General features: G+C 38.6%; 3 long non-coding RNA genes across 15 annotated transcripts; 1 reads left to right on the plus strand and 2 right to left on the minus strand.

Moving 5' to 3' along the window:
- Positions 1-1,793: 1,793 nt before the first annotated feature.
- On the minus strand, positions 1,794-22,305 carry LOC144304717 (uncharacterized). The gene is made up of 3 exons (XR_013371699.1): positions 21,233-22,305; positions 15,611-15,675; positions 1,794-1,983 (listed from the first exon to the last, which is right to left on the minus strand). It is a non-coding gene; the product is annotated as an uncharacterized LOC144304717 (long non-coding RNA).
- A 16,926-nt stretch (positions 22,306-39,231) lies between these two features.
- Positions 39,232-77,578, plus strand: LOC144304956 (uncharacterized). 8 transcript variants are annotated; one of them, XR_013371961.1, is made up of 7 exons: positions 39,239-39,319; positions 48,456-48,585; positions 50,788-51,025; positions 62,023-62,296; positions 64,241-64,375; positions 71,175-71,295; positions 77,323-77,578. It is a non-coding gene; the product is annotated as an uncharacterized LOC144304956 (long non-coding RNA). The 8 variants fall into 8 exon arrangements; XR_013371960.1 differs by lacking the exon at positions 77,323-77,578 and adding an exon at positions 51,767-51,884 and having other exon boundaries at positions 71,175-75,278; XR_013371962.1 differs by lacking the exon at positions 77,323-77,578 and adding an exon at positions 71,501-75,278.
- LOC144304957 (uncharacterized) lies at positions 48,530-117,752 on the minus strand. 6 transcript variants are annotated; one of them, XR_013371969.1, is made up of 7 exons: positions 98,485-99,615; positions 92,110-92,280; positions 90,933-91,035; positions 89,403-89,594; positions 89,189-89,307; positions 49,625-49,806; positions 48,530-48,632 (listed from the first exon to the last, which is right to left on the minus strand). It is a non-coding gene; the product is annotated as an uncharacterized LOC144304957 (long non-coding RNA). The 6 variants fall into 6 exon arrangements; XR_013371970.1 differs by lacking the exon at positions 98,485-99,615 and adding an exon at positions 117,535-117,752 and having other exon boundaries at positions 89,403-91,035; XR_013371968.1 differs by lacking the exon at positions 98,485-99,615 and adding an exon at positions 117,273-117,457 and having other exon boundaries at positions 89,403-91,035.
- Positions 117,753-121,896: the final 4,144 nt, after the last annotated feature.

The following is a 121,896-nucleotide window of genomic DNA, read 5'->3' on the forward strand; positions in this document are numbered from 1 at the left end:
GAGTTTTAGCCACATTATTTATCCTGGCTTTACATTTTTTTTTTACTATAATCTAAATAGAAGAATTTAATTACTATTTAAAACCTGGATATTGACCTTAGTAAATTTCCACCAGGAATCTACATTTTAACAAAATCAGTGGGTAAAGGGAAAATCAATTGCTAGATGACTAAACAGACTCCATGTGAACAAGTACGTGTGATATGATCACTGCCTAAATATGTTAGGATAAGTAAGCACTTGGGATTCTCTACCTAGTTTACCCAAAAGGTAAAATCTCCCAGAGGATGATGTTTAGATTTAACAAGACCAGATAATTAAACTCAATTAGGTCAAGCTGCATGAGATAATCAGCATAATTAATTTAGATTTTGAAGTGCCCCAAAGGGAGACAGTATTTGTGTTATTTCTGAAGGGAATAGTAAAATAAGGAATAAGTTTTGAGTATTTAGTAAAGGGAACAGAGGAATTAGGTTTCAGTATTAGAAAAGTGACCCAAAGTAATTTGTCTTGACAAAAACTTATATATAAAAATTTATATCTAAAACTTTATATATATATATATAAACTTGTTTTATATATAAAAACTTGTTTTATTAAGATTGACAAATATCTATCGAAATTATTCAGAGAAACTTTTCCCCCAAGTTCTACTCTTACGATGACTATTCTTGCCTCCTCCCCTTGTTTATCTATAGCCTCCTACTACAACAGCGAGAAATGTGGCCCATTATCCACTAACCATTTACTTAATTGTTCAACCTCAGTATAAATATAGAGAAGTGGTGTAATTCCTAACACACAGAATCCAGTAACAGTGTACAGTTTCCTTTGCCTTTAATTTTATATATTCTACTAAATTTCAAAGTTACTTAAGCCAGCCTCCATTCCTCACTCCTCTCCTTATGAGGTGGTTTCATAGATTTATTATACAGTTCAATTGTTTTATCACATTCTGCATTCAATCCTGGGATCCTGTGACATCCAAAGATATATATATTTTTTAATTCGTGTAAAGTTCACTCTTCCTATTGTAAAGTTCTATGGGTTTTGACAAATGCATAAAGTCACGTGTCAACCAGTAGAGTCACATACAGAATTATTTCCCTGCCCTAAACAATCCCCTGTGCTTCATGCATTCAACCCTCTCGAAGTCCCCTGAAACGCTGGCAACAACTGGTCTTTCTATCATCTCTATACTTTCGCCAATCCCAATATGTCATAGAATCAGAATCCTACAATATGTAGCCTTTTCACATTGGTTTCTTCCATATAACAATATGCACTGAAGGTCTCTCTCTTTTTGTGACTTCCTAGTTCATTTCTTTTTATTGCTGAATAATATTCCATAATGTGGATATGCCACAGTTGGTTTATCCATTCACTGACTGAAGGACAATTATTTACTTCCAATACTTGGTAGTTATCAGGAAAGCTGCTATAAACTTTTGCATGCAGGTGTTGTGTGGCTACGTTTTCAAATCCATTGGACAAATAGCTAACAGAGCTATTGTTGGATTGTATAGTAAGACTATGTTTAGCTTTATAAGAAACTGCCTGTCTTCAAAACAGATGGAATGAACGAGAATTCTTGTTGCTCTGCATCTTCTTAAATACTGGTAATGTCAGGTTCTTAGGGTTTTGTTTTGTTTTGTTGTCATTCTTTTTTTTTTAATTTATTTTTTATTGGTGTTCAATTTACTGACATACAGAATAACCCCCAGTGCCCGTCACCCATTCACTCCCACCCCCCACCCTCCTCCCCTTCTACCACCCCTAGTTCGTTTCCCAGAGTCATTCTAATGGGAGATAGTGGTGTATTTCTCACTCGTTTTCTCGTCTCTCAATGTCATCCTTTTTCCTGATAATTAATAATTTGAGATATTGGTTGGGATAATATTGGGATATTCTCCATTACAACTGATGAGTTCCTGAATATGTCTCTGGTTTGGGTCTCTCCTTTTGTATCTTGCACATGACATTCTGGCAATAGAAACAGAATCATAGAAATTGTCGCTGTTATATATAATCACCTTGAACAACACTGCAATGGTAAACGTTTGCTAGGTGGTCCTAAATGGATTCTATATTCTCTTTGTAAATAAAATAACATTGATGCTGTCCTATTTACATGTACAGGAATATGATGGAATGTGTCCATATCTCTTACTAATTTTGGAACGACTTTTAGAAGTTTCCAGAGCAAGTAGGAACACTATTGAGATATCACAATTTTATGAGGATCAAATTGGTTAAATTTACGTTTGAATTAGCACAGAAAACATTGATGTTTTTAAATTTACAATACTGCAAAAAATCATTTCTGTGGACTCTAAAATTGGCAAGCAAATTTAAATATTGTTTTTCAGTGAGGCTGAATATGCCTCTAACACTTATTACAGACACCAAAACTGATTGACTTTTAGGGGCTCTACCTGATTTAAGTTCTAATCCTAATATTTTTGCTGTTGTTTTCTCCACAAAAAGCAACACTGGTTTATAATGCTTTTTAAAGTATAATGTGTAGTTGAGAGTCAAACTTTCAAGTACAAGAAGTTGAAATGAAAAGCATCCTTATATAAAGTAGGCGTGCTACTTTATATAACACTTCCCTTTCCTATATTATCCTGCTCAGTTAAGGCTACCTTACAATCTAAAGTAAAAGCTGCAGGTACTGTTGACAATTTAATAAGGCTAAGCAACACACACACCTCTACATCAAATTGACAGCACACACAAACACATATCATCCCTGTAACACTTAAAGTGGTAAAATAATAGTAGTGATAAAAACTGATCACAATTTGAGTAGCTGAAGAATACTAAGCCAACATAAAACCTTCTAAAAGATTACTTTGTACAACAAGACAGCACATTATTTCTGTACACCTTTAATAATTGTGCCCGTAGGTGAGAATACACCATATATTTTTTAGAAAACTCTTCAAAACAAGGTTGAACAATTTTTTTCAAAGTCACATCCTCAGTGTCTGAGGCTATTATTTATAGTTTAGCCTACTTTACTGTGACTTTGGTAGGATAAAGAACATCTAGTCATAGACTTCTCTGTTAATAGACTCTCTATTTGCAAGACTGTTGTAAAGTCAGACTGTAACTCCAATTTCTTTAATCTTTATAGAGTTCATTTTTTTTTAATCTTTAGAGATTTCATTTCCAAATGCCAAATCATGGATTTAAGGGGAAAAGGGGAAGAAAAAAAAAAGGATATGATTCAATTTGGCCAACCTGTGTTGGATGATGAGTTTTCGACAGGGACAATAATAGCAAAGTCTATGGCTCCGCGGTGGAATGCGGTGGGCCCTAACTCTACGTTCTGCTAAGTGTTATACTGGCAATTTGAACAAAGCGATTTGAAAACAGGAAAAGACAGCAATCATTCTTTCAAATTCTTCTGGAAGTTTCATTTTGAACTTCATCTTAAAGGATGATTGGGGTTTGGTCATGCAAAGAAGAGAGACCAGAGGTATAGAATTTTGTCCTAACATTGCCCATGCTGGTGTTTTATCAGCCCGTTCCTCTCAGTCCAGGTGCTTGTGACCTATCACTTAGAATATCAGTTTAATACTGTCGGTACTAAGCAGTCCTCTGGTTTGTGCATCTCTAATTCAGTATCAGTCTTGTTCAAAGGGTTTACAATATGCCGTTACCTAAGAGGGGTAATTGTTAGATCAGGCCATATTTCTTTTGTTTGTTTTGTGTATGTTTATTTTATTTCTACAAATATATTTCTGTCCTTTGAAAACATGAGAGTATGAATTTTACTTCAATTATTCTTTTTTTGTACACCATGAGGCATTCAACCCTTGATTAGCTAATTGGTAATTCCAAACAGATAATACACTGTCTTTTCAAAACCTATCAGTAGCGTATCCTACCCCAAACTTAAATGTCCACAAGAAGCTCAGTCCTCTTGTTTTACTTTCAAAAGAGGTTCTAAGAAAATGGTTATCATCCTCCGAGTATTGCCCCATACAAACCTAAAGGCCACTATTCAAATACAACATTCCTCTTCCTCACTTTCTTTTCCCAGCTAAAGAATCAGTCTCTCATTGGTTCTTTACAGTGGATTCAGATTTATGTACTTGCAAGACCCAGTATAATTGGTTCCTTGAGTTGTACGTGGAGCCTTGAACTGTGAAGGAGCATGGAGTTCTAGTGGAGGCTCCATTGCTTATTGATGGCTTTGGTCAAGTGACTGAGCATTTCTACCACAGGCCACTTCTCTTATGGGACCATCAATCAAAACCAACTCAATTTCTAATACGAGCAGAACAAAAGAATAAGATAGGAAATTACCCTTTTCTTTGTGCTTTCTACAAAACTAGATCTTCAACAAGGGGTAGACACGGGGAAGAACTTTTTCTTCTCATTCTACATTATAAGGCTTTTTTCTAAACTATTTCCAGCTATAAAACAACTAATTCTAATTTGCATTTGAGCTTCAAGTCAACTATTTTTAGTAGACATTCCTCCCAGACTCTTAAAAATGATTGACATGAATTTTATATTTTCAAAGTTATTTCCATCTCAAGTTTGTTAAGATGCTTTCAAAGGAGTTTTAATGAATATTTAGGAAAAGGAAGATAAAGCAAAATGTCTAGATGCCATCTCACAGTAACATCACATCTACTTGAAGATTCCTGAATAATTTTTATAGAATTCTTATGATTTATATTTACTGACATAAAAGTCTTAAGATTTATTTGGCTAATTTTTGACCTAATTATATTTATTAGCATAAGTTAATTTCATTTATTAATTTTACTTATTAATTATCAATAAGTATCAATTATACTTATAGTCATAGAAGTCATGAGACAATTTGACTAATTTTTTTTAAGGAGATGGGGGACAGAGAGAGAGAGGGAAAAGAGAATCGCAAGCAGGCTCCATGCTCAGCATGGAGTCAAACATGGGGCATGATCCCAGAACCCTGAGATCACAACCTGAGCTGAAATCAAGAGTCCCACGATCAAGCAACTGAGCCACCCAGGTTGCCCCATAATTTGGCTAATTTAGGAAGGAGAAAAGGAGAGAAGAAACAAGGCAAAAAAAAAAATTTTTTTGAAAAAGAAAGAGGGAGGGGTAAATAGAAATAAAGTAACTAGCACTTTCATCCCAAGAGGCTTGCTATCGGTGCAGGTTTAATAATCAAAATATTATTGTGGAAATAGGCAAATGAAGATATGAATAATTTACTCCACATATCCATCAATGGATGTGGAAAATGGCCCCAAACCAATTCCACCGTGGTTGCTACTGACGGTCTCTAAAATAATGTACTCCACAATATTTTCTAACTCATGACTGATTCCACTGAAATGATTTCTCTTGGCTCTAATGGCTTTAGTGTAAATGGTATTTTAGTATGTTATGGCTTAAAAATACAGAGAGATCTAACATCCCTAACATAGATTCCCTTAACAATGAAACAAAGAAACATCCAAAGGGTATAAGGCTAAAGCATTCACTACCTTGCTTAATGTTCCTAGACGCATAAAATCTTCCAGGAAGACATAAAAGTGTGATCATTGGTGAAAAAGCATGTATGTATTAGTAGTTAGTGTCAATGAAACTATCTGATTCATTTTAATGGTGACTCTTTTACTTGGAGGAGTGCGACACTATATAGGATATATAGATAACAATTAAAGACTGATAAATTAGTACCAATATTTGAAATTCCCATTTAGGAATAATCTAAGAACTGCCTCTTTCTCAGGTGAGATCACTACACCTGTCAAAGGAAAGCAATGAAGTTTTGGATACCACGATTACTTATAAGCACTCACAGATCTTTCCTAAATCAAGTCAGTTACCATGGAAACAGGAATTATCTGCTAAAGTCTGACCTTTCCATTGCATAGTTTAGTTTTGACAGCTATGTGAGCACTGTTTTAGAAAGCACATATAATTCAGAAAACCTTATAAAAGACATACAAAGTAGAAAGTAATTAAAAATGAAAAGCTTTAAAAATGCAGTTAAGGTTATGGATTTTTTTAAATGTAATTTATCACTTCTCATCTGAGATTTCTATTAAACCAGTGTTACCTTGTAATGTTCAAAAGCAAGAGATAGAACAAGGTGGAGAACTATTTTTATTATTATTAAGGGAAATTTTGTTACATAAGTAAATATTAAAAAGAAAACAAAAGCTTGACAAGAAAATATCTCTAAGCATATAATGGAAACTCAATAATAACTTAAATGTGGGGACACCTGGATGGCTCAGTTAGAACAAGCAACTCTTAATCTCTGGGTTGTGAGTTTAAGCCCCATGTTGGGTGTAGAGATAACTAAAAAATAAATATAAACTTAAAAAGTAACCCAAAAGGAATAAAATGACAACTTGGATGTGTAAGCAAATATAGGAGGTATATTTCATACATTTTACCATAATAATCTGTTACAACTCTATGTCATTATCCTATATTTTTGGTTGCAAAAGGATCAAACATACTAAATGATTCCCCAATGTCATACATCAAGTATTTAAATTCAGGGTTTCTGTCTTCAGGATTCAAAGCAAAACTTCTTTAAATTTCAGCCTTTAGGGATCCCTGGGTGGCGCAGCGGTTTGGCGCCTGCCTTTGGCCCGGGGCGTGATCCTGGAGACTCGGGATCGAATCCCACGTCGGGCTCCCGGTGCATGGAGCCTGCTTCTCCCTCTGCCTATGTCTCTGCCTCTCTCTCTCTCTCTCTGTGACTATCATAAATAAAAAAATTTAAAAAAAAAATTTCAGCCTTTAAGGTCATGAATGAATGAATGAAGTAATATCAAGTGGTAGCAAACTTTTTAGCCGAACTATTGAAAATCATCTTCTAAATTTAGTTAAATGTTATGATTCGAGAAATTATGGCCATATATCTATCTGTTTCTGCATTTGGGAAAGATGATTTTTAAAGTGTTTTTATTAATTTTCATATTTGCAAAGAAATTCAGGGACTATGGCTTTGGCACTGTGGTAGTAAATGAGAGATAATCTGATAGATTAGAATTTTACAGCATAGAATCTCAGAAGCAGATAATATACTTATGGTGGTTGTCATTAGACCTTCCAATTCAATAAATAAAACTGACCCTCAAGTGTAGGTGATGAAAAGGCATAAAGCTATTTTACAAAAAAACAGTTAATTCTAGTTACTAAGTTTAACTTCCAAAGGAATGAATAGAAAAGAGCAGTCATTCCAACATTAAAAATATATATATATATATATATATATCTCATGAAGAAATAAAAGCTATCTGAGATGACTACCATGAAGGCAAATAAGACTAATCTTTTTTTTTCTTTTAAAGATTTTATTTACTTATTCATGAGAGACACAGAGAGAGGCAGAGACACAGGCAGAGGGAGAAGCAGGCTCCATGCAGGGAGCTGGATGTGGGACTTGATCTGGGAACCCCGGGGGTCACGACCTGAGCCAAAGGCAGATGCTCAACCAAGGAGCCCCCCCAACCCTAAAGAGCCTTGAAAGACATCACGATGTAATTTCATTTATTTTAAGAAACAGGGGGATCCCTGGGTGGCGCAGCGGTTTGGCGCCTGCCTTTGGCCCAGGGCGCGATCCTGGAGACCCGGGATCGAATCCCACATCGGGCTCCCGGTGCATGGAGCCTGCTTCTCCCTCTGCCTGTGTCTCTGCACCTCTCTCTCTCTCTGTGACTATCATAAATAAAAAAAAAAAAAAAAAGAAACAATTTTTAATGTCATAAATTATAAAATAATTTTATATATAAAAAAACTTCTTTATTTTAATCATTTTAAACCTTTAAAGATTATTATCTTTTCACATTTAGGATAAAATTTAGACTCTGTACTGACAAATTCCCTCTCCCTTACAGCTCTACTTTATGTGTTTATACTTTCTGATTTTATGTAAATATATTTATCATCTTTCTCAAGCTGAAACTTATAAAAGAAATGAAGTTATAGACTGAATTTTCGTAGTTGCAGAACATACATTTTTTTTTCTGAAATGAATAAACTTGCATATTTTTAAGCTTCAGCTTCTATTTTCCTCTTCTTAAATTTGATATCTTAGTCCTTGAGAGGGAAATGACAATGTTATATAGGTTTGAAAACCGGCATCACAAAAAAGATACAAGTTAATGGGTGATTTTAGTTAGAACTCGGTTGAAATGCATGATGGCAAGTCTAAACTCAATAGGAAAATAATCTGTTGTCAAACTCAGATAAATTTATCTGAGCCCATTCTGATTCAGAAAATTTGGAGTGGACTTTAGGAAACAAATTTACCAAAATATTTTAATAAGAAAGAAGAGAGAAAGTTTCAATATCGTTCTCAGCATTTAGATTATATTTAACCTTTAAAATTGCTCTAGAAAGGAACCAGGACTCCTAGGAGAGGTGCGTGATTCCAGGACTGGGGTATAGGAAATATACGAATATAAAACATCTTTTTGGTGCTGGCGAGTGACAGGATATTCAAGGAGTGATGGAGACGCGTCAGAAGGCTACAGGAGCCTGAGCGAGCAGCCACTGGCCAAATCAGGGACATTTTGAGAATCAAACGGGCTGCAAGGAGCAGACTCAACCTGCACAGGGCTGAGGAGTGGAAAATGTTTGGGATGGGCCACTTTTAAAAAGGAGGCTGGTGCTGCTTTGTCTTGAATTAACTCTGTGTCCCTGGTCAACTCAGTCTGAGGTAAATGCCTTCCTTTCCAAATGGAAATCTTCGTCTGAGTTTACATCCAGTTAAAAATCTCTAAGTAGAAACAACTTCTAGAATAAAGGGGCGAGGAGTGCACTAGAAGCTCTCTCATCAACATTTTAACTAAACCAGACAAAATTACTAAAAGCCATAATTTAAAGTCTCCGGAAATTGTCCTATATAGCAAATGTAGAAACATTCATCCAAATAAACCGTCTAAATCTCAGTGGTCTATAATCTTTGAGCCGTTCACCCTTCTCCGCCTCCTTCCCACCCCAAGCTACATCTTACAGGAACTATTCCAGCTCTGACACAGGAAGGTGCAGCCGTGTGAGTGAGTTTTCTCTCCTTCCTCACGTCCCACTCAGGTTTGGTGTCAAACTAGGAAAACTCCTCACTCTGGGGTGAGGAGAAGGGAATGGGCGGCCTTTAAGAGTGTCTCCCTCTGTGTCTCTGCCTCTCTCTCTCTCTCTCTGTGTCTCATGAATAAATAAATAAAAATAATCTGGATAGATAAAATCTTAAAAAAAAAAAAAAAAAAAAAAGAACGTCTCACCCTACCCCAAGCCCCGTGCTCCAAGAAATTCTCTTCTAAGAAGGGGTAGCTGAGAACCAGGGCAACCTTACTGCAACCACCTCTTACTCCTGGGACACAACCAGTCAGAGCAGGATGTGGAGAAGAACTGAAAACATTCCTAAGCCACAAAGAGATTGATCAACAAAAGGCAGAAGTTGCAATGGCACAAGGGACTTAGGCACGACCTTTGACCAACAACTGGCTGAGCAATGAGCTCTGACCTAGGCTGTAGGGACTGAATGTTTGTATTCCTCCAAAATTCCTCTGTTGAAACTCCAACCCCCAAAGAGGCTATATTTGGAGACAAGACTTATAAGGAGGTAATTAAAGTTAAGGAGGTCATAACTGTAGCGTCCTGATCCAATAAGATTGTTGTCCTTATAAAAAGAGACACCAGAGATTATTATTCTTTCTCTCTCACCACTGCGAGGACCTAGTGAGAAGTTGGTCATCTGCAAATCAGGAAGAGAGCTCCCACCAGAAAGTGGGCATACAGGACCTTGACCTGGGGCTTCGAGACCCAAAACTGTACAAGAAAAAAAAAATCTGGGATGCCTGGGTGGCTCAGCGGTTGAGCATCTGCCTCGGGCGTGACCCCGGGGTCCTGGGATCGAGTCCCGCATTGGGCTCCCTGCATGGAGCCTGCTTCTCCCTCTGCCTGTGTCTCTGCCTCTCTCTCTCTCTCTCTCTCTCTCTGTCTCATGAATAAATAAATAAAAATCTTTAAAAAAAAAAAATCTGAGCAGGGATATCCAAGGTCACATGGTCATACTCAAGAGGGAAATCAACCTCACAGAATCAGTTCAACCAAGTCACTAAGCAAATAAACAAATGACCAGTCCAAAAAACAAGATGACTCAGAAGTGGAAGAGTCAGCATCCTGTGTTGCTGAGACATGTTTTCTAAAATATCTCATTTTCAAGAGGAATATATCAAGTCATGCAAAAAAAACAGAAAACTGTGACCATACACAGAAAACAGACAACAGAAACTGCTTTTGAAGGGACCCAGATGTTGCAGTTAGCACACACAGGCTGCAAAGCAGCTATTACAATTATATTCAAAGAACAAAAACGGACCAAGTCTAAAGAATTGAAAAAAGGTATGGTAACAGCATCTAATTAAATACAACATATAAAAAAAGATATAAATTATTTTTTAAAAAGAACCAAATGGAAATTCTTTAGCTGCAAAATATAATAACCAAAACGAAACATTCACTAGGTGGCATCAATATTAGATTGAACTGGCAAAAAAAAAAAAAAAAAAAAAAGGAACCGGCAAAATTAAAGATAGAGTAAAAGAGAGTAGGTAATCTGAAAAACAGAATAAATGAAAAGGAAAAAAAAAAAACAGCCACAGAGCAATGTGAGGTACCAATAAGCACCCTAACATGTATAGTGGAGAACCCTAGAGGAGAGAAGGGAAAAGGGGCAGGAATTATGATAGTATAGGTATGAAGTGTATTTTCATAAATTAAGAGGAAATACCTAGAACTATCACTAGGTGATAATAGAAAAAAATAACTAAGATTATTAAAGCAATTGCAATTTTGGACTAGAATATCCACCAAATTGAACAGAAATTGGGTAAGAAAGAACAGAGAGACAAGAAAAAAAAAAAAAGAAAAGATATGAGACATAGAAATAAAAGGTAACACGGCAGGAATAAGTGCAACCACACCAATAATAACATGAAATGTGAATGGATTAAATATTCCAACGAAATACAAGACTTTAGACCGGATAAGGAAAAACAAGAGCCGATCTGTATATTGTCTTAAGAAGATAAACATTAGATCTAAAGATGCAAATAGGTTGGAAGGAAATGGATGAAAGACAGAGACCATGGGAAGAGCAAACCTCGGAAGCCTGGAGAGCTTGGCGAGTACCAGGAAAAGGGACTGTGGACCAGAAACGTCCCGTTTGTAAGGAGGGACCACGAAAACCTCCTCCATCGGGAGCGAACATGCATGGCCCTGCAAGACGTCCCACCACCCATGAGGAACCTCGACGGAAGAGGGGGGGACACAGCCAATTCCAGGTGATAACTGGAAACCTGCAGACCCTGTTCCTACTGTTCCTAGGGTTGGGTTAAACCCTAGGTGGGGGATGGAGCCCACCTAGAAACCAGCAGCCGTCTCTGCAGCGCACCTGTCGAGCATCCGTGGGGACCCCCCCCCCCAGTGCTCAGGGAACATTCTCCCAGATAGGAAGAAAACAAGCCTTAATACATCTAGAGTAATTAAAATCATACACAATATGTTCTGTAAGCACAAGGGAATGGCCTTAAAAGTCAAAAACAAAAAGAAGTTTGGGAAGTTCACAAATTTAGGGAAATTAAACAACACGCTCCCCAGTGACTAAGACAGAAGGGAAAAGATCACAAAGAAAATCAGAAAACACTTAAGATGGGAGACGGGCAAGCTGGCAGGGAGCAGGGTCCTCGCCACACCTGCTCCCCCCCCAGGCGACCTAGGGGACATCACGAAACCCGGACACCTACCAGTCTGCCCTGAGGTGTAGACCGAGGCCAGCTCCACCTACAGGGGGAAGGTGTTCACCTCTAACAGGTAAGAAGGAGGAAAAATAGAATATACAAGAACCCAGGGTGGGGGGGGAGGACCAGGCTGGAGGGGGGATCTTGGGGGCAGAAGAGCCCCAAGGGAGACGGGGGAGCCTGGGGACAGGAGAGCCCTGAGGGAGATGAAGGGACTTTTCTAAGCCATTAGAAAGGACAAATACCCACCATTTGCCTTGACATGTATGGACCTGGAGGGTATGATGCTGAGTGAAGTAAGTCAATCGGAGAAGGACAAACATTATATGGTCTCATTCATTCGGGGAATATAAAAAATAGTGAAAGGGAATAAAGGGGAAAGGAGAGAAAATGAGTGGGAAATATCAGAAAGGGAGACAGAACATGAGAGACTCCTAACTCTGGGAAACGAACTAGGGGTGGTGGAAGGGGAGGAGGGCAGGGGGTGGGGGTGAATGGGTGACGGGCACTGAGGGGGGCACTTGATGGGATGAGCACCGGGTATTATGCTAAATTGAACTCCAATAAAAAAAATTTCCAAAAAAAAAAAAAAAAAAAGAAAGAAAGAAAAAACTTAAGATGACTAAAAATGTGAACCTGATACACCAAAACTTATAGAAAAGCTAAAACAGGCTCAGAGGAAAATCTATAACTACAAATTTCATATTTTTTTAAGTACCTCAAATCAATAATCTTTCCATCCTGAGATATTGGGAAAAAAACAAAGAGCAAACTAAACTCAAAGCGAATAGAAGATTAGAGTAGAAATGAATGAAATACAAGCATAACTTATTTTATTGCTGTTACTTTGTGTTTTGCAAATACTGCACTTTTTACAAATTGAAGGTTTGTGGCAACGCTACAAGAGCAAGTGCATCGGTACTCTTTTTCCGGTAGTATTTGCTCATTTCATATCTCTGTCAACTTCATAATTCTTTAAATAGTTCAAACTCTCGGGCAGCCCTGGTGGCCCAGTGGTTGAGCACCTGCCTTCAGCCCAGGGCGTGACCCTGGAGTCCCGGGATCGAGTCCCGAGTCGGGCTCCCTGCATGGAGCCTGCTTCTCCCTCTGCCTGTGTCTCTGCCTCTCTCTCTCTGTGTCTCTTGTGAGTAAATAAATAAAATCTTAAAAAAAAATATTTCGAACTCTCTCATTACTATCGTGTTTGGCATGGTGATCTGTGATCAGTGTTCACCGATCTTACTACCATACGTACTTTGGGGCTCCGTGAACCGTGTCCAAACGAGATAGTGAACTTAATTAATAAATGTTGCATGTGTCCTGGCCAGTCCACTCAGCGGCGGTTCCCCTGACCCCCTCTCCTTGGGCCTCCTTATTCCCTGAGACCCAACAATACAGGAATTGAGCCAATTAGTGATCCTACAATGGGCCCTAAGTGTTCAAATAAGAGAACGAGTTGCTCCTCTCTCACTTTAAATCAAAAGCTAGAATTGGTTCAGCTGAGCAAGGAAGTCATGCTGGAAGCCCAGATGGGCTGAAACCTAGGCCTCTTGCACCAATCAATTCTCCAAGTTCTAAGTACTAAGGGGAGGTTCTTGAAGGAAGTTGGAAAAGTGTTACTTCCGTGAACCCGGCAAATGATAATAAAGCAAAACAGTCTTTTTTGCTGATCTGGAGAAAGTTTCAGCAGCCTGGAGAGATTAAAGCCACCAGAGCATTCCCTTAAATGCAAGCCGCACCCAAGGGAGGCCCCTGGTCTGTTGGGATGTGGGCAGGCTGACAGCCGGGGAGGCTGCAGAAGGCAAGTCGGAGGCCAGCGGAGGTTGCGTCGTGAGCTTTGAGGACAGAAGCCGTCTCCACGCCACGAAGGTAGGTGCAAGGGGAAGCAGCAAGGGCTGACTGTAGAAGCTGCAGCGAGTGACCCAGAAGGTCTGAGTACACGTAGCTAATGCAGGCGGCTACACTAGACAACAGAGTCTCAAAGTGGGTGGAACCGCCTCCTATTGGAACACACGATGCAGGAATTCCTACCCAGCAAGAAGTCGGTTCCTAACGTCAAAGTTTCAAAGTCCAGGCTGCCTCCCTTAGTAGGGGACGATATAACCAGCGACTAAGTTGAAGCCCACGTGCCCTGACCATTCGGAATCCCCTATGGCTCCTAAGAATTACGCTCAACCTCCTCCACCTGTGCTCTTGCATGGAGCGGTGAAGTCTGGGTCACAGAACATCTGTGTGTAACAGGACTTCCTGGATACTTTTTTTTTTATGGAAATATAGTTGACATAGTGTTAAGTTTCAGATGTACAATAAATATTTTAAACCCACTGCTGGGACCTACTGTTCAGAAAATAAAAGTTTGTTTCAAAATATTACCCCTAACTGACAAAGGCACCTTGTCACCCAAGCGTTCTGATGGAGACGCACGACATTAGTATCACTTTCATACCTACTGACACAACATCCACTTGGCAGGCCATGGGTCAAGAAGAAATTTCAACTTTCAAGTCTTATTTTTTTTTCTTCTTTATTCAGCTGTATAAACATGGGGACAGGGGGCCAGCCCAACCTGTCCTACCATGTATCACTTTGTGGAGACTAAAGCACCCCACATACACTGCCAAAAAGCTGCACCACCTGTGCCCCTGTACCCTGGATCCGGGCCTCCTCAGCCCCTTGCCCCTCCAAGGTATCTGAATGGGACAAGTGAGGGTCGGCTGAGCATCCACAGGGAAGAAACAGGCATTGGAGGTCAAGCCTTGTTATTTAAGAAATCTGTCTCATAAAGCTATAGCTGCTATGGACAGTGATTCCTTTGACGGATCTGGGCAAAGCACATTAAAAACCTTCTAGAAAGATTCACCGTCTTAGATGCCATTAAGAAGATGTGTGTTTCATGGGAAGAGGTCAAGATATCAACATTAACACACGTTTGGAAGAAGTTGATTCAAACCTCATGGATGGCTCTGAGGGGTTCAAGGCTTCAGTGGAGAAAGCAACTGCAGATGTGGTAGAAACAGCAAGAAAACTGGAATGAGAAGTACAACCTGATGATGAGACCCAAGTGTTGCAGTCTCATGATAAAACTTTTTTTTTTTTAAGATTTTATTTATTTATTCATGAGAGACACAGAAAGAGAGAGAGAGAGGCAGAGACACAGGCAGAGGGAGAAGCAGGCTCCATGCAGGGAGCCCAACCGGGGACTCGATCCCAGGTCTCCAGGATCAGGCCCCAGGTCGAAGGTGGCGCTAAACTGCTGAGCCACCCAGGCTGCCTGTGATAAAACTTTTAAAAGATAAGGAGTTGCTATCTATGGATGAGCAAAGAAAGTGGTTTCTTGAGATGGAAACTACTGCAGGGGAAGATTGTGTGAAGACTGTTGAAAAGATCACAAAGGAATTAGAATATTACATGGATTCAGCTGATAAAGCAGTAGCACTGCTTAAAAGTCCAATTTTGAAATAAGTTCTACTGTGGGTAAAATCCTGCCAAACAGTATTCCATGCTACAGAGAAACTGTTCATGAAAGGAAGAATTAATTGATGCAGCCAACTTCTTTACTACGTTGGTTTAAGAAGTTGCCACAGCCTACCCAACCTGCAGCAACCACCACCCTGGCCAGCAGCCATCATCATCAAGGCAAGACCTTTTACCACCAGAAAGATTATGACTTGCTGAAAACTCAGATGATAGCTAGCATTTTTTTTAGCAATAAAATATTTTGTAATTAAGGCATTTACATTGTTTTTTAGACATGACACTGTTACATAATAAACTACAGTATAGTGTAAACACAGGTTTTATATGCACTGAGAAACCAGAAAATTCATTGGACTTACCTTACTGCAATATCTGCTTTATTGTAGTGCTCTGGAACCAAATCCACAATATCTCCATTGCACACCTGTAGAAAATAGAAATACAATGAAGAAGGCCAACGAAACCAAAAGTTGGTTCTCAAAAAAGGTAAAATAGAGAAAATTATAGGTAAAAATAGACAAGTTAATTAGAGTCTCAAATTACCGATCCTTTACAAACTTCCAAATTACAAAAAAGGAGAGAGCACTTCCCAATTTATCCTATGTGACCAGTATTATTATGACACCAAAGTTAGGTCAATATATCAAAGAAAATAAAACTACAAGTCAGTATCCTTTTTGAGTATATATGTAAAAATCCTCAATAAAATACTAGAAAATTGAATCCAGGAAAATATATAAAACATTATACACCGTGACTAAATTGGAGTTATCCAAGAAAGTGAGCTCAGTTTAAACATATGAAAATCAATCAATGTAATACATCATCTAAGTACAATAAAAGACAATCTTCATGTGGTCATCTTAATGAGTACAGAAAAAGCATTTCATGAAATCAATGCCCTCTCTGAATAAAACACTATACAAATTAGAAATAAAAGTGAATTTTGTCAACCTGGGAGAGGATATCTATTTAACACCCCCAGCTAACATCATACCTGATGCCAAAGACTAAATGATTTATCCCCAACACTAGGAAAAAACAAGAATGTTCTCTCTTTTCACTTTTATTCACCCTTGTTCAGGAAATTCTAGCTAGGACAATTAGGTAAGCAAAAGAAGTAACAGGTATCTATATTGGAAAGGAAGTAAAGCAACATTTGCAGATGATAGGATTTTATTTATAGAAAACCCTAGGTAATCTGTTTAAAAGACTATTAAATAAATGAGTTCAGCAAAGTTTAAGGACACAAGGTCAATATACAAAACTCAATTATGTTTCTACACACTAGCAATGAAATTGAATGAATAATCAATTCATTTTTTATCATAAAAAGGATAAAACCATTCGGCATAAACTTAAAGGAAATACATTTCTTGAACACTGAAAACTACAAAATATTGCTGAAAGGATTAAAGAAGATCTAAGAAAATGGGAAGTCAATGCATAGTCATGAATTGGAAGACAATATTGTTAGGATGACAATACTCCCCCAAATTTATCTATCTTCAGTATGCTTCCTATCAAAATATCTGCCTTTTTTTTTTTTTAACAAAAATTGACAAGGTGATCTTAAAATTCATATGGAAATTCAAGAGAATCATAATAGGCTAATGAATCTTGGAAAAAAGAACTCAACTTAGAGGACTCACATTTATGCATTTCAAATTTTAGTAGAAAAAACACTTAGTACAGAGGTGTAGTGATCAGGATGGTGTGGTGCTGATATACGGACAGATACAGGTAAGTGGAATAGAACTAAGAGTGCAGAAATAAACCCTTACATTTATGGTCAACTTATAGCATTAAAATTATTATGACTTTATAGTACTAGTAACATCTATCACCTCAGGTATGAGATCATGGTTCGCTCTACTGTAACAGAAGTAGCATAAAATAAAAGCAATCTAAGCTTTGTCACAGAAGCTTAACTTGCCATTCACAAAAGAAAATAAAACTAGAGAATAGACAAGAAAGAGAAAAATAAAATGAAAATTTTAGTTAATACAAAAAAAAAAGTTTGTTTAGTTACAACTAACACAGAAAAGTGTTTGTTCTTAGAAAAGATTCGTAAAATCTAAATAAGCTAATAAGCATGACAGAGGAGAGAATAAGAAACCCCGAAATTATATTCTGCTCTGAAATTAAAAGGAAGATATCACTGCAGATACTCTAGCTATTAATAAGGGGATTAAGAGAATATAATGAACATTTTTAACCCAATAAATTTTTATAAATTAAATTAGATGATTTAAATAAATAAATTTACCACGTGGGCACAGGAAGAAATAGAAATAATAATCTTAGAGCCCTCCATGCAGCACCGATCCATGGGAGGATCAACAAGCCGCAGGCGGAAGGCTGGTTACACTGAATGTCTTCCTCTCTGAAAAGGGCAGTGTCCCCCCAAATGGGATGTATTGTGGCTGTAAGCTTCCTTCCTAACCAGCAGGGCCTCAGCCAGCACCACCTTCCCCGAGTTCACGGAGTTTGCACACTACCAGTTTGGGATCCCACACAACCTCACCTTGGGCCAAGGGATCCACTCTAGGGCAAGGAAGGTAATCACGGGTAATAATTATGGTTCACTGGTTCTAATACACACAACATCGCCCGCAGGCTGCTGTCCTTATAATAAGGGAACGGTTTCTGGAAATATGCCTAAATATCTACTTGCCTGTGAAACCCTGAGAAGATGGTACACTATCCTTCAGTTCCATTTTCTAATATGTAGGCCACCTATGGACAGAAAACAAGGGGTCGAAATAGGACTCCCCATGCTCTCCAACATGCCTGTTAATGTACCTGGGGAATCTGGGCTTCTTTTCCCTATAATATGAAGTTCTGTGCTTCTAGAGGATTTGGTTGGCTGAGCATTTTCATTAGGGGGTCTCAGTAATGGTCTCGTTAAATTTAAAGCTATTATGGCCTCCTCTTTACCCCAAGCTCCTCGTGACTATTGATTAGCAGGCAAAGAAAAGAGTTAACACGTTGGCAAGATTCACGGACTCTCATCATCAGAAGAGGTAGGTGTGTTACTATATAACGAGGGCAAAAAGAAAAACAGTAAGTAACTAAGTGATAAGCCAGGATCTCACTCTATATTTATATAGAATATATTCTATTCACTGTTATGGCTTTAAATGGACAGGAACACCAAAAGTGGCTCTATACAGGCATGATAACTAGGGATTTGGTCACCCCAGGTATGACTGTCAGGTTCACTCCAGCAGGCAAGGCTCTCAAACCAACAGTGATTTTCCTTGAAGAAATGGAAATGTGGAATTTGTGGTAGAGATAGAATGGGTATCAGTAACAGGCTTATTTAAAATCAGGGGTATTATGTGTTCCTAAAACACTCCTCTTCAAATTTCCCCTAGAGTATGTCTGAGGAATCCTAGAGAAATTGTGCCCAGATGGAATGAATGAATGTAAGGAGCAAGATGGCCTGAGCAATGTAAGCCCCAGACTACAGGGGAAGCTGTTGGGGCCCTACCCGCACAATCCCTTCGTTACCAGGGCAGCCATAGCCTAGCCACCCGCACCTGATGGCTCATAGCTTTACTCTTCTAGGAAAACTACTCATGTCCAAAGAAAATCACTTTCCGAAGAAAGGCATGAAAACCCACGTCCTTTACCTAGGAAGTGGCCTACAGACAGTGAGTAACTTGATACTGAATACACACAAAGTTGTGCCTCTTGTCTCAAGTTCGGGCAATTTTATGACTTAGGGCTACTCATGTGGTCGACATAAGAGTAGAATGGACTGAAATATATCAATTATTAGCTCCCTGCCCCACTTCTATCCTGTTTCCCTCATTTCCTTAATAGGATTCTCCTAAGAACATTTCCTCAATAAACCGCTTGTATCAGAATTCATGTCAGGTTCTGCTTCCAAAGAATACGGACTAATTCCACTCAAAAGAATGAGTCTCTGACTTAGCAAAACAAAGAAATTGTAATATTTTATGTAGTAAAGAAATATTTTAAACCAATGAATACAAAGTAGTTAAAAATACGGTGATGCAAAAAGGTATATCTGATAAATATGAGCCCCAAAAAGGATGTTTCTGTAACAATATTAAACAATAAAAGGCCAACAGACATGAAAGGATGAACGAAGAATGGCCTATTTACACAATGTTCGTTGGGCAATAAAATACTTCTCAAGTGGACGTGTGTATGAATAAAGAACCAGGGTAAGAACAGCTGATTCTCTGTTTATTTGTCAAACGGCCTCGGCCCTAATTCTTTTATTTTACAGACTTTATTTTCTCCACTTTCACCATGTAAATCTCGGGATTTCCACATATCTCTAAGCACATACTAAAAGCAAAGAGCGGAATCTCTTCATTCTCAGTGATTCATGAATATGTTAAGACAACTGTTTCATTCCAGAGGACAATGTGAAATGTGCACAACCCTTTTTCTTACTAATTATCTCAGCTGGGGCTAATTATTTAATTTTTTGAGTCTTACTTTAATCACTCTTATAATGGGAAAAATTCCATAAATTGCAAGGCATTAAAAATCTCGAATGTCGTCTCTCAAAGGCATATATTATAATCTCTCAACAACCGATACCTCTTTATCCTCCTTTTTTTCTTTTGTCCTTTCAAAGTAGAAAAAAAAAATCATATCATTTGATATTTTCCCCTCCCTTAGACCAATTAAATTTGAATTTCTGTGGGTGGAGCTTAGGCACTGCTTTTTTTTTTTTATGCCAAATTGTTTGTATAATTACAATGCTACTCTTCTGAAACTAATATTATACTATATGCCAACTAACGAATCTACGTAAAAACTTGAAACAGAAACAGAAAACCCCACAAGGTTACATTAGGTCCAAGTGTACAATTTACTGATTCAACAATTCTATGAGTTACTCAGTGCTCACCATGATAATTGTAGTCATTATCTGTTGCCATATAACATTATTACGATATTATTGACTACATTCCTTCTTAATCCTGAAATGTTTTTAACCCTAAAATGTTAATATTCTAAAACGATTTTCTAATAGGGCAATAAAAAAGAATAAAATAATGAAATTTTATTTCAAAAAGAATCTCATTATTTAAAAATGTCTTCACTATTATTCTTACTATTTTAGATGCTCACTGAAATATGAAAGGGCAAAAATTAGATTTACGAATGGAACAGAAAAACTTCGAGTTCCACATTGTCAAAGACAATGTTTAAATTGTATTGTAATATATTCAGAAAGATAATAAGTTATTTTCACATGCCAATAAGAACACAAAGGGGTATCTCTAGTCTGCTCGTACTATAATTTTGTTTCCTCCAAACTCAGTAGAGAAAGAGAAAGAATATATCACTTCATATTCCACATGAGATGGACTTATGCAAGCTAACAGAATAGAATTCCTCGTGTTGTAAAAAATGCATGATCACATTCTGGAAAAATCCTCTTAGGAGACAGTGTTTCTCACTGCCCCCGTCCCCTGTCAAAAATAGCAAGAATAGCAAATACCAGCCCTCCAGGTAATTGTAATAATAAACAGTACCAGAATTTTGATCAAGGAGTTAATTCTTACCTTGAGGAATAACGTAAGCCCCTAAAATACCAAGTTTCTGTGTTAGAAATAAGTAATGGCTACTAGGCACAGTCCTTATGTGTGTGGTTTTTATTTTTATTATTATTTTTAAAAATTTTTAAAGAGTTTATTTATTTATTCATGAAAGACACAGAGAGAGGTGCAGAGATAGAGGCAGAGGGAGAAGCAGGCTCCACGCAGGGAGCCCGACGTGGGACTCGATGCCAGGACCCCGGGGTCACGCCCTGGGCCGAAGGCAGGTGCTCAACCGACGAGCCACCCGGGCACCCCTGTGTGTGGTCTTTATTTTAAGATAATCAAACGTACTTGCTAGACTCTCTGAAGTTGTAGGCAAGCTAAAACTTATAAAAATTAGTCATGAAGAAAATACATTCTCAGGAAGTAAATGGAAACGCTGCTCACCTCATACCACCGTTTCATCAGCTGCTCCTAGAAAACACTTAGGGGCTGCACTTCAAGGTAGTCCTAGCTTCTAGGAAGGGAGGCTACTTCACCAGCTCCAGGTGGGCCCGTCCTTATAGCAACATCACTGTACCTGCCTCTATTCTGGAGACGATTTACTGTTACCGTTAACTCTCACCAAGGAAGAAAAGGAAAAAAAATATGTATTTATATCACGGGGGTATAAAGAGAATGGTTTTAATAACAAAAACCTAAGCTTGAATCCTGGTTCTGCCCCTTACAATACGAGGGATCTTAGGACAAATTTAATTAGACTTTTAAGTCCCAGTTTTTCCATGTGTGAAATGTAATAACTAAACGTACACAATCATTGAGAAAAGAAAAAAAGTAAAACATCTATTTGTGTTTTCCATGACCGTGAGTCCTTATCTCCCTGTTCCATATGATACTCAAAATAGGGCACCCTACTGGAAAGAGCTCGAACGATTGATAGATTATGCTAGATCATATTTGCAAAGTAAATCATTTAGACATATGTAAGATGGCATTAAAAAAACTCCCCTCTAATGACCTCTCATTAGCTAAAACCCTCTTCCAAGCTCCATACTTGGGTCTCTAACTAACTTTCCACACTTCCACTTGGCTCTTCCTTAGATATTTCATAATTAATACAACTATGCTGGACTGTTGATTTGTTCCCTTCCTCCCTTTTGTTTTTAAGAGCTTTTATTCCACAGACTTTTCCCAAATCAGTGACTGGCCTCATCCACCACCCGTACACGTCAGCACTGGGCTACTCCTGACTCCTCCTTTTCTTTCCCAGGAACCTAATCTGTCCAACCCGAGCCACTTGGATTCTATTTTGCAAAAAGTATATATCATCCATTTCTCTTCAGTTTTGGTTCAGATCACTGTCGTTTCTTCACCTGGAATACTGCGGTAATCTCCTGACTACGCTCGTCTCTAATTATCTTGTCACTTTCCATTTCATTTTCCACAAAGTAGCTAAGGTGATAATTTAAAAGTACAAATTGCTTTGTTACTCTTGCCTACAATTATCCAATGGCTTCCTTATCCACTTAAAAATTATATTATAATATAATATATTAAACATACCATAAATATATTCATATTTGATATATTAAATATTATATAAATATATAATATCATACAAATATAACATATTAAATAATATATAAATATAATATAATAAATATATTATAAATATATTTATATTTAACATATTCAATATTATATAAATATAATAGAATAGAAATATTATAAATATATTTATATTTATATATTCAATATATAAATATATTAAACATTATACAAATATAATATATCAAATATTATATAAATATATTAAATATATTATAATATATATTTATACTTAATATATTAATATAAATCTAATTTTTAAAATTATATTTTATATATACATTATATTATATATATATATATAACATTACATAATATATATATATATATATAACTACCAGGCATTTTATGTTCCGACCCCTACCTCACTCCCCACACTCTTCTCATGAATGTCTTCTCCCTACTGATTGTCTCATCCTTAAGAGTCTCTCAGGTAACTTATATATGCTGTGTCTTTCCCACCAGGTGCCATTTATTTTACTTGAAAATCTTCATCACTCCAATTTTTCACATAATTGGCTTCTGCTCATTTTTTGAGTCTCACATTAAATTTCTTCTCAAAAACCTTTATGGCAACTCAAACTAATATCATATCCTCTTTTACTTCCTCTGAGGACACCTGTTCCTTTTCTGCTATTACTTTTCTGCAATATATTATTATATATATGAGGTGGGATTTTACTTCTCCTTATTTTCTCTTCTAGGCAAGGAAGGAATTCTTGGTGTAACATGGTAAAGAAAAAAAACAATGGCATCATATGTTCATTCATTCAACCAAAGAACACATGAAGAGGTAGAAGGTAATGGTTGTGGCCAGGAGCAGTAGCTGTCTGTCCAGGTTACTTGGGGGGAGACCTAAGATGCAATGACATTTAGCAGGGACAAGAATGAAGCGAGGGAGGACGCCAAGAGGAAGTGCCCTGCGGGCGGGAAGCACAGGCACAAAGTTCCTGGGCCCGGTACTTACTGTGTGTCTGTGGAGCAGGAGGGAGGGCAGGGTGAGAGGAGGCAGAGGGTGGAGAAGAGGGTTAAGCTGGGTCTCGACTGCATAAGGAATCACAGATCACGGCGTGGGCTGTGTTTTATTGTAGCATCACCATCATTTTCTTATTCGAGGCAATCGATTTTGCGTTTCTTGTAGATTCTGCTGTTTGGAAAGTCCCAAGGCCTGATATCCCCCCTGCGAGGAAGGGCCACTGCTCCTGGATGAGTCAAGGGGGAGACCCAGAATAGGAGCACGTCCGACCTGGAGCTGGGGGCGCAAAGGGCGAAGCCCAGAGAATAAAAGACCGAAGGGATGATCGAGGGAGGATAACAAAGGAGCAGACTGGGATCCAGAAGAGGACTTGTCAGGCACCGTCTGGGCGGGCCTCAGTGGGTCTGAGAGAACCAGCGGCCACAGGGACGAGACGTTTTGCACCATCCCTCCAACTCCTTGGGGGCCCACAATCGTCTGAAAGCAGTACGTCTCTCTAAGTGTCCAGACAGTGCATCGCGTCTAGACAATGCAAGAAAAGCCAAGAGCTAACTGTGAAGGGAATCATCTACGTATTTATCGATCTGAGATGTGCTGTGTGACCTTGCATGACCCGTGACAAACCCTATCACTAGAGCAGGACCCTAACACCACGCTCCCTCTCCTACAGGTGGAATGTGCAATCACCTGGTGGAAGGAGGGGCGGCCTGGAGTCAGGGGCCCCCTGTCAGGTGGAGTCCAGCGTGGGGCAAACAGATGGGGAATTACACTGTAAAACAAAGGACACTTGAGACACTTCCAGTTTCGGCACTGACATTGAAAGAGCTCGCTTAAAGGTTGTCCCTTCCTTCCTTACAACTAGAAAATAACTGAACAAACTGAAATGATTTTTCCTGGAAACATCAGTGCATTGAGTTTGCAGCCAAACCACCATCCGCGAATCCAGAGAGACAAGTGAATACAGAGAGTCACCGTCTACCGAGACTCCGCGTGCAGGGGGCCGAAGCCTCGGGAGTCACATTTTGGAAGAAACACTTGCAGAGTAATTCTGCTGAATCGCTGGAGGCACAGTGCCCATTAGAGTAAAACCCGACAAGTTTCTCACTCTCAAAAGGGAAAATCGGTGAAATCAAAAGCTGTTGTTTTTTTTTTTTTTTAAAGATCAATACATTTCATAAACTTCTAGCCATATTAACCAAGAAACAAAGAGAGAACACAAGTTATTAAAATCAGAAATGAAGGAGGGGTCATCACTACTGATTGTGTAACAAAAAAAATACGATGAACTCTATACTCACAAATTTGATCTTTTAGATGAAATGGGCCCTTTCCTTGAAAGGCACAAACTACGAAAAGCTCATAAGAGGAAAAAGAGATAATCTGCGTAGGACTGTATCTATAAAAGAAATTATTTCATTGTGACATTGCAAAATGTAAGCCGGTAAGCCTGTATGATTTTATGGTGAATTCTTCCAAACACTTAAAGAAATGACACCATTTCTCTAGCCTAGGACATAGAATAAGTGAGGTATTGAGACTTCACTATTTATTGAAGTAAAAACGATAGGAAACGGAGTGGTTTCAGACAAGGAGGAGAGTTTTCTGGGAGAAGCCATGTATACTCACATTGTGATTAAACTCAGGTTTCTCCGGAGTTTCAACATGCTCTGGGAAACTCTACACTTTTCAGTTAATTTGGGCAGAAAGAGAAGAAAAGAAATATATGAGGTCATCAGCAAAAAAAAGCTGCTAATCAGATAGAGCAGGTTATAATGGAAACCAGATGGCAGAGAAAGACTCCTATAAAGTTTAGTGGGAAAATGTGAAACTACGGTTGGTGATGAAAGAAAAGGGACAGGTCCAGGGTGAAGGTGGTTCCCTAACAGAGGAAATACATAAGCAGTTTTGCCGTTAGCGTGACTGTCGCGCACAGGAAATGACATAAATGATCACTAATTGTTGGGGAGTATGAAAGAATAATAGAAACCCACAAATTGACTGTGGATGAAACTAATATGCCCTCAGAAATCACTGAAAAATAATGTATGGTGAACTGAAAATTTGCAGAAGGAACAGGTGTTATAAAATGTTATAAAAATTGTTGATGTTACTCAATTTTGTTCAGCAAAACCACTGGCCCCTAGAAGCCTATGAAGACAGGATTCAGACCTTCAAAACTAATAGCAAAATGCATCAAGTCCTATACAGGACAGTCAGAACTTAGGAAACTATTTTATTGTTTATAAGAAAAGAAAAAAAAAAAAAAGCATTTCACATGTTTTTCTCTTAAAAGTCCTATCTGGGGCCTGGAAGCCCTGAGAGGATCCTGCAAGAGAAGCTGACCGGCAGCTCTCTACCCAACTTCCACTCTGAGCAAGAAAGAGATTTTGAAAACATACTGTTCCGGCATCAATATTGAGACAGACCAACACCATGTACCCCTCATCTGATGCACTAGAAGGAAACAACATCGTGCCACTGGGATTCCTTCCAGAAACGCAGGACTTGAATCTCATCATAAGACGCAACCCAGCTGAATAAAGATCTGTAAAATACGTTTCCACTCTTCAAAAATTAATTGGTAAGGGCAGGAAGCTTAAGAAAATCTAGATATTATTTCACAGAAAAGAAGGCCAAACAAATATGACAACTAAATAAGTTTTGTAGCCCTAGACTGGTTCTTGAATCAGGGAAAAAATAAGTCACAAAAGATGTCACTGAGACAACTGATAACCTCTGAAATACGGAATACGGATTATACGAGGGCATATGTTAATACTAAAATTCTCTGGTTTTGATCATTGTATTGTGGTTATGGGAGAGAATTACGTCCTTTGTCTATAAAACAACACATAGTGGCAAAAAACACAGTATCTCCAACTTATTCTCAAAAATTCAGGAAAAAAATCCCATCTATTTATTTCTATGCATACAAGCAAATGGGGCAAAACGTCAACAAATTATGAATCTAAAAGAAATATGTACAAGTGGCCTGTATTATTCTTATACTTTCTCTGTTGGAATTATATAAAAATTAAAGTATAAAATTAACTTAAGCATTATATATTTCATTAACCTTAGGAATGATATGGTGCTATGAATTTTCAATAATTAGGTTCATCTTTTTTAAAGATTTCTTCATGAAAGAGTGGGGACAAACATTTGAAAACTACAAACATAGCCTAAACTTTGTTAACGATGAAACACCATTCAGTTTATACTTTTTTTCAGTTTTACAGTTTTTTGCTTTTACTTCCTGACTATACTGAAGTAATATATAAATGTTGACATGAAGCAAGGATTTTAATCTTCATCCTCCCTCTATTTACCTCTCACACTTTCTTTTTCTCTGCCTTTATCAGCCTTGACATTTTTTGACAATTTACTTCCTTCTAATGAGAGATAAAAATAGGGCTTAATAAACCTTGAACTTAATTTCTAGAAGTTTTGGCTTAGGGTTAGGTTTTGTGTTCAAACCAATATCCCTAGGATTCCTGTCATTACTCTTGCCTGACAGCTTTCTTTTTTTTTTTTTTTTTTTCCTGACAGCTTTCTACTCAGATATTTTATCTGTTCATATTGCATTTTATAAAACATACGTGAAACCCCCCCTAACAAAATATTAGAAAAATTCGTTTGATATCGTGTCAAATCAATAAAAAATAGCACTTATAATTAATGTGGGAAATAAAAGAGTAGAAGAAAAATATCATAAAACTTGATTGGAACTACATCTGCTCACCAAAAGAAAGGAATCTGAATAATTTTGATGTATAAAATCAGCTTTAAAAATCAATTAAGCTACTCTTTAAAAAAAAAGGGGGGGGGGATCCCTGGATGGCTCAGTGGTTTGGTGCCTGCCTTCGGCCCGGGGCATGATCCTGGAGTCCCGGGATCGAGACCCACATCAGGCTCCCTGCGTGGAGCCTGCTTCTCCCTCTGCCTGTGTCTCTGCCTCTCTCTTTCTCTCTCTCTCTGTCTCTAATGAATAAATAAATAAAATCTTAAAAAAAAAATCAATTAATCTAATAAATAAAAACTAAAGACTAATTAAGCTCTTTCTTAATCAGGTTTCTATTTGAAAAACTAATATTTAAATAAGCACGTGTGATCATATTGCAAATAGAACATAAAATTTTATTTGTAATATCTGTGGCAAGTTATTTTTTAAAGATTTTACTTAAATTCCAGTGAGTTAACATACAGTGTGATATTAGTTCCAGGTGTACAGTAGAGTGATTCTACACCTCACATGACATCCGGTGCTCATTACAGGTGCCCTCCTTCATCCCCATCCCCTAGTTCCCGTCAACCTACCCACCTCCCTTTGGTTTACCGTCAGTTTGTTCTCTTATTTCTAATAAGATGCTAATCTTATTAGATGCTTCAAAAGCAAGCATCATTCCGTAAAATCTAATGACTGTAATAAAATCATCAGCTTTCATAGTGGTCATTCTGCAGTATATGCAAATATTGAGTCATTATGGTGTATGCCTGAGACTAATAGGTCAATTGTACCTCAATTTTAAAAATCAGGCTTTAGAGGCTGTTCTGAGATACACGCACCTGCACGTGTGTGTGATTTGATAACCAATGCTGTGTGAGAACTTTCAAACTACTCATTAATACATTTTCTAAGACGAGATTTTTTGAGATAACTTCATCATTAGAGTGGCTGAATAAATTACGATTTTCGTTCATCTTGCCTCTTCACCTTGGGATACATCTGTTAGGATACAAAATATAGTTTCCAGCTGATAGGCTGAGGCAGAAACTTGAAAAGCAATCAACTAAATCTGCAAGAAAGTTCTCATCTTAATTGCATACTTTCAGACGTAAACAGGAAAATTTCTGTTCATGAATATTTCTTGCAAAATATGACTTTCTTAGAATTCAATAAGCCGACATTAATATAAACTCGGTGAGCGTGGCACAGTACGTGGACGAAGGTGTAGTGGACTTAGACTTCATCAGACATCAGTTTGTTTTTAAACTTCTATCACTGCAGAGAAACTTGTTTGGAGACATGATGAGGATCAAAAATTATGCCTTCAAATTAAGTCATAATTAAGTCGTAAATTAAATTAAGTCCTTATCCACTTTCACCACATCGAGGCTTACCACGGAAAACATACCAGAGCAGTGATGACTCTGGGGCTACATAGGGTCACTGATGGGACTCTTGAATCAACACGTTGACACGGACTCTCTTTCCATTTACCTCGCCAAGGAAAAGACACCGAATCTTTCTCTAAAGGCAAATTAAATTTTTCTCCTAACTGTAACTGAATGAGCATGTTTCCAAAAGCAAAATTAGCAGAATATCGAATAAGCTACGGGTTATATTTCTGTATCAACGCTGACTGGCTGTATTTCATATTTATGATCCTATTGTTTTATTGATTTAAATGCGTGCATTAGCTTAGATAAGAAAGAAAACGAGACTAGCTTTGTAGTAGAAGAACATGTTCACTAGCGCTTTAATCTGTCTAAATATCTAAAAAACAACAACAAAAAAAACCCCACACAAAAATAAAAATAAATTAAAAATAAATTAAAAAAACAAACTTTTGTCTGAAGTTTCAGGAACCTTAAAATGAAAATAATTTATCAGTCGGGGGCATCATTTGATGTCCAGGTAATCTGAAAATGACCACACATCACGCCGGGGCCATCGGAGTCCTCTGAAGAGTTACACAACGGACTTCCCCACTCTTGGCCTTCTCTCCTCCTGGAGGAGGCCACATGACTACAAAACCTCCTGAAGCTGCCGTATTAACCGTCTACTTTCTGGCCCCCACAGAGTTTACGTTCAGTCCCCTCGTATAGGATGCATCACCTTTGCCCCCACATGGTGCCCAGCGTGGGGCTCGCGAGGGCCGCCCACAGTTATTTCCTATTACGTTACCCAGGGATGCACCCCAGCCTGCGACCATCTCATGCTTGTTTCCTTCCTTGTTTTTTTTTTTTTTCCTGTTTCTTCCTCAATAATGTGAGATTCGTATTTCCTCTCTGGCTCATGTGTATATATCCCTGTGTCTTAGCACAGTAACAGGTGTTCAATAAAAACCTAAATAAGAATACAGCAGGAGTGGTGAGGCTCCAATGGTCCGCCGCTGCCTGAAACACAAAATGCGAATTCCTTAATGTCGAATGGCGCTGTCTATGAGCTAACCGTGACCTACCTCTCGGCCTCTCTCAGTCATCAAAGCAAACTAGACACTGCTTCCCGAGCATCGCCGCATTTCTGTACCTGCAGATTCCTGACCGGGATGATCGTCAGGACATGTCTGATGGATCATTCAAAGTTCCGAGCAAAAGTCTCCTGTTTTTTCTTTCTTTTGAAGAATCTCTGCATGCATCAAATAGAATTTATCCCTCCTCACCTTGTCATCTCCCAACACGTTATGTATCTACCACCTGGCCAATAAGCATATCTGCTGTACTTGTGCATACTTCTACTCTCTTCACCAACCATGGTGTGAGATCTGTGAGGACGGAGACCACGTAGTCTCACCTCCTACATGCAGAACCGAATCCAGTAATTAACACACCATACTTTTTTGAATGAATACTTTAATTTTTACTAAGCAGTTAATTTTCCCTCCTAAAATAATACTAGTAAAATTTCTCAGATTCTCCGAATGCGATAGAACATAATGAAAGGGAGTATCTGATGGACCTTGATGGTCAGGAACACGCGTAACCGAATGGTAGGTTTTGGTGCTTGTGGGCAGCATGCTCACCAAGGCGGCGGCGGCCAAGGACGGTGATCTTCTACGTATCACGTACCACCTGCGATACTTTGCATATCAAACAGTAGACCGTAGTGTTTGAGCGTTGGGCAAAGGTCACAACCACCTGAGAAATCATCTGTGCAACTGCATTAATAGAACGGAGTCGGAGGAAGGCAAAGTATTTAAAATCCTCAGTTATAAGTTTATAGATGAATAACTTGGGTTTCTGAAGTCGCATTTCAATCTCTTTGTTTTTTTTTTTTTTCATTATAGTTAAATTTGCTAAGAAATCAGATCTCAAATGTTCTCACCCCACACGCAAGGTATTATTGCTGTTATTAACTAAGCCTGTTGTGGTAATAATTCCATATTATGTGTATCAAACGCGCATGTTACACACCTTAAACACATGCCACGTTATAATTCGATGATACCTCAATAAAGCTGGGGGAAAAAAAGGTAGAACATACTTAGGAAATTAGAGAGAGCAGGGCACATTATTGGGGGTATGTGAGGGAAACCCCGAAGCTTCCTTGTTCCTCCCGCTTCTTTTCACTGGGGGAAAAGCTGAGCCGAATTAGCAGAGTTCTTTCACACGTGTTTTTAGCTCTTGGAAAAGATTCCTTTCGTGTTCTCTAAGGGCTCGTCAAAGGACAGCATTTCTCAGGAAGCTCACGTTGGCCATTTTCGCTAAGGGCCTGACCAAGTCCTTCTGTCGTGCGCTAGTTGGCTTAGACCCGTTACTGGGACACGTAGCTCCGTGTCCATTTTCGGAATGTCCCAGGGCCTCCTGCCAGATCCCCTCCAAACCACCGTTTTCACGGAAGTAGTGAATTTTGGGTGAAAAAATTAATTCGTAAAAATTTAATTTCCGGATATCATTATGGATGTACCCCCCCCCCCTTAAAGCAAATTCCTTAAAGAGAGATTTCTAATTGTTAATATTTAATTATTAAATTGCCTACTTGGGAAGAATGATCTCCTGCCAAAAAGCTAGACTGAGGTCCCAACCCCAGGTACCGGTGAACGGGACGCTATTTGGAAATAATTTCTTTATAGAAATAATCAGGCAGGCTGGGGTGGTTCAGGATGAGGGTGAGCCCTAGGTCCAGGGGCCGGTATCCTTGTGGAGACACGGCCGGGGGCGCAGAGGCCACTGGAGGCACCTGCAGGCGCTGCGGGCACCACCTACAGCCAGGAAGACGCAGGGAGGCCTCTTCCCTCTGCGCTTCAGAGGAGGCACGAGGCCGCCGACGCCTTAATTTTAGACTTAGCCTCTAGGACCACGGGAGGATGAATTTTTGTTTTTTAACTCAGCTTGTGGTAATTTGTTGGAGTAGCCCTAGGATCGAACACGGCGGGATGGCACCAAACAACTGCTGTTTAGACGCTGGTCTGCCTTTCCAGGGTCTTTAAAAATTCATCCAAGGGACTTCAGTAATGACTCAGTTACCTGGGCTAACTTCTCGTTCACCTGTACCTCCTGGAAAGCCAGATCCATTGTCTGTTTTATGATGTTTGTTATGATGGTTCACGACAGTCCCGGAAATTCTCATGCGTTCATCCCCTTGGGCTGAGTCACAGGAACTGCGGATGCCTGTGGGACTGTCACACTGGCCTCCTCCTGGGAGGGGGACAGAGCAGGTGCCCACCAGAGTGGGGGGAGGAGCAGGACAGGGAACGAATCCCAAACCCGCCTCCCCCTCAGTCCAGTCCCGGAGCCTGAGCCCAGGATCTGAGCAGAAGCCGGGGGCTGGAGGCCCAACCGGCGGGGCCACTCCGGGGCCCCTGGACCTGTGTGTAGCCTGTCAGGCGGTCGGTGGTGGTCGGTGGTGGTCGAACGACGTCTCCACTTCCATCGCACGTGCCACCCTGGAAACCTCAGTCTTTCTGCGTCTCTAACCAAACTGAGCGATGAGAAGCAGTAATGGATATCTAGCTTACATTTACTTACCATGAATTTCACTTTTTGAAACGTTGGCTGGAACGTTTATATATATATATATATATATATTTTTTTTTTTTTTTTTTTCCAATCAGGTTCCTTGATTATGCCAACGATCTTGTGTTCTGGATTCTCAAGACCTGAATCTCTAGCCTTGTGATCATACTCAAGTCACCGAATTTCTCTGTCTCAATATCCTTATCTGTAAAATGGTGAGAAAATACACCTCTAAGGGATGCCGCAGACCGGAGGACACCTGCAGGGAGTCATGGTGCGAGGCAGAACAGATGCCGACACGCCGTAAGCCCTGCACCGTCGGTGACCGAGAAGAGCCCCCGGCGATGGTACAAACGTTGGCTTAGGCTGGCAACACGTGCAATCAGAGAAACGTGTCCCTGATGTCAATCTTTGCGAGTCAAATGGAACTGAATTTAACTCTACTTACACGGTTCTTCACGTGCATGACTTTGCCCTGCTCACGCTACCTTTTTAAACCTCAGTCCTCTCACCAACTAAAATACAGCCGCTATACCTCCGGTTTAAACCACCAATATAATCACATGCACCTGGGTTTATACCTTAGCTCTGGAACTTCATTTGGTGATTATTGACTTTTCCGTGCTTTTCATGTTTCTCATGTATGTAGACAGAAATAATACTGTTAAGGTAATTCTTAGGCTGTGATGAGGATTAAATTAAATAACTATGTACAGATCTTTTTTTTTTTTTTTTGTTTTTTTTGTTTTTGTTTTTGTTTTTTTTTGTTTTTTATTTTTTCTTTTTTTCTATGTACAGATCTTAATACAGCCCCCGGCACACACGGGTCCTCACTCTTTGGTGACTACCACCACTGCCACTATCGTTGGACGGCTTAACGTTCCCAGTGGATCACACACGTGAGCTTTTAACAGGGTGAATGATAGCACAAGCGTTTATTAGGGGCTTCTGAGAGTGGGATGGTGGCAGAAGAAGGAGGGAGAGGCAATGCCACGGGGGTTTCGTTTACGGAAACGTTTCCAGATCAAACTTGGCAATCATCCTACGTTCCGGGAACTCGGTGGGCATGATTCTCGATCCATATACAGGCTGGAAGACATCCTAAGCTTTTATTCTGTGGGGAGAAGCGTCACAGGGACTATGTTGGTCCACCTGTGTGGATAGGCCGAGGCTTCTGGTCAGGCACCTGCGCTCCTTAGGCTCCTGCCACTTCACAGGGGATGTTAATCTTACCTCCTGCTCCCCTGCTGGTGGCACCATATGGCCCTGCGCAGACTGGCAGCGCCCGAGGGCCGCGCTCCAAGCACTCGGCAGGGAGTGACCTTGGCAGAGTGGACTGATGAAAACTGAGTTAAAACAAATATTATGTTCAATTCTTTGGGGAGACATATTGAAATCTCTCTTTAGATAGACTAAAGAGGCCTATTTTTAAAATGTTAGCATAGGATTTTGCTTCAAAACCATCCCCTCAAATCCCTTTCATATAGTTTATTATTATTATTATTATTATTATTATTTTAATGAATCAGACTTAGAGTTCTTTGAAACTCATCCCCATATTTACTCCAAATTTATTGTTAGAGATAACGTTCAGTACATTGCACATTTTTCGTTTTTTGAGGGTGAATACGAATTTTTTTCTGTGGCCTCTGACCCAGGAATATTTGCATTACTCTGACTCACAATTCATCTTCAACTCATGAACACTGTACAACGTGTGTTTTTAATTTTGCATTTTTAATTTGGGTTGCTAAAAAGTATTTTTTTGTTTTTGTTTTTTGTTTTGTCTTTTGTTTTTTTTTTTTTTGCTAAAATGTTTTAAGCCAATTTTTGCCACCCATCCCTGCCACAAATATATAGACTCCGATAACAAGCATTTTGTGTGATGCATTAACATTACTTCTGGCCTTATGTTATCTTTAATAAGCTAACCTTTTCAAAATTCTTTATGAATTTCACACTGACTTAGTCTTAAAAAATAAACCTTTTATTGAAATATGATATATACGAAGAAATATAATCCATAAATGGATAATTTAATGCATTAACACAATGGGAACGTATCTGTGGAATCACCACTCAGAATGAGAAATAAAACATCACCAGCAACACAGATGCCCCACATTCTCCTTTTCAATCCCTATCATCCTCATCGTCACGGTCAACCAGCACCCTGACTTCTAACACCATAGTTAACTAAGCCTATTTTTGAAGGGCATGTGAGTGGACCTATAGATACTATAATTCAGAATTACATTTCAGAGATTCACCCACACTGTTGTATGTAGCAGTGCATTTACTCTTATTACTTAAAAAAAAAAAAAAGTTTTAAAATTGTTTTTGGAAAGCTTTCTTTTGATTAATCTTCTTTGCATATATCTTTTCTATACTTTTATTTTCAATTTATTTGTGTTCTTATAAACAATATATATTTAGGTCAACCTATTTCTTGACACTAATTTTTAATTGGAATGTTTAAATTCCACTTACATTTTACGTAATTACTAATATAATTAGGTACCTCTGCTATCTTGTTATTTGTTTTCTACTTTCCCCGTCTGTTCTTCCTGTATCTCTCTTTTCTTGCCATTTACGTTTTTTTTCTTTTTTTTATTATTTTTTTATTATTTTTTATTTAGTATTGTCTTTTCCCTCTCTTTCTAAACTATTTTTACAGCCACATGCACCCTTTAGTCAGTAAGTCTGACTTATATACTTTTAAGTCATACTTATAAGTACTTATATATTAGTACTTTCCATCGTGCACAAAGGACATCAAAACTCTTCAACTCCATTTAATACTTTCCCATAGTTCATGCTATTATTTCCCTGTGTCTTAGCTCTTTATATATTTTTAACAGCCTATTGCATTGTGTTTTGAATTTACCTTTTAGTTTCATTTTCTTTAACCCCTTCTAAATACATCATCCGTAAATACTGTGTTGGAAAATGCCCTTAGTATTTCCTTTAATGTGAGTTCACTGGCAATAATATTTTTAAAATTCTCGCTTGCCTAAAATGGTCTCTATTTTGCCTTAATTTATGAAGGGTAATTTCTGTTCTAAACAGAAGTCTATGGTGGAAGTTATTTTCTTGCCCCATTTGGAGCTATCATTCTATTTTTGCTTTCCACAGTTTAGTGTGAGAATCTGTCCGTGTTAATGGTTCTCCTTGGGAGCTTATGTTCTCATCCTTCATACTCTCTTTAAGATGGTCTCTATCTTTGATTTTCAGCAGCTTTACTAGGGAGTAGCTAGGTGTATTTCCAGATGAATTTACAATTCTTGATGTTCATGTCATTTCTTTATATCTATCATCAGTTTGGGAAAACTCTGAACCCTTCATATGTAAACAGTGCTCTGTCCTATTCTCTATCTCCACTATTTCCGGCCCTCAGTTAAATTAAACTGAAGTAATTGTGAACGTTCAACATATATTTATTATACTATGATGTTTACCCATCAATTACTGAAGGCCATGCACTATTCTGTCTTAGTGCACCTTATGTTTAATGACTATATGACCAGAAAATAAATTTTGATTCTCACAAACAACATTTATTTTTTTTTTTATTTATGATAGTCACACACACACACAGAGAGAGAGAGAGAGAGAGAGGGAGGGAGGGAGGGAGGCAGAAGGAGAAGCAGGCTCCATGCACCGGGAGCCCGACGTGGGATTCGATCCCGGGTCTCCAGGATCGCGCCCTGGGCCAAAGGCAGGTGCCAAACTGCTGCGCCACCCAGGGATCCCCAAACAACATTTATTTGCGTCTGATCCATAGAGTGTGAATGTCACTGAGAAGCCAAAGGAGAACAAAGTTACAGCTTCTAACGTTGAGAGGCTCATCATATAACTAACATCTGAGACTGTAATTTTTTAATTCTTAGATATGTATTAAGAAAGGTATCCCGAAAGTAATGAGAACCATGAAGATGCAGAAACTAACTGGAACCTAGAAGAAAAAAGAAGACTACCTAGAGACAAAAAATATTAGATGTCCTGAAAGAAATATTGGATTTGCCCAACAGATAAGATGGAGTGGGAAAACATGCCAGGCTCAGCAAATTTCCAAAGGAAAAGAGATTTCACAGAGCAGATTGTGTTAGAAAATTGCAAATACGCAATGCAAGGACAGAGATTATAAATTTTGTGTGTGGGCGTGTGTATATATGTGTGTGTAGCAGGGGGTGGTATGTATGCATGCTTACAGAAACTGAATGGGACCCTGAGGCAAATGAGAGATACAAGTAAAATATTTGGCCAGACTATACCATTAAATGCTAAGAGCTTCAGACTATCTTGTAAGTAATGGGAAATCTGAGAACTTTTAAGGCAAAATGTCATAAATTCATGTTTTCAGAAATCTAAATTTTCTATGATGGGATAAAGTGGAAATTTTTCTTAACATCTTACAATGCTCCTTCCCCAAATTTATCGTACAAGCCTGACAATGATGAATACTGCCTTTCACAACCATTTCAGGCAGCTTAATGATATGATTAGTATCTCTGTTTCCATCCCGTTCACATCACCAACCAGCACTTCTTGTCCTGTGATCATTGTTTATAGGACCAGTTTCCCTTAAGTCTTGCTCACTCTTCAGAGATAAAATTGTCAGCAAAGAAATAGCAGCATTTATCAGATTTCCCATTTTAAGTGGAACATGGACAGTAGCACTCATCTAGATTGAGGCTCTTATATATAGTATGAGGGCACTGATACAAGGTGTTTTTCAAGCACTGTGTTATTAATGACAGTGTTATTTAGTATATATTAGTATTCATATATTACTTATTTATGTATGAGTTTGAGAGTTCTATACATAAAATAATTTATAGGGATCCCTGGGTGGCGCAGCGGTTTAGCACCTGCCTTTGGCCCAGGACTCGATCCTGGAGACCCGGGATCGAATCCCACGTCGGGCTCCCGGTGCATGGAGCCTGCTTCTCCCTCTGCCTGTGTCTCTGCCTCTCTCTCTCTGTGCGACTATCATAAATAAATAAAAATTTAAAAAAATTAATAATTTATAATGACTAAAGGTTATCCCTCTAATCATATCAGTTTACTCATGTTCATATATGGTTAATCATTGTAGGAGAAAACTAGCAAGCTGGGAATTGTACAATGTCTGCAGCCAATTTTATCCAAGTAAGAACTAGATCCCAGAGTAATTCATCATTAGCAGATGAAACGAACACTAACTGTTATATTGTTTAACTCACCAAGAGCATTCTGTGGGGTTTATTAAAATATGATAGGGTTCCCTAAATCCCTCACTACTCTTACACTTGTTAGTTCTCAGTTTGTTATGGGAGAGTGCTTTCTCTTCTTTGAATTTATTTATTCAATTTGAATTTATTTATCAATTTGAATTTATTTATTTAATAATTTTAAAATCATTTTACGTGCTATAATCTGTTTATTATTATATTTTGGCACTCAGAGTTCTCACAACTTGGTCACTGCCGTGTCCACTTGCTATGCCTCCATCATTCTTTGAGCACTTCCTTATTTCTGGCGTACAAGATTATTTCGAAGTCTTTCCCAGCAGCAGGCCCGAAATCAGCAATTTTGCCAAGAAATCTACTTGCTTTTAGTTGGTTTAGAAATCAAAGATGGGTTCTGAACGCCAAATATATTCCTTGCTATGGGAATGTCAGTGATTTGAGACCCTGTAAGAGACATGAGTCAATAAATACGTGTATACGTGTGTGTGTGTGTGTGTGTGCGCGCTCGCGTGTGCACACAGAGGATACGTTTGATCTTCTTCCCTTTCTGTATCTGTAATTCTCTGAAAGATGTATGGATCCTAATACAGATTATGTCACTTCTTGTTCTCTCAATATTAGAACGCTCATGGGTTCGGAATTGCTTATTCGTAGCACCGTGAAAATAAACCAACTTCAATCCTGTCGTATTCCTGTAAATATTTAGCCTAACGATATACATGGTTAAATACTGTTTGACAACCATCATAGTGATAATACTTTCAAGTAAAAAATCATCAGAGAGAAATGAAATTTTGATGGGTTTACTGAGATATTTACATAATCTCAAAGTATCTCCTGCAAGATACTTAGTATCCACAAAGGGAAAAGTAGTAACTATTAAAGTAGAGAGATCTGGCAAGCGTCGCTTTAACCAAGTGATCAAAATTAAGGTGTCCAAGAACGAGAGTTAGACATGTACTTTCTAGTGTAATGCCCTGGGAGCACCAGAATTCATTTCCATGGCATTTCCACCAAAGAATACGCAGCACCACAATCAAATCAAATATTCCAACAAACCAAATCTGAGGAACAATGTATGAAAAGAAACTCTTTACTTATCAGAGTCAAGGGCATGGACAAACGAGAAACCCCAAGATACTGCTTTAGTTTAAATGATAGGAAAAAGATAATAATAAAATGAAAAATAGGAATGGATGAAGAAAAGAAGGCCTGGCAGGAGAAAGGGGGGAGGCAGGAAGGGAGAAATGGAAGGAAAAAAGAAAAGGAAAAGAAAAAGGCGGGGAAAAAATGTGACAATTGAATGGAACGAGTAATCCTAGACTGATCCAAAGGTCGACTATTTTTTTTTTCATTTAATATAGGACTTTTGTGGACAAGTGGAAAATTTGAATAAGGTCCGTATATTAGATAATACTGTATTAATGTTTCTAATTTTGAAAATTACAAAGTGGGTTATGTAGAAGAACACATTTGTTTTCAATAAATATACACTGAAGTTTTTAGGACTAAGGGAGCATGATGTGTGTAACTTACGTTGAAAAGTCCCCCTCCAAAAATGAAAATAATAAGAGAGGTAGGGAGAACGATAAAGCAAACAGGATAAAATACTAACACTTGGGCAATGTGGGTTGGTGGCTTTCAATATTTGTGGACAGTCTGATGCGTCTTCATTCCAGAAGTGAAGGTAAATCCCTCGTCCTTACTTTGGGCTGGATTTAGTGATATACTTCCATCAAAATCAGTAGGACAGAAATGGTAGAGTAGAAGTCTGACATCATGACCCTATGAGCCTCTTTCTCAGTCTTCCTCCTCCTCCCTGGAAAGCCCTGGCCCTGCTCTGTGAGCCTTGGGGAAGGAAGCCCACGTGCTGAGTCAGGGAACCAGTGTCCCACCAACGCCGCCATGAGTTCTAGAAGCAGATCCCAACACCTTGGTGACTGCAGCCCCAGGCAACAACTTGACTACGGCTGCAGGAAAAATTCCAAACCACAAACACTCCACTAAAGTGTTTCCAGATTCCTGACACTCAGATGCTATGTAAGGAAATAAATCTCTTAAGGTACAAAATTCTGGGGCTGATAAACTATATTTGGTAATTAATATAGTCTGTGAAGGGCTTATAGAAACTCCCTGAGCAATTTTTATCTTTTTCTGTAAGTCTGAAATTATTTCCAAATAAAATGTTGAAAAAAAAAAAAGAAAAGAAAAAAAACCCGGAAGAGTGTTACATATGGCAGATTTTTCCAGTCACCACGTCATGGTAGTAAAAATGGTTCATTGTGCATCTAGAGACTGGCTGCTTTCTGCCAATTTTTCCTCGGCATTTATGGCACGTCTAGCCTTTATTTCATGTGTAGAGCAGCACTGACGAATGTCGCCTCCCATGAATGTTCTTTTTCCTTATTCAAATATATGTATACATACATTTCAATGTGTGAAAGTGAAATATGCTATAGACTTTAATTTTTAGAGTTTCAGTTATTACTTTCAAAAGTATAGGAAACCATATTATTCCCTCCATACTGTGTAAAGTTTACTTAGTACACGAAGTGAGCTATTGTCTCCTGACCAATAAAAGGTAAAAATGGCCCTTGAGAAAAATTCTCATACAATCTCTGTCCTGACAATATGGGACAACCAAAAGAGAAACATTCCCTTTTTAATGGATTAACGTTTGTGTCCAGGAATCTATCACAGTACACGTGTACCCGAGATGCCCAGTAAAAGTAGCTTGAATTGTTTAAACTACGTCCAAGCACCATTTCATGCTGAGTCCTTTGCTTTCAATTACAAAACTAAACTCGGAAATTACTTATGTATTTTATTATTGTAATTTTGAAAATTATTTTCTTGCTATTTAAGACTCACATGGTTTCCCCAGTTTTTTTGTTTTTTTTTTTTTTTTGTTTTTTTTGTTTTTGGATATAGTCCCATCATGAAACCCTTTATGAATTCTCCGGAACTTGAATATATCATCTTGTCCTGGCTGATTCTCCCCTTTCTACTGTGGCTTTTGTTAGAAACACTCCCCTATCAACACTGTCAGGACAAATAATGTTCTGTAATTATACTTTCAGAGACTTTCCCGTCTAAGTTCTGTACTGAGAAGCACTTGAACTTCTTTGCTTTGTTCTTTTCTTATGGATCTTTTTTCTACAGAGACCAAATAATGAGAACAGTCCTATTCCTTTTCTTTTTCTTTCTCAAAACAAACTTCTCAAAATTTAATGTTGTCTGGATCTTTAGAGATGGTTTGAAGGATCTCTATTTCTGCTGCAGTAATGATTTTATATACAACATGAGAATTATTTTTCCGTTCAGTTTTCACACTTTGTCACTGCCTTGCATGTCGCTTACTTAAGGTCCTTCCCAGGTCCCTTGTTCAGATACAAACATGCAGGCCAGGGTGAAGTCTGATTTACCATCTGACAAGTATCCATCTATTGAGGGGTATGCAGGACACATTGAGAGGCTTGTCAACCTTTGTAATTATGCTTCACCATTTTGATGGATGAAAAGTATTTTAAAAATTGCAATCCTCAAAAGTCAATCCTATAAAAGTCATTTATTGTATCTGAGACCATAAATACTGTTAATCGTAGAGCAGTTACACGATATCACTTTCTCCATGTTCTCCTTTCAATTTTTTCTATTTGTTTGTTTTAGTTCATGGAATGTTATCGTAATAAATCTGCGGAAGGCTTTATATTGATGTAATTTTATTATATTTATCATTACCATTAATATTTTGTTTGTACCAGTACCCTGATTATGCTCTACTATTCACTCTTTGCTAAATGACATCGCCTCAATTCATCTTTGCTAAATGACATCTACTCAATTCATATATTTTTTTAAGATTTTATTTATTCATGAGAAACATAGACACAGAGAGAGGCAGAGACACAGAAAGAGGGAGAAGCAGGCTCCCTGCGGGGAGCCCGATGTGGGACTCGATCCCAGGACCCCGGGGTCACGCCCTGGGCCGCAGGCAGACGCTCCACTGTTGAGCCACCCAGACGTCCCTACTCAATTCATATTTAAAAATATATGTGAAAATGTATATAGATGACCTTAAAAGTCTCATTTTTTTTTATTTTTATTTAAATTATGCTTTGAGATTTCTATCAACTACAATACTTTGCTATATATTTTATCATTTCCCTAGTGATAAATTCTTACAGCTTTATTGATGCCCTCCTTTCACTTAGTGGGGAAAACATTCAAAATATCTAGATTTGAGTACATATTAGACCTGATGATTCTCTATTTTAACCATGCAGTTTTGCATATTTTTTGTATCAATGGACTATATTTAATTACTAAGTAAAAGAGGATTTAACGCTTACTCTGTCCTCTCATAGAAAATAGGAAGCAAATTGGTATTTTAGTACCTGATAATACTTTAGGTATATATATCCCAAAGTCAATAGTAGAAATCAGTCTATACCATTTTATTCTGGAGTGTATTGCATAAAGCTGTAAGTCATTCTCTTGTCATAAAAAAAGTTTGGGAAAAGGAGACAAAGAAAAATGCTACACTAATGTCGAAAAACACTAATGCTGAGGAAGAGCATGCTTATGCCACAACCTTGGTGTCAGGAACTTTAGCTTATAAATATCCAGAACTAAAGTAGAATGTGTTCTGATCTCTGAGAATAAATTTAATAGAATTATCCTTTAACTTGCATGGTGCTTCCTGTTATTGGGTAAAAAGTACAGTTATAACCTTGTGGCTGTATTTTCTGCACCGTACTGCAGATTAATAGGAAAAAGACCTTAGTATCTATTAGTATAAGAATATGTCACTTTTATATGTGTCTGAGACCATTGTAATATAAAGTGAGTAGACTTGATCCTTCTTGAATATTATTTTAAAAGCTAGGATAATTTACCTTTCTCTTTATTCCTTTAAGGTTAGGAAAGATATGGATGGCATTTCAAATCCTTGCATGTTTCTTTTGGGAAAATTATGTGGGATTTAGAAAATAATTTACTCAAAACTGCCAATAACAAAACAAAAATCTAGACATCGGGAAAATATTAGTGCCAAATTTGTCATTAATCTACCAAATTGGGGGCACCTGGGTCACTCACAGTCGGTTAAGTGATCGACTTAGGTCATGATCTCAGGGCCCTGGGTTGGAGCCTCTTGTCAGGCTCCCTGCTCAGCGGGTGGCCTGCTTCTCCCTCTCCTCCCCATTCATTCTCTTTTTCGCTATCTCTGTCTCTCAAATAAATACATAAGTAAAATCTTTAAAAGAAAAAAATCTACAGGGCAGCCCGGGTGGCTCAGCAGTTTAGCACCGCCTTCCGCCCAGGGCGTGACCCCAGGGTCCCAGGACCGAGTCCCACGTCAGGCTCCCTGCATGGAGCCTGCTTCTCCCTCTGCCTGTGTCTCTGCCTCTCTCTCTCTCTCTGTGTCTCTCATGAATAAATAAATAAAATCCTTTAAAAAAATCTACAAAATTGGACATAGTACATGCTATTAGCACCCAAACCCTTCTAACTACAAACTGAACTAACTTGTCGCAGTCTTTTCTAACTCTTTCCTATGGGATGAAAAGAAAATGAATAAACATAATAAGATCATATCAACATGTTCTTTGTTGCACTTATAATTAAATGAAACAAGTGTATCAGTGGACATTTTTTTAAGTAAGTTTCAAATATCATTTCTTTATTCTTAATACTTTGGGATTCTGGGACTCAGTTTTTATATAGGATAACCAATAATTAAAAATCAGTTTATAAAGTATTCTATTCTCAGAGAAAATAGAGTTATATAAAAAGTACTAAAAGGGGGCACCTGGGTGTCTCAGTCAGTTAAGTATCTGACTCTTGGTTTGGGCTCAGGTTGTGATCTCAGTGTTGCGAGATCGAGTCCCACCTCGGGGTCTGGCTCAGTGCCGCACAAAATCTGCTTCAGATTCTCTCTCTCTCCCCCTCTACCTGTCTGCCTTCCTCCCCCTCTCCCCACTCTCCTGTGCACTCTCTCTCTCTCTCTCTAAAATAAACATTTAAAGAAAAATAACTAAAAGAACTATAGTGTGATAACATATTGCACTGCCTGAAACACAAAGTTGTATTATTAATGAATAACTCTCATTTTTCATTCAGTATATACTCTCACAAGAAGCAAAGAGTGAAGATAGTGATGCATTTACATGAATGAGTTAATCCCCAATCCCAAACTACCCTAGTCTGTCCTCATTTGACTAATGAACTGATAAAGACCAAAAGCCAAAAGCCAACTCTTACCACAAAGTTGGATTATCATAAAGTGTATTACTGCAGGGCTTTATTGGAATTAGACAGACGCCTAGTGAATTGCACACCTAACTAAATATTTCTTCATATACTTCCAAAATGTGCTCATTGTAATTAAAATATATAAATTTCAAATGTATAAATGCAAAGCAACTTTTCAAAGGCATTCATTTGAATACAGACTTTGTGTTTTACAGTAATGAAAGGAAGCAAAGACCTGAAAGTGGTTGTTAGTGTATCAGTGCTAAACTCTTTGTGTAATCAGTCAGTGGTTTCAAGACTTCCAACTAGAGATAATTCCTAACTCATATATCAATGTGAAAGTCCCATTAAAGATTTTCAGAATCCAGGAAAGAAAGAAAAAATTAAATGACTAAAGGAAATAACCATGTGAATAAAGCATATATATATATATATATATATATATCATTAGAGCTCTGACCTAGTATTGATCCTTCCTTAATTTGTTTAAAAGTTGTAAAATATTTAGGAAATAGATGGCGTCCATCTAGTATATGTATCATTGACTGTGTCGATTACTTATAATGCACCTCAATTATTTTAGAAAACATTTCAATCTAAACTCGATCAGCATGCTATAAAGATCATTTAATATGGTAAACTTTACAAATTATATATACTTTTTTGAGATGGTTATATATTAAAAGAAATGATAGGGATCCCTGGGTGGCGCAGCGGTTTGGCACCTGCCTTTGGCCCAGGGCGCGATCCTGGAGACCCGGGATCGAATCCCACGTCGGGCTCCCGGTGCATGGAGCCTGCTTCTCCCTCTGCCTGTGTCTCTGCCTCTCTCTCTCTCTGTGTGACTATCATAAAAAAAAATAAAAAAAAAAAGAAAAAAAAAAGAATTAAAAAAAAAAAAGAAATGATAAACACTTACTTGTCACTGAGTTAAAACATGAGGCAGAGTCAAAGGCTTATTGGTGTTTATTCTTTTTTATCAACTAGCCTAATAATAAGCTTCTAAAAACGTTTTATCATAAATATCCTTACAAAAATGCATCCCTCAAAGTCTAAGGAAATGGTCTAGACAGTTTTCCTTCTTTGTTAACTTCCCTGAAAATGAAGATTTAGTCTCAATGGGTCAACACACTCCTACCTGTCAGAATGTTATACAATTCTGTGATCTAAACATGTAAATCTTCCTCCAGTCATTACAATTCTCCAATTTTTAAAGACTCAGAATACATGTATATTTTCTTAGAAAAATCAAAAGCAGAAATTAACTAAGAGCTTAAACTGATGAATTAAAGCACGATGTTCTGCAAAATTAGCTTAATCACATAAGACGCGAATATATCTTACTCATTTAAAAACTGAATCAAATTACTCCTTTTTCATCTTTAAAATAAGTCATACACAATCCTGACAACATTTTATAATGTATCCACATGGAGGCTATGCTTCTTTATTAATTTACAGAACAAAAAAACTGATTCATAAATTCAGTCTTTATTTTTAATCATGGGAGCACTTAACATCAATACATTTCTCCTTTTAGGTGCAATTAAAAAGTAATTGCTAATTCAAAACAAATTTTTCTACATTGATTAGGAAAAATCCCAATTGTAGCACTGCCGTCCCTAAATACATGAGATACGGAGTATTTTCCTATTACTTCCAATTTTAACATAATGACTTTTTTTCCTGTGCCATTATTTAGCTTCTAGGAAAATCCTTTTAATCTTAAATTATGTTCTTTATTTCAAAAACACAGGGGAACCTGGGTGGCTCAGGTGGTTAAGTGTCTGCCTTGACTTAGGTCATGATCCCAGGGTCGGTCATGCTCAGCCAGGAGCCTGCCTCTCCCTCTCGCTCTGCCCCTTCTCTGCTTATGCTCTCTTTCTCAAAAAATAAATAAAATCTTAAAAAATATAAAAATAAAAAATGTGTCACAAATTTTTGCCACTATTTCTGCTCTGTTTTTCCTTAATTGTGTTTAAAGTTAAAACATTAATATTAGGGACTCCTGGGTGGCTCAGCAGTTGAGCGCCTGCCTTCAGCCCAGGGTGTGACCTCAGGGTCCTGGGATCGAGTCCTGCATCAGCCCCCCCGCAGGGAGCCTGCTTCTCCCTCTCTCTGGGTCTCTCATGAATAAATAAATAAAATCTTTAAAAAATAAGAACAAATAAAACATTAATAATAAATACAAATTCATGTGTATTCCCTGATGAATTCTAACAAATAAAATATAAAACTTAATTCAGAGTAAAAGCAACAGTAGTCTGGAAACAATAAGGTAAATAAGTTTACCATCACTTATGTCCCGCGTCATCATAACAGCCTTCTCATGGTTTTCCTTGCTTCCCCATGTCTTGCTATAGACTATTCTCTGGATATGTGATGCCATTTGGCCAGTTCTTTTCTTTCTGCACTGAAAACGTTGGCCACTTCTTTCTGGCCACCACGATTTCAGATAAGAAAAATACGCTTATTTCAATTGATGTTCCTCCACATGTGTCGTTTTCTCTGGCTGTTTTTAAAATGTTTTGTCTTCAAAAAAAAAAAAGTTTTGTCTTCAGTATTCGTGAGTTAATTAGGATACATCTTCATGAGTATTTCTTTGGATTTATTCTATTTAAATTTCTCTGGATTTCTTGAATCTACAGGTTTATGTCTTCTTCCAGATTTGGTAACGTGCATCATTATTTATTTGTTCAGCCCCAACCTCTTACTCCTACCTTAGGGATTCTGATAATTAAATGATCAATCTATTATTATTATTATCTCACAAGTCCCAGAGGCTCTGTTCACTTCTTCCAATCATTAAGCTCTCTGTTGTTCAGATTAAATAAACTATCGATCTGTCCTCAAGTTCACTTACTCATCCTCTGTTGTCTCCACTCTACTATTGAGCCCATCCAGCAGGGTTTTTTTTATTATTATTTTGCTTTTCAGTTATAGTTGCCATTTGGCTTCTTTTATATAATTTCCTTCTTGTTGTTGAGATTTTCTTTTATTCATTTATTCTAAGAGAACTTGTAATTATTTGTTGAAGTAATAAATAATTATAAACAAAGCCTGAGGAATACTTTAAAAATCTTGATGGGTAATTCTAACATCTAATTAATTATGGTATTAGTATGAGTTGATTATTTTTTTCTTATTCAAGATGTTTTTCCCAATCCTTGATATTTTTTAAAAACATATTATATATGACATATATTATGCATGGTGTATACAAAATACATAAAAAACAAAACGCACAAAAATTGAAATATGGAATAATTTTTATTATATCCTACACATTTGGGGTATTATGAATTTTCAGTGAGAATTTCATTTATGCATGTTTTATCTGTTAATACATATACTTATTTCACTGCTAGTCAATGAAGTCTTTGATTAAAGATATTAATGAATGACTTACTTCACTCACCCCTTCAGTATGTAACATATCACTTTTAACAAAAAATATACTGGAGAAAATTTAATTTGTTTTACTGAAATCTACATAATCTTTAATGAACATTTTGCTTTATAAAATCCCAAATAACCTTTTCTTTAGAAATTATTTAAAATGTTGGTTTAAAACAAAAGATTATTTATTTATTTATTTATTTAAGAGAGACAGTGCCATGAGAGGGGCAGAGAGAGAAACTTAAGCAGACTTCAGGCTCAGCGGGCTTCAATCTGACAACCCTGAGATCCGGACCTGAGCCAGAACCCAGAGTCAGACGCTTAACCAACTGCAACACTTAGGCACCCCGAAAATGTTTCATTTTGTTTTCAACTAAGTAGTAACATGATCCCACATAATGTGAAATTAAATGTAAAATCAAATGAGGTACTTCATAAAAATATGTACTTGATTTGAGTCAATATTCATCAACGAAAATGGCATTTATGATAACTATGCAGTGAGTTTACATTTGGTCTCTTTCGTATTAAAGTAGTATAAAGAGAATGTTTACTGATAATTTTTAATTGCACACCCTTGAGAGAAGTTCAGTGGTGACATACGGTTGTTCACCATCACAGTGAACTTGAGCACCATGACATGGACAAACTATAGTTCTGTGTTAAAGAAACAACATTAAACCAAGATATGCATTTGTTTATACATATACAAATATTCACATATACATCTATACATACAAATATACACATTTTTACAGTCATATTATGTAATATATACATATATTATTATATGTAATATAATATATAAAATACATGGGGAGCCTCGGTCGTGCTGCTGGTTAAGGGTCCGACTCTTGGTTTGGGCTCAGGGTCGTAAGATTAGGCCCAAAGTTGGGCTCTGTGCTCAGCATGGAGTCTGCTGGAGATTCTCTCTCTCTCCCCCTCTCCCTCTGGCCCTCCTGCTCATGCTCCATCTCTAAAATAAATGAATAGATCTTCAAAAAAATAAAAATATACAGAATACATATACACACGTGTGTGTACCAAGAGAAACTCCCTTTAAGAAACTAAAATAAGTAAGTTTGATTAAGTAAAGTTATATTCTAAAATGTTTTCTCTGTGCCCTATGTTAGTTTGGAAGAAAATTATGTTGTTGCCCTAATTCTTACATAGTATAAAACAGTATTTGAATAACTATTTAGCATAAGAAAACCTGTCAAGTCATTTACATGGTTGAAAAGAAAACCATTGAGAGCTCCCAAAGTCTAAAGAAAAAAAAAAAAAAGCAGAAAAATAATAGTCCAAGACTTTATATAATCACTTGCTTTTTAAAATCATAATCCTCTACTTGAGTTTCATGATGCATATTTATCAATGAGGGGAAAATAAGTGTATACTAAAGGCCTACTCACTCAGGGTTTACTTTAATTTGAATTCAAACTATTGAAAATAATTTTTTTTTTGAAAATAATTCTTTTATGTGTCATGCTTTTTTTTTTTTTTTTTGCTGACTTACTTTAAGACATCTAACTATCAGTTCATTTGTGATCTGCTGTGAGAAGAAAGTAAAATTTTCCTGAAGCACCTCTTAAGAGAAAGCTCGCTAACCTTCCACAGGAGCACCTAATGAAGATAATCACCATGTAATGCCGGTATGCACTGGAACCCGGAATCCGTATCAATGAGAATTTCTGAATTTCTGTAAAAGATTAATATATATTTAGAATAGATTAAAGTGTCATAATATACCATTCTTTATTATAAAATGGCATAATGATGTGTAGAGTTGTAAATCAAATATATGTGTAGATTGTTGTCCCAGCCAGACGTCTATCTGCAGCAGGACAGAACAGAGCACATTTAATAATTTATCCCTTGTTTATTCTAAAGCTGATGTATTTTTATTAGATCTCTTACTCTCATCAGAGGCATTTATTACCTAATGTGCAGATTAGGAAAAATATGTAAAATTCAAGCATACTCTTTAAAACTTGCATTTATTAAGAAACTGCAAATAAGTTAAAACTTTTCCTTATGTAAAAAAGAATCTGAAATTTGTATTTGTTTCTTTTTTTAAAAAATATTTATTTATTTATGGGAGACACAGAGAGAGGCAGAGACACAGGCAGAGGGAGAAGCAGGCTCCATGAAGAGAGCCCGATGCGAGACTCGAACCCAGGACCCTGGGGTCACACCCTGAGCCAAAGGCAGACGCTCAACCGCCGAGCCACCCGGGCGCCCCTGTATTTGTTTCTTATTTCTAAACCTATTCATATATCTATAAACCAACATTTCCCAAAGCATGGCTTGCAGGAAACTAATACTACTAAATCTTTGAAAAATCATTGAGTGGATGATAAATACTGAGCTAAGTCGAGCAGGTTTTCAAACTCCTGAAATTCTTGGAACCTCTAATATGCTAATGGATTTGTGAATATCGAAGAGTACATCATATTTTCCAAATGCATTTGGCCAGAGAAACATTCACTTTCTTTTTCCTCTCACACTCCCAATCATTATCTCAGTGGATGAATATTCTGGGAAACCAGTTGCAGAAATGCTGCCCTAGAAAAATAATTTCCTTTAAATTAGCAAAGGTTATTCTTTTGTTTTGTTTAATGATTCACTCTGAACAGTGTAAGAAACCTTCCAATCACACACCACATCCCTTCATTATCCCCCAATCCTCACCGTGCCATCTTTTTTCTGGGCTTTATGTCGGGGTGTTATTGGTTTTAATCTTGTTTGGCATCCAGCAGAAAAACCTCTTCTCATTTTAGACTTTATCCCCTTGATCGGGAGGAAATTCAGAGCAATTGACTTCTTTTATAACTATTAGCACATTCTTTCAAAAGCAGCATTCTGGAGCTTCTCTGTAGATAATTGAGTGTATAAAATTTGATGTTAACATTGAAAAGGCAAGCTAGCTCTAAAGAATAGCTGACTGGAGGTCCTGACTCCACCTCTCTTTATAACCTTGAACAAATATTTAACCTATAAAAATGTTATCTTCTTCATTTTTAAAAAGACCATCATGATCGTAACTACCTCACAGCATGAGGATTAAGGGATACGCTGCATATAAATTCTCTTTATATGGACACCGTGCAGGCCACAGAGCAAACATCTGATACTTGGCCATTATTAGTACTGCCACTGTCAATATTTCCATTCTTTTAGGGGGTACAGCCGGATTTGTCACATAACTCCCAGTAGCAAGGCCTTCCTGCAAAGCCCTAGAAAACTTGCTCAGTCACCTGTGCATATGTGGTGTTCTATACAAGTAATATAATGCTTATCAAATGGTTGTTCATATTTGTATTGATGTGGGAGCCAAAGGCAGAAGAAAAATTACTGAATCTCCTTACTACTTATAGCCCATTGACAAGCCCTCAAAACAGGCAGAGGGACCTTCCTCTAGGGGCTCAACTGCCTGGAAGCTGACACTGTGCTAAGGGCCAAGGCGATCCTGACCCCCAGGATCCTGTAGGTCTACTTTAACATATACAAATTCCTTTGGAAACTTCCCTTCTCTCTCACCCCCCAAGATACACGCTGGCAACCATCCCTCAAGTATATGGCCCACTGATACACATCTGGAGGGTCTCACTGAACAAGGGACAGGTGAAACCCGGTAGGAAGAAACAGGTAGGGGACTATGTGATTAGGCTCATAAAAAAATCCCAGAAATGCTGAGGCTTAACAAAACCAGAAATAAGGGAACAAATCATCTCTTCCCTGGGCGTCAGAGGTGGGGTCTGTTCATGGCCGTCACCTTGTGACCAACGAAGAATGGCCAGACCCCAAGGAGAAGCAAGCCATTAAAGATGCTATCACCGTCCTCACTCAAACAGGACGTGGCAAGAACGACAAGGCCCCAGGCTCCCTGGTCAGCTCCAAAGAAAAGCCTGTGGGTGGAGGCGCACGTTGGCTACGTGTCGGGACCCCCTCACTCCTGAGAGCCCTGCCTGTGACCTCGCTGAGGTGACTTCCATCCCTCTGCTCGCTGTCCAGTGTCCCCGAGATCCAGTCTCCGGCCCCGTGAGACGAGAGCCCTGCTCCCACACTTCAGTATCGTCAGCATCTATCACGGTACTTGCCCTACAGTAAGCGCTTAAAACTACTGGAAAAAAATAAATGACCATAGATATAAATGCAAAAAGTTATGCAAATCTTGTGAAAATATGCTACACATTTGCGAATGTACTATTATAACCACATCTAATATCATTTTTTTTCTTTCTCAACCATGTAAGAAACAGGATTATCTGAAATCCAACAATTTCATAAAGTTTGGTTAAATAGAGAAACATTAGATATTTAGTGTGATATTTTCATTAGCAATAACATTTTTGCTTATGGTGAAATTCTTTTGCTTAAGTGTCAAAATCATACATCTGACATTTAATTTGTAACTTACATTTTAAATTACTTTGTATTTGAATAATAAACTACAAAGGAGGCTTTGATTTCCTGATTCGTATGTTACTTGTCTTATCTGTCATCATTTTTTGGTAATTTCAAGAAATCTCCCTTTTATAACATTTATGTGCTTTTTGACCCTGAAGTTAGAGTTTAAGATAGTGTTGTCTGTGCCCCTACTATTTGCTCATTATAATACAAAAAGTTACAAAGGAGAGAAATAGAAAACAGAAACCATGTTATTAAATAGCTAAAAAAAAAAAATCTAGCACTTTATAAGCATTTTCATTTCAGTGTTAGTAAAGCTCACCTAATAAAAACTATCAGGGACAATCTGTAGTCCAGAAAGTTAGGTTTATTAATGCCTAACTCACCACCATAAATCAATATATTCATTCATATCTTTTATAGGTGACCTTATAGAGTCAAAGACTTGTGGAAGATTGGACCGTTTTATAACATTTCTGAGAGTCATGAGGGAAAATTAGCAATGGCTTTATTTTCTGAAGTTGCTTTGTCTGAGAAATAGGTGAGAGGCCTTTGTAAGTTATGAGAAAGCTATCGTGTTAAGATACTGTAATATACATCTTTTAAAACCCTGGATCTTTGTAGTATTATTGAATTTCCAGGTTTGATTTGACGCCCCCCACATTAATTGGAACACCTGCATTTTCTGATCAACAGCAAACATGAAAATCTTCTGTTGGTTCCTGTGTTGTTAATTTTAGCCATTCTGACAGATGCGAGGTGGTATCTCATCATGGTTTCCATTTGTGTTTCCCAGATGATAAGTGATGTTGGACAGCTTTTCATGTGTCAGTTAGCCATCTGGATGTCTTCTCTGGAAAAATGCCTATTCATGTCCTCTGCCCATTTCTTTTTTTTTTATTTTTTTTATTTTTTTTTCTTCTGCCCATTTCTTAACCGAAATAATTTTTTTTTGGGGGGGTGGTTATTGAGTTGGATGAGTTCTTCATAGATTTGGATACTAGCCCTTTATCAGATATGTCATTTGCAAATATCTTCACCCATTCTGAAGGCTTTTAGTTTTATTGATTGGTTCCTTTGCTGTGCAGAAGCTTTTTATATTAATGGAGTCTTAATAGTTTATTTTTGCTTTTTTTTTTTTCTCTTCCCTGAGGTGATGTATCTAGTGAGAAGCTGGTATGGCCAATGTCAAAAAGGTTTCTGCCTATGTTCTCCTCTAGGATTTTGATGATTTCTTGTTTCACATTTAGGCCTTTCATCCATTTTGATTTTATTGTTGTGTATGGTGTTAGAAAGTGGTTGCTTCATTCTTTTGCCATGTTGCTGTCCAGTTGTCCCAACACCATTTGTTGAAGAGACTGTCTTTTTTTCCATTGGATGTTCTTTCCCACTTTCTTGAAGATTAGCTGACCACAGAGTTGTGGGTCCATTTCTGTGTTTTCTATTCAGTTATGTCACAGGATACAAAATCAACATACAGAAATCTGTTACATTTTTATACACCAATAATGAAACAGCAGAAAGCGAAATCAAGGAATGGATCCCATTCATAATGGCACCAAAAACTAAGATACATAGGAATAAACCTAATCAAAGCAGTAAAAGATCTGTTCTCTGCAAACTACAGAACACTTCTGAAAGAAAATGAAGGGGACAGAAGGAAATGGGAAAACATCTGTGTTCATGGATTGGAAGAAAAGTACTGCTGGAATGTCTGTAGTACTCAAGGCAATCTACACATTCAATGCCATTCCTGTCAAAATACCGCCAACATTTTTCACAGAGCTGGAATAAACAATCCTAATATTTCTATGGAACCACAAAGGACCCCATATAGCCAACGCAATCATGAAAAACAAAAGCAAAGCTGGGGGCATCACAATGCCTGGCTTTAAGCTGTATTACAAAGCTGTAGTGATCAAGACAGTGTGGTCCTGGCACAGAGATACACAGATCAATGGAACACAATAAATTTAGATCTAAAATGCTACACAACAGTGAAGGCAAGATCCTTTGACAGCAGTTTTTAAGATGCGTATCATCTTTTTATATTGTCTTCATTCATTTCCTAGAATCACTGAAACAAATTCTATAAATATTTGATAAAACCTTCAACTGTAGACTACTTGCCAGAAAATGACTGTTTCAATAAGCCAATTTCTCCTTAACATACAATTGTCTTACTCAAGAACATTTTATTTAGGTAACAAAGTTCTAATTCATAGGTACGAGAGGCAAAGATCCATCGTGAGGCAGTCTAGGCAAAGAATCTAGTTTACATATCAACAAATTTATATTGGTACATGGAATAAATGTGGAAAAAGCGCACGTTGTTGGCTTTCCACCCTAAACTTAACTCTGGAAACAATATAAAAGAAAAAGAGAGAGAAGTATTCTAAAAAACTAATGCTAAACTCTGAGAAACCATTCTGGTGAGGAAGAAAGCACAGTCTGAAGCAGGGGCAGTACAGAGGTTATGTTAGATGCAGTTTTTGTGCATTTTTCATTTTTTTCTCCCATTTTTTTCTCTCTTTGATCGTTTGACCTTCAGTCACTATATAACAAAAACCAGTTATTATAGCCAAAGCCACCCAGGTTTTGTTGGAGTAACATCAAGACAGCACCAAAATCTGGCCAGGGAGGGAATACAGGTAGATCAGATAAGCCTAAAAATTCCTATCTTCTTCCCTCCATCCTTACATTCCCAAGATTGGTAGACTCAAGTAAAAGGAGATTATCACCCTGGATTGCTTTATAAGGCTAAGGTTTTTGAAGTTTAAGACAGTACTCTGAGAGTGAAATTGCAGAGTTCTCTGAAGGACGAACGTGCACGTCAGGGTGGTAGTAAGGTGAGTGTCTCGCTATTGATAGCACTCTTCCCCCACTCTTCAACTTTTGTCAGGGTACAAATTCTGGTCTGGGCAATATTCTCTCTTGAGAAGTCTACCCAGCTTCACCCTAAGCGATATCAAAGGGAGAATAAGCTCCTGAAAAAAAAATATATTTCACATCTGTTTTATATCACTGCTATGGAGTGTGACAATACACAGAAATCTGCATACTGTAAAAAAAGAGAATAAATAGAACAGAGAGCTAAGGAATAATAACCACTCACAATGAAGGGGAAGATTTAGTAATTAGGAAAGATATTAGTAATATGAATTAAGATCATGAAGTCAGAAAGAAGAACAAGATGGCAATTACTAGTATAAAAATATAACAACAAAGGTTTTATAAACAGATGGGACGGCCTCTGTCTTCAACTTTGAAATGTAAAGTACTTAGAAGCTGTTACTTATCTACAACAGGAAAAAGCTAAAAACTGAAAAATCAATGACTCTTCTTGTATCCATCAGAAAACTAAGGTCACCCAGCAAACAATCACTTTAAATCTGGAAAAGCAGTTAAATCCACGGAGGCATAACCAAGACCTACATACCTGGAGCAGAAACTGGTAGGAACACTTAAATGCTAATTTCAATAAATTTCAGGAGCCCGATGAGGACTAGTGTGAGTGACAAACTTTTGAAGTCTATAGTCTTGGGGGAAACACAGATTTCTGGTCTGTCCCTCGCAGAACCCCACCAGGTTCTCAAAGTTCTCTTCACAGCTCTGACAGTGAGAGAGGAGAAGCTGCCTCGAACCTTCCAGTCATATCCCAACTGAGGGAATGGAATTTCTCAGACTCTAAGGCCTCCTGTCTTCCTGCCCCACTGAAGAGGGAAAAAAATCACAGTCAGCAGGGGTGAGGACTTCAAGCAAACTGACTAGAACTCTGCAGCCAGGAAGGAGGAGAGGAGCCTGGGAGGAAAGAAAGATATACCAGGCGAGAAACACTTGTGAAGGTTACGTCTCCAAGGCATGGGCCCACCAAAAGACTGAGTTTTTGTTTTTTTTTTAAGATTTTATTTATTCATTCTTGAGAGACAGAGAGAGAGAGAGAGAGAGATACAGAGAGAGAGAGAGAGAGGCAGAGACACAAGCAGAGGGGGAAGCAGGCTCCATGCAGGGAACCCAACATGGGACTCGATTCTGGGACCACAGGATCATGTCCTGGGCTGAAGGCAGGTGCTAAACCACTGAGCCACCCAGGGATCCCAAGACTGAGATTTAATGACAAGATTATCCAGTCCTCCCTCTCTTCCGTATAACAGCACATCACACCAAAATAACATAACATATGGTAGCATGTCATCTGCAAAGAGGGAAAGCCTTACTTCTTACATACCAATTTGGATGCCTTTTGTTTTTTTCATATCTGATTGCTGTGGCTGGGACTTCTATACTGAATAAACATCATGATAGTGGACATCCTCATCTTGTTCCTGATCTTAAAGGAAAAGCTCTCAGGTTGTAACTACAGAGTATAATGGTTGCTGTGGATTTTTCGTATTTGGCCTTTATTATGTTGAGGTGTGTTCTCTCTAAACCTACCTTGTTGAGAGTTTTTATCATGAATGGATGTTGCACTTTGTCAAATGATTTTTCTGCATCTATTGAGGTGATATGTTTTTTATCCGTTCTTTTGTTAACGTGATGTATGTGCTAATTGATTTGCAAATACTGAACCACCCATGCATCCCTTGAATAAATCCCACTTGATCATGGTGAATGAGTTTTTTGATGTATTATTGGATTTGGTTTACTAGTATTTTGTTGAGGATTTGTTTAAACGATAGCATTAGGACTTCTTATGCTGCGCCCTAATAAGAAGGCTCCCCAGGGTGCTCTAATGTATAAGCTAGGGCATTTTGCCAATTCTTCATGGGCAATGACACCAGGAAACTGACAGCTAAGTGGATGCTGGACAGAAGCTCATTATCTATCATCTTCATATGGCCAGACACTGTACCTTCTTCACCTGGAATTTGACTGTAGGCTTCACTTTGACTTTGGCCCCATGTTCTCATTGCGGGTCAGCAAAGAAGGAATTTGCCAGCCCCTCATTCAGGCCTGGGCCCAGGATCCATGGGGTCTGCTTGATCAGAGATTCTTAAGTCAAAAAGGCCTCATACTTCTTGACCAGCTTCTTGACCAATTTCTTACTCTTGTTGAGTTTCTTGAGCACCTCAATGTCCATGTGCGCCATTATCCATATGGACCACATAAGCCAAGCCATATTCTTGACTTCATCACAGAGCTGCAGGTCCCCCAGAACACATATGGGGAATTTGGGGCGGGGGGGAGAGGACTTGCCTGACAATGCCTGAGAAGTATTTGTCCTTCTGTGGATCATAGTTCTTCTTCTAGTCAGTCTTCAGCACAAACATCTCCAAAAACTTCCAACACGATACACTAATTCCCATGCAGGACTTCCTGCACCACCTTACAGAGAATGTCATAGGATACTTTGCTGGCCACGGTGACTAGAGCTGCAATAACTGGAGAAGAGACTTGTTGAGAAGTTTTTGCATCTATTCTTCAGGTGTAAGTTTAGGTTGCTTACTTGAGATTTTTCTTTTTTCTGGAGTTAAGTCTGTACAGCTATAGACTTCCAACTTAATTCCGCTTTTGCTGCATCCCAAAGATTTTGACCATTGTGTTTTCATTTTCACCTTTCCACATGTATTTTTTAATTTCCTCTTTGATTTATTGTTTAGATTCACTCATTTTTTAAAAAGATTTTATTTGAGAGAGAAAGAGTATGAATGAGGGGAGGGGCAGAGGGAGAGGGAAAAGTGGGGCTCAATCTGAGGACCTGGGATCATGACCTGAGGCGAAGGCAGATGCATAGCCAACTAATCCACCCAGGCACCCCTAGATTCACTCATTCTTTAGTGCTATATTATTTAGCCTTGATGTATTTAGGTTCTTTCCAGATTTTTTTTTTTTTTTGTGATTCATTACTATTTCATACCCTTGTCATTAGAAAAGATGCATGACATGATTTCAATTGTTTTGACTTCACTGAGACTTGTTATGTGGCCTAACACATGATCTACTCTGGAGAATGTTTCATGTACACTTGAAAACAATGTGTAATCCACTGCTTTTGAATGGAATGTTCTGAATATATCTGTTAAGTCCATTTGGTCTAGTGTGTCATTCTATTCCACTGTTTCCTTGTCGATTTTCTGTATGGGCATATCCATTGATATAAATGGTGTGTTAAGATCCTCTACTATTATTGTATTACTGTCAATTTCTTCCTTTATGTCTGTTAGTAGTTGCTTTATGTATATAGGTGCTCCACCAAAAAACTGTGAGACTGATTAATGAATTCAGTACAGTTGTAGGATATAAAATCAATAAAGAGAGATTTGTTACATTTCTATACAGCAATAATGAAGTAACAGAAAGAGAGATTAATAAAACAATCCCATTTAAAAGTGCACCACAAATAATAAAACACCTAGGAATAACCTTTATCAAGGAGGTAAAAGACTTATATTCCAAAAACACTATTGAAAGAAATTAACGATAGCATAAACAAATGGAAAGATATTCCATGCTCGTGGATTAGAAGAACACTTAACGTTGGATTATTAAGATACCCATACTAAGAGCAATCTACAGATTTAATGCAATCTTTATTTAATAAAATATCAACAAAATTTTTCACAGAGCTAAAACAAAGTATACTAAATATGTATGGAGCCAAAAAAGACCCTACATAGCTAGAGAAGTTTTGAAAAGTATGAACAAAGCTGGAGTTACTACAATTCCAAATTTCAAAATATACTACAAAGTTGTAGTAATCAAAACAATTTGATGCTAGCACAAAAACAGACTAAAAAAATAAAAAGAGCAGAAAAGAGAGCCCAAAAATAAACCCATAATTATATGGTCAATTAATCTATAACAGAGCATCAAGAATATAATGATACTTGTGATAAGCACTGAGTGTCATATGTAAGTGATGAATCACTAAATTCTACTCCTGAAACCAGTATTACACTATGTTTTAGCTAACTAGAATTTAAATAAAAACTTGAAGAAAAAAATTAGTCAGTCATAAAAAAAAGAATGAAATCTTGCCATCTACAACAACATGGATAGACCTAGAGTATATAATAATAAGTGAAATAGGTCAGAGAAAGGCAAATACCATGCGGTTTCACTCATAGGCAGAATTTCAGAAACAAAAGAAATGAACAAACAAAAAAAAGAGACAGAGAAAACAGACTCTTAAATGCAGAGAACCAACTGGTAGATGCCAGAGAGGTGGTGGGGTTGGGGTATGGGTGAAGCAGATAAAGAGGATTAAGAGTATACTTATTGTGATGAGGACTGAGTAATGTATGGAATTGTTGAATCACATGGTATATGTGAAATTAATATAAAACTCTTGATATTATACTTCAATACAAAGAATATACACCATAAACTCCCAAAATAGTCTTCAATAAAGACTTCTGTATAACTTTTACATTGATTAAAAAAAGCGTATAGTAATAGTAGATGAAGGGGCACGTAGGTGGCACAGTCAGTTAAGTGTCTAACCTTTGGTTTCGCCTCAGGTCATATCTTAGGGTCATGAGACTAAGCCTCAAGTCAGTCTCCACATTCAGCGAGGAATCTGCTTGAGAATCTTTCTCCCCCTCCCTCCATCCCTCCCACTCATGCTCTCTCTCTCTCTAAAATAAATTAAAAAAGTAATAATAGATTAAAGCTGAAAGAAATGTATAACACAAAAATTCTCTGAGCCAGTACAAAGGGAAGCTCAAAATCAGGGAAGAGAAGAAAACAACAAGTCCACTACAAGAATGTGAAGCTTCTAGCATTTATAGTTTAAGAAATATTAAACAGAGTGCAATTGCTACCCAGAATTAACAAGAATCCTCACATTAAAGGCTGATTTGCCTCAATCCATGGTATCTGGTACAATATATCTGACTTTTAATTAAAAATCAGAAATCATGACGAAAGGCAAAACAACAACAACAAAACACAAACAAAAAAAAAACAGGCTGACTAGATAAAGCAAACAGCAGAACCAGGTTTAATAGATACTGGAATTATCAGACAGAGGATTTAAAATAATTATAATTCATACATTAATGATTTTAATGGAAAAAAACATTAAAATGTAAGCAGAGAGATGGAAACTGTGAAAATATTCAAGAGGAAATTGCAGAAATTAAACTTACATTAGCAGAAATAAAGAATGCCTTAACAGAATCATCAGTAGACTTGAAGTTACTTGGTAAAGAATCAGTGAGAGTGGTCAATAGAATATTCCCAAACTGAAAGACAAACAGAAAAAATAAAAATAAAAACAAAATAATAGAATCAAGAACCATGAAAAACAGCAACATATAAAATAGTACAGATTAGTGTACCAGAAGAGAACAAAAGAATGGACCAAAGGAAATATTTGTAGTGATGATATCTAAAAACTTTTTCCAAGTTAAGGACAGACTCTGAACCTTAGATTTACAAAGCCCAGAGAACACGAAGGACAGAAAATGCCAACACACACACACACACACACACACACATACACACTCAAAGAAATTATATTCAAACTAGAGAAACAGAAGACAAAGAAAATCTTGGAAGATGCTGAATAATAAAACAGCTTCCTTGAAGAGGAACAAGGGTAAGAATTATGGCAGACGGCTTATAAGATCAAAAACCATGCATGGAAGAGGAGAGTGGATCTAAATATTTTGAGTGTTGAAAGAAAAAAAATCACCAGTCTAAAATTCAATCAATTTTGAAAGATAATTCAAAATCATCTTTCCAAACTCAAAGAGGAATGATTTCTCAGAAAAATAAGAACTGAGGGAATTCATCTTCAACAGACCGGCTCTGAAAAAAAATGTTGAAAGACGTTTCTACATTAAAAAAAAGTTCTATATATATAAAAAAAAAGTTCTATATAAAAAGAGACTTACATAAATAAAAAGGATTGGTGAGAGAATAATAAAAATAAAATGTTATTTTGCTTATACTTACATGATTTAAAAGATGACTCTTTAGAGCAATAATAGTAACAATCTATTGGGCAAATACAGCATAGGATTAAGTAAAATAAATGAGAGCAATGTTACAAGGTCAAAGAATGGAATTGAGAATACCTTAATATGCATGAATTGGTGTAGTGTTATTTGAAAGTAGATTTAAGTTTGAAGACAACTATTTTTTTAATGGAGTTTAATTACTTTGATAAGAAAGGAGAATGAAATTACAGACCAAACAAGTCAGAAAAAAAGGATAAAGGCACAGAATAAACACCATGCATAAAAAAATTATAAACAGTAAATATTAAGTCAAAATATATAAATAATAATTATTTTAAATGGGAATAGTCTAAATACACCAATGAAGAGACAAAGAATGTCAGAGTGAGTAAAACATAAGTCCTAACAATTTGCTATCTACAAGATGAGCACTTTTTAAATATAAAGACACAGATTGGTTAAGGGTAAAGGTATGAAGATATTCAATGCTTAAAAAAAAAAGAAAAGAAAAGGTAGAATAACTCTTAATTTGAGACAAAGCTGCCCATTAGGAACGGTGCACTGTATCAGGGACAAGACCAGCAGGGCGTTCCGTGATGACATATCCTAAATATGTCAAAATATATGAGGAAAACTCTTAAGAGAAATAGGGAAACTGGTCAATACGGTTGGAGACATTAACGCCGCCCTCGGCTAGGAGGATGTGGGAAACAAAGGCAAAAGAAAAATTACATTTCCTTACTATTTTTAGCCCATTCACAAGCCCTTGAAACAGACACAGTGAAGGTCCTCTAGGAATTGAGCTGCAGGATGTTAATACTTTGCTAAGGACCAAAGGATCCCGTGAGTCGATTTTAACACATAAAAATTCCTTTAGAAACGTCCTTTATCTCTAAATCCCAAGACACATGTTAGGGGTCATCCCCCAAGCGTATGACCCACCAACACACATGGGAAGGTCTCATGAGGAGGGTTTTACCAGACGGGAATAAATGACCCTTTCCCAACAATAGCTCGCCCCTCAAGGCCCTGGATCCCTCACTCTCACATCGCCACGCAGCTCCTTCTGCCCTCGGGTTCCTGTCCCTGTACTCGAGTAAAACCACCTTTTCCTACCAAAGATGTCTCAAGAATTCTCGCTTGGCCACCGGGTTTAGACCCCAACCTCTCTCCTACATCAAGCAGCTGACAGACCAAGCGGACAGAAAATCATCAAGGATACAGATGACCTGACGGGCACCGCCAATCAGGGTGATATAGTTAATACCAGGGTGATACCAGCATCTTAATGAACTAGGAAGTACTGCTCTGCTCTTATTTCCTGGAATAGATTATGGAGAATCTATATCATTTCTGCCTTTAATGTTTGGTGTAATTTACTAGTGAAACCATCATGGCCTAGTGATGTCTTCTTTGTAAGGTTTTGATAATTGATATAATATTTAAAATGAATATAGACTTATTAAAATTATTATCATTTTGCAAATTTTGTATATTTTGGGAATTTGTTCATTTTACCTAATTTATCATATTTGTAGGCATACTAATATTCCTTTATCCTTTGAATTTCCATGAATAGCCTGTTTCATTTTTTTTTACACTATTGATTTGTGTCTTCTCTCTTTTTTCTTGATAAGTGTTGCTTAAGGTTTATTAATTTAATCGTCCTTTCATGGAAATAGCTTTTGATTTTTAAATTTGCTCTACTGTTTGCCTGTTTTCAATACTATTCACATCACATCTTTCACTATTTCTTTTCTTCTGCTTTTTTAGGTTTAAATTGTTCTCTATTCTCCTAAAACACAAGCTTAGGTCTTTGATTTTAGATATTTCTTTTTTTTTTCTGATATGACATTTAGTTCTATAAACTTCCATCTACACACTGTTTTCACTATATTCCACGGATTTTTATAAGTATTTTAAGTCGGCTCTGCACCCAATGTGGAGCCCAACACAAGGCTTGAACTCACGCACGACTCTGAGATCAAGATCTGAGCTGAGATCAAGACTTGGATGCTTAATAGACTGAACCAGCCAGGTGTCTTTGGTAAGTATTATTTTCATTTCCACTTAGTTCAAATACTTCAATTTCTTTGGAGACCCCTCTGACATATGGGTTATTTAGAAGCGCATCTTTAAAAATTTTCAACATTTGGGGCTTTTCCAGCTATCTGGAATGCAGTCTATTTGGTGAACACTCCATGTAAGCTTGACAAAAATGTGTATTATTCTGAGTGAAGTGTTCTATAATGTCAATTAAATTCAGCTATGTCAAGAAGTCAATTTTATCTAATTGATACTCAAATAGGCCACATTCTAGACTTTAACAAATTTAAAGGGATAGAAATCATACCAAAGATGTTCTCAGATCACAATAAAATTAAACTAAAAGTCAGTAACAGGGCAGCCCGGGTGGCCCAGCGGTTTAGCGCCGCCTTCAGTCCGGGGTGTGATCCTGGAGACCCGGGATCGAGTCCCACGTCGGGCTCCCTGCATGGAGCCTGCTTCTCCCTCTGCCTGTGTCTCTGCCTCTCTCTCTCTGTGTCTATCATGAATAAATAAATAAAATCTTTAAAAAATAAAAAAAAGTCGGTAACAGAAAGACAACTGGAAAATCTTATAAACATTTATAAACATTTAAACTATATATTGCTTATTTTCTATTCTATTTTACTGCTTCATTTACTTTTTCCTTTCCAAATCCCCTAATTCTAGTTTGAATCTATTGAAAAAGTTGATGAGGCTCTTTTCACACTACAGTTCATGGCTCTACTCCTAAATAGTGCTTGAAAATTTCCTGAAGTGTCATTTTGAAGGATCCTGTTTATTTATTTTTAAAGATTTTATCTATTTGGGGGTTGGGGGGGAGAGCAAGTGCTCAGGAGGTGTGAGGAGGAGCAGAGGGAGGGGAGAGAGAGAAGTATAGTCTCTACTAGCAGGGAGTCCGGGAGCCCTCAGATCAGGGCCTGAGCCAAAGGTAGATGCTTAACGGATGGAGCCACCCAGGAGCCCCTGGAGTCTCTTGTGTATTTCTCTTCATTTTGTTAAAATTTTTATGCCATTTTCATGTCTACCCTTAAGAAAAAGACTTTTAAAAAAGGACTTATGCCGTTCAATTCCTACTTTTCTTCACTTCTCAAGATAATTTTAAATTTCAAGGAGTTATTACTTAAATCAATCTACTTTTTCCCCTCCTGCTATTAACTATTAACCATTTTCCCTAACAAGATAAGTTAAAAATTAAGGGCAGTAGTTGTTGAAGGTCTGGCTGTTAAGGAAAAATGCATGCTAGCAAAATAGAGATCGCTTGCATATTTCTATCACTCTACCTCTGAGAGAATCCTTGATTAAAATCTCTAACTTTGCTTTAAACCAAGTTAAGAATTCAGTTTCTGTAGATCTGCTTTCTGATCTAACAGCTTTTCAATGGAATTATTATTTTTTTTTCCTGAAAAAATGGCACCCATATATCCAAAGTTGGGGGAAGGAAGCAATGGAAGGAAAGGGTTATGAGCAGGTTATGGAGACAAAGCGGGCATATGCAGGAAGGGTTTCCAGGGAGGGTTTATCAACTTTGAGAGAGAACATCTTTGAGTTAGAATCTGTTTTGAAATCTCATTTATAGAAGTTAAAACTGGCTGACTTTTGAATGTTTGTTACTGTCTTTTTTTTTAAAAAAAACTCTTCTTACAAATGTTTGTGTGTTGGGATCCCTGGGTGGCGCAGCGGTTCGGCGCCTGCCTTTGGCCCAGGGCGCGATCCTGGAGACCCGGGATCGAATCCCACATCGGGCTCCCGGTGCATGGAGCCTGCTTCTCCCTCTGCCTGTGTCTCTGCCTCTCTCTCTCTCTCTGTGACTATCATGAATAAATAAAAAATTAAAAAAAAAAAAACAAAAAAAACAAATGTTTGTGTGTTGATCAACACAAACGGATCCATGGAGTAGTGGACCTCTAGCAGTCAATTCACAAAACTGGTTTGTATCCATCAGATTGTGAAAGTATTGGGATCAACCCCTTTGTTGGCCATGTGACACACGATGATGCATTCCACAGAAACAAGACAGCCCGGGACAGAACAGAAACAGATGACCCGATACACTCGTCTCATCTAAATGATGCTACAGGTAACAAGGATAATTTATTTCCATACAGTAGTGAATTGGAGTTTGATTCAGATATTTCATTTGGTTCACACACCAAATCCCAATCAATATAGGGCTTTGTCTTATGTTATTGTTTGTATAACACTTGCTTTAGAATATCAGTTTCTCGGTTTTGTTTTGTAGATCACTACTAATCATGTCGTACTACGGTAATAAGATATAAAGCAGCAATGTCCTATTTTAATCTTGACATTATTCAAATAACTAAATCGACAGAGGGATTGACAGAAATATAAGAGAACTTTCTGGATGGAGAAAATTTCTGTATGTAGGTCACATGAAAGCATGCATTTGTAACAAATTTGTAAAAGTTCATTACATGAAACATTTAAGATCTGAGCGTTTCATTATAATTATACTTCAAGGATGTTCTTCTATTATATGATGTGGAAATGTTGGGATTCAGAGCCGAAGGCCAAGAGAGAATTCTTGAGATGTTTCTGATGCCAAAAAAAGGTGCTTTTTATTATAGCTCGGGGACAGGACCCTTGGGCGGAGAGAGGTGCAGTGGGTTGTAAGGAGAAATTATACACTTTAGACTTGGGGAAGGTAAAAACAAAACAGTCTCCAAAAGGACTTTCCTCTGCTAAAGAGGACTTGCAGGATACTGGAGGCCTGACTACGGTCAAGCTAGGTTGATTTTCCCTCTAGCAATGCACTGAGATTGGGAGTTCTGGAGGAATGTTCTACTCAGCCTGCCCCAAGTATTTGACAGTGGGCTCCAGATCATAAGAAAATTTAATTTTATTTACATTTCTTTTGCTTTTGTTCCCCACATCATTATATTTTGGTAATATGAAGAAAAATAATCCTATAAAATAACGGTACTCATACCTTGGAAAGAAAACATTCTCTTCTATTTTAAATAAAAGGGAAAAGCGAAGACCTATCTGTAATGAAATTATGCAGCTGCTACTAAAAATACAACCCTCACATTTATGTCTTATTCTTGATGAGAGAGAAACAAATTTTGGAAGCTGGGTAATGCCTACATATAATAGAGTCATTGGCTTAAAAAAAATATTCATATTAAAAATTCCATATACATTCCAAGTCAAATTACAGGGTCTCTGTTAGAGAACATCTCCAAAAAATATTTTCATATCAACTCATATATCAAAAAGAGATGTACCGAAGACATACTTTTGAAAAACTCTACATGTACTTTTGATTTTTTCTTAGACATAAATATCTGAGGGTAACTTCAGAGAACATGTATATTTTAGACATTTCTAAAGCTTGTGGTCTCTTTGCTGTGTAAGTATTCAGAATGTACCTTTTTTTCCAAATCATTTGAAAAGAAAATTTCATATTTGCTCTTCTGAAGAAAGCTTTCACAGCTGGTTGCTTTGAGTATTTCCAGATATGGTTTTCCAAATAAAAATATAATATTTTCTATTAAGGACATTTTCTCCTGGAGTGCATCAGCTTTTTTCCACAGTAAGTCATTATAAATTCCCATTGAAGTTCCCTCACTAGTTTCCACACAGATACAAATCCGAGCGTGGTAGGATGCTATCAAAATTAACCACCACAATGTCATCACCCATGTCTTTCTCAAATAATATTGCTTGCAAGTTCCGGGCAGGCATAAGAATTCTAAAAACAAACAAAGCTCCTACCCTTTTCTACTTGGACTAGATTTCAAATCATATTTGCATAGAAGGGACAGTATACATAATTGGAAGTTATTCAGTGACTTAAAAATAATTCATAGTAAGAGTGAAGTGGGAAACAAAGGCAGAAAAAAAAATTAATTAAATTTCCTTACTACCTACAGCCCACTGACAGACAAGTCCTTGAAACAGGCAGAGGGACCTTCCTCCAGGGACTCAACAGCCTCAATGTTAATACTTTGCTAAAGTCAAAAAGCAATCTTAGCCTGACCAAGTCCTTTAGAAATTTCCTTTATCTCTAACCACCCCCAAGGTAGGTGTTGACAATCATCCCCTAAACATGGGCCCACTGATATACATCTGAAAGGTCTCAAGGCTGAAGTTTTATTAGACGGTAATAAATCACCTTTTCCTAACAATAGCTCGCCCCCTCAAGGTCCTGGAGATCTTGCTTCCAAAATCCCTTAGAGATTTATGCTATTCCCTGAACCCCTCCCAACTTGAAAGTATATACTAGGCCCCTCCTCATGACCCCAGAGGCGCTTTCTGCCCCTAGGCCCTATTCCTGTGCTTTAATCACCTTTTTGCACCAAAAATGTTTCAAGAAATTCTTTCTTGACCGCAGGCTTCGAACCTTTACCTTCTTTCCTACATCAAGAGTAAGTATAATGTGAAATGACACAACTTAACCAAAGATTTTAAAATAATATATTGAGGGATCCCTGGGTGGCGCAGCGGTTTGGCGCCTGCCTTTGGCCCAGGGCGCGATCCTGGAGACCCGGGATCGAATCCCACGTCGGGCTCCCGGTGCATGGAGCCTGCTTCTCCCTCTGCCTGTGTCTCTGCACCTCTCTCTCTCTCTGTGACTATCATAAATAAATAAAAATTAAAAAAATAAATAAATAAAATAAAATAATATATTGAGGTCAACCTGCAGCAAATATTTTATTTATTATACATAAAAAAAATAAAACTCAATTTCAATATTAGGAAGTATTTTAGTATTTCATTTGCTAATACTGAAATGATTATTTATTTATTCATTCATCTATATGTATTGCTCCTCCTACGAGGCTTATAGTTATGGTTTTGATATTTTTCACTAATATTACAGTGGGCCTGGGAGAGATGAGTGACTTTTTAATAAGAAACTATTCCATCTCTCTCTTTGAGAAGACATACTAATCCATAACGAGTCATTGGATACCCCTTCTTGGGCAGAGACCCAGGTATCTTACCATTGCATGTTTTCTGGGAAGAAATGGGCACTAAAGTTTATAGTTTGCAGAGATGGTATTTTGAGTCGTATAAATAAATGTGATCTCTACAAGCAATTGCTGTGCTTTGAAATACTCGACAAGGAGGAATGGCCAATAAACCTTGTGGTTATCTCAATCTGTGCTATATCTGCATCTTCTTGATTTAAGCTTCCAAAGACTGAGCGCTTAGTGAGAGACGAAGGGAATGATTCATTCTCTTTTTTTTTTTTTTTTGATTCATTCTCTTTCAAGCGCAAGATATGCCCACAGTGCCTACCGAAATGATTGCAAAGAAATTATTTTCCAGATTTTTACCTTTAACTCCACGCCATTATGCCAAATAATCATCAGGCTGATAAAGAATTTATTATAAATTCACTCGTGCTTTGAGACTATGCGCGTGCAGACAGTAAAGCCTTTATTAACTATTGGTCCATTCACTTTCCTCTGAAACGTTCCTATGTATTCCTTTCTCTATGACTTTACTTACATACCATTTGCCCTTGTATTGAATGATTTACCTTCCCCATCATCTGAAACAAAGCTAAATGTTACCCAGAATCAGAAACCTTATTGAGAAAATAAGAGAATTTTTTTTTTATTTTTTTTTAATTTTTATTTATTTATGATAGTCACACAGAGAGAGACACAGGCAGAGGGAGAAGCAGGCCCCATGCACCGGAAGCCCGACGTGGGATTCGATCCCGGGTCTCCAGGATCGCGCCCTGGGCCAAAGGCAGGCGCTAAACTGCTGCGCCACCCAGGGATCCCAAAATAAGAGAATTTAAAACAAACAGACTGACTTGGCCTGACGCCTACTTCTCCCAGTGAGTAAACTGGGATACATTTGGTTTTGGATTATCTCACAAGTGACTAACGTGAAGAGAGAGATGGCAATGACGGAACCAGTGACATCTTCAATGGTTCATAACCCATCTCTCCTACCTTTTCACTATAATTAAAGATATTCTTGAAAACACTATGTATTTAATAATAAGGACATGAACGCACCTTTCGTTACTTAGGTGTTTTTAAAGGGGATATGTATCCCCTCCTCTTCTCCTCAGACCCCTAACATCAAAGCCTACACCACATTCTCTCCTCTGATGATGGCTCTTCTATTTCGCTGACAAAACAGGTGCAATTAAATAAATGCTACCTCATTGTCCTAAGGTTCCAGAATTCCTTCCTATACTCTTTGATTCCCTGTTTGTTACAATGGAGACATTCTGCTGATATGAAGACCAACCCATCACTCTTGACCTTGATCCCACCCACTAACCTAGCATATGCTTTCATGCAGCCATTATCCACCATGTTTTTTCTGCATTTTCATTTCTCTACTATTAATAGTTCATTCTTACTAGCATACATACGTGCTTCAAGAAAGAAGAAAAAGCGATCAACACATGAGTAAACCTGACACTCTGGTATTTTCCCTTAATTTGGGCTTCCAGCTTGTTGCAGATATACTTTGCAGGACTCTTACACTGGGCATAAGTTCAGTACTTTGTACTACCAACTGCCCACAGTTGGCTTTTGGACTAAAATTGTGTTAATGAGCCCCTACTCTGGCTCTCATTTGGTCAGCGTGCTACCTATGATGCCACTTCGTGTCAAAGCACCTCCAGGCAGCAGCGGTGGGGTCAGGAGTCCTTCACCTTCTACGTCTTCAGGACCTAGCATGTAGGACATTAACCAACCCTTTCTCCATGCTCTGTGACGCATGTCAAGTATTTCTCCATGAGTGTCTGTGCCGTATTTCCTCTAAGGGTGCAAGGCCACACTGCTATACAATGCCAACCACCCCTTCTTTCTTTCTTTTTTAAAAGATTTTATTTATTTGAGAGAGAGAGAGAGAGATCGAGAGAAGGAGGCTCCCCACTGAGCAGAGAACCTGACACAGGCTTTGATCCCAGGACCCTGGGATCATGACCTGAGCTAAGGGCAGATGCTTAACCAACTGAACCACTGAGCCACCCCCCAAACAGGCCTTTCTAACTGATGTCTTCCTCTCTTGCCTCAATCACTGTATTGAAGATGTGTTCTCCCAGGTAGATTTTAAACCAGGCTGGAAGGGGGTTGTATTTTCCTCGTCTCATCTCCCTTAAGCACCCACCCAATATGATGAAAGACACGGATGTGGTCAACATTGTGGGAAATCACATTCTAGGATTAAAATAGTTCCAGCTAGACTTCAAAAGAATTTAAGGTAGGAAGGTGTGTTTTGCATTTGTACTATACATGTTGAGTGATAATTCAACATGACAAGAAAACAGATTAACATTCCTATTTTCCTGCATTCCCTAAGTAAGATGTGTTTTTGTAATCATCAACTAAGCACAACACCAATCTATGGGAGTCTTCGAAAAATAGTATTCACAAGCAACACAATGGGTGCTAAAGCATCATGAGTAATAATTCTATTTCCTAACTAGCTTAAATTTTTATCAATAAGCTACTATAATTCAAAGAAGTCCATGAATTTTGCTACATATTTTTAAATGGAACTGTTTATATAAATAGGAAGCCCACAACATAATCCTTTCCCTGAAACCTCGCACATCCTAGAGGAACCCAGAAAGGGTGCCAATCACTACTAAATGAGGCAAAGAGTATGTGGAAGAAATAAAGTCTGGGTATTCAATAGGTCTGAAGACAAATCATTCAAATTGGAGCAAAACAGTAATAAAATACTGGAAAATTTTATGGGAAATCATTCTATGCAAAATAATAAAATATATGAAAAAATAAAAATGGTAGTTTACCATACAGGTTTGATTATATTTGAGAGGACTTTAATGGGACATTTTCGAAATTTATCAGCAGCAACTAAGTCCATGAGGGGGACAAATACTAACTTAAGGAAAAGCACATTACACAAAAGAAATGCAATCATAATATACAATGTGACAGCTCAATTAGAAGCCACATGAACAATAAATACTAGCTTTCCAAAATGCATGTGATAAAACCATATCTGGAAACGATGGAAAAAGAATATTTAGGGAGTACAGAGACAAGGGAGGGAAACTTCCATCTTCTGTAGTAAGAGGCCATGGATAAGGTCTAACATGGAAAAACCACAAAATGTCAGTGTAAACGTAGCATTTAGCAACTTGGAGGTCGATAGAAGAGTTCAAGGGTCAATGCCATTGTCTCCAGGTATCAGAAATAAGGACTTATAAGGGATAATAAAAGAGGTACTGTTTTTATTATTAGTCACATAGAACAACTTTATTTTGAAAATGTACATTAACTAATTTGATAATATTGACATTTAAAAAGTATTCTAAAAATAAGCATTTGATTTCAACACAAATTCATTTTTCTGATCAGTCTAGCCACCTTTTCTTTTTTTAACTTGTATTTCTAATGGGGTTTTCTATAGCTAGACATGGTAAAGTAAAAATAGATGTGTCATAAATAATTTCCTAAAGTAGCTCTTTTGCTTTTACTCCCTCCTCTAAATATAAATATCTTTGAGATAAATCCATCAATTATCCCCTTCCTGTATTTGTATTTTTAATATGTGATTTTAAGAGATATTGCTAAATTCCACAAAAAAAAAAAAAATAAGTGGCTGGTGACTGGCTATACAGAGAATTACATAAACCTCATTAGAGTATATTTTTATTTTTCAGATAAATATAAAAAATTGCTATAATAATATATTTTGTCAGGTGCTGCCATACTATGAGTGACTGATACTCTTCTCATGAAATATCCTTCAAATCACAGGCAATATGTCTGGTCAAAACACTGATACTACTGTAATTATTATCGTAACCAAATTTTCCTTTGATTTCCTTAATTCTTCAGACTGAGCATCTGATTCTAAAGTATAACCTTGACTTTTGCATTTACCTTGAATCATTTTTTCAGGTCTGCAGGCTTTCTATTCCAATCTGATCTCACAAATTCATCCTTTTCTGTTTTCTCTGGAGTTTCATCTTCACGGGATGACAATTTTTTACTAAGAGAAGTACGGAACATAACAAGCCAGGTAAAGATGCCACAGCAAAAATTAGCCAAATTCTCTGAACAGTTTCATGGTTTGCTCTACCCCCTAGCAGTCCAGTGCATGCAGCTCAGTCTCATGCCTCTGTAAGATTCTAATTATTTCTTCCACTGATCCTGGGATGATTGTGTTTAGTAGAAATTAGGAAGTTAAATAAATCAGCGCTAAGGGAGTCTCTTGTACTCTGCAGGGGAACCAGGTGTGCCCTAATCTCCACATGGCAGGAAATGGAAAGAGCTGATAGGCACAGAAACATTGCTTCCGTTCTTCTAGCTGCTGAAGTATTTAAACAGGAAGGCCATTAGACTGAGACGGTTCTGACGCCTTGGTAACCTATGTAAGCAAACCAAAACAGAGGCCAGAGTCCATGCACTCAACACTGAGAAAATCAAACAAGAACCACCAGTCACAAACAGCCAACCTTCCCAAATAAGCAACTGCTTAAAACTATGATTAATCAAACAATTTCCTTGCTTTGCTGCTTCATCTTCTGTATAAACCCTCCTATCACCCCCGCCCCCCCCCCCACACACACACACACCCAGCTCCTGCTACTGTCGGTGGAATCTCCCAACTACCTTTGGCCTGATTCAAAGGGACACACGCTCAGATGCACTCCTGGACACCTGGTGCCTTAGTCCACCTTTCAACGTGACCTTTTCTAAGAATTGGCTCTTAAACATAGGTAGAAGGACGTCTCAATAGAAACGTGCCATGTGTGCCTAGAGAGGTGGATGGCTATATAAATCTACACGTATGGAACTTCTCTTCCAACAAGTAGAAAAAATAGTAAAACATACACATAAAGTTCTGAGTTTGCAGAAGTACAATGAGAGATCAATCATTTTCTTCCGAGACTGGGAAAACAAATCTCTTTAAGTGACGTGTTCTCCCAGAGTTTTTAAATTTAGGGGCTTAAGGTTTTTTAAATTTGTCTTTTAATGTTTCTTATCTACAGGAGGGTAGAGCCATAAGGCTTTGAGGAATAATGTGGCCACATTTTAAGAAAATACTTAAATGCGACTTCTCTACTAAAATTAACCATCTTAAAGTTACTTGATATTGGAGGGGTGGTTTATGGTTAGTTTAAATCATTTCCCCACTAAAGGAAAATCCCATGGGCATCTGGAATGTTTCTTTATTTTCTCTGGTAGCTATTTTTATTGTCTGTCTAGACTTTAAAACAGGCTTCTAGGTGTGACTAATAAGCCACACGGAAATACTTTGCATCACATTACACTTTCAGATGTTCTCACACACCTTGCCTTAAATTTGACTAGACTCATTTTCACTGAGACAAGCTTTCCCAGGGTGGCTGTTCAATTTCAATTGAAGTTAATGGGTCTAATTCTGCTGCCTCTACCGAGATGAGATCACCTTCTGATTCAATGTCAGCACCTTTTAAAAAGAATCTCTTTAAGTGCTTTGCTGGAGTCAAGTCTGAAATTAAAGTTTGCAAACAATGGATTTTCATTTCCGGTTATAGAAAATCTAAATTTTATCTGGTAATCAAGAGAAGGGAACAAATTAGAGAAAAGAACAAAATCAGCTATATTCTCACTTCTGATTAAAAATGAGCAGGAAGGGGCTCCTGGGTGGCTCAGTCAGTTAAGCCGCCAACTCTTGGTTGTGGCTCAAGTCATGATTTCATGGGTCATGTCAGGCTCCTCGCTCATTATCTCATGTGCGTGCTCTCGCTCTAAAATAAATAAATACATCTTTAAAAAATGGGACAAGAAGGCCTAGAATGTCAGAGGAGTACTCATGACACTAAAGTATGCTAGAAAAAATTATTTTCAAGTTTCTGAGGTGTTCTAAATCCTTTTAATACCCACTGCAATGTTCTTATTAGACAATTATTTTATCTAAATATTAAAATAGTATTTCCATATACATTAGATTGTAATAACTTTTGTTCTTGCTGATGTGGATACTTTTTTCAAATGTTCTAATTATACACATAATGATATAATTTCTATATAAATGAGAACTGTTTATTGCCTATAATGCATTCATCTTGAATTTCAACATCTGTTATTAATTTTCTGAAAACACAATATGATTTTTAAACTGCATTAATAGTATGCAAACAAAGCAACAAGCTCCTGGCATTCACCATAAATATATATAAGTGGGTATAAAGCTCGCCAACTACTCTTGTGACAAAATTTTCCAAACTGTTCCATGGTATTCTTTTCAAAATTGTCAACCTTCATTGCATGGTGAAGGTTTTGACGGGTTAAGCATAGGAAAACTATTTGATTACATCTTAGGCAAGTAAAATTATTTTTGCCTGTGTTTATGGATAATAGAAAATTTGCCCAAGAAGTCAAATTGAAAGACTTGCAATTTACGAGACTACAATTTTGCTCTTTTCATTTTTTTTTTTTTTTTCACAAATGGTTACATGTTAGATTTGACTTAAGGCTAAATTCTCTGTCACTGATTGAAACAAGGTGTTGAGTGCCTCTTACATAGTTGTAGTTGGTAAAATCCTCATAACCACCCTCTGATGTGGTACTATTTTTAGCTTCATTTCACCCATAGAAATTGAGACTCAAAAGAGATAAGACCCTTGCTACACATCCTCAGATTAGAAATCCACAAGGCCTGGTTAGAATCAGTCTGTCCATTTGATAGTCCTTAAAGCTTTAGTTCAACCAAATAAATTCAGTTATGGTGGCTGCAAGGTCCTGGCTCTGCCTCAATCACTCAGGGCATAGACAGACTTGTCCCTTCCATCAGATTACTTACAATCAAAGGTAGACAGTCCATCCACAACTGTGCTCGAGATATTTATGTGGTGGATGAAAATTACAAGGTGTCTCCTGATTCTGTCTGGGTCTCAGAGAGGATCTAGGAAAGGGGTCTAGGAAACAGTCGTGACCAGGCCTTGTCTGACAGAGGTGGCTGCTATTCAGCTCCACTGATTTGCTAAATTGCAAAAAGGCAACTCAACCTTTTTTAAGTTAAAATGTTCAAAATAGAAAAAAAAATTTTGCACGAATGATCACAATTTTTGAGTCGACAAAAAAATTAAAATTTTAAAACCCTGTGAGGCAAATTAAAAAAAAAGGGGGGGGGGCTGGGTTTGGTTTATAGGCTTCTAGTTTGCAACTTAAATGCAAGTACTTGCTCATTCCATTCCCTCCACTGAGATTCTCTTTAGTCCTTTGAGCTCAGTGACTAGCAAGCACCACCGTCTCCACTCCCACCTAAGATTATAATTAGTGACTAGAATTATTTTTCTGATCTTCTCTACTCATGATCTTCTCTACTCACCTCCCCAGTTCCGGGGAGGTGACTTCATTTCTGTTTTTACTATGTTGTGATAGCATTCTCATCATCACCATACCTCAGGCCACTCTTGCCTGAGGGATTTTTCCTAAAACATTGTGTGTGTGTGTTTGTGTGTGTGTGTGTGTTAATGTAACATTCCTTGTTAGAAACTTCTGATGTGTTCCTATTACCTAACAGAAGTAAATTATTCTGATATTAAAGGCCTTCTATGAGCTGATCCAATCTACTTTTAGCATTCTGGTTCAGAATTTCCTATTCATCCTCTATTAATTTATCCTGTATTATTCAGGGTTCTCCAGAGAAACTGAACCAAGAATTGGTTTACATGATTACAGAGGCTGAAAAGTCCCAGCTTCTGCAGTCAGCAAGTTGAAGACCAAAAAGAGTTGATGGTATAATTTCAGTCTTAAGTCCAAAGGCCTGAGAACCAGGAGAGTCAAAGGCTGGAAACATTTGAAAATAGCAAGTAGTAGTGTGTGTGTGTGCATGCGTGTGTGCTAAACATACGGCTGAACACCTGCTAAACATATGACTGCAGCAGGAAATGGATTAGAACTAAAAGGAGGATGACAACAGAGGGAATCAAGGGAACAGGAAAAAAAAAAAAGAACAACAAAGTATTTAACCTGAAAACAAGCATCAAGTGTGATTTTTGTCAAAACAAGTAGAGTAAAACCACATGTGTTCTTCTATTCAAATACAGAATCGGAAGACTTTTTGCAAAAAAGAAGCTATGATTCATAGATTTCTAAGTTGAGGCTGGAAAGTTGCAAGTCAATCTACTACCACAAGAATAGTTACTGGTATAAAGTCAGCCGCTCTTGTATATTTGTCTTAGAATTTAATTGAAAACTGGAATTGTAACGTTTCCAAATGATAGAGAGCGGGAATTGTTTCTCTTAAAGAAACATCCTTTTAATACATGTTTAATTTATTAATGTCTTATTTAGATCCACAAAGAGACCTAAAGAGACACTGATTACAAGCCAAGCTTTAAGAAACATAGATTTAGTGTAATCAAATATGAAAGATAATTTTGTGAATTGAATAATTTTTAGTTAACTTATGCTTCTACTTGGCAAACATTATAGGAACCATGATTATATGACTAGACTCCTCTGATTTATAGTCATGAAATCTATCTGAAAATATATTTGGGTATATTTTCAAATGTGAAATGTATACCCGGGATTACACACTAGTTTGAGTCTTATAATCAACATTTATGATGATACTGAAAAGATACTCTGTTCTTTGATTAAATGAGTTTTCAGTTTTCACTATTTTGTTTTATAAAAATTAAATAACAGTCTGCGGTAATGGAAAATTACTTGTAAAGGCACTTTACAATTTTGAGTATATTTAATTCATCATTTAGCATGAAATATGGTGGGTCCTCAAATTGTGCTTTAAAATGGCCTATCATATAAAGAGTTTTAAAAAAAAATACTGATTTCTTGAACTGCAGGGACTAAAGTATCTTCCTAAAAATATCTCTAGGTTGAAAAAAATATCAGGTGCGTAATGTCCGAAACCTATGAGATCTGGGCAAAGAGAGGATCAACTGGTTTTTTGGCTGTATTAATCAGATGTGGAGGCCTTGGGGGAGGATGGAAAGGATGTGGTAATTGAAGTCCCAGTATCTGTGGTTGAGAGCTAAGAGGACTGCAAGGATGCTGAAAATACACTGCAGATGACATAGCTGCTGGCAGAGGAGAAAAGGCAGTTGCATCTAATAGATAAATAGTGTCTAAGGCACAATTTGCCTAGAATATCTGTGTCTGGAGAGATGCAGGAGATGAAAAAAATGGCAAGAAAGTTAACTCTGGAGTCAGTGTTGGTAACTGGAAGAGAGGATGCAGGATTGCTTAGCAAGAAGAAATGAAAGTGTACTGGGAGGATGGGAGATCAGAGAAGTGAAAGTTACAGAAGAAGGAGTGACTTATGCAGTAGGAGCTAATGGGCACTCCAAAGAACCAGAAGAACCTAGAATTCTTCAATTCATCATTTTTCCAGTGGTATTGGAATTTCCAACGAATTTATTGTCCATCCATCATTTGTCTACGATCATACTGGGGGTGCTACAGTGCCCATCAATACATTGTTGAAACAGAGGCGCCCGGGAGGCTCAGGCAGTTAAGTATCTGCCTTCAGCTCAGGTCATGATCCCAGGATCCTGGGATCAAGCCCCATATCAGGCTCTCTGCTTGGTGGGAGCCTGCTTCTCCCTCTCCCTCCGTCTGTTGCTATACCTGCTTGTGTTCTCTTTCTCTGTCAAATAAATAAATGGAATCATTAAAAAATAATAATAATTAATGAAATGTTAGAAATAAAAATACTGTTTTATCTATGAAAAATAAAAGACTTTAAGTTTTTTTTCCCCACAAGTAATGAAAATCCTTCAAGCAATAAGCAACTCTATAAAAACTACCAATGCATATCTTGCTGAACATGCTGTCAGAGAAATGTCATTGACTTCTTAATGTGTATTATTTAACTTTTGAGATTTAATTTTATTTGCAGCAACAAATAAAAATTTCGTTATTCACTTTCAAAGCACAATGCTATATGCTACCTGCATCTAATCTTTCTCTGTCAATCACAGACACACACACAAAACAATCAAATGTAGACGACTTTTCCCACATGATAGAATAAGGTTCAAAGTTGAACTTTATAATGTCAAATAATTTATATTTATACCTGGTTTAGGTATCATCGCAATCCTACAAAAATACTACAGACAAACACCTAAGATTGTATCTGTAAATTTGGATGCATTTTTTTGCGGAGAACTTTTTGAAACCTAGAAGTGAGTATGAAATGGGCCACTGATAATAAATGACACGAGCTCTCTGGGTAAGGACCAATGCCAGCTTAATGGGTTCATTATGTTATCTGCAGTGTCTGAATTATTTTTGGAATAGGTAAGGGATGTTTTCAGTTATGCCTCAAAGTATTAAATAAGTAAGCTTTCTAATGAAAACGAGAAAATTTCTCCTAAGTTAATGTATCATCACAAGCCATTCAGGGAACAAGTCTATCAGAATATGTTTTGAGTTAGCTTTCTCTATTTGTCACTTAAAAGTATATTGATAACATCAGTGAACAGAGGGTGCAATCCGAGTTTCCTCAAGATGTCGGCACATCAGCTTTGCTGTAAAATAAACTAATTTCAAAATATCTTAATTGCCTACCAATTATAAAAAGGATGGTTATGATTAACAAGTGAACCCTTGGTAGAAATATAATTTCCTGAGACACTTAATAAGAGAGGTTAAGAAAAAACAAATAAAACCTAAAATTGCCATGATTTCATTTTAATCTATAGAATATAAAGTTAATGGCAAACCTCTCCCAGCTTCCCCAGAGTGTCTGACATACCATATTCAAATGTCTATAAATTGAATACAATGAAAATGAACTTCCAGTCTGTCTCTTTTGTTCAGACTTTTATGACATCATAATTTGATATTGAACTAACCTAATTTAGGGGCTGGCAAGCTTTATATGTAAAGGGCAAGGTAATATATATTTTCAGCCTCGTGGGCCATATGGTCTCTTCTCAAATACTCAACTCTGTTGTTCTAGCATGAAAATCAAAGATAACAAATGAGCATGGCTGTATTTCAGTAAAACTTAATTATAAAAACAGGCAGTGAGTCAGATTGGACCCATGGGTCCTAGTTTGTCAACCCTGTTTCAATTTATCTTCCTGTCTCCAGTCTTCCTGTTTAGATACTCCTGATCTTCTGGTTAAAACACATGACCCAAGGTGCATCAGGGTACCACACGGGATTCACTGGGACACCCCAGCATATTTTAAATTTTCAAGGGATATAGGATAGCCTTTGTTAGAGGCCATGTGAACTATTACTATTCTGTGACTTGGACATAACTACTTAATAAACAGGACCATTAGGTATTTTTTGGCCTGGAAGGGCCTTTAAAAATTACTGATATGTTGAGGCCTGGAACTGAGACAGTCTGGGGCTCTCTGCTCTATTCTAGCCTACTTTTTCTCTAGGATACATTTTCTTAAAATATTGTTTCAATATGACTCTCTGCTGCTCCAATAACTTCCCTTATCTCAATAATTTCCCACTGATTACAGTAAAATGAAAAAGGCAAACAACAACAACAACGACCTGTCCAATTCACAGATCTCTACCTTAACACAGAACCACAATTCAAGGACTAGGTAAAAAAAAAACAATTAATCCAGAAGTCTTGAAATATGGGTGTTTTTAGACAGGCATCAGGAAAGACATATCACAAGATCAAAGGAAGAAATGAAAAAAATATAGTTGAAGGCATAGTAAATAGATCAATATGATTTATTAGAGAGATCGAAGAAATTTAACAGAGAAGTGAGGGAAGGAAGTGGAATATAGGCAAAGAAAAGCACCAGGCGGGACACAGCACATGTGCAGGAAAGCCCTGTCAGATCATTATACTACAGGGTCGGACGAATGCTGGATGAGTGGGCTGGGCCAAACCATGACGGACACTGTGCCATACAACAGGCTCAGGATATTATTATGTAGGCAATGAAGATCCATGAAAGGTTTTGAGAAGGTCAAGTCTTACTTTTAGATTCGTAATTACAGCAGCAATATGGACGAAGAATTGAAAAGACTGGAGATGGAATCAGGAGAAGGAATGCAAAATAAAAATCAAAATTAATGGAGCCCTTACTCAACTATCAGGCAAAATTCTAAACACTTTACATGTATTCACATCTATTCCTCAGAGGACACCTGTGAAATAGATACTACAACTTTTTTTTTTCTATTTTAATCTAGGACACTAAGGCACAGACACGAAGATTATAGAGTAAGGAAGTAGTATAGTTGGAAATAGAACCTAGGTGGGTAGCCTCAGAACTCATGCTCTTAAGAACTCTATTAATTTCCTCTCAAAAATGTAAATGAAAGATGATCTAGGGCTCACTTATGATAGTAGCAATGGTATGAAGAAACTGGAAGTCAGAAACATTCAACTGATAAGGATTTACTGATTAATCCCAAATAAAAGAGAGACTTTGGTGATATTCCTCAGTTTTCAAGCTGTAGTGATTATGGGAATAAATAGCCAGTATAGAAGACTAAGAGTTTGGTTTGAAAAATAAGCTGTTCAAGATTAAACATGCTAAATTTGAAATGCTGAAATATCCAGGCACAGAAATTCAGTAAGATGTTTTGTATATAGCCCAGCTCTGGCAAAGTCTAATCTGAAGGTACAGATTATAGAACTACCAGAATTGTCAGAAATGGTAATATAAGCTACTTAATTGCTTATGATCATCCAGATAAAGTGAATAAATTGGTTAGGAACCCAAGAGTTCATTAGCATATAAGGGTCAACAGAGGAAGAGCCCAAAAGAAGACTACTGGACAGGTCTTCTAAAAATCTACCAGTTATACCATAACCTCTTCCTCACCTCCCGCATCCATTTCTAGCAGGACTCAAACTATCTGGCATATCCATTGCTCTTTATCAATGGTTTCTTTCTGATAAAACACAATGCTATATGCCATATAGTTTTTGTATTGTAGCCACATGCCATGGAAGTTTTATAAATATATTGCTAGGTTTTACTTCCATGTTACTGGGAGTTGCTTGAGAAATAGAAGAAACTTCTAGAGAAGCAGAGCAGTATGTCTGAATTCAATACATATATTATCAACAGACCACCAAAGCTGTTCTCTGAATCACAACCTGAAAGTGGATGAACAGGTCACCACTTCTCTGTTCCTGGCTCTGGACTGCTGGGAGCGTTTCTTTTTTTTCCTTATTATAACTCATTTGCTGAAGACATCTAATACGTGTTTCTTACAAATTTAAGCTGCCCAACCCACACAAGTGTGATGGCCCACCACATATTGTACTCTTTTCCGCTGCGCTTGCCAAAATCCTAACGTAAGCCAGTTAGGCATGAACAGGAATCATGCATGAACAGGAATCATTATTAGGACACTGGAAATCTTCATGAAATCAACAGGGCACATTGCTGGGGCTCAGGAACAAGGAGTAAGTGGTCTCTAGCTGTGAAGATTTGATTCCCTCTTGCTTCGTATTCAGAAAAACAGCCTTTTTCTGACTTTTTACATAAAATGGCAGTAAACATGGTTTTAAAAAGCTCTTGATTGAACACCAATAAAAAATAAATTAAAACTAGAAAAAAAAAAAAAAAGGAATGAAAAGAGAAGCAATGGACAGATCTGCAGATTTTTTAAACAATAAAACACCATGCTATACTGAAAAAAAAAAAAAAAAAAAAAAAAAAAAAAAAAAAAAAGCTCTTGAGAATAAAACCTTTAGACTTTAGAGAGAGGTGGCTGTTATCACTTAGTCAATAAGTCCAAATATCCCAAGAAAAAGAATCATTATTTAGTCATTTACCCAGTTTGGAGTAATCAGTGGCCTGGTTACTAAATAACATGTCATGTAACCACCTGGAAAATCACTAGGAAAAAATGTTTGTTGACATTCCCAAATACGTCTACACATTAAGTGTATTTAAGTTATGCATAGATAGCTTAAAGTCAGTCCTCCACTGGACTGTAGTCTACTATGTAAACCCTGTTTTCTTCCTATATTTCTTATCCTGATTGGATACAAATCCAAAGGTCAGGGACCTTTATTAACACAGTATAATTAAGGTTTTTGAAAAAAAAAAAAAAGTGATGTTGATTTAAAAAAAAAATTTAAACATAAAATAGGAATGCAGTATAGAAGTGTAAGAGAATTTTCCTGTTCAAAAGGAAAAAGAAATAGGGATTTATTAAAGCAGGAAAGTTACATGCAATGGAGAAAGGAAAACCTCTGTAAACACATTAAAATAAAATTAAATACACTATGGAAATTGTTCATTTAAATCTTTGATAGTTGTGAAAATTACTTCACTGGTGTATACATTTTTCGCTTTATGGTTCATGTTAGTTAAGCAAAGTGAAAGAATTGCATTTCAAAGCACAAAGGCTCAGTTTTCACTTATGTGCAGAACACATCTATTTATTTAATGATTTAATAATCACCAAGTATTTGTTTTCGGTACAGTTTTATGTGTAATAAATTTTTCTATTTCAGTAACATGTGAAAGTGGCAAAATAAGATTTGTAAAAATATATCCCTTTTTCTTGAAGATTTTACTTATTTATTTGACAGAAGGGGGGGCAAGCACAAGCAGGGGGGTAGCAGAGGGAGAGAGAGAAGCAGGATCTCCCCACCCCAGAGAGGGCTTGACCCCAGGACACCGGGATCATATCCTGAGCCCAAGGCAGATGCTTAAGGACTGAGCCACCCAGACACCCCTGTAAAAATATATCTTAACCAAAGTTATTCAGAGTAAAATTAAGTTCATTTGAATCATTTTTTAGCCACAACTAGCTATATGTATTTAACAAATGCTACTATATTTCAAATTATATTTAATAATATGAAATGAGAATCTTTCTTAGAACTATTACAGCCCTATTTCAATTATATAACACTTTCAATATACATAACAAACTGTATTTTCTTTCAAATTCTTACCTAAGAATTTCACTGAAATGTGTAAATATTGCCTTACCTATAGGCTGCTACGTACGCATACCTGTTGCCTAAGCTTTTGGAGTAATAGGGAGTGACCATCATCACAGCAATAATGACATGATGGCGGATGCAGTGATTATTTAGGTAGCATGACACACTTGTTACAAGAACAAGGTCTGCAGTCATAGTACCTGAATTTTGAATGAGCATACCTCACGTTATTGCACCCCACTCTACTATACTTCTCGGACACTGCATTTCTCACTGACTGAAGGTTTGTGGCAACCCTACATTGAGCAAGTCTATTGGAATCATTTTTCCAAAAGCATTTGCTCGCTTACGTTTTTCACAGTTTGGTAATTCTCACAATATTTCAAACTTTTTCATTATCCTTACATTTGTTATAATGATCTGTGATCAGTGATTTTTGATTGTCACTATTGCAATTGTTCAGGGTGTCAAGAATTGTACCCATATTAGATTGTGAACTTAATAAATACCGTGTGTATTCAGAGTGCTCCAGTATCCAGCCATTCCCCCATCTCTGTCTTCCTCCTCCAGCCTCTCTATTCCTCAAGACACAACAATATTGAAATCAGGCCAGTTAATGGCTTTACAATGGCCTTTAAGTGTTCAAGTGCATAACTGTACATCTCTCACTTTAAATCAAAAGCCAGAAATGATCCAGCCTAGTGAAGAAGGCATGTCAAAAGCCAAGGTAGGTCAAAAGTTAGGCCTCTTGCATGAGTGAGGCAAGTTGTAAATATAAAGGAAAAGTTCTCACAGGAAATCAAAAGTGCTACCCCAGTGAACACACACCTGATAAGAAAGTGAAACATATTATTGCTTATAGGGACAAAAGCTCCAGTGGCCTGGATAGAAGATCAAATCAGCCATGACATTCCCTTGAGCCAAAGCCTAATCCAGAGCAAGGCCCTGACCCTCTTCAATTCTATGAAGGCTGAGAGAAATGAAGCAGCCGAATAAGAAGTTTGAAGCTAACAGAGGTAGGTTCCTGAGGTTTAAGGAAAGAAACCGTCCCTATAACGTAAAAGTGCAAGGTGAAGTAGCAAGTGCTGCCTGTAGATGCTGCAGCAAGTCTCCAGATCCAGCTAAGACCATTAATAAAGGAGGTTACATTAAGCAACAGATTTTCTATATAAATGAAATGAAATCGCTTTATATTGGCAGAAGATGCCATCTAGGACTTTCATAAATAGGAAAAGTGGATGCCTGACTTCCAAACTTCAAGGGACAGGCTGACTGTCTTGTTAGGGGCTGATGCAGCTGGTGACTAAGTTGAAGCCAGTGCACGCTGGCCAACGCGGATATCCTAGGACCCTTAAGAATTAGGCTAAGTCTACTCAGTCGATGCTCCATAAAAGGAACAACAAAGCCTGGATGAGGACGAGTCTGTTTACAACATAATTTACTGAATATTTTAAGCCCACTGTTAAACCTACTACTCAGAAAAAAAGATTCCTTTCAAATATTCCTGCTCATTGACAATATACCTGGTCACCTCTGATAGAGATGTACAAGAGGGACTTGTTTTCATGCCTACTATAACACAACATTTTGTAGTTTCTACTTCAAGTCTTATTATCTTAGCACATCCTTTAAGAGAGCAGTAGAACAGACTGAGGTGAATGCAGAGTGTCTTAAGACCTTTGGCATAAAATCCCTGAGATGATTTTTATTCTTACCTGACTAATAAGAAATGCTGATTAATTATACCTTAAATTTACCAAATGATGAGAAAAGATATTCTCTGCTATGTCCTTAAGCTGTGCTCATTTTTCATTTTTAACTTTCTTTTTAATCTAAGATGATATATAAAACACAATGCTTATTTAAAGCGTGTATTTGGTTACATGTGACAATGATAGTATGTTGCTCCCAGGATCTTCCCGGGGATTAAAGTATTAAATGTGAATGAGCTTTTTTAAAAAAAGTTAAATGAGAAAAGCATTATTATTTGAAACTAATTGTTACAGTAACAATTAGCCATGTATATCTGAATGTACATACATAACTAGGTTAGTAGTTACTAAGATATCATTGCAATCATATTTTTGATACTACACTGTTATATAGGATTTACACCCATTTATTTACTTAGGGCTGTCATGTGTTCCTTCAAAAAATATAAGGGCATATAAAGTAAATATTATTTTTCCCACTTTGGGCATGAGGAAGTCAAGACTTCCAGAAATAGTGTAACTTGCTCATGATCATAGTAACCACTGACATTCCAATTGATCTGGTGAAAATTATGCATTCTTTTCACCATATCATCGTATTTTGACTTTTTAAAAATGTCATAGCTTATCATTTATTTCCATTTAATTATTTTACCTATTTTCTTAATATAATCCACCCTGGCTTATACATTCCAATTTTTAAAAATAGGAAAAAAGCTGTTTTGATGATTTTATCATGTTAGGCTAAGAATTTTAGTCCTGGTAATTATCAATTATTTTTATGTATATGCTATGCATATGTAAGTTTTCCAAATTACAGGTTCAAGATACACACAGGCAAAAACACATACACATTTTATAAAATAAGGAAGAATGCAAACAGTATTGAACCATGATATAGATACAGTATATAAAGATACAATAAATGTGGATATTGTGAGATGTCACTAAAATATTCTTCCATAAAATGGGATTAATATGGGATGCCTGTGTGGCTCAGGGTGTGATCCCAGGTCTGTGGATTGAGTCCCATATCGAGCTCCCTGTGAGGAGCCCTCTACTCCCTCGGCCTGTGTCTCTGCCTCTCTGTGTGTCTCTCATGAATATATAAATAAAATCTTTAAAGAAAATTTTTTAATGGGATTAATATGATCCCATTTATCAGCAGTTGTAAGAATGTAAGAAGATAACGTATATGAAAAGGTTTTATAAATTGCAAGGACCTGAGAAACTGTTACAGGAAATCATACTAAAATTAAATCTTGAATTTTGAATGAATTCTAGATTATTTATAACTATACTTTATAAATACATACTATGAAATATATAACTATACATTATTACTATATAGATATTATTTATATATCATGAACCTTGACATTTTAATTTATAATCTAAAACATTTGATAATCTACTAGAAACTAATTTGCATTGAAGTTTGTTCTTTCCATTACTATAGTATCAGTAAAAGAAACTCCTTTCAGTTTGTGTTATAAACACATTTGGAATAAATATAAAGATCTACTTCATTTCTCTTCTAGTTTTGGGTAATTATCCACTGAGAATGGAATTTCCAAATTAAACAATTATTAAGAAAGTTACAATGGGATTTAAAAATATATACAGTATACTTGAAAATGATTCTAAACATTTCTAAAACATTAAAGTCTTCACAGTTCATTACTGTTTCATGCTACAGAACACATCTGAATTTACATAAGCCTGTCAGTATATCCGTATGAACAAATGGGGCACCCGGATGGCTCAGCGGTTGAGCATCTGCCCTCGGCTCAGGTCGTGACCCCAGGTCCCGGGATCGAGTCCCACGTCCGGCTCCCCGCAGGGAGCCTGCTTCTCCCTCTGCCTGTGTCTCTGCCTCTCTCTCTGTGTCTCATGAATAAAATAAATCTTTAAAAGACAATCAAAAACTGAAATGTGTAGTTTTTGTAATTAGAATAATTTATTAGGGGATCCCTGGGTGGCTCAGCGGTTTAGCGCTGTCTTCAGCCCAGGGCCTGATCCTGGAGACCTGGGCTTGAGTCCCACATCGGGCTCCCTGCATGGAGCCTGCTTCTCCCTCTGCCTGTGTCTCTGCTCTCTCTCTCTCTCTCTCTCTCTATCATGAATAAATAAATTAAATCTTTAAAAAAATAGAATAATTTATTACATCATAGAACATGTTTATACTTCTTCCCTTATATAATCTCTTGATATTTCTAACCATCTTATAAATATTATAGAGCAAGTATTTCCTCTGCTTCAAAAGCAGAAGACGTGCACTCTAAGGTACTTTGCCCAGGGTTATGCAGTTATCCTGTAGGTGACCCAGGGCTAGATTCTTGATCATCTAAATCTCTATAAGTGGAAGCCAGAGGTTTCCTTAAGTGCTAAAGGAGCTGGTTATAGTTACTAGACTTGCTATAATCTCTTTATAAGTGGTACCAAACCAAAATTTCAAGTACTTTCAGTCTAAGCTTTTGTATTCCATGACAACAGTGTGAACAAGAGAGAGTACTGTAGGCTAAATAAAGGTACATTTATTATGATGCACCCTGGATAGCCATTTAACAATATCCAAATAATGTTAAATAACCATTGAATGCATGTGATGATTTTTTTTTTACTTCTTTACAATATAAAGTGAAGTGATTTGACATTATCTAGTCAACAAGTATTTATTGAGTGTACAGTATGCTCCAGGCACTGCTCTAAGCACTTAGGATTCAAGAGGAAACAAAACAGACACAGATTCCTGCTTTTTTGGTAATTAACTTGTTAGCTAGGGATAACTGACTTTATTTTTTTAAGATTTGTTTGTTTTAGGGAAAAAGCGCACACACACGCAGGGGGAGGGACACGGGGGGGGGTGGAAGAGAGAATCTACAGCAGACACCACAGTGAGTGCAGTCTGACTCAGGGTTCGATTCTACGACCCTGAGATCACGATCTGAGCCCAAACCAAGAGCAGCTCACGGTTAACCCACTGTGCCCACCCACCCCAAGAGTGACTGATTTTCACTTTGTAAACATAATAAATAAAGTACATTGGGTGGTAATAAGTTCCATCGGAAAAAGGCAAGCAAACTGGGTCGTGCCAGAGGGGTGCCAGGTAAACAATTTTGTATAGCGTGGTCAGAGTGAGCATCAGTGAGAGGGTGATGTTTGAACAACGACTTCAGTACGAGACAGTAAATCATACAGATTCAAAAAGAAAAGAGTTCCACTCAGAAGAAACTATTGCACGAAGGGCACTTAGGTAGTAGTATGCCTGTTATCTTGGTGTATCTGAAGAAAAAGGCCACTACGTCTGGAGGAGCGGGCGAGAGAGGAAACAAGAGACCAACTCCATAAGGGCGTGCAGGCCTTCAACATCTGCAGTGGCGGGAACGGGGCGCTTACTTCCTCTGCTTGACAGGACACTTTCAAGCAGAGGGAATAACATCACATGATACATATTGTGACAAAATCACACTTTAAAGTGTTGTGCTGATAACACAAAATAGGGGAGGCCAACTGGGAAGACCAGTGGCGAAGCTAATAAAGTAATTCAAAGAAGAGATGATGAGTAGCTTGAACAAAGTGGAGATAGTGAAAAGAGGTCCGATGGTAGGTGTATTTTGAAGGGAAAGCAAATAGGATTTCATGACAGACTGAATGGTATGATTAAAAAAAAGGGGGGGGGAGTCAAGAATAACACTAAAGGGGACGTCAGGGTGGCTCAGTGGTTGAGCATCTGCCTTTGGCTCAAGTTGTGACCCCAGGGTCCTGGGATTGAGTCCTGCATCGGGCTCCCCGTAAGGAGCCTGCTTCTCCCTCTGCCCCATCTCTGCTTCTTTCTCTGTGTGTCTCTCATGAATAAATAAATAAAATCTTAAAAAAAAAAAAGAATAACACTAAGATTTTTGTCTTAAGACACATCTAGGATAAAGATGTCACCACGGAGAAGGGGCGATCTGTAGAAGGAACAAGCTTAGCATAGAGAGGTACCAGAAGCCTTTGGTTGCACGCAAGCTGTGTTTCCCATCAACTTTATCAAGAAGGCACCTGAGACATGAGACCGGAGCTGGAGAAAATGGTCTAGACGACAGATACAAATGAAAATTAGTTGACCTACAGATGTTTATACAGTATTAGGAGAGTAAATGAAATCACAAAGGAGAGAGTGTAGGCAGCACAGAAAAGGACCAAAGACTGCTGCGTGGATCACTCCAACCTTAAGAGTTTCAGGGAAAGAGGAAGAATCAATAAGATACAAGTGAAAAAAAAAAAAAAGTGCCTCCTAGTGAAGTGGGAATAAAAGCAATAAAATGTGGTTTTCAGGAACCAAGTGAAGAAACTATAACAAGATAATGCACACAGTAAATTACACAGTAAACTAATGAGGTGAGATAATCAACCATTTGCAATATAGAGTTCAAGAGTAGTTTCACCAGGGCTGTGGAGGGACTCTTTTGGGTGTCTGGAGAGAGAAATGGGAGGAGCCTTGTTAGACACTGACGATGTAGGAAATCCCTTTTTTTTTTTTTTTTTAAGTAATCTCTACCCCCAACATGGGGCTCAAACTGGTAACTCCAAATCAAGATCACGAGTCGCACGCTCTACTGAATGAGCCAACCAAACGCCCCAAGAATTCTTCTGAAGCGCCTTGCTGCAGAGAGAAGCAACAAAACCCAACAGTGTTTGTTTATTGTTTTTTTAAGAGGAAATGAATAATATCTTGTTTATATGTTATTGGGGATAATCCAATAGAGAAGGGGAAATTTATGACATGAGAGACAATAATTATAGGATCAAAATTCTTTATCAGGAAAAAGGACAGGATGTAGTGACCAAGCAGAGGAACTGGCTTTAGATACTATCAATTTAATAAGATATATTTTCTAATCCTATATTTAAGTAGGAACCCAGAGGTCTTAGATTTGGTTTCTATATATTCCAACATATTTCTAATTAAATATAAATTAATAACTGTATATGATATTTTGTTCATATTTCCTATAAAGATAGCAGTAAGATCCATCTCCACACGGGGATCCCTGGGTGGCGCAGTGGTTTGGCGCCTGCCTTCAGCCCAGGGCGTGATCCTGGAGTCCCGGGATCGAGTCCCGCGTCAGGCTCCCTGCATGGAGCCTGCTTCTCCCTCTGCCTGTGTCTCTGCCTCTCTGTCTCTCTCTGTGTGTGTCTCTCATGAATAAATAAATAAAATCTTTAAAAAAAAAAATCCATCTCCACAATGTAACATTCAGCAGAATAGAATCAAACTGTGTTCAGTGTTGAGAAATGACACAGGTATTAAAATGACTCATTCAACAAATACTTACTGAGCAGCTGCTTACCCCATCATTCTTTTCCTGAGTAGATGGGGCTCTTTGTCAAGGGCACGGCTTGAAGTGAGGCTAATTAGAGGTCGTTGGATTTCACATCTGTGTGTAATTGCTTTAAGCTTTTGACTAGACTGTGCCAATGAAATAAAAGATTCAATTTGTAGCAAGAGAAAGAAGAATTTGCAAAAAGTAGTTTTTAAATTTAAAAAGCATGAACTAAACTTACTGTTTTTTTAAGGCACTCACTCTGGAGACAATCGTGATATGATTTTGAATGTCTGATTTCTTTGTGAGTCAGAATTATTCTTCAAGGTATTTTTACTTCTGGAAGAAAGCTCAATATTCTATCTTCATTTTGTGCCTGCTATGAATTGCTCCATTAAATATGCAGCATCCCTTCTTGGCCTAACAGTAAACACTGTTATTTTTTAAAGGATTAAAGCAGATGTACACAGAAAATAGATTACTTTTAAGCTACATCATCATTAACCAAAGGATTTTTTCATAAAAATATAAATATTGGCCAAAGTTAAAATTGAATATTAAATAAATATGCATTGCTTTAGAAGAGGTGTATGAAAATGTTTTCCTAGAATAGCATATCAAATTTTTTGTTTAGCTCTATTTCTTTAGAGTTTAAATTTCACATCTAAAAATATAAGTTATGGGCAGCCCTGGTGGCTCAGCGGTTTAGCTCCACCTTCAGCCCTGGGTGTGACCCAGGGTCCTGGGATCGAGTCCCACGTCAGGCTCCCTACATGGAGCCTGCTTCTTCCTCTGCCTGTGTCTCTGCCTCTCTCTCTGTGTGTTTCTCGTAAATAAATAACAGCTTTAGAAAAATAAAATAAAATAAAAATAAAATAAAAACGTAAGTTATATCTGTCTACCCTTATCCAATTAGCTTGAATTTCCATCCCTTCATGAAAGAGTTTAGTCTGCATTTTTTGATGGCTTTATAATTCTTAAATATTATATTATGTTTTAAGATAACATTTAAATTGTCTTGATATTATGTATTATTTGCTTCCAATTATAACCTTTATATTTATTCATTTACATTTATAACTATGTATACCAATTTCTGAATATCTCCCATGTCAAGAAAGATGTTATTGCCAATTTATGGCTCTTAAATGCCCTTCAGTCATTTTGAATTTGTTGCTATCCTTTTCTGACAATATTATCTCCCATACTTTTTTATTCCCTGCAAATATTACATTATCTAGTTTATAAGTTGTGTGTTGTTACCATTTTCTACTCTTAAAAACATTGGCACCTTCTCCAAACTCCAACTTTCCAGTGTTCCAGATGGCAAAACTGTCTAAACGAAAAGCTCGTCTTTATTACAACCTGCTTTTACTCTCATACTTATTTAAGTTGTGTCATTAATATCTGCCCATCACATAAGCGTGCAACCACCTGGGAGAATCCGGTATTGGCAGGTAGTTCACTCTCAGGACTGGTTGAGTGGCCGGCGAGTACCCGCACTGAGGCACAAGGCATTGCACAGGAGCGAGAACCTGAGGTCGGGGCCCGCTGAGAACCGGGGGAGCAGCGACCTGGGGTGCCAGGGGCATCAGTGCAGGCAGGCACTCGGCTGGCTGCCACCCTGCCACGCAGTCACCCACATGCCATGCCGCAGCACTACTCGGAGCCCCCGGGCCGAGGGATCACCGCCGGAGCTGGGTCTGAGCCGGGAGAAGGGGAAGCAGCACCGAGGGTTGGGGCTTTCATTTCAGGGTCCTGCGGCCACTACCTCCATGAGCACGACGTCGGGCAGAATCAGTCCCACGTCTTCAACCTGCTGTAATAAAGTCTGGTATTTCCGTCTACATTTCCAGCTAAAGTTTAAGGATCCGCTGTTGAACCAAGAAAGGGAGATTGTAGCAATTTCTGTCTTTTCACCCGCCTTACAACCATTTATTCTCTTGGGTCATTTTTAATTTTCAACCTTTGATTTTAAAACATGAATTAACCGTATTTTTGAGATTCCTTAAAAAATAAAAAAGCAAGTATACATATGATCACCTCACTTCAACACAACCCACTTTACCAAAGAAAACAGAATAACAATTCTACTGGAAGAAACCAAAAACTTCCCTTTTGTATTTTCCTTCTAATTTTGACTGAAGTAAATCATGTTGCAGAAACCCAGAGAAACATCACCTGCATCGAGCACACACACACACTATATATACGAACATGCATGGCGCACACACACACACACACACACACACACAATTACTTCTCTACTCCCAAAAGCATTCACAATCTTCTCAAAACCCTAATAGTCTAATGTACCAATTTGTGAAGTTTTTGATAACTGCATGAAGTGCTATTGTTTTTGTAGATTTATTTCAAATAGGGTGTTTTAAACTTCCCACTGCTGCAAAATACAGATGCCACAATGCCACACACCTGTGCAGACATTTTTAAGGGGCAATAAAGGAAAGCAGAAAACAAGCAACTGCTTATAAAAAAGATAGAAAGCCCTAAATACTGGGGTACAGGCTATGAGAGGTCACTGATGATGTTTGTATGATGCTTTTGAAAGGATACAGACGAATCGATATAATATTTTACATTATGATTATAAACCATAGAAGCTTATTTAAGAAATACGTGAAAACAGAAATATGCAAAAGCTTCATGCATTTCAGAGATGGCCCCCGATCCACACAGTTTCTGCACTAAGTGCGCAGAAACTATTAGCGATTATCAGCATTTTTATTAATCTTAAAAGTCAATCTTAATCAAGTAAGACCTGATACAGAGCATCAGCCTGCGGGCAACAGAGATATTACACGGTGTCATTTTCTTGCTAGGTATTTGCTACGAAGAAGACCAAATACGTCATATGCTCCTCAGGGGCTTTTCTGGCCTTTCACATGTGGATGGAATACAGTATATTTTCCCCCCGGGATTCAGCTTACTAGGAGGCATCCCTTCATGTTCTATGGCCGCAGACCCTCTAGGAGGTTCCCGAAACGGCTCCTCGCTGCTGCTGGCTCAGCCTTCCTGCAAGAGTCGCCTGCCCTGGTCTTAATTGCAGAACACAGACCGCTGCTGAAGGCTTTTTCACTTGCAATAAAATACAGTCGTCTCTGAAGAATAAGGATAGGATTAGGCAGGAATCAGTCACCTCTTGTCTTTTAAGAAAAATGCTTTTTGTTTCTATGGAGACACATCTCATGACATGATGAAAGGTACAGGAGAGAGGAGGAGAGAAGGGAAGCGGAGGGGGTGACATGACGCACACTCGGTTGGTTCCAGTGGAAGGAACCAGCATCAGGACGACGCCTAAACAGCATCCTCCTGACGCTCCGTTAAACGGGAGCGGTTTTGCCAACACTCACTTGGTTTTCTTCATCATGTAATGTTGTAACTGAGATGGCTGCTCCTAAGTGGCAGTATTCAGACCAGCTGTGCCCCTGACAAGCTCTGACCTACCTAGTGAAAGGGTGGTTGCTTATATTCACAGTAAGATAAAAAAGGAAGATAGGATCCAGAGACAAACCATTAAAACATTCTAATAAACGTGTGGTGTACATCATCGATTGCTTTTTCTCCCCTACAAGCATTAATACATTAAAAAATAAGCTTGAAATATGCTCTACTCAGTGTTAAAATATAAAGATAACTTCATCATCATCATTAATTTTGTCAAAATCGGCCACAAGCGCAGCCCAATCAAAAGTATCACGTATGAGTGCCTACTATGTTTTAGGGTTGGTTCTTTTTTTTTTTTTTTAACATATATTAGTTCATTTGATCTTCACAGTAATTCTCTAAGTTAGGCACAATTAACTTCTTTATATTTTACTCTAACTGTATAGATGTAATATGACTTCACCAATGTCAGAGCTTGATTTGAAAAAAAAATACATCTTATACATAAAGGAAGTAAGTGGAGCTTTGCCAATTAACAAGATAGGAGTCGTTCATATTAGTTATTTGCTCTTTTATCTTTTTTTAAAGTAATCTGTACACCCAACGTGGGGCTTGAACTCACGACCCCAAGATCAAGAGTCAGATATTCCACCAACTGAGCCAGCCAGGCACCCCAAGTTACTTGTTCTTTTCATCAATAAACCCACCTTGCATAGTTGCTAGGGCACACAACATTAGGTCTATTCCTAGCAGAAGGTTCAGAAAGGGGAGAAAACAGAAATAAGGTTGGTTAAGATCCTGAGGCATTCCAGGCGTTGAGATACCATTTAGTACATATGATCTCACTTCAGTTCTCTACAACTGCTGGAGACCAATTTTTCTCAGACGGGAAAGCACATACCCCCCAAGAATGAAATTCAGCGCACTCACAGACAAGCAGCTCCTCAGTGCGGGCGCCCGGCTTGGGGTCAGGCCGGAATACCCTCCCTGGGCTCCCATTACATCTCTTCAGATATCCAGGCCTTTGTGTCTAGTTCCACACTATTTCTCTCTTCTCTGTGCTACTGGGTCACAATCTCAAATCACTAAAAAAATGGTTTGTGATTTTCTGTAATTAATTCCAATGTGGTTATTCTGAGTCCTATCATTGAAATATTATCGATTTTCACTATCATACTTTGAGTTGTTTCAATGTTCTAAAAAAAGAATAGTAATTTTAAAATGAAGTATTTGGGCAGCCCGGGTGAGTCTTGGGATCGAGTCCCATGTCGGGCTCCCTGCATGGAGCCTGCTTCTCCCTCTGCCTGTGTCTCTGCCTCTCTCTCTCTCTCTCTCTCTCTCTCTGTGTCTCTCATGAATAAATAAATAAAATATTTTTTTACATAAATAAAATCTTAAAAAAACAAAATAAAATAATAAAATAAAATGAAGTATTTGTTTTGTTTGGCAGAAAAAAAAATACTTAGCATTCATACGTTATCTGATATTTGGCTACTAATGCCTAAAAATATCCATAGAGATAAAAACAAACTATTTAGGGCCCTTGTAGATTGTTGCAAACTTCAATATATAAGCAAAACAATGAAATCTTACCCTTAGGAAACTTAATGAAATGTTTCTTATCTTCCTGCTTTAGACATGATGCTAGTTAGAGTTGAAGAATAGGATGACTAATCACTTTCAAACAAAAACTGAGAATCTTAAAAAAAAAAAAAAAAAAAAAAAAAAAAAAAAAAACAACAACAACCGAGAATCTCAAAGTCAGATATACAGGCCTACGTACACCTCTTGCCTGAAATGTGGCTGATTATACTGCAAAGTGAATTGCCAGCACATTTATCATAATTTATAAATATGTTGTAGAGGCAAGTTTTATAATGACTCACTAAAAATTGGGAAACCTCAAATCCCTACCTCATTCATCTTACTGTGTTTATGAAGCCCCAGAAGTGGGACAGCTGAAGGACAACATGGGGACCAGGAGCAGCTGCGTGTGGTCCTGTGCTCGCAGCTGGTGTACACAGTCATGATTCTCTCTCCTCCTCCAAATCATGGGGATTTTGTACTGTGTTGACAAGTAACCTATGTGTGTATTATTTTCCCATTCTGCAGCTTCACTTCCTGCTTGGCTAGGTCCAAATTAAAAAAAAAAAAAAAAGGCAGTAAAATGTACGTATTTCTCATGCACTTATTCACATCTGTCCTATTTGATCATCATGCGTCCAGAATTATTCCATATAAATCTATCCGAATCCTCTCTCATAAGAAATATGCTATTAGGGATGTTGTGATATATCTTTACTTGGTAAACAGTATATTTTTAGTTTTTTATATATATTTGCCACAAGATACAGCGATTTTGATCTTTACAAAGGTATAAAAGAAAGTGGCATTTGTTCTGATCCTTGAAGAATGCCTAGATGTTTTCCAGAAAGACAAAGAAAGGCTGGACATCTTAGGGGAAACATTACATTGGTAAAGTTGCGGAAGTGTCAGGGGATGGGGGAGCCTGGCACAAATGCGTGTGCTCCAGGGAGGCCTAAGGAATTTCCAGAAACATAAGCCAATGCCACAAACTGTGACAAGAGTCAAGAGTAGTAATGAATCGTTAAAAAATTCAAATTTTCCCCAGCACCAAATGTGAAGAAGAGCAGCTTCCCTCTCCCTTTTCTTAAAGCCCTTCCTTGTAATTGCAAATGCTTCCTCTGTCTCTTTGAGATGTACGGAAATCTTTTAGAAGCCTAGTAGGCCTCTTGCTGGTTTTGCATCTCGGGGACCTTCCTTGGCGTCCTTGGCACCATCTTTTTGAAACGTGAACCTCAGGGAAGGTTGAGGCCCGTGTCCCTGTTTCTAGACATCTGGACACAAGGGGAGCTTCCTGCTCGTCTTAGAGACACCAGCTCCGTCTTGCTGTGACTGAAACAACGGGCTGCCCGTAGGCGGGGACGGTCCGGGCCTGGCTTTAGGAAGGCGGGAGCTCCGTCCTCACGGGCTCTAGCGGCCGGCGTCGGGCGTGCGGTGCGGCCTGCCTGGATGCTTCCCCAGCAATGAAACTATTTTCTTTCCTTTTTGCACTTGTGGAGATCTCGGAGACAGCAGAGGGCCTTATTTTTAATCACGTCCAAAATAAGACCACCGAAGCCTCTGTGAGCTGTGCCTAGAACACCGAAGTCTACTATTAGGAAAAGCCATCGAAAACCTGGAGGGTCTTGGTCCACACGCACGTGTGCTTTCCAATAAAGCGTATTGGCAAGGCGGCAGCGGCCGGCGAGCAGGGCCCAGAGGCACGTGAGCACCTCAGAGATACCAGAGTCGCCCATGGGAAAGGTCAGAGGCCTGATTACACCAGTGGTGCTGGAGGCAGCCGTCGGGGCAGACAGGCAAGTGCCTGAGTTGGCAGGCCCGACAGGTCCTCATGCGGTCAACGCCAGGGATGCCAACGCCGACAACCTAGCAATTCATGACAAAGTCTTGGACGTCAGCTTCTGTGACCTACTCGATACTGGCTGACCACTGAATGACCACGACGCACCGTGAACTGATGCCAGTGTTCGTGTCGGCCAAAACCACCCGCATCACAATCCTGTGAAGCACACTGTCCGATCGTGCTACAAAGGAAGATACCGAGGCACGTTTCTGAGCGATTTGCCAAAAGTTACAAAAAAAAAAAAAAAGAGCTCGTGGATCCAAGATAAATACTTACTATACTAAGGACTGGAACAAAATATGGTAACCAGTTAATCATATGTAGATAAAGAAAGAATTATAGATGAGTATGTGGGAGTACGTAGTGACTTGGGGCGCGGACAGGTATTAACACCAGTGGAAGAAAAATATCAACAGAACCACTAACCCAAGAATACTCTTTCACAGAAAGCACTTCTTGGAAGACGGACCAATGTACGATTTTTCTAAAGCTGACTAAAAGGGTACGGGTGTCCACTGGGTAATAAGTACGGGTGCGCTCCCTGGAGCACGAGGTATAGACCACTACTACTGACGAGAGACACGCAAACTAACAGAGGAAGGGTCCACATGGGAACTCTCCGGAGAAGGAACTAACAGAATGTCTAGAGAGCTTCTTCCTTCTCTTCCTTTTCAATTTTTTATTTATTTATTTATTTATTTATTTATTTATTTATTTATTTATTTATTATAGACATTGAGAGAGAGAGAGAGAGAGAGAGAGAGAGAGAGAGAGAGAGAGAGAGAGGCGGAGACACAGGCAGAGGGAGAAGCAGGCTCCATGCAGGGAGCCCGACATGGGACTCGATCCCGGGTTTCCAGCATCAGGCCCTGGGCTGAAGGCAGCGCTAAACCGCTGAGCCACCCGGGATCCCTTCTCTTCCTTTTCTAGAAAAAAATACTAATAAACACTTCACCAACATTTGAGTAACTATGAACGATCCTGCAGAAATAATAAGTAGTGTGTGCGTATGTCTGTGTGTGTGGATAAACACAAACATGTACACGTACACATATACACACACAGCATATCGTTCTAAATAAAATGGTGGGAGGTGTCTACACATCAAAACGTGTGTGCATATATACACATATATTATTCCAGATTATAAGACCTTGCATACCGTGAATGAATATACCTCTGTCAAAATCAAAATTCTCTCTGTAATTGATTTCTCTGTTGTGCCCGAGATTGCGAATCCTAGAAACCACCGAGGAGCTGACACCGATGCAAACACACGAGGGTTTATTAACAAGCTCGAGCTTGGGTCCAACCAAGTGCACCCGACACAGCGGAGCAGGGACTTGGACCCCAAGGGGGGTTACAGGTGGGTTTTTATGGGCTGGCCTAGGGGATTTTTAGAAGAGGGGGAGGAATTTCTTAAGCTCCGTTTTCATTCCAATACCGGACTTTCTGTCTCTGTCAAGGGCGTTCTGAGCTCTGTTTTCATTCTGATATGGGATTTTCTGTCAAGGGCATTAAGCTCTGTTCTCATTCTGTTATGGGACTCTCTGTCAAGGGTGTTCTGCGGTTTTTCCTATAAAGTTCAGCTCTTATTCACGGGGGCCTGAGATGGCTGTACTTGTGCTAATGCTAGACTTGAGGTGGAGTGGCCTTAGTTTTCTCGGCCTCCACACTCTAAATATTTCCTCCTGGAAATAACACTGAGCAAAACCGATTGGTTGTTTAATTTTCTATTAGTCTCATAAGTCAATCTGAGATGTCACTAATTAATTTCCTTTGTTGCACCATCAATTAGGTTCAATTAATTCAACTCAGTTGAATTACTTGAATCAAGTCGAAATGTAATTTGTAAGTATAAATGCTTAAAGAAACGTTTCATCAGATCAACACAGAACAGTTATCCCTATTATGAATAAAGGAGATATGCTACAGAATAGCATTTTTTCCCCAGAAACTCCCAACTATAAGGAGGAATACTAAATGTCCACTGATGGACGAGTGGGTAAAGAAGATGTGGTAACACACGCACACATAATGGAATATTACTCGGGCATGAAAGAGGTTAAGATCTTGCCGTCTGCGACAACATGGATTTACCTAAAGAGTATTTTGCTAAGTGAAATGTGAGTCAGACAGACAAAGGCAAATACACGTGGAATCTAAAACACGAAGCAAACAGACAAAACAGAAACAGACTCATAGTTACGGGAAGCAAACTGATGGCTGCTGGTGGGGGAGGGGGAGGGGACGGACAAAAATAGGTAGGGGGGTTAGGAGCTACAATTCCCAAGACTGGAGAAACAGGCAAGTGAAAATAGCAACTCGTGGCTCCCCACAACAGAGACTCCCAGGTGGAAACTGCAACAGGAGTCGAAAAGCCTCAACCGCAACGGAGCACTTGCTGAAGGCTCAATGGGAAGGACTCTGAGAGGTGAAAATTCAAGGGCACCCAGGCAAAGGAGAGCCTCCACAATTTGGGAGGATTTACCTCCAGACCGTCCAGGTTCTCACACTAAATACCAGAGAAAAATGCCCTTGTGCTTCCCGCAGAAATGGGAGAAAGGAACCATTTTTAAATATTCTAGAACACTCCATTGTTGACAGAGCCTGTCCTCGCACCTCACCGGCTGCAGCGCTGTCAGAGCCCAGTCTAACCAAGGGAACGGAACTACCCAACTCCAATCAGCTCTCGTCCAAGCAGAAATCAATGAAATTGAAAACAGGAAATCATTAGAGAAAATAAATGAAAGCAAAAACTGGGTCTTTGGAAAGATCAATAAAACCCAATAAACTTTTAGCCAGGCTAACAGAAGATGAAGAAGACAGACGATACAAATCGCTAAAATCAAAAAATGAAAGAGGAGTGGCTTTCTCTCAACCGCGTGTCCATCAATGTCCAGCCAAAGACAAGGGCGCCTGCTGCAGGCCTCAAGCGAGCCACCATCCCGCTTGCAAAAAAATATCCTTATATATCTTTCTTTATACAACTTTGCCACTTACACTGGAATTTAACTAAAAATTTAAATGCTGGGTCAGGCTGTGTGCACAAGAGAAATTACACGCCAGACGGCCTTCCAAAGTGGTTGATTTCTGTCCCCAACAACAAGGCATGAAAGTTACCACTTGCCTGATGGAGTCTGCTTGGATTCTCTCGCCCTCTCCCTCCGCTCCTCCCCTGTGCATGTGTTCTCTCTCTCTTGCTCTCTCTCTCTCTCTTTCTTTCTCTAAAATAAATCTTAAAAAAAACTAATGTAAGGTTATGTTTTAAACTTTTCTATTTCTGTCTTTAAAGAATCCATCCTCCGGGCGCCTTGGTGACTCAGTTAAGTGTCAAACTCTTGGTTTGGGCTCAAGGTATGATCTCATGGGTCCCGCCCGAGTGCTGCACGCGGTGGGGAGTCGGCCTCAAGATTCTTTCCCTCCGCCGCTCCCCCAGCCTGCCAGAGCTCTCTCACATAATTACATAAACAAAGAGATCTTTAAAAAAGAAGAGAACACATTATCAAAATGAGCAGATGTTATAGCTGCAGTGGAGAGGAAATACAGTGAAGGTACACGGTCTACAGATTCCTCATATACGTTGCCTTTGATTTTAATGAGATAAAATGTAAATTAACATATTAACATAGAAATTATTTTGAAATATGATAGGAAATTCTAACAAAATTGTGCGTGTTTGTTGTTGTTTTCTTTGTTGTTTTTCGGTTTGTGACTTGCACTTTTGATTGGCTATTACCTATAAATATACTGAATCTTTTTTTTTTAAAGATTTATTTATTTATTTATTTATTCATGAGAGACCCAGAGAGAGAGGCAGAGACATAGGTAGAGGGAGAAGCAGGCTCCTTGCAGGGAGCCCGACGTGGGACTCGATCCCGGGACCCCGGGGTCATGCCCTGGGCTGAAGGCAGACGCTCACTCAACCGCTGAGACACCCAGGTATCCCTAAATCCTGAATCTTGCTTCCATTATATTATTTAATATTTTTATTGATACGGTGTACATATAATAAAATATACATATTTTTGTGCTCAGTAGGATGACTTCAGGCAAATGCATGACTTCCTCTAACCCACACCTCTTTCAGAACTGGCTCCTTCCCATCTGCAGAAACTTCCCTCATGCCGCTTTCCAATCTCTGTCCTCACGTCATCCCTCACCAGAGCCAAACACTGATCTAATTATAGTCACCATAAACAACTTGACCTCTTTTAGAAATTCTTATAAACGCAATCATACAGCATGTATTCTTTTATGTCTGTTTTTTATTCGGCCAATCATCATGTTATGCATATCAGAATATTTAAAATTTTTATTGCTGAGTCATATTCAATTGTATGAATACATCACAATTTGTTTATTATTCTCTTGATAGCCATTTGGGATGTTTCTAGTTTTGGCCTATTATAACTTAAACTCTTATGAAAATTGTTCACAAATCCTTTTATGTATATATATTTTATTTTTCTTGGTTAGGAGGCGAATTGCTGGGTAACAGGGTAAATATAAGTCAAAATTCATAAGAAACCAACAAACTTTTAAAAAACTGGTTGCAACATTTACATTCCCACCAGCAATGTTTGAGACTTGCTCTTGTTGCGTTTTTTTTGCTTGTTTGTTTTACATTTTTAAATGACTGCCTTTTAAATGTAGCCATTCTGGTAGACATGGAGAGGTATCTCAAAGTGGTTTATATTTTCATTTCACTTATTACTAATAATACTGAGTATTATTTCATATACTTATTGGATGCCTGTATATCTTTCTGACATGCGTGTTCAATTTTTTTGTATATTTTTATTGGGTGTCATTTTATTGGAGTCGTAACAATTCATTATATGTTTTATTTTTTTTTCATTTATTTTTTTTAATTTATTTATTTACGATAGTCACACTCAGAGAGAGAGAGAGAGAGGCAGAGACACAGGCAGAGAGAGAAGCAGGCTCCATGCACCGGGAGCCCGACGTGGGATTCGATCCGGGGTCTCCAGGATCGCGCCCTGGACCAAAGGCAGGCGCCAAACCGCTGCGCCACCCAGGGATCCCTCATTATATGTTTTAGATGCAAGTTGTTTGATATAAATAACATTTTGTTCCAATTTGTCTTTGTTTTCTTAAGGTTGTCTTCTGAAGAATAGTTTTAATTTGATGAAGTCCAACCTTTCCTTTCTAAGATAATGTTGCCTATTCTAGGCCATAAAGATAGTCTCCTATATTTTCTTTTCCAAATTTTTTTATAGGTTCAGATTCAACATTTAGGTCTATGATGCATCTCAAAATAGATTTTTGTTTATCATGTGAGGTAGCTTTGGAGGTTTTTCTTTTTTCCTCACATGATATTTACTATTCACTATTTCTCACTGAATTTTTTTCCCATCGAATTTTTCTGGTGCCTTTGTTGAATATGAGTTAGACATACCTGGATTGCTTTATTTCTGGACTCTCCATTTTGCTCCATTATTATATGTGTCTATCTCCACATTTACAATACACTGCTTGAATTACTGTATTTTTATAGTAAATCTTAAAATCAAGTGGCATCAATCCTCTAGCTTTGTTCTTCTTTTTCAAGATGGCTTTAGCTGTTTAGGACCTTTGAATTTTCACATAGATTTGCAATCACCCTGCCCATCTCTGAAGTAGATCTTGATATGCTTTTTCTGGCAGCTGTATCGAATCAATTGATGAATTTACGGAGAACAGCCAAGTTAACAATATTAAGCATTACACTTTAGGAACATAATATGTTTCCCCATTTATTTAGGTCTTCTACAATTTCAGCATTGTTTTCTACTTTCAGTGTGGGAATTTTTTTACACACCTTATGTCACATTTGTCCTTTTATTCTATTATAAATATGATTTTAAATTTTCAATTACTTATTGTGTATGTATGGAAATACAATTGATACTGACTTTATATACTGAGACTTTTTATTATTTTTGATAATTTTAATTAACATTTTTGATCACTTATTTTTATTTCAGTTATTTTACTTGTTTTGTATGTATAGATTCTAGAGATATTCAATAATCATGTTATCTGAGAATAAGGATAATAAAACTGTCTACTTTCTCCCTTCTATACTTTATGCCTTTTTCTTTTTTTTGCTTTATGTAGTAAAATATCTGTGAAGTATAAATAGATGTTGTAGAAATGTACAACCTTTAACTGCTTCAGATAATGATCCTAGAAAAGGAATAAGTATTTGCAAGAGCCCTTCTCCCTTTGCTTATTGTTTACTCCTTGTTTTGTTTTTTACTTCCCAGCTAGCTCCTAAGGTCCACAGCCAGCCTTTCTCTAATTTCTTTTAAATTGTTTGAAACTACAGTGCATCTCATTACCTCATGCCTAACCAGCCTGACTCTTCAAATTAATAGTAATGAATTCATCTATTTACTCATCTATCTGGAAATACAGCTTACTTCAGCTTATTGACATTTTTAAATGCAACTCAAAAGTTGTGTAACAATGGTACTACAATGATGCATAAAATTGAGTTTGAGTAAGGAACACACTATACATTGGAGGGTTAGTAATAAAATCTGAGAATGCTAATGATGACTCCAAGGTTATCATCCCTGCTCTAGATACTCTTTGCAGAGTTCTGCCTCAGAGACCTGTTCTAGTTCTTCTTTTCAGAGACTTTGCAGAGATGATCTTGGCTCCCAACAAAAAACAGTAAGTAAAATTAGGATATGCATGATAAAAAAAAACTGTTGAAAAAAAATGTTCTTTTGGGCACCTTGCTTGATTCATGAATTCTGTTGTATGCTTTTTTTAAACTCAAGAGCATTTCAAAGACCTGATACTGTTTGGGAATATGAAAGAAAAATTCCCTATACTTTTTGTAAGCTAAGTAAGAAACAACAGAAAAAGTTAGCTACTTTAAAGGACAGAGAGATGTACATGAAATCCTAATAGACATTATGTTTATGCCCTTAACTTAGGCAAAAAAAACCCAAAATGTTGCATTGCTTTACATCCTCTAAGCAAATGAATTCTAACCCTAAAATTCCATTCCACCTCTGTCTCTATTAGGATTCCTTAATCAGTTATGGCCATGACTATGAAGAAGTTCTTGGAGCTTGCATCACAGCAAAAGCCAAAGACATCCAACCAGTATTGGCTCATCTCTTCATTTACTTCTTGCCTCTGAAATGCTTGTCGCTCAGTCTTCATCACTTCATCCCTAGGCCCAGTGTCTAGCAGTTTCCACATCCAATTTAGTCACAGGGATCTTTGCTCAAGAACTCTGGGGGCAAGTGTTGAGCATCTCTGAGTCCGTCAGTCATCATTTGTCCTTTTCTAATTAATATTAGAGCAAAATTGTGTGATGCTTACAGACTCTCGATTATGTACACAATTTACTTTTATCCAAACTTCTTTCATGAGCAAGATGCAATTCATAAAACTCTACCGGTAACTGAATACTTTTTTAATGGAAGCAAAATTATATATTTAAATACTAAATTAAGCTAACAAGAGAGGATATATCTATGAAAAATTAAAAGAAACTAAGTTGTAAGTACTTATATTTAATGTGAATATAGCACTAATAGAAATATAAAGATAAAATGTAATAAATTACAAAAGTTACTTGTTACTGAAAACAGACACCCATAAAAATGAATAATATTTTTAAAAACTTGAGGAACCTCCACAGTTTTCCAGAGTGGCTGCACCCACTTGCATTCCCACCAAGAATACACAAGGGTTTCTTTTACTCCACATCCTTATTGACACTTGTTTCTTGTGTTTTTTATTTTACCCATTCTGACAGGTGTGAGGTGGTATCTCATTCTAGTTTTGATTTGCATTTCCCTGATGATGAGTGATGAGCATTTTTTAATGTTGTTTGTTGGCCATCTGTATGTATTTTTTGGAAAAATCTTCTACGTTTGAACTGCATTATTTGTCTTTTGGGTCTTAAGTTGTATTAGTTCTTTATATAGATATTAACCCTTTATTGGATATGTCATTTCTAAATATCTTCTCCCATTCAATATGTTGGTTTTTGTCGATTGTTTTCTTCCTTGTGCAGAAGCTTTTTTATTTTGAAGTAGTCCCAAAAGTTTATTTTTGCTTTTGTTTCCTTTGCTTCAGAAGACAAACATCACACATCAGAGAAATTACTGCCTATGCTCTTACTGAGTATTTTTATGGTTTTAGGTCTTTAATCCAATTTGAGTTTGTTTTTGTGTAGAGTGAAAGAGGTACGGTTTCATTCTTTTGCATGTAGCTGTCCAGTTTTCCCAGTATCATTTGTTGAAGAGATTATCTTCTTCTCATTATATCCACTCTTTCTTTGTTGAAGATTGCCATATAATGGTGCATTTATTTCTGGGTTTTTCTATTCTATTCCATTGATCTATGTGTCTATTTTTATGCCACTACCATACCATTTTAATTACTATTGCTTGGTAATAAAACTTGAAATATGGAATTGTGATTACCTCCAGTTTTGTTTTTTCTTTTGCAAGATTGCTTTAGCCATTCAAGGTCTTTTGAGGTTCCATACAAATTTTAGGAGTTTGTTCTAGATCTCTGAAAAATGTTATTAGTATTTTGATAGAGATTGCATTAAATGTGTAGATTGTTTTGGGTAGTATAGACATTTTAACAATATTTGTTCTTCCAAACCATGAGATGAAATATTTTTCCATTTCTTTGTGTAGTCTTGAATTTCTTTCATCAGCATTTTATTGTTTTCAGAGTGCAGATCTTTCACATCTTTGGTTAAGTTTATTCCTAGATATTTGATTGGTTTTGGTGCAACTGTAAATGGGATTTTCTTAATTTCACTGTCTGATGCTTCATTATTAGCATATAGAAATGCAACAGATTTCTATACATTGATTTTGTATCCTGGGACTTTACTGAATTCATTTGTCAGTCCTAGTACTTTTTTGGTAGAATTTGTATGGTTTTCTATATATATAGTATCATGTCAACTGCAAATAGTTTTGCTTCTTTCTTACCAATCTGGGTGCCTTTTACTTATGTTGTTTAACTGCTGTGGTTAGTACTTCCAGTACTATGTTAAACAAAAGGCGTGAGAGTGAACATCCTTGTCACATTCCTGACCTTAGGACAAAGCTCTCAGTTCTTCACCAGTGAATATGATGTTTTCATATAAGGCTTTTATTATGTTGAAGTATGTTCCCTTTAGACCTACTTTTCAGAGCGTTTTTATAATGAATGGATGCTATATTTTGCTGAATGCTTCTGCACCCACTGAAATGATCATATGGTTTTTATCCTTTTTCTTATTGATGTGAAATATCATGTTTACAGTTTTGCAAATATTGAACCACCTTTGCATCTCAGAAATAAATCCCACTTGATTGTGGTGTATGACATGTTAAATGTATTGTTGGATTCAATTTGCTAATATTTTGTTGAGGATTTTTGCATATATATTCATGAGAAATATTGACTGGCTCAGTCAGTTAAGCATCTGACTCTTGATCTTGCCTCAGGTCACGATCTCAGGGTTATGAGATCCAGCCCCCACACTGTGGAGCCTACTTAAGAGTCTCTCCCCCTCTCTCTTTGCCCCTTCCCCTGCTTGTGCATATGTACGTGCACTCTCTCTCTCTCAAAAAAAAAAAAAAAAAAACAAATGACTACCAATAGCCTTTGTAATTGACAATTATTTCCCTGAAAGATATAGAAGACATCAAAAAATATAAAAGGGTAATTCAAAAGCAATACATGGGTGGATTTCACCCAGTATGCTGAACAAATTGTAGATCAACAGTCACATTTTCAGCCTTAGCACTTCACTCCCACTCTCATCTTTCTATCATGGGCCCCTGCCCTCAGAGCCCTGGCTATTTTTTCTAATACTCAGAAAATGATCCATGTATGTGGCTTACCTGACTTCTAATGCCCCCCATCATCCATCCATAAACCTCTAGCTTTTCCTTTCAAAAATGTTTGATGATATGTCAGTTAGACATATTATTTGGGAATAATAAATTGTGAGAGTTAACTGAAGTGTAAAATGCTCTACTCTAGGAGTCTACTCTACAGAACAAAAAGAGCTCTGTCCCAGGGCTTTGTTATCTAAAAGGTGCCAAAATCTAAATGATTTTTAGAAGGCTTTAAATATTTCGAGGTCCCTTTTGTTTTATTACAATAGTCCACCCACACTTTTCTGGTTATGATATCAGCAGAGCTGGATGAGATCAGAGCACAAGATCAGAAACCTTGGACTCACTTTGTTATCAAAGACCACCTCATTTCCCTTTAGACCTCGCCCATTCTACACCCCACACCATTCACACATAGACTTAGCTCCATTTTTGACCATCTGTATCTAGCGATGCTTGCCTGAGGAGATAACTTGCTTCACGAAAGACATGTCAGCAACCTTCAGTTTAGATGATAATACAGTACAACCTGTGAATTAAGTTTATATGCACATGATGATTCAGGTTAAAATGTATGTAGTATAGAGATATACAGGAATACTTGAGATATTAAATATTTTTGCAGATAAGGCAGTAAGAGTCCAACTAATTGTCTGCATTATTAGACCAAGAGCAACAAAATTCTTTCTCACAAACCGAATGCAGATTTGTCAACACAGCAGTGTTAATGAAAAACATGGAATCAACTGACAATGATAGAAAATTCTAAAATTTACAAAAGATGTACATTTCCCAGCTTTTCTTAATAAATTAGATCTAACAATAGGCACCCACATTGCTGCTTTGGAGTGAGTGGAAAATGTTTCTTCTAGTTCTCTACAATTATCAGCCTCTTTCAGTCAAAAAGGTCACTGTACTTCCTTATGGACCTGTATAGTCCTGTTGTGAACTTCTAGTCACAACATTTCATTCTCAAATATCTTCATTCTTAGTAGTGTCCCAGTTTAACGAAATGTGCATGAATGTGCAACTCATTTACCTTCCTAGTTCCTAATAATATTCTATTCTGCTACCATGAAAACATAACAGAAGAGATTGTTCAGTAACTCCCTAAATGGCCACTAATGCCATTACTTCCATCCTCTAGTAAAAGATCCTTCATCACAAAGACCTTGTGGACACACTGGAATCCAACTCACAAATTTTTCATAATAAAATTTGGTAATAAAAGTCCCTTTCTTCTCTGACAAGGGATTCAGGATGTCAATTTATTTAGGATAGAGAGAAAGAGAGATAACAAAAGAGAACACAAGTGGGAGGGCATGGAAAGGGAGAACAAGCTCCCCACTGAGCAGGGAGCCCAACATGGGCCTCAATCTCAGAACCCCAGGATCACGACCTAAGCCAAAGATGCTTAACCATCTGAGCTACCCAGGTGCCCTCAGGATATCAATTTAAAGTTGTCTGTGTACACATCTCCAATGAAGAAGCCAACAGGTAGAGGCGAGGAAAGACGAGACACCAGGTAAGTCTTAATAGTGTGAATAAAAAGCTTATCTCAATTGCTATTGTCATCTATGACTTTCCTAGTTTAGAGGGTAATATATTCCATTTTTGTTGAGCTAAATGGAGCTCAGTTTCTGCTAGGATGCACACAAAAAGCATCATTTACTTTTATTCCAATAGCTTATTGTTATTGAAAATAAACAAATAGGGGTGTGCCTGGGTGGCTCAGTCCGTTAGGCATTCAACTCTTGATTTTGGCTCCTATCCCGATCTTAGGCTTGTGGTATCAAGTCCCTGTGTCCAGCTCTGTGCTCAGCAGGGAGAGTCTGTTGGAGATTCTCTCTTCCTCCTCTGTCCTTCCCCCACTTGTACACGTGCACACACACACATACACATGTGCACTCGAGTGTGCTCTCTCTCTAAAATAAACAAATAAATCTTTAAAGAAAAAATAAAACATACAAATATAATACAAATGAAAATTAGATCTATTTTGGTGAAATAAATCAGTAACTTCCCTGTTCTGGCTCCTTTACATTTAATTTTAAGAATTATGCATCTGTTTATCTCTTTCATATCCTCCTAGAGAAAGAGGTGCGCACGTGTGTGTGCACCTATCAAGGAATGCTAGAAGAAACAGAAATCATCCTTTCCAGCTTTTTAAATTTACAGAAGTCTGCCCTGGCCTGAATTTTTGAGTTAACCCCCGCCAAAAAAAATTTATACGTTGAAATCCTAACTCTTAGAGGTAATGTTATCAGTAGGTGGGGCCTCCTTGGGAGGTTCTTGAGAGTAGAACTACCATGAATATGGTCAGTGCTCTTTTAAGAGATCCCACAAAGCTCCCTAGTCCCCTCCACAACACGCGGATACGAGAAGCCTGTGACCTGCAAGGCCCTTATGACCTTACTGCCAGCCTGATTTCGGGCTGTCAGCCTCCAGAGCTGTGAGCAGTGACCTGCTCATAAGCCACCCAGTCTGTGGTACCTTGTTACAGTGGCCTGAATGAACTAAGACAAAGTCACAGAAAGATTGTATGGTGAAACTGTACCTGTTCATTTACAGCTGAATAAAAATATATTTTTGTGCATTAAATTTCCTTTCATCACGTTTACTCTTCTACGTTTGTCTTATCCCTCATTTGGTGGGGGTGGGGGGAGAAGCTGATGGTTACTGACAACTGAAATGGAGTCATTTACTCATTCTGTAAGATAGACACTCCCCTACCCCTTACAAGATCACACTAATGATAGGTAACTTTTACTGAGCACCAGTGTAACGTAATGTTGTTATTTGTCTTTTCCATTTAATCCTTGCCACAGCTCAATGATACGGGTACTGCTATAACTGACATTTTATAGATCTGGTTATTTTTCCACGGTAATGCACATAATTATTGCAATCATTTAAAAAATAAATCTACTGTTTAGCTTATTTTATATATAAAATATATATAGCTATTAATATATAATAGCTAGATTTATATACCTTATATTTATTTTGTTTTGTATAAACCGAAAATACTCTTTATAACGAGGCAGATTTAAATAAGGATAGATTCCATGAGTTATCAAAAATCACATTGCCTAGTAAAGATAAGAAATAGGATATAGACTCAAATGGCCTAATTCCAAATCCACAGCTATTTCATAGAGAAGCTTGATATAAAGCAGTAGTGTCTTGAAATTAACAGTAATTCTTAAAAATTCTTCAAGATTGAATTAGCTTGGTGCTGGGTTGTAACTCTGGACATATTACTGATAAAAGGAATGTGTGCCAGATTATTAAATAGTTTAGTGACTGGTGAAAACTACTCTAGGAGATGGAAGGTTATACTAGTGTTCTATTTCTCAGCTTAATGAAACTTGGAAGACGTCTGTTAATATATCTGAACCCAGTCAGTATACCCAGTCACACATTCCTCAGGCTAATGAAAAAGCCCTCTACTGAATGAGTTTTTTATGTTTATCCCTTGTTATTAAAATGGGGGAGGAACATACAGAAGAAAACTATAAATCAGACCATGGGAAGCGTATTTTAATTCTAGACTAGACCAAAAAATTGGAACTCTTTCTTCCAAAGGAAACAGAAATAACACCTCAAGTATAGCTATTCCATACTTAAAGTTTTAATTAGGTTCTCCATTTTCTAAGTTAACTTTGGCAAAAAAACAAAAAAAAATCCGATTAAGGAAATTATTCTAAGACTTTTGATGCAAGTAAAATACATAATAACAAATACAGTTTTCTGTTAGTTCTGTCCATCAATGACATTTTTTTGAAGCGATTAAAAATGGTGAAGACTTCTAAGGGGAACAAAGAATTAACCACTAGGACTCTTCATCAGGCTTCACATCCTATCATTTAGCTCATGAAAGACAGGGTTAAATGGCCTGGCCTTTCCCAAGACCTTGTGTATCTTATTTCTCTCGTCCTCAAGCTAAGAGAATAATCCCAGATATGGTATGAATTTGGTCCACGGTGTGTGGCAGGTACTGTTCTCTGTGAAACATACTCCGAGGCAGAATGTGCGCAGAATGTTTATCCGGGCCTAACGCACGTAAAGCACGAAGGAAGGAAGCAGAATCGTCCAGAGAAAGTGGCGGAGCTGGAGGGCAGGTCCCACAGTTTCCTTTACCCCACTGGGGAGATCTGAGGCTTGCAATGGTCTCAGCTGTTTGGCGTCAGCGTCAGTCACTGCACCTCTGTCTCGCTCTGTCATTATTACATAGTCCTCAAGCTCTTGTTTGTTTTTTTTCTATTTTTATGGTATTGGCCGAACTCTGGTAAAATGTTAATGCTGTTATAGCCAATATCCCTGCCTTTCTTCTTAAGTTTAATGGGAATGTTTCTAATCCGTCAACATCAAGTCGGCTATCCAAGGGTGGATTCCTGGTAGGCACCATTTTCAATGTGTGTTTCAATTCCTGATGTGTTAAGAATTTGTTATAAATGCAGGTTAAATGTTAGCGAATGCTTTTTGAACATTTATTTAGTTGGATATATGCTTTTCTATTCCCATCTGTTAATGTAGGTTATTTTCTAATGATGCGGCTCAGTAACCAAAGGGATTAGTCGGCATGATCTTTCCATTCTCCATCCATCCAGCTTCCATGGCCTCATTACGGAGAAATGTATGTCCCTACCTCCCGACTTTGGGCTAGGCATGCCACTAGGGTTTGTTTGTGTTTGCTTTTGTTTTGATGGTTTTGACCAATAGTACGTAGGGGGAAATTAGTCTCTACCGTGTTGGAGCCTAAACACTAAGATTTATTGTTTTCACTTGCCGTCATGTACTCTACTTCTGCTGTGAGAGGAACATGCCCTCACTAACCCGACAGCCCAAGGAGACGGAGAAGGAGAGATACAGGAAAAGTTACTAAATCACGTATGATTTTTGTCCCTATTTTCAAAAATAAAATCAGTCTGCCTTTCTCTTGTGTGCTTGTCTGGTTTTGGTATCAGGGAAAGGGAATACTACTGACCTTCTACAAGGTAATGTATCGCACAAAGTTGTGTATGGCCTATGGCAGTGTATACAATGTCACCAATCATTTGGTTTTATGAACCAAAGCTTTCTAATTTTTATCAATTACCCTTTATCTTTTTTTATTATTTTCCTTCTAGTCTTTTGAGTTTGTTTTTAAATTCTGGTTATTTTTGAGCTTCCTAATTTCAGAATATATGTTATTCTCAGAGAACTGTATTGGCTTGTTATATGCATTTTGCTATTTACTACGTTTTAATTCATTCAATTTAAATAGCTTATTATTTCTATTGTTTTCTCTTTAACTAAAGATATGTATTCAAAAATATATGTTTTCACTTCCAATGGAAAATAAACTATGTGTATTTAGTTCATCTTTTTATTGCCTTTTTCCAGAAAATGCATTTTCCAGAAAATGTAACATATTTTTAATGTATTCAGATTCCCTGCTGACTTCTATGTTAAATGCTATAAATATTTCAAATATATTTGAAAATAATATGGACATATATTGTTTCTTGGATTCATAATTCCATGTTATGTGTGTTTGTTTATACATACACCCTCATTAATACATTACAGAAGATTTTAAATTATGACATTGATGTTCTCTGGTATCTCTCCATTAATTTTTCTATCGTTAGAATTAGATGCAGGGGCTGATATTATGAATATCTTTATATTTTCAATATGTAAGATTTATTCCTAGTAATATATGTATATGTTTAATTACATGATAAAAAGTAAGTATACAGAATTTAAGTAGTTTATGTACTTTAATCCTTGATAACAAATATTTAATAATTTTACTATATACGGGAATGAGTAAAGATGAAATGACAGTGACTTTCCATACATTAAATATACAATTTTACTGTATTAAGGAAAAGAACTGTAGATGATGGAAAATGTAATTTGACTCTTTTTTTGCACATCTGCCTGCCTATACTTTTTTCAGGCTTAGTCTAGAATAGCCTAAGTATGATGAGTCCTTGTTCTTTTTTTTTTTAATATTTTATTTATTTGATCATGAGAAACACGGAGAGAGAGAGAGAGAGGCAGAGAGAGAGGCAGAGACAGAGGCAGAGGGAGAAGCAGGCCCCATGCAAGGAGCCTGACACAGGACTGGATCTCGGGTCGCCAGGGTCACGCCCTGGGCTGCAGGCGGCACTAAACCGCTGACCCCCGGGGCTGCCCTGATGTGTCCTTGTTAATAGAAAGACAGACATTATAAAAGAAAATGCATATCTGTTTTATTTTTCATCTGAATGTGACAGCGCTCAATTCCAATACTCTCAGCTTCTGAGTCCTGTTCCTTAGTCTAACAGGGGACCTGACACCATAAAAAACAGTCCTAAATAGAGGAGACAAATATTTTCACACCACAAATTGTATTTTCCTCATCATGCCTGAAATCACTGGATTTAGCTAATAAATCCAACCTATGTAATACGTAGCTTATGCGAAGCCTTTAGCATCTCTCTATAAATTGACCAAAACATTTAAGAAACAGATTTCTCGGAGGCCAATAACCGGGTCGCTCTTGGCCGCTCATCAGCAACGCGCTGCCACTGCAGATCGGTCGTGTCTGGAGCCCACTTCCCACTCACGGCGCGGCCCACGCTGCCGCCAGTAACTGACGCCCCGGCCACCGGCACAGCTGTCGGTGACATGCGCCACGACCAAGAAACGCAGGCCACTCTTGGCTGGCCATATTCCGGCCCCATTAATTGGGGTCAAAAACAGCATCATCCGTTTGAATCTAAAAATAAATTCTTAACCTTTCACTAGCAAACAGCTCGAGTCCCTCTCCCAACCTAGCCTTTTCACAGAGATTCTAATAGTTTCACCTCTTTTGCGGGTAAAAATTTGAAATGCGCGTCATCCTTCTGCCTCTGGCGAGCTTTTGGAGGAAGCCTCCAGCAGCTCTAGGCCGCAGGCGATCGGATGACCCGGGCGCCGGCCTTTGTGTCCCCCCAACCTGCGTGGGATAAACGAAAATACAAGTAAGTGCTGTATTGCTTGTACTGGCGGGACACCCGGGGCAGGGGGCACGGCAGGTGCTCCACGGGGAGGGGGGGCCGGCAGCCAAGGGGCCAGGGGGGCCGGGGACCCACGGAGGAGGCCCTGCCCTTCCTGCGGGGCCTTCCCTGCTGCTGTCTGTCCTCCTGAAGGACCCCCTTCCCATGCTGAGACCTTAGAGGCCTACCTGCGCACCTGCACCTGAGGCCCCACCCCCCCACCCACCCCCCACACCCCCCATCGGGCCAAGTGGGCCGGATAGGCGCCCAGCAGGCACCCGGGGAGACCAGCCTGTCCACTCGCCACCCTCCGTCCCTGTCCTGTCACAGAGGCTATCTCCACTGTGCGGGCACCAAACTGATGCCACTGGATGTGCACCGAATAAACAAAAGGCGCATAATAAAAGTGGCTTGCGGGAGAGAGGGATCACCTTGCTCCCTACCAGGTTCAAGCACCACTGGCTGTGACCATCCCTGCCCTGGGGGACTCCACTGGACCGCACAGAACGACGGTGCTACAGCTTTATTATTTTTTTTAAGATTATTTATTTATGTATTTATGAGAGACAGAGAGAGAGAGAGGCAGAGACACAGGCAGAGGGAGAAGCAGGCTCCATGCAGGGAGCCCGACGTGGGACTCGATCCCGGGACTCCAGGATCGCGCCCTGGGCCGAAGGCAGGTGCCAAACCACTGAACCACCCAGGGATCCCTGTTGCTACAGCTTTAAAATCAATATGATAAATTAAGTAATTCCAATTATAATTACATTTCTTGTGATTATTCATAACGGTGTAATTACTTTTTATTAAAATGACTACTTGTCTAAAAATTTAGTGATGACTTTGAAATGAAGAGAACAATGCAAATGTGACATATCTGGTAGATATAAAGCCAAGACATTGATTACATTTTGATATTTACCTCAAGATTTTAACTTGCTCCCAACTAAGTTACAATAAAGAAATAGCTATAAATTTTAATTAAAAAAAAATTTGCTTTCAGTTTTCATTTCCAGACGATAGTAGAGAAAGGAAGCTATGATTCATTAGCATTTTATTTTAAACCATGTCTACAATGATTCCGTACGATGAATATTTTGATACTTTTACTCCTGGAATTTACTCTTGGAATTATTTATAATAGTCTTTTTTTCTCATGGAAGATGGATCTCAATTTAAAATTGAAATTTGACATTTCATTTACTCAGCTGAGGCTGACACTAGATGACGTTACTTAAATAGCCTTAAAACCCATGGGCAATAGGAGACATAATACAAATGTGACCATCGGGACGCCCGGGTGGCTCAGTGGTTTGGTGCCTGCCTCCAGCCCAGGGCGTGACCCCGTGACCCTGGGGACCTGGGATCGAGTCCCGACTCCGGCTCCCTGCATGGGGCCTGCTTCTCCCTCTGCCTGTGTCTCTGCTCCTCTGTGTCTCTCTCATGAATAAATAAAACCTTAAAAACAAAAACAAACAAACAAACAAAAAAAAAAAAAACGTGAGCATTCATACTGCACGAAGACCTTGCACACATCTAGTCTGCCGGGCCGCAGCCGGAGAGTCTGAAGTAACGTCACAGCTTCAGTGTAAACTGGACACGTCACTAACGTCTCCTTACAACTTCAATAAACACATTTACTCTAAACTGTACAAGAAGTTAAAATTTTTCTTACTCTAAACTATAAAATAAGTTAATATTTTTCTTGGCACCGACGAAGAAAATACTGCTTTGTCAAAACTACTCAAAGCATTTTCCAATTATTAGCACAGTGAGAAGTAACTAGGCCCAAAACCAGGGTCGGGATTAAACAACATATTTTAACTAAATGTCAGTGACCATTCCAAATGCAAACCTGTTCTACATAGAATGTTAATCACTATTCACATATTTATCACTGGATTTTTGAGATCTAAGTGTGTAAACTGGAAGCGCGCAGCCTAACGACCTGACACACACCGCGAACCGCTTGTCCCAGTAACGCAGGGACGTCCACCTTCTCCTCCGCGTCCGCATAGACATACAGGCAGCCCAGAGAAAGAACGCGGCCGTTGTCCTTGCCATGAGAGCTCGCAGCATCCTCCCCTGCACCCGGCCCAGGCCGCCCCTCGGGGCCCCGCGGCCTCCATCCGGCGCCCTCGGCCGCCCTCGCAGGACCCAGGACCTACGGCCTCCGCCTCCCCAGGCCCTGAGGCCTGCACTTCCGCCCGCAGCCTCCCGGGTCACCCCCTTCCGCCTTCACCCCTGCGCCCCACACTCCACTAGGCCAGGACCCGCTGAGCCCCGCGGCCCTCACCCGGCTGCCCTCGCAGGGCCCAGGACCCACGGCCTCCACCCCTCCCCCAGGCCCTGAGGCCTGCACTTCCGCCCGCAGCCTCCCGGGTCACCCCCTTCCGCCTTCACCCCTGCGCCCCACACTCCACTCCAGCCAGGACCTGCTGAGCCCCGCGGCCTCGGCCCCCACCCGGCTGCCCCTCAGCCGCCCTCGCAGGACCCAGGTCCTACGGCCTCCGCCTCCCCAGGCCCTGAGGCCTGCACTTCCGCCCGCAGCCTCCCGGGTCACCCCCTTCCGCCTTCACCCCTGCGCCCCACACTCCACTCCAGCCAGGACCTGCTGAGCCCCGCGGCCTCCACCCGGCGCCCTCGGCCGCCCTCGCAGGACCCAGGACCTACGGCCTCCGCCTCCCCAGGCCCTGAGGCCTGCACTTCCGCCCGCAGCCTCCCGGGTCACCCCCTTCCGCCTTCACCCCTGCGCCCCACACTCCACTAGGCCAGGACCCGCTGAGCCCCGCGGCCCTCACCCGGCTGCCCTCGCAGGGCCCAGGACCCACGGCCTCCACCCCTCCCCCAGGCCCTGAGGCCTGCACTTCCGCCCGCAGCCTCCCGGGTCACCCCCTTCCGCCTTCACCCCTGCGCCCCACACTCCACTCCAGCCAGGACCTGCTGAGCCCCGCGGCCTCGGCCCCCACCCGGCTGCCCCTCAGCCGCCCTCGCAGGACCCAGGTCCTACGGCCTCCGCCTCCCCAGGCCCTGAGGCCTGCACTTCCGCCCGCAGCCTCCCGGGTCACCCCCTTCCGCCTTCACCCCTGCGCCCCACACTCCACTCCAGCCAGGACCTGCTGAGCCCCGCGGCCTCCACCCGGCGCCCTCGGCCGCCCTCGCAGGACCCAGGACCTACGGCCTCCGCCTCCCCAGGCCCTGAGGCCTGCACTTCCGCCCGCAGCCTCCCGGGTCACCCCCTTCCGCCTTCACCCCTGCGCCCCACACTCCACTAGGCCAGGACCCGCTGAGCCCCGCGGCCCTCACCCGGCTGCCCTCGCAGGGCCCAGGACCCACGGCCTCCACCCCTCCCCCAGGCCCTGAGGCCTGCACTTCCGCCCGCAGCCTCCCGGGTCACCCCCTTCCGCCTTCACCCCTGCGCCCCACACTCCACTCCAGCCAGGACCTGCTGAGCCCCGCGGCCTCCACCCGGCGCCCTCGGCCGCCCTCGCAGGACCCAGGCCCTACGGCCTCCGCCTCCCCAGGCCCTGAGGCCTGCACTTCCGCCCGCAGCCTCCCGGGTCACCCCCTTCCGCCTTCACCCCCGGCGGCACCCCAAGCCCTCGGGCCCGACCTGAAGCCTGAGTCCCAAACTACACCCTAACATCTCGGGGGCCCGGACTCCGCCCGCCTCGGCCTCCCCGATGCGCCCTCCCCTCCCGTCACACAGATGCTCTCTCTTGCTCGGCAAAGTCTGAGGGTCCCCTTTCCCCTTAATTTCTGCGGTCGTTACTACCACCTGGGACTCGGGGGGCGGTTTCCATCCGAAATCCCAGGAAATTAGAACAGACCTTGGCATTGTCCCCCGCACTGGTCACCTCGGGACGGCCCGTAACACCCCGTGTCTTGCTGCCGTCCCCATGACTCTTTTATTCTTAAATTACTGCTATTCCTTCAACCTTACACACACACCCCCTGTTGCGTGTGTGCATCCGGGTCTCCCCCCCTCCTAGTTACCACGAGCTCCTTTCCTTTTTCTCTTTTTCTTTTTCTTTCTTTCTTTTTTTTTTTAAGTAGGTTCCACTTGCAGCGCGGATGCCGTGACCTCAGACGGAGCCCTGCGCGGTCGTCAGTGACAGGTGAGCCCACGCGAGTCACGCAGGCACCCTGACCCCCGCCTCTTTCCTGGGCGCTCCTCACTTTGTATCTTCTGTCGTCTTATTCCATCCCTGAACCTTGTGTCTCTGCCATAAAATCATCACACACGGAGGGCGCCTCGGTCAGACACCTGTGGAGGTCAGACCCGCCTCGACCCCCTGGGAGTTGGCCGCTTCCGGTGCCCTGGGTCAGACCCCCCTCTACACCTGGGTGTCCCGCGGACTTCCGGCGCCCTGGGTCAGACCCACCTCGACCCCCTGGTTGTTCCAGCCGCTTCCGGGGCCCTGGGTCAGACCCCCACCCCTAGAGCTGGGTGTTCTGGGCCTGCTTCCGGGGCCCTGGGTCAGACCCATCTCGACCCCCCTGGGTTGTTCCAGCCACTTCCGGTGCCCTGGGTCAGACCCCCCCCTAGAGCTGAGTGTTCCGGCCCCGCCTCTGGTGCCCTGGGCCAGACCCCCCCTCTACACCTGGGTGTCCCGGCCGACTTCCGGCGCCCTGGGTCAGACCCACCTCGACCCCCTGGTTGTTCCAGGCGCTTCCGGGGCCCTGGGTCAGGCCCCCACCCCTATAGCTGGGTGTTACAGGCCGCGTCCAGTGCCCTGGGTCAGGCCCACCTCGACCCCCTGGGTGTTCCAGCCATTTCCGGTGCCCTGGGTCAGACCCCCCTCTACACCTGGGTGTTCCAGCCACTTCCGGCACCCTGGGTCAGACCCCCCCTCTACACCTGGGTGTTCTGGGCCCCTTCCAGCGCCCTGGGTCAGACCCACCCCGACCCCCTGGGTGTTCCAGCCACTTCCGGTGCCCTGGGTCAGCCCGCCCAGGTAGTCATCCACGTCCCCCCCTCCCCCTCCTCCTCCCCCTCCTCCTACCCCTCCTCAGTCCCCGCAGCCCGTGTCCCCGAGGTCCTCACAGCCCCTCCCTGACCAAGAGTCCCTCCAAGCATCCTGACGACTACATGTGTCCGTTATTAAGTCGTATTTCCTGGAAATATTTAGGCAGCAAAACATTACAACCATCTTGCACTCACTGCTGATTCTTGCTACTGGATGCCTCCAATTTTTATTTTCTGACTAGAAATTCCTACCCTCAATGGTAGAGTGGTTTATATTTTCACCACCAAAGATACGTATTAATACTTAAGATTAGTGGTAGTAACCCTTCTTTGTTCTAGACACTGTTCACTTGACTTACGATGTCACATTCATTCGAAATGTACAGAATATTTTAATCCTTATCAGACAATGGCATAATTTTGTAACATGGTCTTATTATACAAGTTTATAGATTTCCTGATAGGAATACTTGATTTCCTTTAATGTGACTAAGTCATTTCCCAATTTCTCTGAGCCTCTCCCTCCACCAAAATAAATAAGTTATACGAGAAAATTAAAAAAAAATGGTTTATTAAACAGACATGTTCTAATGGAAATAATATTTTTCTTGCTATGGGTTTTTTTTAAATCTAGATATAAACACCTTTCATAAATGCTGAGACTTCTTAATGGAATATCTGTCAACATTGATCAAGTGATTCATGCGTTTTTAGAATCACAAATAGGGAAGATACTTAAGTGAACAAGAAATTCAGAAGCCTCTGATTTATTTTTGAGTGCTTTATAGAATTTGAATTATTTAAAAGAAATTTATTAGCATTTAGATCATGGAAGAAAGTTCAATAGTTAACTTATTTCAGTATCTTGTCTCAGTACCTTATTTTGTACTCATTTTAATATGAGTTTATTTTCAGCTAGCTGTTTATTTTCCAATCATAAAATATTATATTCCCATAAATACTAACTTCGTTAGACATTTTGCATCCTTCAAGCCAAGGATGAAATAGACCCAATCTTCTTCTCAAGAGACAATCAGTGTAAGAGTACGTTCATGAACCTAAAACTTTACAGTACCAAAGACACGTTACAATACACAAAATCACAGAACAATCGAGAGAAAATTAAAAGTCTCTCTGTAAGTCTCCCCAAATAGAAAAAGATAATTATATGAAATGATGCTTCTGTAGAAGTGGAAATATTCCGAGGAAGATCATAATTCTAATCTGCTGGATGCAAGATTATATTTTTCAGGGTTGTGGGCAAGGCCATGTACAGGCAGCACGCATAAAGCACTTCAATGTGCCAGAGAATTTAAAGGCCTTGAATTTATAGGTGCTGCAGTCTTCACAACAACCTTGTGACATAAATACCATCATTACCTCTTTCTGCTAATAAGGAGATAAGTACAGAGAGGTTAAATAACTTGGCAGTAATGACACGACCCGGCTAAACCGGAGTGCAAACCCTTGGATCCAGCTCCAAAGCTCCCTTACCCAACTGCTGAGCTGCGGCACTTACACTGGATTGATTTACCCGTATTTTAGGGGATCTAAGATACTCCCATGCTGGCTCCTTCTTATCCTTCCCACAATCAACAGAATTTTTCGCACAACCATGTTATGTCCGCCCCTTACCCAATTAGGAATTGTAATCTTATAAGCCACAAACTTTGGTCATGTGTATTCTTATTTTATAGAGGTTACATTTTGAGAAGCAATGTATATGCGAATTTAGAAATCGAGAGGCAGTAGTATTTAGATATCTTTAAATATGCTTATTAGCTTTGATAGGACAAGACATGTAATATTTTCATAGAACCTGTTTCTCCAAGCCTGTTTCAAGTGTTTGCTCAATATTCACCGTCAGTGGATCATCCAGTGAATATTCTGGAGCGCTCTAATTTGAAATTTCAGTCTCACCGCCCACCCACAATATTCCTAATTCAGTATGCCCTGCTGTGCTTTTCTTCCTTTTTATAATTTTGTAACATGCAATAGATATAATTAATTGTGTGTATCATTAATGTCTGCCTTCAACGATCACTGCCTCTTTAGAATACAAAATCCTTGAGGGAAAGACTGCTGTTTTGTTCACCAATGTATATCTAACGCATAAAACATTGTCTGGTACATGCCAGGAATTCTTTTTATGTATTTGTTAAATGCTCAGAAAAATCAATGAGTAGATCATGAAAAAATAAATTCATACTGTATGATCAGTGTTCCTGTAAAACATGACCAGAAATACATTTTTTAACTTATTTTTATCTGGGATATATTTATACAGTTTTCTTGTGTATAAAAAGTACACAACTTCTATGTATTTAATGTAACATTAAAACTGCCAATTCAAAGCATCAGTGATAATCTGTAGAATAATTCTTCTATCAGTTTCCAATCTGAATAGAGAAGCTTAGTGAATGACTAAGCTGAACAGTGAAAAAATAAACCAACTGACACATTTACTTAATGTCTCTGAGCCTCAGTTTCCTCATGTATAAAATGGAGGTAGAAATGGTACATATGGGGCAGCCCAGGTGGCCCAGCGGTTTAGCGCTGCCTTCAGCCCCGGGTATGGTCCTGGGGTCCTGGGATCGAATCCCATATCGGGCTCCCCGCATGGGGCCTGCTTCTCCCTCTGCCTGTGTCTCTGCCTCTCTTTCTCTGTGTCTCTCACGAATAAATAAATAAAATCTTAAAAAAAAAAAAAAAGAAATAGTACATATGAAAATTACGTGAGATAACTTACATAAAGGATTTTTTAAAATAGTGTTAAGTATTATGCGGTTCCACAAGAAAGGACGACAACTTCATCTGGATGCTAATTTGAGGGGTAGAGAGGCACTGTACTTGATGAGGATTTTTTCTCAGATTCACTTAAATACATTCACTTAGCTATTGATTACTTCCCTTTAAAATATCTTAGAATGTCAATATATAGCACGTAAATAGACTATATCTGTGTCTATCACAACATCTTAAACTGCAAAAATATATTTGTTTTCCCGACCAATAAAATATCACTAGTCAATCTCATGGTAGTTGAAAATGATGACTTTGAGGCCAATGGAGATCCTAGGTGTCAATAATGTAGATTCTCCTTGCAAACGTGTAGTACAATTATGATGAAGCCATAATTTGATTTGTGTAATAAACAAAATAATTTTTCAGACTGTGCCGTGATAGACCGACATCAATTTACACGATGCCATCATACTGAGGTCCCCAAACTATTTTCAGAATAGTTTGAAAATGGAAGAATGAGGAGCAACTTACTTCCATCTCTTACAATGAAAATGACAGGACTATCTTAATCTGACAACTCACAGGTGAAAAAAACCTGAATCAGGACTGATTATATTTTCATGTAAATTTGACATGATCACCACTTTGAATTCTTTGGATACAGAAAGACACAGAAACAATTTAACGATTAGTCTGCAGGCAAAAAATAAGACAAAACTGTTCCAATTTTCAGGACTATGAAAAGAATGATAGCCCATTTAGCATATAAAATACTGTTTATCGATCAAGTTTTATAAGTTTATCAATCATCAGTCCTCCTAATACTAGAAATTACACCAGTTGGCTGATACGTTAGTGCTCTAAATAAATGCAATCATTTTTTGTATAAAAATATTCCATAATGCAGCGATTCTCAAACATCGACTATATACTAGAAACAGCTGGAGAACTTGTTTAAAATGCTGATTTTCCTGTACAATCTCAACTCTTTTGTGATTCAAATTCAATAGTTCTGGCATGAGGTTTGGGGGAATTTACATTTTAATAAGCAGACTCACTAGTCGTGGTGCTGTTGATGATCACACTCAGAGCAAGACTGCACCAAGCCTACTATTCAAAAATTTAACTTTACTCGGTACAAAGAAACAAGAAGCTGAACTAATGCGAAAAAAAAGATATATAGGTGCTTTGGGGACGGTAAATTCACCTGAAATTGGAGCCCTTGACACACAATATCTCTCCATCAAAACAGTATGCCATTGTGTCTGCAAAACAGAGTACCGTGCTCTAAAGAA

This window comes from Canis aureus, chromosome 34, assembly GCF_053574225.1.
Source record: "Canis aureus isolate CA01 chromosome 34, VMU_Caureus_v.1.0, whole genome shotgun sequence".
NCBI classification, from domain to species: Eukaryota; Metazoa; Chordata; class Mammalia; order Carnivora; family Canidae; genus Canis; species Canis aureus.